The sequence below is a fragment of the Xyrauchen texanus genome, chromosome 18, assembly GCF_025860055.1.
Source record: "Xyrauchen texanus isolate HMW12.3.18 chromosome 18, RBS_HiC_50CHRs, whole genome shotgun sequence".
NCBI lineage: Eukaryota > Metazoa > Chordata > Actinopteri > Cypriniformes > Catostomidae > Xyrauchen > Xyrauchen texanus.
In genome coordinates this window covers 29,715,393-29,837,288 of record NC_068293.1, presented here as the reverse complement: position 1 = coordinate 29,837,288, position 121,896 = coordinate 29,715,393, and the positions used below count along the sequence as shown (strand labels likewise).

Sequence of the window (121,896 nt, the reverse complement as noted above, 5' to 3'; positions counted from 1 at the left end):
TCCCACACCGATGAGTTGGGAAGGTCAGGCAGAGAGACCAGCTGGTTTCTGAGCAGAAGAAGCTGAGCACCAGCATTGCCAGGTTGGAAACCAGCCAACTGTCTTAGGCTGGTTTCAGCAGGGTGTAACCATTATTTGATCACTGGTGCTTGGTTATGTTATGTAAGACAAACTATTTGAATCAAGAGCTAAACTCTTGCCTGAAAGACTACATATTCATACCAGACTAATTCCTAACAAAGTTCTGGAATGCAGTGGAACAGACTTTGCAAGTCTGTGGAAAAATGTCAAGGACTACATTTTCAGAACATCCTCCTGTGTAAACCGTACATATGCATCAGCTACATACGGAGGTTTCCTTTTGACCCTCAAGTCCAAACTCTATTTAAATAGATTTTCTGTATCATTCAGATACATATACAGTCCGTTAGTTGATTTCATCCCTCAAAGCACAAACAAACACTGATATTTGCTTCTGGGCAATGTGAACATGGGAGCCTTCCTTTCTATTATTCAAGACCTTTTTTTTTCTTCTCATTTACAAAAATATTCACCAAAACTCAGCATTGGGTGTTGGGCATTGTTTGTCTCAAACTACATACAGTATAACACTTTTCCTTTGCATCCCAGATCTTAGTGTCATCAGACCTAATTTTTCTTCCAAAAGCCAGTTGTTTCATAAATGCATTGCTCTAGCAAGCGGTTAAACATAAATTGAAATGCATTCTGATAAACATTCTTAACATAAGCATACATAATGTGATATTTCAAGATAACTGAATAATTAACAGTTTGGCCTCTTAAAACATAATATACCTCTCCATTATTCATTTTAAAACAAATTATTTGACATAATTCTGTTTACATGTATGCTTGATTTTATTAAAAAAATTATATTAAGAAATTTCCACAGGAAATATACGATTTTAATAAGCTTTGCATTGTTCTTTAAATAAATTTCTACAGCTTGCCACTTGTGGCTGAAAAGTCTCACTGCTTCCTGTTTATGGCAAAACAGCTAGAAGTAGGAAGCATTTAAAAGAGTATTACTTTCTAGTGGCTTATGTTTTATATTAGTTAGCCATGGATAAACGTGTGGGGGAAAAGACAAAATGTGAAAACACCAATGCAATTAAAAAGAACTGATTCAAAAGAATGACTCGTTGGTGCAGTGGAACATCACCAATAAGGGCATCAGTGCTGTGATGATGGAAGGTCTGACAATCCGCTATGTCATCTGAAACTGAGGGGGAGAAATAACAAATTCCACTATGGCGAAGGAAAATCTCATGAAAATTAACTAGGTCACAACTCGTAGGATTCGTTAATTGGCTCCCACTCTGCTAGCGTCTGCCTCTCCGCCTATCAGACGAGGTTGAATCCAGCTTCTAATTCGCCCGTTTATTAACACCAGAGCCATTGAAAAGACAACTTTTTGCAAAGAAAACATGTTTTCATGTCGTCACAAACTGGGGCTCCTGCAATAAAGTTAGTACAATTAAAACGTCCTCCAACGACCACTATACAGTAAATATAGTCAGTTGTGACGTCGAGAATGTAATGAATATTCATTAGCTGTGCCTTCGCCATAGTATGTTTCATAAATCAGCGAGGGGGAGGATAAAAAAACGTTGACTTCCTGTATTTTCTATAACGAATGAATATATAACGCAAAACATAAGCAAGTGGGATATAATACTGGGACGCCGTGGATGCCATTGCTGTAAATGCGGATTGTTTACAGCTGCCCTCGCATCCTTTCCTCCCTCCCCCTTTCCTCTTTCCCACAGCGCCGGAGCGGTGGTGGTAGACAGGCAGCGGCTACAGCTGCTCACGCTGACCGAAGATAGCGCTTGCAGAGCCGGCCACAGCCGTCGCATCACCCCGGGCCTGGGTTCTGGGGTTTACTAATCTTCACCTCCAGGTCTTTTCAGGAGTTTGGATGTGCAGTTTCATATGATATGGCTGTTCTTAAACTAGTCGACCAGGTATGTATTTATTTTTTTTAGACGTACTGTGCATTTTTGAATTCTTCCGTAAAGCCAGATACAGGAACAGTTCAGATGGAGTTTGGCGTGCGGATTTCCCCACCACATCAAATTGCTTTTTCATTGCATGCACCAAATGGAAAATGTGATGATACCCCTCTTATATATGCTTGTGGCAAAAAGTGTAGTGTATTGTATATGCATGTATGTTACAAATGCATGACAGCACATACAGGATCATATGCACTGTCTGAAGAATGCTGTTCTTCCTGAAAGCTATAAACAGTACTAACTTATAAGAGCCATTTCTAGCTTTGAACGTAATGCTGTTTTGGAAATATTTAGGAGATGCTCCACTTGTAATGTTTTACACACCTCAGTGGTTAAATTTGAACTATGGTGTTATGAGTAAAGAAACAAAGGAATTGTTTTACATATGTATTGCTCAATTTATGCATGAACAATCTGCTGCATCTAGACAGGACTAACTTCCTGCTATCTGCTGCTGTGCTGTGTGGTGATGGCTTCTAAGTCTAATCTGCAATCTGATCTAAGTTTTGAGAAAACAACAACAACAAAAAACCTAGATGCAAATCCAAAACTGAACTGCTGTCCATATTCATAATATCATCCACCCAATTCTGTTCTCTGTCCTATCTAAATAGTATTAGTTGCCTACTGACATGTGGTTGAGCTCCACCCAGTTAAAGTTGTTCCTTCTGTCACAGACATCACTATTGTTCCCTTATTTCAATATTTTGCTGCCACAGTACCATTAATTTAGGTTCCAACAAACTTGTGTTTGCAACTTTGTTTTCTATTGAGCATTTGATTACAGAATGACATGCCATCTGGTATTATATTGGTGGCAGTGGCACTGTATATTGCATGCAACTGGTATATTGATATGGCCTTTATTGCACAAACAAGGATTGAAATGTTAGGCTTACTTTTTGAGAATAGTCACCTCCTTGAATTTGTTGGCAACATGTGTGAGTGAGAATGTTTAGCTTTTGTGTAGACATATCTCCCATAACAATCAAGCGATGCCCGCATAACTAGATGCCATTGCAAATGTCTGAGGAATTTGTCCTTGCAACAAGTAACTTCATATCTGTCAGATGACTCATGGACATCATGCCAAATTGAGAAGTTTTTCAGCTGTGAAACTATAGGCTAGCTAGTTATTAGAGACTTGATCTTAGTTTTATATAATCCATTGTAGACTGTTTCATGATCTTCGCTTGAATGCTAAATGATGTTATGAGTTAAGCTCTATCGACAAGCACCTGTTTCATGTGTCCATTAACACAGAACATAATGTTGACTTGTAAAAGTGAAAAAAAAAATTGCCATTTACCACAATTATTGTACAATAGAACAATTTTTTACGGGGAAACCATGGGGGTTTAAAAGTCAAAACATTCTACTTGTCATTTTTTTAAGCACTTATGTGTTTTAGTTGGGTTGTAAATTGTCTGAACTCTTAGGTGGATGAACAACTTCTGGTTATGTGTTACCAACATAACATACTATGTTAGTGCAATTGTCTATATCAACTCACTATGCATGAAAGGTGTGAAAGTTACAGGTTTATTGGATTTACATTAGTCAAGACAAGAGTTTAATTATTGAATATAACTTTGTACAGACCAGGTTGGTAAGCGATTTTATCACACTAGTCTTATATTAACACACATAATGGTAATTCTTATGTGTATTTGAATGTTTATTCCATTGTAATGTCTGGCCTATGGGTTTCCATTATAAGTGCATTACTCTAAACACTATTTGTGTTCGTTTTTACAAACTGAGGGACGATCCCAGATTATTTTTTGCGGTAATCAACGGAACCTGGAACATTCTTTTAAAGGGTTTATAGTGTCCTGAGTGTCATGAATGTTTATGTTAATTTCGGTCTTGTGTACAGTTTGATATCCACAATGCTCTGAGGAGGAAAGGAACAGGAAGTTGTTAAATCTCAACATTCTCCCTCATGCTTTATTTATTTTTTTGTAGGATCAGAGGGTTACGTGACACAAGTGTGTTCACGATTTATACATCACTCTATAAGTCTTTAGTTTTGGACTTCATGACATATGTACAGTATACCTTCATTTTTCTTTTTAACTTTGAACAATGACGCAAAACTTTATCAAACTCAACATAACACCCACATCGGGCAGTTTATTCTTTGCCAAATGAAAACCTCTCCGACATCAGTGAAAATACAGTCACAAGGAACCAGATTTCCATTTCACAATTCATTTATTGTGAGGCATCAGCAGTACCTCATTTAGCCCCATGAATCTTGAGGAGTCAGACGGCTTTGTTTTGAAGAAGACACAAGAAGTCTGCAGTGCTCCTGTTGTCAAAAGTAGAGATGCTTCAACCTCATTGGGTGACAAAGATTTTGGCTTTACTCCTATTGGCCTTTTGAGGCTGACAATGGGACAGAGAGTGAGGGAAGGCTGTGTTGCCTTGTGCATATCAACAATGGCCCCAGTGTTTGAGTGTTAGGCTTTGGCATGGAGCAGTGCTGGAAGCTCGGGGAATGTCCTAATTTGTTATGAACCACATCACCACTCCTGCCAGCGCTCCGCAACCTCATCCCCAAGCCATGCGGTGCCATTACACAGACAGCACTGTTGTCACGCTACACTTACACCAGCTGTTGTATGTTTTATATTTTTTTTGAGGAGGCACAGAGCAGCTTTAACTCGGCTGTGTAAAGACGCCTATGGATGCAATGATCTCACAAGTGTCTGCAAACGGATATTTGTCCAAATCTGTCAAATTTGGGGGTTCACTGGTATGGGACTTAATGTTATATTGATATTGATATGATATCTGCAAGTAAAATGTTACTTGCACAGAGTTTCCTCTTTCAAAGCTCACAAGACTTAATGGAGTTCTCATTCAAGAATCACTTCCTTGATCAAACAGTCTCAGATGATTCTCTTGGTATAAAGCTATATGGTTAAATGTGGATGGCATAGCTCGGATAATTTGATCTTGGAAGAATAGGATGAAATGTTTGAGTTGATATTGAATTGTCTTACATTAGATTCGATTTTGGCTAATCTAAATATCTTGAGACTGAGAAAAAGTCTCATTGCTGCCCAAATGAAAATGTATCTTTTCGTCTGATCTCATTTGTGATTTTTCTTTCATATGATGTGATATCATTTTAGTTAATTATTAAATTGTTCATCTGTAAGGTTGCATTCAATCGTTCAGGTATTTGTTGCTTTTGAGAAATGAGTAGCATGAAGTGAGTAACAGAAATGACTGACAGCTTGTGGCAAATTGTCATAGCAGAGCTCATTCTTAATGGATGATAAAATGAGTTTGGAGTGAGTGGGTGAGAGATGGCCTGTTTCTACGTCTGAAAATAGAGCAGACCTCCGCAACACACAACAAATGTTAAATCTCCATATCGAACTACTAGCCGATGAGTTTAATAAGTACAAAAAAAAATTATGTTTTCAATCTCTCAAAGGTGCACTCAGTAATTTTAGTTTTTGTCGCGTTGGGATTTCTGCCACCTTGGGGCATGGATGCAATTCAAAAGCAATTGTTTTGAGTTACGCCATTGTAGAAATGCACTATTAACTGTCAGTCATGATCATTTTAATGCATGAGTAAAATTGTGCAGTAACAGGGTAGTTACTAGGATTAAGTGAGTAGTATTCAGTTGGCCATGTGATCCTAACATGACAGTCCCCATGAGGGGACCCTCTCCATGTAGATTTAAACCAGTTACTGAAATAACTAGAGTCTTCATCTCATCTCATGTGGATGCTCATGATTTAACACATATCTTTCAAAATTAGTAATAATTTATTTTGGAGTAAAACTGTTTCAATGAGGAATAAATTAATGAGTGCACCTTTAAGCCAAAGGAGATTCTTTAACTGTCTCACAAAGACTCAAAGAGTTTCTGATGCAAGCCAAAGAATCTTGAGAGCATAATTTCCTCTGTTGGACCCTATGTTTAGAACTATTTGCCTAAGAGTTAAATAAGTACCATGTAGGTTAGAAAGTTAATTTGCTGTTGGTAAGAGTGCCTGCGTGTTGTATTGCGGAAGTGAAAATGCTTTACATGCTTCCGCTCTGTCGATTCTGCGAAGGTGAAAAAAAAAAAAAAAAACAGGAAATGTGATGTGGGGGTTATTGGAGAGAGAGAAAGAGGGGGGAGAGGAAGTATAGATAAAGCCAAGTTTATCTCCACCTTGCTACAGTGCTTCTTATCCTACGCATGTGTCTGATTGCTTTTTTTTTTTTCTATTGTGTTGCCATAGAAATGCCTATGGAACTCATTTGTCAATTCATTCAAGGAAATAGGTTATAGTTGTTGTATATGCAAACTTTAGATCAGTCTTAGTTTTTTCATAAAAAAGAATAGAGGATGAAAATTACATAGAGGAAACATAACTTAAATTCAGCATTAGTGGTGCAGAGCTTCCGTGTGGCTGCTTGGGTCTAGGTTTGGCCTCTAAGTAATAAGGACATTTTGTGGAAATGATGAACGCTGTGGCTTCTTAGCCTGGTTGTTAAACTGTGTTTGCAATAGAAACTGAGATACAGATTCAAAGAGTAAAATTTTTAACTGATCATTTGAACTGAATGATATGGTTTCAAGTTTTTCCAAAGAGATAAAACATGTTTATGCTCGGTCTGGGTAAAAATATAGATTTTTCTGTTTCAATCTCTATATCGATAACAAACGCTGGAAGAAAATTTGTCAGCAAAAAGTACATGATAACTTATCCGATATCTAATCGGAATCTAATTTAATCGAGAGCTTGTGAATCAGTTTGCACCCAGAAATTACTGGAGACTTTTTTTGAGTAATCTAGATATTTAAAATTTTCAACAAAACAAAATGTGTGGTGCTTGACCATTCAAAACTCTCTGCCATGGTTTAATGCCAGGGTACTATGCAGTTGCTAGATGTTTGCACGGATGTTCTGTGTGGTTGCTTATTGTCCAAAGTAGGGCTGGGCGATATGACAAAAAAATTCAGTCTCGATTTTTATCAAATTTATGGACTATTCACAATTTGATTTTTTTTTCAACTTTTAGATTTATTCCAACATGATTCAGGGTGTAAATGTAAAATAAATTAAAATCTTAAAAACCCAGATGTTCAGAAATGATAGCCAGTGTAGATATTAATTGTATCTAAACCAAGTCTATTTAGAAAATGATCTAAAAATTATTATCTATAAATGATCAAGTTTATCTAGAAAGTGCTCATTGTATATCAAACAATATGTGTGTATATTCATAAACCCCTGCAGATAGAGACGCGCCCTCTAGTGTTTCAAGCTGAGCAGCGCAGCAATATGAAATAATTTATCATTACAATTCAACTAGCAAAGTTAATCAAAATGATTGCTTGCCAAATGTTGTCTATAGATGGAGTACACTTGAAACACGTCACAGAACAAAGCAATAATTAACGATATATAAGAATCGTTATGGGAAAAATAGCGGCGGATGTTTGATTCTCCCATATCTCTCACTGATTTTAATGATTTGAAATTAAGCACCCATAACTGTCACGTAACAAACTCTCTTTTTATGAGTAAAAAGAAAGAAGACCGGTAACATGTGCATGCCAAGTCCAGTTATGGTCTTAAGCCGGTGTATACCTGCATGATGGACGAAGCTGAGCTACAATTACACTGTGTACAATCATACTGGGAATATTACCACTGTCTTTAATATCAGTCACCGTGTCTCGTTCATTTGGAGCGCGCCACACACGTGCAGCTGATCAGATCGGGTGCGGCCTTAAGATAATCTCTATGAATTATTTTTCTCTTCCTTATTCAGCCTTTGGTGGATAAGATACGTAGCCTTTGCAATCTTTTTTTTTTTTTTTTTAGCAAAATCTCAATTAAAAAATAAATGACAAATCGTGCCAAAACACATTCAAATTAATCGGAATGTCGGGAATTAAATTTTTTTCCTTAAAAGTACCCACAATAATCATAGTGTGATGATTCATATAGCAAGCACCAGTAATAAAAACACAATTCATGCCATTTCATGCTTTTATTTCATAATATCATGTTAAAATAATCTATTGTTTTTCACAGCCACCCATTATCCAAGCCATCTTTAATGGAGACCCTGATGAGATACGTGTGCTCATATGTAAATCGGAAGACATCAATGCACTGGTATGAATCACTTCCTTCTATACTTTCTCTCTTGACTACATGTCATCTCTTTGTTTTTTACAATATGCTAGTTTAGGAATCCCATGGAGAACAGCCAGTTTAAAGTTTTAAGTACTTTTGTCCCTGTATATCCAAAAAGAAACAATTGTTTTCATATTTATTTATTTTGCTTGTCTGTCTGTGTCCATCTTAATAGCTCCAGCAAGTATTAGCTTGCTGTTCTTATGTTTTGTTCGAAGAAAAAAAAGGTGCTTTTGAGTTTGTTTCGGGTGTAATGCATTACTAAGTAATTAATTACTGTAATTAAATTACTTTTTCATTGAAAAAGTAAAGTAAGGGATTACTCTTAAGTAATTAAATTTCTTCTGATATAATTGTGTTAAATACTGTATAGACTAAAGAACAATTTGTTATATATATATATATATATATATATATATATATTAACAATAGTGAATTTAAAATAGAAATTTAACCTCTAATGTTATGTATGTTGTTTAATTTAATGCTGCCCCCTTAAATTATTTCTCCAGTTCATTGATAATAAATTAGATTTTATATGATTAATTTGAAGTACTTAAAAGAACAATTTCATGTCTATCCTTGTATTTTTCATGTGGTCGAGGTTGATAATGGATTTAGAAAGTAATTACAAATAAGTAATGCAATTACTTTTCAGACAGAGTAATTAATACAGTAATCTAATTACACTGTAGAATATGTAATTAGTAGTTAGTAATGAATTATTAATTTTTTTAGAGTAAATTACCCAACACTGTTTTTAACAGCTCGCTGAGGTTAACTGTTAGGAACACTTCTTACTGGCTGCTTAACACCTTTTTACTGTCATTGGTCCACGTCATCGTGTGACCTGCAGCGCCACCTACTTTTATGCTACATCTAATTCTTGTTCAGTCAGTTAAAATCAGTCACCATGAACACAGCTGTGGAGAGTTATAAGTGAGCTGGTTCAAATTAACCTTAATCTTTAAGATCTTTCACATAGAGACATTTTCCAAAAACATGTCATGCAATTTATTTTGTTTAATTAGTTTACAAAAGGACTAAAATACTCTAAAGTGCCCATTCTGCCCGTTAACACTCTTTTATACACACATTTTTGTAGTAGTATCAGTATAGTGAATAAATACATTAACAGAGATTATTATATTATAGCAGCGTAAAGTGTGTTGTGCATTACAAAACAAATCACACATAATGAATGGTTAAAACTGGTTTGTTTGTTTTTTCTCCCCTTTTTTCCAAAATTTGGAATGCCCAATTCCCAATGCGCACTAAGTCCTCAGTTGCCTCCGTGTCTGAGACTGTCAATCCGCACATCTTATCACGTGACTGGTTGAGTGCGTTACCGTGGAGATGTAGCACGCATGGAGGCTTCACTCTATTCTCCACAGCATCCATGCACAACTCACCAAGCGCCCCACAGAGAGCGAGAACCACATTATATGGACCACGAGGAGGTTACCCCATCTGACTCTACCCTCCCTAGCAACCGGACCAATTTGGTTGCTTAGGAGACCCTGCTGGAGTCACTGAGCATGCCCTGGATTCGAACTCGCGACTCCAGAGGTGGTAGTCATCGTCAATGTTTTTTGAGCTGCCCAGGCCCCCTAAAATAGCTTTCTTTACTAATCTCATGTGTATTCTTCTCATAGAATGAGGCATGAAATCATTGAAAACACATTTTATTGTCACATTAGTTAAAAGGATGGTTCACCCAAAAATGAAAATTCTCTCATCATTTACTCACCCTCATGCCATCCTAGATGTGGATGACTTTCTTTCTTCTGCAGAACACATGCACGTGTATGGGTGCCAAAATGTTGTCTCCAAAAACCATGAAGTCATCACAAAAGTAATCCATATGACTGTTTTAATCAATATCTTCAGAAGTTATATAATAGCGGTGGGTGAGAAACAAGTAAATATTTGTCTTTTTTTCTAGATATTTTTCTTTCTGCTCAGTAGGGTGTGACATGCATGATGAATGTGAATCCCCAAAAACACAAGAAGAATGTGAATGTGAAAAGATGAGATTGACTGAGCAAGGAGGAGAATTTATCTGTTTCTCGCTCACACCTATAATATCACTTCTGAAGACATTGATTTAAACACATAGTGTTATGGATTACTTTAATGCTGACTTTTGGAAATTTTGGCACCCATTCACTTGTATTGTATGGACCTACAGAGCTAAAATATTCTTCCAAAAATCTTTGTTTGTGTTCTGCAGAAGAAAGAAAGTCATACACTGAGATGGGATTAGGGTGAATAAATGATGAGAGAATTTTCATTTTTTGGTGAACATTTCCTTAAGGTTTTAAATATAGTCATTTACACAGAGGGTCCTCATATTTAAATATTCTTCTATATGCCTCCCACAGTGGTGTGGCTGGTGTCTGAATGTTCGCAAACGGTATATTGATGCTCAGCTGTTTCAAACTTCTTTTTACCTCTGAACGAAGAAGAACTTGTGAATGTAAATGTGCTGGGGCCTTAAGTGTAAGCACATTAGATTAGATCACCCCGATGAGTCAATCAATGCTCCTTTGTTCACTCTTAATGGCATCCTGCATCACTTGCAATAACAGGCTATCAACCACTTCCATTCAGAAGTGTCCATGACTAAAATGACCAAATATTGATTTTGTTTCATCATCTTTCTAAGTCAAGAAGTTGATTATACCATTGCACAAAGGCGGCTGCTCAAATTTGATAATAATTAATTAATATTTTGGATCACTTCTGTTTGGAATGTCACTACAACATGGTTGCCATGATTGTTCTCCTTGCATAGTCCCCTGCATATGCATATTTTTTGGCCATTGAACAACACTATATATGTCTAGGCTAAGTTGAAAGGTCCAGCCATCTGAGACTTATGCATATAGCTCACTTTGAGATGTGAGCTTCTTGTGCTGTTGTCTCTCTGTACCCATACCTGCTGTTGTCTTTGTCAATCTGTCTCATTCTCCAGCTGTCTATCATTCTCTCTCAGGATGCAGAGAAGCGTGCTCCCCTACATGCAGCGGCCTTCCTCGGAGATGCTGAGATCACAGAGCTCCTCATTGTCTCAGGTAGAACTTTCTCCCTCTCTCCATTCCTTCCCCACCTCCCTTTTTATAGCCCATTAAAAGGATAGGTCCTGCAAAAATTAAAAAGTCTTTTTAATTGAGTTTTTAAAAGTGAGTCATTTACTCACCCTCAAGTCATTCCAAACCTAGATGTTTTGTTTTTCTTTCATGGAACACAAAAGATAGCTTGCTGAATGCCCACACCGCTCTTTTCTCTTAAACTAAAGTGGATGTTTATTTAAACTTTCCTGTTCAGGTTATTTTTGTTTGATGTCTCTTTTACTAATTCATTCTCAGGGGCACGGGTCAATGCCAAAGACAACATGTGGTTGACTCCACTTCACAGGGCAGTGGCATCACGTAGTGAGGTGGGCCTAAAATGCATACACACACATGTTTTCATGAAAATATCTACTCTAAACCTGCTTATGATTGTCTCAGGTTTTGTGTAATGAAGTCAGCCAGTAGGATGTAATAAAGGCAATGTAAAGCTAATCCTATGCAACAGCTTTGAAAACACATTATATTATAACTTCTATGAAGCGAAACATCAGTTCATCAAGCAACTTTGTTTTCAACCACTGTAAATGTAGTGTTTAGAAATTGGGGTTGCAGGGACTGGTCATTCTTCATGGCTATGATAGCTTGAGCTGACTTCCCATACTTTTCAGTCCTGAATGAGTATATATTTTAAATTCTTGGATTTTAGCATGTGACTGCTGCTGTCTTCAATTGTTTTCTGTTGCATATTTTCAGGAGGCCGTTCGCGTGTTGATCCGGCATTCTGCCGATGTAAACGCACGGAATAAGAACTGGCAGACTCCTCTGCATGTTGCTGCGGCCAACAAGGCCCTGCGTTGTGCTGAGGTCATCATTCCACTCCTGAGCAGTGTCAATGTGTCAGACCGCGGTGGACGCACCGCCTTGCACCATGCCGCCCTCAACGGGCACACAGAGGTACTGCAAGTCAATAGTTGTTTTTTTTAATTCACTTTTTTTCCGCGCTAAAACAAAACTACACATTTGGTCAAAATGTTATGACCAAAATCAGATCGGCCTGATGGTGGAAAGTTTAGACTATGATTTGTCAAATAGGCCCGATTCATGTATATGCCTAATTGGTACATTACCATTTTCAGATTAACGTTACTGCGTTATGTCTATGTAGGGCATCTCACAGAAATGCATTATTAGATTATGGTTTATTACAGGAATAGTTCACCCAAAAATGAAAATTCTCATAATTTATTCACCCTCATACCATCCTAAATGTGTATGAGTTTATTTGTTCTGCATAACACAAAAAATATATTTTTAGAAGAATATCTCAGCTCAGTACGTCCATACAATGCAAGTGAATTGTGGCTAGATCTTTGAAGCCCGATAAAGGACATAAAGGCAATATTAATGTAATCCATACAACTCCTGTGGTTAAATCTACATCTTCTGAAGTGATATGATAGGTGTGTGTGAGAAACAGATCAATAGTTAAGCCCATTTTTTACTATAAATTCTCCTCCCTGCCCAGTAGGTGGCGGTATGCATGAAGAATGCAAATCGTCAAAAACAAAAGAAGGATGTGAAAGTGGATATTTATAGTAAAAAAGGACTTAAATATTGATTTGATTCTCACCCACACCTATTATATTGCTTCAGAGATATGGACTTAACCAATGGATTAGTTTTATGCTGCCTTTATTTGCTTTTTGGATCTTTTAAAGTTCTGGCCACAATTCACTTGTATTACAAAGAGCTAGTCTACAGAGCTGAGATATTCTCCTAAAAATCTTAATTTGTGTTCTGCAGAAGAAAGGACGTAAAATACATCTTTGATGACATGTGGGTGAGTAAACGATGAGAGAATCTTCATTTTTGGGTGAACTAGCCTTTTATCTTCAGTTTTTTAACATGATCAGTGTGGCAGATCTAGAGAACTGATATAATGACGAGCATAATTGTATAGCACACATTTCAGAAGACATTATATAAATTGCGACAAACACAGCGCACAATAAGAGCTTCTGGAGACTTATTATTATTGACGCATTACTGACTCATGGGTTAATGCCTGCTGAGACTGAATCATTCTCCCATCTCTCTTATTTTTTGTTGTTCTTGTTTCTCTCTCTCTCTCTCTCTCTTTCTCACTCACTCACTCTCATTCTCATCAGATGGTTAGCCTTCTCCTGGCTAAGGGTGCCAACATTAATGCCTTCGATAAGAAAGATTGCCGTGCACTTCACTGGGCTGCATATAAGGGTGAGGAAACAGTCCTATAAACTCTGTGAATGCTTTGTCCTTTTATTGATTCAAAGTGTAACGTGTGGGCTGCTTGAAGATTTTTAATCTTGCTTATTGCAATGTAATAAATTCACACCTGTAAATTCCGTCACTACACAAAATTTACACCTGTAAATTCCGTCACTTATCACATCATAAATTTTTTTTATGATGTGATAAGGTAGGAAAAATCAGACTGAAATTCTAAAGGAAAAGTCACAAATATCTTGTTCCAAAGCCTATACGACTTTCTTCTTTGGAACACAAAAAGAGATGTCTTTTCACAACTAATTTCCATACAGCAAAATCATACCAAGATCAAGAGCTGTCAAATTCCAAATATAACTACAAAATAGTCCATATGACTTGTGTGCTATATTCCAAGTCCTCTGAAGACATTTGCTAGCGTTGTATGAGAAACCGACTTCCTACAACCCAGTTCTGCCTTTGCAAAACATTACAAAATGGCATGCAATGTTTGATGAATATTACTTTAAACTACACTGGTTCTTGTGTATTTCAGTGAATACTTCAATTGGTATTGAATTAGTTCCTGGTCACTATATTCTTTAACTGTATGCAAAAGAGCAGCATGAACATTCTTCAAAACATGTCCTTTTGTGGTCCAAGATAGTCAAATGGGTTTGCAATGACATGTGGGTGAGAAAATTATGACATACTGTACTTCTGATTTTTGGCTAAACTATTTGTAACAATTATGACGATAAGGAGGAAGCTGAGACCGGGTTGTAAAAACACAGACATTTATTGTCGAAGGCTATTCAGCATTCCACAATAAGAATTTTCAGCCATACATTCAATATACGCGCTGCTTTTCAGCAACCGTACTTCTGACACACAGACCCAAACAGACAGCTTCACGTGTCTCTTTCTCTTGTCTGCCGCTGTCTCTTCTCCTTAAGTACTACCACACCAGTCTTGTGTTCTCGCTGGAACACGAGACCGGTGTGGCACGCAGGTGAAAGTCATTTGGCGCTTATCTTCCCGGCCTCGTTCTGCCCAGACGGTGCTCGGCTCCAACCTGCTCACCACACTATTCCTTTAAACTTTTCTCTGTTCCTCTGCAGGTCATTTAGATGTGGTGTGTTTGTTGGTGGGTCAAGGGGCCGAGCTTAGCTGCAAGGACAAGAGGGGATACACGCCTCTCCATGCCGCTGCTTCCAACGGACAGATTGCTGTGGTGAATCACCTACTCAGCCTGTCCATCGAGGTAACCATATAGATATGCTGTACATGGGCACTCATATTTCCAAATCTGAAAAGGAAGAAAGGCTGGACTGTTAAACCCTCTTTGGCTCTCCATTTATAGATAAAATGAAACAGCATTTGTAATGCATTTAACCTTTATAATGGAATTATAAAATGAAAACCAAATATTGAGCAGACATTAGGACTTCGGTTGGTATGTTATCCATTTGAATTTGATGTGTAATATTATTTGTTACGAATACCTTACTTACAGTAGTCTCTGCATATCCACTGAATAAATTAGTATTGAATTCATCATCAGAGAAACATTACAGAACAGATCTGGGCCGGATCTAAATGCATGCACACTCTTTATTCTTTGTTCTCACAATGTGTGTATTGCGTGTTCTCTCTTCTTATAGATAGATGAGGCCAATGCCTTTGGGAACACGGCGCTGCACGTGGCGTGTTTTAATGGGCAGGATGCAGTGGTCAGCGAGTTGATCGAATATGGAGCAAATGTCAGCCAGCCAAATAACAAGGGCTTCACACCACTCCATTTTGCTGCTGCATCCACCCATGGTGCCATGTGTCTGGAGTTCCTGGTCAACAGCGGAGCTGATGTCAACGTGCAGGTGCGGCTTATAATATAGGCAAAAATTCAAAATCCGGTGTGCATAGTACTGTTATATATTACTTTTAAAGGAATAGTTCATCCAAAAATTAAAATTCCATCGTAATTTACTCACCCTTATGTTGTTCCAAACCTGTATGAATTACTTACTGTCTCATGCAGAACACAAAGGAGAAAATTTCATGAATATCCTGGTTTTGCAGTTGATAGTGGCTCACTTTAAAGCTCAGAAAAGCACAAAAAAAGTATCATAAAAAGTAGTCCATGTAACTTGCACGTTATATTCCGAGTCTTCTGAAGGCATATGATAGGTTTTTGCGAGTAATACAGTAATACATTTTTATTCAGTAATACATTTTGAAGTCCAGTCCATGTTCATGAGTGCTGTGACAGAAGCTCATTCACAGTGGCTCACATGAGAACTTGTATTGTTTAGTGATAAAACAATGTAAGTTCTTGTGTGAACACACATGATTTTTATTATTTAGTATTTTTACTTAAAGGAATATTCCAGGTTCAGTACAAACTTAATTGACTGCATTTGTGACATAATGTTGATTATCACACAAATAATTTATCTCATCCCCATTTTCTTGGGAACAGAAGCGAAAATTGAGGATTTTTGTGGTAATCAGTATTAAGCCACAAATGCTGTCGATTGAGCTTAACTTGAACCCGTAATATTCTTTTAATATATGTTACTATAAACAAAGCATCCTGAACGTCCAATGTAATATCCCTGAAGCAAAAATTACTTTCCCCAGCTTTATTTTTATTTTAGACTTGCAATAATTTTTTTTTTAACCTCATCAGAGTCGTGATGGGAAAAGTCCTCTTCATTTGACAGCAGTACACGGTCGATTCACACGCTCCCAGACACTCATCCAGAACGGTAAAGCCATTTTTAACTTTTGATTCTGATATCAGATTTGCATATTAAGGCTGCACATTGTGAGAACTGTGCATGTCTTCATACAGGAGGAGAGATTGACTGCGTCGATAAGGATGGAAACACTCCACTGCACGTTGCTGCTCGATACGGCCATGAGCTTTTAATAAACACCCTAATCACGAGTGGAGCTGACTGCACTAGGTTTGACTCGTTCGATTAAAAATCTTGTTTAATCATCAGTATACAGTGCATCCAGAAAGTATTCATAGTGCTTCACTTTTTCCACATTTTGTTATGTTACAGCCTTATTCCAAAATTGATTAAATTCATTTTACAAACAATACCCCATAATGACAACGTGAAAGAAGTTCACGAAGTACAGCCTCAAGTCTTTTTGTGTATGATGCTACAAGCTTGGCACACCTATTTTGCAGTTTCTCCCATTCTTCTTTGCAGGACCTCTCAAGCTCCATCATGTTGGATTGGGAGCATCGGTGCACAGTCATTTTCAGATCTCTCCATAGATGTTCAATCGGGTTCAAGTCTGGGCTCTGGAGTTGTCCCATATCCACTCCTTTGTTATCTTGGCTGTGTGCTTAGGGTCGTTGTCCTGTTAGAAGATGAACCTTCGCCCCAGTCTGAGGTCCAGAGCTGCCACCACCATGCTTCACTGTAGGGATGGTATTGGCAGGTGATGAGTGGTGCCTGGTTTCCTCCAGACATGACGCTTGCCATTCAGGCCAAACAGTTGAAAATTAGTTTCATCAGACCAGAGAATTTTCTTTGTCATGGTCTGAGAGTCCTTCAGGTGCCTTTTTACAAACACCAGGCAGGCTGTCATGTGCCTTTTACTGAGGAGTGGCTTCCGTCTGGCCACTCTACACTACAGGCCTGATTGGTGGAGTGCTGCAGAGATGGTTGTTTTTCTGGAAGGTTCTCCTCTCTCCACAGAGAAATGCTGGAGCTCTGTCAGAGTGACCATCGGGTTCTTGGTCACCTCCCTGACTAAGGCCATTCTCCCCTGATCGCTCCATTTGGCCGGGCGGCCAGCTCTAAGAAGAGTCCTGGTGGTTCCAAACTTCTTCCATTTATGAATGATGGAGGCCACTGTGCTCATTGGCAACTTCAATGCTGCAGAACTTTTTCTGTACCCTTCCCCAGATCTGTGCCTCGATACAATCCAGTCTCAGAGGTCTACAGACAATTCCTTGGACTTCATGCATTGTTAACTGTGGGACCTTATATAGACAGGTGTGTGACTTTCCAAATCATGTCCAATCAACTGAATTTACAACAGGTGGACTCCAGTCAAGTTGTAGAAACATCTCAAGGATGATCAGTGGAAACAGGAGGTACCTGAGCTCAATTTTGAGTGTCAAGGCAAAGGCTGTGAATACTTATGTACATGAGATTTCAAACAAACTTCTTTCACGTTGTCATTATGGGGTATTGTTTGAAGAATTTTAAGGAAAATAATGAATTTAATCAATTTTGGAATAAGGCTGTAACAACAAAATGTGTAAAAAGTGAAGCGCTGTGAATATTTCCAGATGCACTGTGTTGTTTCTAACACATTTGGCCTTTCTCTTTATATCTCTGCAGAAGAGGGGTACATGGCATGTTCCCCTTGCATCTGGCCGCTCTGAACGCTCACGCTGACTGCTGCCGGAAGCTTCTCTCCTCAGGTACTCACTACACCACTGAATTAAATGGCAGTGGCTCTATAACTTGCATTTTTGGTAAAATACCATGTGCCGACACATGGAGCTGTGGTGCTTGTGTGTAAAACTCAAGTTTGAATATGGCTTTCCAAGTTTTCAGTTTGCAACCCTCCTTTTGTACAACATTTCCATTCCTTCTAGGGTTGTTGCGGTGGTTAAGGGCCAACCACCGCCAGTGAACGGTGTTGTACGGTGGGGGGGGGAAATTATGTGTGCATTGTAGATAAAACTTTGTGTGAAAAAGTGTGTAATTGAGCAAGGAATAGAAATTAAGAAGGGATGCACGATATATCGGTGGCCATAACAGTATCAGCAGATAAATATGAATTTGAAAATTATCGGTTATTGGTACGATAAGAAAATTAGGCTGATTTATTAAAGTCGATAAATTATGTCTTTTTTTCTCCCCAATTTGGAATTCTCAATGTGCTCTTAAGTCCTCGTGGTGGCGTAGTGACTCATCCTCCGCCACCCAGATTGAATCTCAGTTGAAAATCAAGCACCAGTAGTGTGTTGTGTTTGTGTGTGCGCGCATGTATGCGTGTGTCTGTATGTGTGTGAAGTAGATGATGGGTGCTCGCTAACACCACTTGCCCCTACAGTCTGTTAAGGCTAAATGGGGGATCTTTGTCTTTGTTGAAGTAGATAGAGCAGAGCAGCACCTCTTGTTCATTCTGTTGCACACTGTGAATTGGACTGTATATTATTTATTTAAATGACACCTTCTGCTGTTTAATGATCACAATTGGCCATATCAAGATTAAATATATATTTCAAATTGTCAATGATTTAATCTCAAAACTTTTACATCACATGCAATTTAGAGATAAAGGCCAATCAGGTAGCGGGGAGTCAGAATCTGGCGTGGTCAGGTGTGGGAACAACACTGGTAAACTGAAGCGCTTAGTGGGTTAATCATCTTTCAAACACATCCTGTATATATTACATTAATCCACTATAGTAACAGCATAAATATAATATTATCACTTACATCTGCTCAGACAATAAAGTGAATGTACAGCTGAACTTGTACAAGTTGCTATGCGTAACTCACGCTGTGAAGAATAGGCCAGTGCTGTGTTGTGAAACATCTAAAAACAGAATTTTTCTAGCATGAAGAATTGACCACACAGTAACAAAGGATCTAAAACTAAACTATACTCGCTATTATATAATATTGAAAATATTTCATGAATTTATTCCAGGTTTTTACAAGGTCTTATAAGTTGATGCGTTTACGTGCACATCATTGCCAGTGGCGGTCCACCACCGCTGTGGGCCAGATGTCGCTTTGATCTTAACAGCTCTAATTCCTGCACTGCTTCATAAATTAAACTGGCAAAAGGCCACACATAAAACAATTAATATACAGATTAAAATGCCCTGCATAATTTTTCTAACTTCCACAGACAGTAGATATTGGTATATTTTAGATTTCGTGTCATGTACCACAAATCACCCCAGTTGTGTGGGAGACTGCAATGTCTCTCCAAAGTCCACTTCCCTAAGAATGCTTTCATATCCATTCCTGGTGATTAACATTGGGAGTTCCACAGTCACCTGACACAAACCCGTAACACTGAATAGCACACAGTTTTATGAGCCACATTCAAAGCATTTTTAAATGCTAAAAAATTTCATAAACGGCCTACAGTTAATGAACTACATTTCATGTAAATGTAATGAACATTGGTGTCTTTGCTGTTTTATAGAAGCAATAAGACACTCGAGGCCATTTGTTAAAGTGATTTTTACCTTTTCTTTGTGTCATTTTTAAGAATGCCCCTTACTGGTGGTAAAACCCCTGTAATGGACAGACTCAAGTGGCTTATTGCTGTATTAGACAACCCTCTCCAAGATACTCCATAAATCATTCCTTAAATAATAATTTTACTGGAATGCTTCAACTCTTCCCTCAGTCATTATGTTCATTCTTGTGTGTATGAAACGTTGAGCATGAAATTGTCCTCATGCATGTTTGCTTGGGTCTGACATTCCCTTAAATCTGTGTGCTTCATTACTCAGGATATTGGTTGTGGGTTTGTATCAGAGGAAACATTCTGTGTAGAATAGATTCTTGATGCTGAAGTTGCTCATCAGTTTGAGTTGCACCCTTTACACACATTTGTTGAACTCTTTGAGCGATGTGTGTGTGCATCTTGTCTTTTTTTTCCTCCTGCACTAATATCCTTTCTCATCCCTCACTCAATGTATATTCTTGTCTTTCTTTTTGGGACTCCTTTTCCGCCCATGTTGTTCTTTTCCTCTCCGACATGTGTCTGTCTGTGGGGGCTCTTTCCTCCTCCTCTGTGCGCTGCCTCCTTTTACTCCTCTACTACAGGACGGAGGTATAGCATAATGTGGCCTCTAAGTAATGACTCGGTCCTGTCTGCAGGATTCCAGATCGACACACCAGACAACCTGGGGAGAACGTGTCTTCATGCCGCGGCCGCCAGCGGGTGAGTTTGCATGACACCGGCATCTCGGTCAACTGTCTGTTTTATTTGACTCTCTGTCTTTGCCTTGGGCTGGTTTGCAGACATTAAGTAGTTCTGACAAAGCTGCTATAATTATTACCTGTCTTTTTCTTTCAGTAATGTGGAATGTGTAAATCTGTTGCTCAGTAGTGGAGCTGATCATAACCGCAGGGACAAACATGGAAGGTGAGTTCTTGGTACAAGAAAGACATTTAAGTCAGGATGATTATTCACTCACTTGTCAAACCTTTGCTCTCCTCAGCTGGAGTTCAGTACCAAATCCTCTACAAAGATAGACAACATTCTGTGTGTTTTGTTCTCTTTGGTGTATTCAGAAACAATGCGATTGGCCTCATGCTGTACAGGACACTGTTAAACAGTTTTCTCATTCTACGAATATGTTGCAAAGCATGGGCAAACATTCTATGTACATTCTATAAGCATAAGCCATAAATGTAAACAAATCAAAACGTTGTTGTATGTGAGGTTTTTTTTTTGGAAGAGATTTAATAAATTAGTGAAAACTTGAGAGCACTTGGTGAGTTTGACTGAACGCAAATTCTTTTGTTAAATCGGTCTAAAATGTTCACTTTATAATGGTATCCGTGGAATTAGTCATTGTCAATACAAAGTATAGATACATTGAATTTCATGATTTGTTTTTTTTTATATTAATCATTAAAGGGGTCATGACATGAGAAACCAAATTTGCCTTGATCTTTTGGTATATAAGAGGTCTTTGTATCATTAAAACGTCCTGCAAGTTTAATATTTTAAGACGTCCTCCCCATTCTAAACGAATCATTTATTTAATCAAGCTCAAAATACAGCTCGTTCTGGATTCATGGTTAGAAGTGACGTGTCGGTTAGAAGTGACGTAACAGCGTTTGCATATGACCGCCTCCAGCACAAGATAACTACGCTTTAAGCGCCAAGACAACTACGCTCATTTCAGTATCGCCGTCGCCTCACAAGTGTTCAGTCGATGGACAGCGAGCTCTGACAGAGACTACTTGTGCACAGGAAAATTACGATGCCACACAGATGTGCTGTTCCTGGCTGTGGTCAAACAAAACCTCTGAATAAGCTGCCGAAAGATCCAGGCGTCAGGGAAAAATGGATGCAGTTTATTTTTTCATATGTCCCAGTCACGGCAGTGTTAACTTAAGCGTTTGTTCTGTACATTTTAAGGATGACTGTTTTGAGAACAAATCTCAATATGATGCTGGCTTTGCCAGAAAACTGTTGCTCAAAGATAAGTCCGTGCCGACTATTCTGGGAACAACGACGACGCAAACTGTAAGTAATCTATTTTAAACTTTAAACTACTTTTTAAAAGCGCAATTTCATTCATTATGAATAATCACAGTGTTTTTACTTAGTTTACTTGCATATTGTTCTGGCTGGGAGCGTCAATAATTGATACATAGGCACTGACGTTAGCCAATCATAACAGTGGGCGTTAACACTGAAGTCTTAAATGGAAAACGCCCCCAAAACAGACTGTTTGAATCAGAGGATGAGAAACAGGGTGGGAAAAGGTCATAAATCACTAGATTTTAAAAGTTTTTCTTAAAAAAAAATATATTAATACTATAATTGCACCTAAGGGAACATAATAATACAATAAAAAAAACCATGTCATGACCCCTTTAACATTTTTATGCTTTAATCTTATTTTTTTTTTAAACATTTTCTCTGATTATGTGTTAAATAGTGTATAATCACACTGAAACCATAACCACTGCACACATTGAGTGAAATGATCACAACTGTGCTAGTTTGTTTGTATAATGAAGCCTTGAGATTAAGGTTGTGTGTGACTGAGATGGTAAAATGTCACCAGAATGAAGTCCCTGTCAGTGTTTTCTAATTTTGTCAATGTCTATTTGTCGGTTTGGACAGGACCCCTCTCCACTATGCAGCAGCTAGCCGACACTTTCACTGTCTGGAGACTTTGGTGTCCTGTGGTACCTGCATTAATGCCACTGACCAGTGGGGGCGCTCTGCCCTGCACTACGCTGCTGCTTCCGACCTGGATAGGAGGTATACAGAACATTTTATTTGAGATCAAAGTACTCTAAATTGTCAGTTTAGCAATGGGACTACTTAAAGGAGAAGTGTGTAATTGTTCCTAGCTATCCTACTTTGCGGAGTCAACCTTAATCTATTTATAGGTTGATTTCCCAAAACAGTGTAAACACTGTGGCTCTGTTGCGCTCAACTGATGTGTTAGTTTGGGGCAGAAGTTCAGAACTATCTGTGAAAGCGACCAATGGCTGACAGGGGGAGTGTTGGTGAAACCTTTTTGAAAATATCATTATTATTGCTATTCCTTTTGGTGACCTTAGTGGCGCAGAAATTATTTTAAATTTTAAATTGATTAATAATGTAATAATTGGAGTGAGATTGAAAAACTCCACATCTGGGAGTCAAATCATCCTGACATAAATACATTAAAAGTACAAATTGAATAAATGTTGAAAGGTTAAAGTTGTGGCTAAGCAAAACATGTAGGCTAATTGACCACCCTTGATTTATGTCTAACCTGATTAAATGAGAATTACCTAGACAGTGGCATTGCTGTGGACCTACAGCAGATAAAATCAAGTGCAGGGCCAGTTCCTATCTCCAGAGAGAGAGCTACAGTAACGCATATGGTGTGTTGCCATGTCAACCCCAGGATCATTTTAAGTATTGTGTAAACATGGATGTTTATGTGATGGGCTTGGCATCAGGTTGTTTGTGCATACATAAACACCTTTATGCTTTTGCTAAGTAGAAGGACTACAAGAATTCCCTGGAAAAAACAATGTCATGAATAAGTAATGAGTTGGTAGCCATAGTTTCCACCAAGATTTGATTACCATATTTGCAAAATTAACTATACATTGAGCTGTCTGACTAATTCACTTTATAAAAAGGCTTGATCAGACTTGTTACAAAGGGTGTGTTCATACAGGACATGCTCTTGTGTTAAAAAATGGTGAGACAAAGTGCTACAGATTAGAGCGGAAGGCAGGGGACTTGAGAGATGTTTTAAGTTTAACTATTTTTAATGAGACGCTGAATGAGCAAACTACAACCCCTTTTTACACCCGGTATTAAGATGCATTTTGGATGATCTGATCACAAGTGGTTAGCGTTAAATATAGGTGTAAACTGGGTGTAAAACGTTTTGTGATCGCATATGACCACATCACATTTGAGGTGTCAATTTTATAATGAATGTGTCCCAGACAGCAGTGAAGCCCACCTTTCACCTGTCAATCAACGAATGCGCTAAAACAAGAGTTTGCTGGTTACGTGTGGATTTAAAAGGAAATTACCATATTACTGATTTTAAAAAGCGGACACATACCCAAAAACTTAACAGATCTTCTTCAGTGTGTCACTGTCTGATATAAACATTCGGGCATACAGATGACAAGAACATACATCTGAAGTCCCTTTAGTACAGGTACTCCACTAAAATAATAGAGAATTAGCATCTGGGAGAAACAGTGCAGAATTTTTTTTTTCATGCTTTCTTTGTCTTTCATGACTTTATTTGTGGTTTGTTACCATGCAGTAGCACACAGACATTCACTGAGACCCTCCCCTTGAAATCTGAACACAAGTGGTCACAGGAGATGATTTTAAAACTGATGCCACACTAGCTGATTTTTCAAGTGATTTTCAGGTGTGAGCTTCATGTACATAAAGCGGAGGGAGATGAAGCGTGCATTAGCATCTCACAGCGGGAGGTCAATAATCACTTGACCTTCGGGACTCCCTGCTGAGTAAATTACTTCAAAAACAGAAAAAGCACATAATGCTTGCTTGAAAATATTGTTCTATCTCTAGGCTCTTGTTGTCTCTTTAAGTGACCAATGAGCTTCTTTTATTGAAAAACTGACAAAATGTCGAGCTGATCTGAACATTTTAATCGCACTTGGCTGCACATTATCACAAACGCTCATTGTAATCCATAGTGATTCTGTCACCAAGCATTTTTCTGCATTTTTCTTCAACACTAAAAAGACTAATGAAATCAGAAATCAAAGGCACAAAAGTCTGTTTTTATTGAACATCATTTCTTTACTCACTGAAAGCTGCATATGGAGATGCGCGTTCTGGGGCAAGCTTGGAGGGGATAAATACATGTAACGAGGTTAAAGAGAAAGGAGGCGAGAACCGGCATGACAATATAAATGATAGTTTAATAATAAACTTAAACAAAAAGACTAACACATACAGGGCATGCCGGGTAGCTACCCGTAACTCTCTCTCTCTCTGGAACTGCCGCCTCCGGTTGACTTGTTCCCTCTCGAGGGCTTGATTAGCCTGATTAGGGGCCTGGTGTGCAGCACCATGACCCGGCCCCGCCCTCCTCCATGCCGCAATAAACAATCACAATCACGCACTTTTACAAGGTAAAGTTACTCCATGAATCACATCCTTAAAGAGTTTGCACCATTTGTTTTAGAACCTGGTGCGTATTATCAAAACGCGGATATAGCCTTTTAGTGGATATATTAGATATAGGTCCATCTTCATGATCACTTATCTCTTTTGGATAGTGGAAGAACAGACACAGGTAGGATGGTGTCATACATTTTTTGACTGAAAAACGTAGCTTCACTCTTTCTGTTCATATGCATGTATGCAATTGTGCGGGTGTGAGTGGGGAAAAGACCTCTGTGACCGTGAGAACTGTTCTTCAATCCAGAAATAATGCAAAAGCAACTAATGATGGATAAAAATAATCACAACGGATATTTTACAGTTTTGGTCTATTTGAAATGATAAGCTTGTGAGACCGAACCATGAAGAAAATGCAACATTAACTATTTTAGCCCCTGTTTCAGATCAAATCACTCAAGCTACTGGTCCGTAAACACCCTAAATGACACTGTTACAATTGTTTATGCTCACATGGTACTCCTGTTGTTATTTCGACGGGCTTCACGTGACGGAATCAGAGAGAGAGAGTTCAAGTGAGTTGTTGTATTTTGTATCGGCATGTGTGTCATACCTCCGGCTGAAGAGAGGGAGATCTAGTAAATCAATTGCATGTTTGAAACCCTTGACCAAAATCGAGTTGTTTAGAGTCTGCTAGTGTGGCACCATCTTAAGCGACCAGGTGTAAACAGCGACGTGTCTCGCCTGACCACATGTGATCGGATCACACGAGGTGCATCTTAATACCAGGTGCAAACAAAGTTGCCTCTCTTAATTCATCTTTAAAGCACCATCGTTAAAAATATTAATGCTAAAATAAATTGTCTAGATCCTATTTTGATTCATCTTTAGTTAACATGTGAAAAACTTAACAGCTGACTTAATTTTGAGTAACTTTTCCTTGTATAAGATTGTCACACATATTTGTGGTGTGTGTGTGTGTGTGTGTGTGTGTGTGTTTATGTTTGTGTGTGTTTTCTCTGAAGACGGCGTGTGGTCCTGGAACCAGAGAGTGAAGGAGTTCAAGCCGAGAAGGAAAAGGAGGCAGCTTTGTGAGTTCTTATCTGCTCAGCTTCATTGAATCCTTCAATTGTTAAAAAAGCATCCCAGGTTGCATGAAGTTGGTCAAGAGAAGACCCGAAACGTGCAAAGCTTTTTTTACCATTATTATTTACCATTATTCTAATATGTGGAACATGGTAATAATAAAGAATGATTATGAATGTCCAAAATTTTGACTGGTTGACATTGTCCTGTTCAAAGGCCACTTTAGGTTCTTTTTGTTTTGTGTTTATGCTTTTTCTTCTTGTATTAGTTAATACATATATGTGCGTGACTGTGTGCAGGTGTCTTGAGTTCCTGTTGCAGCATGATGCTGCCCCATCACTCAAGGATAATCAGGGTTACAGTGCCATTCACTACGCTGCAGCGTATGGCCACAGACAATGTCTGAAACTGGTGAGGACACAAACATGCCCAGTGTGTGCCTCAGGGCACTTCCTTTATCTGTTTTCAACTGTCACATCCTTATGTTTAAATATGAAACCAAATATGCAAATGAATTCAGTCCAGTTTGTGGTTTAATTCTTGTGTCTTACCACTGAATTGCCTACACTCTGAATTGTCTTACGCCACCTGCTGGTTTACAGCGGGAGAATGAATGTTTCTCAGTTTCATGAAGATTAGCATAACTGAGTTTAATATGCTGTGATTCATATTGGCTAAATTTGATTTTAGCTTTTGGATAGAGATGAGAACCATCAGGATGAGATGGAGAACAGCCAAACCAGGAGCCCACTGCATCTGGCTGTGAGTACAAACTTTAAACACACTCATACACACATTATTTTGCTATCTAAATAAAGACATACAGTTCCACATACTTTAAATGTTTTCATATAAGGCTAATTATAATTACTATAGACTAACCCTTCTATAGTCTAACTCTAATCCCCAACCCTACCCCTAAAAGAGAACTTCTTAGATTTATAGAATTAAATGGAAAAAAAAAAAAGGTCCTCTGTGTTTCCCAAATGTCACCAAAAGGAGGTTTTTCCATAATTAGCTGGTTCTGGGGACAATTTTTCATCACTATTACTTTTATTCATACTTGGGCCACGTCCACACTTATACGTTTTAGCTTGAAAATGCACTGATTTCGCATTGATGAAGCTTACACCTCTCATTCACAAGTTTTCCTCCACCAAAAATGAAGCAATTATTCCTCCATTACAACATACTTTGTAAAACGATGCCGTTTGGAAACTGAAAATGGATTAGTGTGGATTTGGCCTTGGGGTTAGGGGTTTGAACAAACCCCTAGCCTTACAAGTGCTGTAAGTGATTTTAGCGTTCTGAAGCATTCACGTGACTGAGCTGTTGAATTAGCCACGCGCCTCATTCCAAAACCCCGCCCTCCAAAGATAATTTTGAGACCAAAACCGAGCAAAAGAGCAGCATATTGAAAATTATCTCATCATTTACTCTCTTGCCATCCCAGATGTGTATGACATTCTTTCTTCTGCAGAAAACAAATAAAGATTTTTAAAGGAATATTTCTGCTCTGTAGGTCCTCACATTGCAAGTGAATTTGACCAGATCTTTGAAGGCCCAAAAGGCAGTATAAAAGTAATCCATAAGACTCCAGTTGTTAAATCCATATCTTCTGATGTTATATGATATGTGTGGGTGTATAAAATTGGTTATAAAAAATATAGTTATTTTTTAACTATAAATCTACACTGTCACTTCAACCTTCTGGTGTGGAAGTGACTTTCACATTCAGGTACCTACATATGTATTGATCTGTTTATCACCCACACCTATAACATTGCTTCAGAAGATATGGATTTAAACACTGGTGCTATATGGATAATTGTTTTGCCTCCTTTGTCATTTTTGTACCTTGTAAGTTCTGGTCACCATTCATTTGCATTGTGAGAACCAACAGATCTGAGATATTCTTCTATGAAAAAAGGAAGTCATACACATCTGGAATGACATGAGGGTGAATTATAAAATAATGTTTATTTTTGGGTGAACTATCCCTTAAAGTATTTAAGTTCGGTCTAACCATAATCTTCTGGCTTTTTAGACATTAAAATTTTTTTTTTTAAAGAGGTTTTATAGTTTTTGTGAGGCCTTTTCTGAATTTTGGCCCAAGTTAAGCTATACAAGTGAACTTTTTTTTTTGTGTGTGTGTGCAGGCATACCACGGTCACACACAAGCTCTAGAAGTCCTCTTGGAAGGTCAATGCGAGGTGGATCAGGGGGATGAGGTTGGTCGGACTCCACTGGCCCTTGCTGCCCTCAGGGGCCACACTGACTGCGCCCTCACACTTTTGAACCATGGGGCCTCGCCAAGAAGCAGAGAGACAATCCGTGGACGTACACCCATCCACCTCGCAGGTATTACACCTCTGTTTGGCAGTCAGAAGATGAATAATTCTGGTAGATATTGCATAATTGCTTAAATAATATTAACACATATTTCTTCTCCAGTAATGAATGGTCATACGTCATGTGTGCGCCTCCTGCTGGAAGACTCTGATAATGCAGATCTGGTGGACACAGCAGACTCTCAGGGACAGTGAGTGACTCACTTAATAGCCCAGACAGTCTTTCATTACAATGCAGCAAGCAAACCATTTGGAATGGAGAGAGGCTGTCATCTCTACAATCTACTTTTAGCTCTAATCAGTGTTTAGGAAGATGCTTCTGAACTTATAAAGAGACAAGATAATCAAATGAAAGTTCCTTAACTACAGTCAAGCTACCCTTTTGAAGAAGTAGTTAGCTTAAAGTGGTGGAAAAAGCAGATAACCGATTAATCCACCGATTGTTTTTAAAATCAATCAATAGGATGTAAAAAATAAATAAAAAAATCTCATATTTTCTTAGTTTGACAGGTACAGATATATACACTACAAGAGTCCAAAATGAATAAAACCCATATGCAGTTTATTGTTCAACTCAAGTCCTAATAATATTCTGAGAGAAATTAGGATTCAGTGCAAAACTCAGTGCATTCATTTTGCAATGAATGAGACTTGGCTAAGTTACAATGCTCTATCGGAGATTATTTTAATTACTGTGATAACAACCTCTGTGGTTATATCAGAGGAGAGAGCATAACAGTCAACTAGCATATTACGACAGTTAAGTCACCATTTGCGAATACCATACAAATGATTGGGGAGAGCTGTAAACTGACAGCTGCCTGTTGCAAAATTGTCTGTCTTCTCTTGTAAAACAGCAATTTTATCAAAGTAAACTCCACACACAGAATGAAGAAACTTGAATGAAGGCCAAAATGTCAAAAATGCTTAGTTAAGATTACGATCAAAGAACATATTTCAAATCATCAGTAAAATCTGACAATACTGGTATCATAAATTGTGATAATTTACCTCATATTACTGTAACAAACAACATATTCCTGGCTTGTATAGCTAATGAGCATGCACGTTCTAGAATTGATTGACAGGTGATGTCTATATCTAAAAGGTGATTGGCTCTTTTAACTGTAAGGTGGGACTTCCTTTTTACATCCGTTGAACTTTGGGGGCTCAGACCTTCTTGGTTGAGTGTTCCAATTTCTCCCATTTATTTTAATAGAAGTGGCCCATCTCTGCTAATTAATCTCTGTTGTAGAAACGAGGCATGTGCTGATGTGAAACTTTTCTAGATAGTCAAATTTTTCTTTGCATATCCTCACTTCAATTTAGAATGCTTGATTTATTCAATCAAAATAAAAAAAATGTCCATTTGAAGTGAGGAAAAAAAGTGGATGGGTATTGTCTATGATGAAAGATTTAGACATATCAAATCCTCAAGACGAGGTATCCGCTCTGGTACCGGAGGCCGCTGTTATTCAAAGATTTCCTGACTAACCACTTGGCTGCTCCATGATGATTCTCTGGACTGTTTTCTGTTTCCGATTTCCATTAGAAACTATCAATACAAGTGTTCCAGATGGAACAACAGCCATTTTAAGTGTTAGTTGGAGTGAAAATTAATTCAGGCTAAACTTGAGCAGTTGTTGGCTGTCAAAGTATTTTCTGATATCAACGTAACTAAAATAATTATGCTTTAACACAGAACATATTAAAGGAATAGCTCACCCAAAAATGAAAATTCTCATAATTTCCTCACCCTCATGCCAAAACTGACTGACTAAAACACACTAGACTTGCAATGGATTATTGATGAGTGTGTTTGTGTTTGCAGGACCCCTCTGATGCTGGCAGTAATCGGGGGTCATGTGGATGTTGTGTCTCTTCTGTTGGAGCGTGAGGCCACTGTGGACTTGGCTAACAATCATGGTCTTACTGCTCTACACCTTGGGGTGAGTTAACTGATCTTGTAGAATTGCAAGCAAATTTCCTTACAAATGCAGTGGAGTTAAGCATTGAAATTTAATTGTGAATAGTAATGCTTAACTAGCATTCTCTCTCTCTCTCTCTCTCTCTCTCTCTCTCTCTCTTAGCTCTTGTGTGGGCAGGAGGAGTGTGTCCAGTCACTGTTGGAGCTGGAGGCATCAGTGGTGCAGGGGGACTCCAGGGGTCGCACCGCGATTCACCTGGCTGCAGCGAGGGGTCACGCATCTTGGCTGAGTGAACTGCTCAATATTGCCTGCGCTGAACCCCCGGTACCCCCATTACAAGACAACCAGGGATACACGCCCCTACACTGGGCCTGTTACTTTGGTAAGTCATTGTCCATTCTGATTTAAAGATAAATTGGCAATCAATGGCAGGTTGGGGAATGTTAGGGAAACCATTTTTCAGGAAACAATCATTATGTTGGCTTGAAAAATATACTGTTATTCTACAAACTTGGTTTAGTGTTTTTCTAAAACCAAGACCAAAATGATCAATTGTAACTCATCATAAGCTACATCCACCAGACTTGGCACAGATCTTAAGGTTGTTCTGATACTGGTTTCTATGTTTTTTTTTTAACTGATTGGATTTATGGTTTTCCCAGATTATTGAATATCCCAAAAATCCCATAAATTTACATTGACAGAATGTTTAAATGGGCCAAGACTCTGTTACGGAATGTTTGTGATTTCAAACTCCAACTGTCTCTGTAAGGCCTGTATAACCTATAATTTTCAAACTATTTCAACCAATGCTTTTTAAAGCCAACATCAAATTTTGTCTTTATAAACTTTACCTATCTAGTTATTTTTGCAATTCTGTTTCGTGAAGAACTGACGCACAGAAATGACAAACTTTACCTATAAAGATTGTTTGTTCTCCATGATTATTTATATATATATATATATATTGGTTGTTTATACCATGTACATTGTTTTATAAACAAAATGTAGCTTTTAAGGAGTACAGTGGACTAGCAGTGTGTACTTGTGTGTTACAGGTCAAGATGGCTGTGTGGAGGTCATACTTGAACAAAGAGGCTTCCGCCAGTATGATGGAAACCTCTTCACCCCACTGCATTGTGCTGTGTATGTCTGCTGTTTTACTCCTATAATGTCTATCGTTTTTTGGCCTATTTCTGTTATTTTTATTTCAAACTTTCTAAGTAACTGAATCTTCTGTCCTGCAGGGTCAATGACCATGAGGCTTGTGCCACCCTTTTAATAGAAGCCATGGGATCAAAGATTGTAACTTGCAAAGACTCCAAGGGCAGGTTAGTTTGGTGATCCATATTGATACTGATAACAGTCCTATACTGTAATAGATCTTGTAGAATTATGCCTAGAGTGACCCCAAAATTTGGACATAAAGTCACACTTAAAACTGTATGAACAATATTACATTAGATTACCAATGTCAAACCAAGTGAAATAATGAAACCACATGCACATTTTTTTCAATTAAAGCATTTATAAAATAGAAGTTTGTTAGGTTTTAAATGATAAAAAAATAGACATACTGTTCAAAATAAAGGCAAGAAGAATTTGGTCACTTTCTGGTTTTCAAATGTTAGTGGAACATTTCCATAGTTAAATTGATGGACCACATCTGCTACAGTACTGGGGCACCTATGTGAAAGTCCGGTTACCTAGTGTAACCTCGGTTCTCTGAAGGAAAGGAGTGAGACCCAGACCACTCTATGGGAGGTGCGCCCCTCGCGAGACTGCTCTTGAAGCCTTTTTAAACACTCTTTTAGGCAGCAGGAATTAGCAGCTGAGATTGAGAGCCCCGCCTCCTGAATAAAATCAGACAGTAGCTCAATTCCTCTTTAGAATAAACAGCTCTGAATGACGGGGGATTGCGGGGCCCTCCCGGGCTGTGTCTCATTTGTTTCCTGCAGAGAACCGAGGTTACACTAGGTAACCAGATGTTCTCTTTCAGTCAAGTCATTTCGACACAGACCACTCTATGGGAGACGCAATACAGTATACATTATTCATCCATCTCCAAAATCAAACTTCCTGCCCCTAGAACAGCATGAGCCACATTAAGCACAGTTACATCACGCCTGTAATACTTGACAAAATTGTGAGAAGAGGCCCAGCTTGCAGCTGCGCAGATATCCTCAACAGAAATACCTTTTAAATAAGGCCAAGGATAATGCCACAGCCCTGGTAGAATGAGCTTTAACAGGATGTGAAAGTTCTTTCCCTGCACAATAATAAGCACAAGTAATAGCCTCGACTATCCAGTGCGAAAGGCTCTGCTTAGATAAATCACAGCCTTTAACCAGCTCAAAAAAACATACAAACAATTGTTGACAAAGTCTAAAATCCTTAGTCCTGTCAATGTAAATACACAAAGCGTGAACAGGGCAAAGAGCGTGCAATCTATGGCATTACACCGATGAAAAGGGAGGTGGGCAAATGCTGACAATCAAAAAGACGAACATGCATAAGCCTTAGTGACTTTAGGTATAAAAGCAGCATTTGGGCATAAAATCACTTCAGAGCCGTCAGCACTGAACTCAGTACATGACATATGCATCGACAGTGCATGAAGTTCCCCAACGCGCTTCGCTGTGGCAAGTAAGAGAGCTGTCTTTTAAGACAAGAGCTTATTATCCATCTCATACAATGGCTCGAACGGTGCTTCACACAAAGAATTCAAACCAACTGTCAAGTCCCATGATGGAAACACTAATGTAGGAGTCGGGCGAAGCCAACGAACACATTTTAAAATGGGGTCTCTAATTCCACACTTAACCAATTGCAATAATGTACAAAATTCGGCAGCTAGGATCCTGACTAGGACCAGAACAAGTGACCAAATTACTCCTACTTTTGGATTCCTTGCACTGGCTTTGTCATGTATCGTGTTGATTTTGTTGTGTATAAAACAATTATGCTTTCATACAAAGCACTGCATGGTCTGGCTCCTCAGTATTTGTCTGAGCTTTTAACAATATACACCCCCAAGCATAATCTGCTCTCCTCCCAATCTGGTGTTTTGGCTGTCCCACAAACACGCTTATGTTCCATGGGTGATTGGGCTTTTTCATCTTATGCTCCTAAATTGTGGAATTAAATTCCAGTTGATATTCGAAAAGCACAGACTTTTGATATTTAAAAATTTTATCTAAAAACATACTTCTTCATGTTACTTGTAGCTTTTACTTGATTATTTTAGATTTGTTTTCTGATTTATTATTAATTGTTTTTTTAATTGTATTGTGCATGTGTATACATTTCATTAATCTTGATGTTTTGTATTCATGTGTTTGTTTTTACGGTGTAAAGCGCCTTCAGAAGCTTCTTTTAAAGGCACTATATAATTTTTTTTTATTATAATTATTTTCGTTAACCAATCTCCCTGTCATATTGACAGTAACAACTCAACCCTCAACAGCAGCACACCTACAAATTGCAACCTATAACCCCTCCATATAGTGCCGAGCACCCACAGGCAGGATTCGTAAGCATGCCATGTTGGGAGTGAATTGGAGAGCATTCCCACAGTCAGAGCAGCACATGGTTTCATTGCACCCTCTTGTGGACATTTGGGGAAGGTCACTGAAATTGCCCCTGTGACAAGAAGGGGATTACCCAATTCTTTTGAATTGAAATCCTTTTTTTAATGGATTTTGAATTTGTTTTATGCCAAAAAATCATTTTTGTTTTCAATGCAAATTTTGTGCACTGAGGCAGTGAGAACACACTGTGGGAATTTCTCTGAACTTTGCACTGTTTTCAACAGACCCCTCACTACAAGTGGGGAAAACTTTGAACGAGGGGAGGCAGGGAGAACTAAAATGAGAACTAAAACACTGGCCTCGCTCCTCTAAGGGGATTGTGGGGCAAGCACATAGCTACACCTGCTTCTTATTTTTCTTGGGGTGGTGCATCCCTGAGGTCTCGCCGTTGCTGGAGGATGAGGTCTCCTCGCTCAAGCTGCTTGTGGGGCAGCAACATTAGGAGCATGCTCAAGCGTCAAGGTACAATAAATAGTCCTTATCCATCATCTTGTAGAGGCTAAGCCATAGATGGCATTGAGCTGCCATTGTCAAGTCTATGGCATGACCCACTGATTGGTTGGAGCATCTTGTCATCCTCATGACAAAGTCCATAGCAGTGTGTATTTCGGTCCATATGTCCTTAACTGGCTTGTCAGCCTGCAGCTCAGCCACATACGCATGTAGAAGAGAAACTGAGTTCTGAGCTCTAACTACGTGCACCTGAGACTTGTAGATTTTTTTCAAGAAGTGGGCTAAGACCCTCTGCTATCTGTGGGGCAGTTAAGGCACTGAATTTAACCCCAAATTCGTTTCAGGGGCCAAATAGGCAGCTTAAGGCAATCCAAAAACCCACTGTTCACAGCATCATCCATGTCCAAAAATGCATTAAATCCTGCAACAGGCACGCAGAAAAGGGTTTATCCCACATTTTCGTCATGTCAAGGAGACAGTCCTCAAATGCTGGGATGATAGTTTTAGAAGCTGATGAGGACTGAGGAAGAAAGCTCCTGTCCAGTCTGTTGGCAGCCTGTATCTGAGGAGCCGCAGGCCATTCAACAGCAAACTGACAAATAGGTCACCCGCTGTGAACGGGTCCTTCTGAGCACTAGGGAGGAATCGCCGTTCTAATCATCCTCTTCTGAGTCATTATTGTCTTACTCAGAGGGCTCATCCTGCTTGGCATGAGGCGGATTGAGCTGTGGGTTCAATTGTGCCACCCATTCGGCTGTGTGAGCCTTGTCCTCTTCCCGCATCACCAAATTTGAAAGGAATGGGTCTGATCTAGGCCCTGCGATGGACTGGCGACCTGTCCAGGGTGTCCCCCGCCTTTCGCCCAATGTTAGCTGGGATAGGCTCCAGCCCCCCGCGACCCTGTACACAGGATAAGCGGTTGATGGATGGATGGATGGATGGATGGATGGATGGATGGATGGATGGGTCTGATCTATGACAATTAGGTGGATAAAAACTCTAAAAACTCCGGGCACAAAACCGCATCCTGTAGTGTTACATGTGCATGCTCCAGTCTGAGACATGAAGCACAAATGTGATGCGAGTCTTTCCTCTTGATATTGTTCCCACACGTCTTCGGGCAAGGCCACACTTTGTGACATGTTTTATGCTTTATATTTCCTGTTGTCAGCAGCCAATTCCTGGTGTTTAAAAAGGCATCAAGAGCAGTTGTGTGAGGAATTGACAATACTATACATCCACTAAAATGGCCTTGGAATAGTTATTTAAAACTAATTTCAAAAATGGCTCTGAAAGTGATGTTAGTTTTGAGAAAGGTCTAGCTATTTTTTTTTTTAGCAGATGGCACTTTTTTCTGCTTTTTGTAATCCAATGAAATTCATGCTTTTTAAGTGTGGCTTTAAGTGTCCCTTAATAGAAATGAGCTTGTTCAATTTATCTTAATGGTCATTGGCATTGCTTTCAATGAAACACCTTATTAAAGAACAGCTGTCACTCTTTATCAGAACACCTTTGCATGCCGCTGCATTCGCTGGTCACATTGACTGTGTTCAGCTGCTCTTGACCCATGGCGCATCTGTGAATGAAGTTGACCAATCAGGACGCAGCGCTTTGATGATGGCAGCAGAGAGAGGAAGAGTCGAGGTTGTAGGTATGAATTCACCATTGTCTACTTTTGCATCATGCCCCTGTTTATTTGTATTAATTGGGTATGAAAATGTGATTTAAAATTAAGAGTTGAACAGAATCTGTCTTTCAACAGAGTCTCTGCTTACTGCTTCGAATGTTAACCTCAGTCTGACTGACCAGAAAGGCAACACGGCACTCCATCTAGCCTGCAGTAATGTAAGGATCTGCCTTATGCCATTCAGCTGACAATGTCTGTATTTTGACTTTGGCTTAATCATTATTTATAATTATCTAAATATAACTAGAATTATTGAATCATGATTTATTAAATTAATTTATTTTTGGGGCTTTCTTAGCAAATATTATATATGCAATTAATTAAGATTAATTCATCGGCATAATCATTTAATTCATTCCATTAAAAAATTAACTGATTGACAGACGTATTTTTTATATTATTAATGTAAATAATCCACAAATCAGTGGATTTGGCAGTGGTGGCTCAGCGGTTGAGGCTCTGGGTTACTGACTAGGAGGTTGGGAGTTCAAGCCCCACGATGCCACTGTTGGGGCCTTGAGCAAGGCCCTTGACCCTATCTGCTCCAGGGGCACCATATCATGCTGACCCTGCACTCTGACCCCAGCTTAGCCGGGATATGTGAAAAATACATTTCACTGTATATATGCAAAAATGTATGTATAATGTGTGACCAAAATAAAGGCTTCTTCTAATATTGAATTAGAAATAAATGATAAAAATGACTCCAATGGTATTTTAGTACACTGAAATAATTTTTGAATGTTTGTATTAAACCATTGCCATATAATTGAGTTTTTTTGTTTTATAGATCTGTTTTTTTGTTTCCAGGGAATGGAGGAATGTGCATTATTCATTCTGGGAAAACTTCCAGACTCTGCTCTCGTCGCCACAAATGCTGCACTGCAAACGTGAGCTCCCCTTTCCATATTGTGCCACTTCGTTTTAAGAAGCAATTGTTGCTTACCTGTTTGTTTCTCATTCACCTTCTCAGACCTCTTCATTTGGCTGCACGCAGCGGGATGAAGCAGACAGTGCAAGAGCTGCTCTCTCGTGGAGCCAGTGTTCAAGTATTAGATGAAAACGGTGCGTGTTCCTGAAATTAACATCTCAATAGATTCGGTTCATGTTGTTTGTATCTTTTTGGTCTGTGCATCTCTCTATGCCTGTCTCTGTTTTACTCTTCTTTTATTGGTGGCATAGAGGCTTTTGCCAAAGCAGTGGCTGTTTTTCAAAGCTTTGCCGTGTCATGGTTATCCGTTTTTCCCCCAACCATGCATTTGCCGGCCTGTCTAGCGAGGCACTAATGGGATGCTGCTTTCGTCCAATCACCCCCACACCACTGCCCCTTTGATCCACTGCTCGTCCCTCCCCTTTACCTCTTTCTACTTCCCTGTCCCTTTTGCTGTCCCTCTTGCTCTTGGCTGTCTTTCCCCGCAGGTCTCACCCCTGCTCTGGCTTGCGCTCCCAGCAGGGAAGTGGCTGACTGCCTGGCTCTCATTCTGGCTACCATGATGCCTTTCTGCTCCCCTTGCAGCTCTGGAAGTCCTTCCCCAGGTGCCCTGCTGAAATATCTGCCCTGCAAGGCCAAGAGTCCCCAAGGCCTTCGCAGTCCAAAGGACCCCTCCGGCCCCTCCAGCGAGGGCACGACTACTGAAAACGACTCTGACTCTGAGACATTCTGACCCTGGCTCTTTCTAGAGTTTCTTTATAGTGTTCAAAGCACATTGAATCCACAGTTTTGTGGATTTCAGCCTCTGTAAATAAGTGATTATGACATATGTCATAGCACACTTGGTACTCTTTCTTTCTGCCAAACTTGTTTGCACAGGAGATTTTTACTAAAGCCATTTGAATTACATTGCTGCAAGAGAGATAATTAGACAAAAACGTCTTTTGTACTTTGATGTTTGAGATTGCCAAATGCTGACCTCACAATAATCACACTTGAAGTATGTATGAAGTACAAAGTATGTAAAGTGTGGTGTGAATTTGTACTTTTGAAAGCACAAACCCTGTGGAAGCACAAAGTGAGGTTACACTCATTTCAGTTCTGTATTAACAATGGGACCAATTACGTATTTGCACCAACAGAGGAATTGGTGAACTGTCACAAACCTTGATAAGAATGTATATTCCAAATATTTATTTGCAACAAAAGTACATGAAACCCAGTGTAATATGATGAAAATCAATGCATGTTACCATGGTCACCAGTTTTACTTTACACAAGTATTTGACCATTGTGAATAGAATGCTCTTGAACTTTATTTTAATTTAAAATTTTTTAAAAGAGCATTTTTATTCTATATAGATTCATAGATTTACAGACCTGGGTGGTCTAAACCCAAATCAGATGCTTTTGGTGAGTTCCTTTTTAGATATAGCAACAGTGTTAAAATAATACTTCTATTCAGGTCGATTTATAGGTTTCAGTGAGAGGTGATGGTATGTTATGTGAACCAGGATGTTCTCAAGACTGTACCGATATTTATTAACATTTAGATAACAATGGTACTACATTTGTATGCACTTATGTATAGGGAGTAAATGGGTGTTTAATGTTCAAACCCAGGATCATGAGTAACCTACCCTCTTCTGAAGTTTTGTATTTTAAATAAAGTCTTTTAAATAATTTGCACTGGTTAAATTTAAATCTGTTGTAACAGTTTCCTAAACATGCTTGTGGGAGATGTCAGAGTGTTGTCGAATTTGAAGCCATTTTGCTTAGAGCTTTTCCTTTTTCAGGAGTCAAACAAAAAATATGAAGAATGAAAATGTCAATCACTGCTCCACTGTTTGTCTGTTTGCCTCGACACACCGTAGAAAGTGCCACATTGTAGACAGAGTTCCTTGTTCTGCATTTTCAGATTTTGCTTGTGTGTGTGTGTGATTGTGTAATGAAAAAGTCTGAAAATGCAAAGAGAATCTGGGTCAATCAGCTCACTTGACGAGCTTAAGACAATGTTTTTACCAAGTCCTGATGTACATGCCTAAAGTGTGTTCTTTAGGATTCAAAAATGTCTGTACGTATCAGCTCATGGACAATCATCACCAGAGCAGAAGTTGTACACAACTGTCTTATGACGAAAGCACATGGTCAATATTTTTTTCAGAGGAACTGAAACAAAATAAAACTGATACTATCTTGTAGATCACGTGTTTGTCCTGCAATCTGATTTTGAAGGTTCTTTGTCAGCTCAAGTTTCTTTTATATTGATTGAATCACTATTAAATAAAAGTTTTAACAGTTTTGTGTCTGTTTGTTATCCCTTTAAAATAAAATAATACAATTTTGAAAAAAGCTAGATGGAAGGGTTGTTTAATTTTAATTTGGGATAAGTTAGATTTTGCAAATAATTTTCATTCACTGCATGAACTTTTAAAATATATGGGAAAATGTCATGCTATTAAAGAAAATAAATACTATTTTTTTCACTAGCTTACTGTTATAGTTTTTTTTTTGCATGTACATAGAGCAAGAATGGACTTTACTTGCTGCTTGTAAAACATGGAAACAATATTCAGGCAAATTACTTTTGACAAAGTTTGACATTCTCAAGTAAGAATCTTTAAACAGACTACAAACTACAGACGTCTAGATAGTTGCAAAAAAGTCCAATGGCTAAATGCTTAATGTTTCTTTTTAACTTATTTTTGTTACAGTCAAATCTATCAAAATCTCACATTTTTAAAATACCATTGATGGGCTGGTTTGAGTATTTCTGTAACTGTTGAGTATTTTAAAAATAACAATCATGCTTTTATTAATCATGCAATCATGCACATTTTCCCATTCTGATGGTTGATGCTAAAGATCATGACCCACATCTGCCTGATATTATGCTTTAATGCATTGCACTGCTGCTACACGATTGGCTGATTAGATGATCACATGAATAAGAAGGTGTACATGTGTACCTAATAAAGTGGTCAGTGTGCGTATATATATAGATACACACACACACACGATTAGCTAGCTTTGTGCAAGGAACTGATCAAATGTCTTTAATCTTCCCCTTTACCAAATTTCTGAAATCTCATTGGCGACTTCCACCAGACTTGGCCACTGAATTAGAGACTTTTCAGCATAGGTTTTGTTTGTTTGTATTTTCTTTTTCTTTCCAAAGGGCAAATGGAGACTGGGATGTTAAAAGAAACATGTATTTTAAAATGTACTGTACATTAAATCCAAATTTAAATGATAATTTCGAGCATGTTAAAGGAGCATTTTAATGCAAACTAAATCATAGTTGAACCGCATAACAATTTTCAATTGATTCTGTTACTTCATATAAATATCTTGGGATTTTAGTTGATGAAAGTCTTTCTTTTCAGCCCCATATTCAGCAATTTACAAAAAAGCTGAAACCGTGATTTTATTTTAGGAATAAGGCTTGCTATTCTTTTGAGGTTAAAGGAGGCTGGTCTTAGCCAAATTTTTGCCTATGCTGGACTATGGGCAGAAGCATTCATATATAAAATATCACCAGTGTTTGAAATCAGTTGACACCCTCTACCATGGAGCATCGAGATTTATTCTAAACTGCAAAACTGTTACTCATCAGTGCACTTTATATGAAAGGTTTGGCTGGTCTTTTCTAAGCATCCGTAGGCTCAGTCACTGGCATATTTTTTTTTATCTATAAAGCCATTCTGGGGATTCTCCCATCTTATTTGTTCATTTTTTTATATTTTTAAAAGTAATTGTTATTCACTTCGGTCACTGGACCTTTTTTTGTGAACTGTCCCTAATGCTAGAACTAATCTTGGCAAAAGGGCTTTTATGTGCTCTGCTCCATAGACTTGGAATGCCTTACAAGGTAGCCAACAAATGGAAAAACTTGTCCCACTAAGTGTTTTGAAGTCATTGATGAAAGCTTTTGAGACTGATTCTTTGACCTGTCAATGTTTTTAACTAGTGTTGTTAGGTTTTTGATTTTATTTTCTGACTTTTTATTTGTTGTATGTTGTCTGTTGACTTGCTGCTGCCTATCTTGGACAAGACGCTCTTGAAAAAGAGATTTGTGTCTCAAGAGCCTTTCCTGGTTAAATAAATAAAACAACCTTAGAAGGGGGGGAAAAAAAAATCCCTTTATTTCATTTGATATGTGTAACACTTACAAAAATATATGATTTGGTTTTGCATTTTAAAAGCGGTTTACAAAATCCTTATCTTTCACATAAAGCAATAAAATGTATTTGAATCAAATTCCTTTTACCCACCATTTGACTTTGGAAGCACTCCCTAGTTTCCAGAGGAGTCTGTTTAATTATACGGTCTAAATTCAAGTGAATAGGATATTTAGTGAATCATTTTGCATGAGTGGACAGGATTGTCATGACACTGGCCATTCCTGAATCCTGAATTTGTGTCAAAACACAAAATAATAAAAAATAATAAGAAACCTTTCACCAATATTAATAATCTTTAATTACATATCTCTGTACATTTATGACAAACGTTTACATTGTCCACAGTTCAGATTAATAGGTTATAAAAGAACAGTAAGGGTTTTAAATGTTCATCTATTTCAGTTCAATCTTTCCAGTGTGTCTTTGCTTCTGACAACATTGAGGATATTGTGGGGTGCACTATGGTGAAGTCTTTGAGATTTCCAAAGAATCACTGTGAAGAGCACGAGAGAGCAGCATATCCCTTTATAGCAGTGCTGTTCCTTTCTTGCCCATCAGCAGTTGAGTCCAAGACCCGTCCAGTGATCAGGAACCATGAGGAAGTATTTGTCCATGGCCTCACAGAAACGTGCTCTGTATAATTCTGGTGACACCACTGTGGGCATTTTACCTGTCATTAAGAATAGATGTGTCACTGGATGGTCAGACATTCTTAACATGGATTTTGAGCTAATCTTCTATGAATGTCTTGACTAGGATTGGACATTCAGTTCCATTAACATTCTTCTGAAAAAAAAATCGGAAAACCCCTAGCTTTTAGTAGGTCATTTTAAAAAACTTTACCTTGACCACCAAGAATCCCGGTAGACTTGACTACCATCTCCAGTTTTTTATCCCATGTGAAAGTCCGGATATAGTCTTTAGGTAAAAGAACAAGAGCTTTAACAACCGTTAAGACACAATGCAAATTAAAATAAAAGTTTTAAATCTTATGATTTCTTACCAATGATGCCCACAACCAGTTCATCCGTGGCATCGTCACGGCCCACCAGCAGGGAGTAATCGATGATAAGGTGGCTGGACAGAAAGTGGGCGTCGCTGAGGATGGCAGCACGCAGAATGGCCTTGCAGTGGGAGCGGATATAAAGAGGATTATCATGCACAAGTTTCAGAAGGTTCTCATCCAGAAGCACCACCTCACAGCTCTCCTTTCTGTGCTCCGTTTTCACATTCCGGTTTCTCAGCGATCCTTTCAAGTCAAACACCTGCACATCCCAAACACAATGTTAGCCTCTATCACCATACATTCATTGCATCTTTTTCCATTTAATGAAAGTGATTGTTGTTTCAGGCTAACAATCTGCTTAAAATCTGCTATGGTGTTCCATGAAATAAAGTCATTTGGGGTTCTAACAACAGACTTTTCATTTTTGGGTAAACAATGTATTTAATATCCGAGTGTTCTTAAGATCTCTTTTTTTTTATTTTATTACAAATAAATGTACCTGTGCCATCTTTCGCCCATAGAACAGGTTTTCCATCACTAAGAGGTCCAGTTTCTTCTCTGTGTTGTTCTGCGAGTTCTTGTAGCCGATACGATACACTCCCAGAATCTTAGCAAGAGCCGTGGGCCGCTGTGAAACAGACGTGAAAGAACGAGTTCATTCACAATACAGTAACCTCTTCAACATTACAAGCATATTATAACATACTGTGGCTTGTTATTGTATGCTTTTTTAATTTCATTTGAATTAACTCAATGCCAAATATAGTGTATTGCACTTCTCATTTCAGCTCCTTACCTTTTGCTTAACTGCTCCTGTAATGTAAGTGAAATAGTAGGGCGCAAAGTCTAAGAAGGACTGGACCTCTAATCTGGGCATTTGCTTCAGAATAAAGCGATCATCTGAGGAGAAACCAAAGGCTTAGCAAAATGCATACAATAACCAGCAAGCCTTCATCAAACCATGACCTTAATCAAGGAGATATTTCATAAAGCATTATTTCTACTAAAGGTTTCTTCTGCACGCTCACACCTTCAGTGGCGTAGAAAACTGCCCCAGACTTCCCACCACGAGCCTGCCAGTTTACACAGCGGGAGAGTGATTGCACAAAGTGCTCTTCTAAGCTCTCCATAATCTCTTCCCTCATCTTGTTAAACTCTTCTGCGTAGTAGATCCTGCAGTAGAACTTTGCATTTGCATCTGAGAACTCTGTATCAAAAGCAAGATTTTCAGATGAAATATGAAATAGTGTCCAGTAGCTTTCTAGTAGCAGGATGCACCTTTGAACACACAAATATTGTTGCTGCCAGAGTTAAAAGGATAGTGCACCCATAAATGAAAATTATTTCATCATTTACTCATGTATTCAATCCAAGATGTGTGTGATTTTCTTTCTTCAGCAGAACACTAACAAAGATTTTTACAAGAATATCTCAGCTCTGTAGGTCCATACAATGCAAGTGAATGGTGATCAGTCCTTTGTAGCTCCAAAAAGTAGATAAATGCAGCATTAAATTAATCCAAATGACTCCAGTGGTTAAATCCATATGTTCAGAAGTAATATAATAGGTGTAGGTGAGAAACAGATCAAAATTTAAACCCATTTTTTTATCTAAATATCCACTTTCACATCTGAAAGCGAAAGTTAAAGTGGAGATTTAGAGTAAAAAAAGGACTTAAATGTTGTTTGTTTCTCACCCACACCTATTATATTGCTTCTGAACATATGAATTTAAACACTGGAGTCATATGGATAACTTTTATGTTTCCTTTATGTGATTTTTGGAGCTTCAAAAAGGTCTGATCACCATTCACTTGCATTGTATGGACCTACTGAGCGGAGACATCTTTACTTGTGTTCTGCTGATGAAAGAAAGTCATACACATCTGGGATGGCATGAAGGTGAGTAAATGATGAGAATTTTTCATTATTGGGTGAATTATCCCTTTAACACACCGAACACATTAAATAATGGAGAAAGACATTCATAATGGCTAATTTATTTATAAATTAAATCCAGACGTGACTTGTTAACATATTACTATTTTTTCTTTCCTTAGCAGAGGAAATGATTGCATTAAAAATTAATGCACTACATTTTGAGAGGCTGGAAACATCCTTAAATACTTTAAATAAAAAAACATTTAAAAAAAGAGAGAACGTTTCAGCCTGCCATTTGAGCGTGATACTTACGCAGCTCAATGTGTGGGTTTCCTGTCTGCTTCTTCTGTTTGTCTCCACTTTCAGGCTCCTCTGCAAAAGAAATTCCATAAACACTGTCTTTCCTAAGCAATTCCATCTTTGACAAGTAATTGTTAAATGGGTTGTATTTGCAACAGAGTCTTACTGAGTGGATCAGCATCTATATTGCTGCGGCCCAGCTGTGATGTGCTGTTGTCACTGGGTTTGGCTGGGCTGTTCTTTGCTCTGCTCTCTACAGCACTATAGATAACAAAGAAAGAGTTCATGGGCTTACTGTTTTACCAACATACATATAGAGAAAACAAAGCCAATAATCTGGGGAAAATGAGTGTTTGCTGTACCTAATGGTCTGAGATGTGTCGTCACCTCCAGTCTTTGCCATTGTTTTTGTAAGCTCTTCAAGGGCGGTTTTATATTCTTTGCAGCTGGATAATTCATACAGAAGTATTAGGATTATGTTTAAGAAACACTAGGATACAACAGTTCAACGATTCATTTGCATCACTCAGAAATATTTCCTGAAGTTCCCATCTATCATTTTACTTGCTTTAAAAATTCAAGGAAATTTGAGAAAAACATATGCAGGTAAATACTGCTGTCCATTTTTATATATTGAATATATGTTTAATTTAGAGAATAAAAGTGTGGAAACATGCCTTATTATTTCAAAGTATTTTTATTTTTACTGTATTTTACTTCTTGCATTAAACATTTTAAATCTATTTGGCAACAATATCTTTGGAAATCACCCTTTTTAGCTATTACAGAGTAAATAAATATATATATTTAAACTGTTTATTTGAAATATTTCCCAGTCCTATGTGCGATTACCTGAGTGCAAAAGCAATGATGGAGCTGGGCTCTCTCTCACACACGGCTATAGGAACTCTCTCATGTTCGTACATCAAGTAGTGCTTGTCTGGGTCACTAACATACAAAGAAAAATACTTTTTACAGCTTGAGAGAAGAAAGCCCTTTATCAATTTGCAACCCATAATATCATAAAAGCCTTACAAAGGGAAAGGGATGGGATTGTAGCTGTTGCCTGGTAGCAGGTTGGCCAGGATGGTTTTCATGGTGGACTTTTCCTTTACTTGGCTGTCATTGGAACCAAGTAAGTGTCCATCAAACATATCTAAATAGATAAGTAACAGTAGCGAGATGGTGATGCACGATTTTAAACACACAAGGAGACATGGAAGTGTGTCAGGAGATTTGTATCCGATTTTACCCTCTGGAACAATAGCAGAGTCCTGTTCTTGAAAAGAGGGACAGCACGTGACGAGATCTGAAAACTGTTCAGATGGCGATGGTAACTGCAGTAATGATGATGATGACCCTGAGCTTGATGGAAATGTGTTGAGATGACGGTCCTCTGTGAGACAGAGAAAAGGCTGTCAGTCGACTGTGCGCAACAAACAAAAGGCAAAGGCAACTCATTCAAGGTGAATGCTTGGCCAATGAACTCACCCTTCTCACCATTTGGGACCACAGGGGAGGGGTTACGAGGAGAGGACTCCAAAGCACTAGTCTATACATCAAAAACAAAATAGAAACAGTATAAGTAGTATTTTAGGGGGCGCTTTATCCAAAGTGATTTACAGTAAATTTTTTCCAGGTTAAGCCCTCCTTGAGGTGGAGTATTTTAAGAACTCGGTGTCTAATGGCTCATACCTTCGAACCTACAACCTACTGGTTACCAGCCCCGAATTAAAATATTTACCTGAAGTACCCCCTGATTTTAAGTAATATTATTCTTTTTAAATATATTAATATTTTTGTACTTGGTATATTTTAATGAACTGTTATTAAAATTATTGTTCTTTTCTTATAATAACTATTCATTTATATTTGTGTCAATGTGGGGGGGCACATCCCTGTTACTACTAAAAATATTTCAGCCACCGTGGAAGAAAATGTAAGTTTTTTTTATTTGTCAAATGATGGACAATATTTAAATGGACAATAATGTTTTTAAGATTCAGTAAATGAAGTATTCAGATATAGCCAGATGTGGGCGGGGCTAAACCAGAAGTGTGTCATAAATAAAAGGCCAATTTTAAATGTAACCATTTCATTTGTCGTATCCATATAGCAAATATGCCTTTTATAATACAAAAAGGATTTCTTCTTATTATAATTATTTTATTATTGTATTTAGGCTTTTACTTTTTGTTTCTCCTGACCAGATGAATATGTGTTGTCATCTGTGGATTGCTCTCTCTCATCATCCATATTGTCAAAAAATATATATTATTATAATTTATTAATAATGTTCAATATTAATATAAAATGAATATTATTGTATTATAATTGTTTAAGCCTATTCAAGAGTCATTTAATTTTTTTCAATTACATTTTTGTTTTTCCTCAGTACAAATCTGGTGAAGCCCTGATATCTAATTTTCTGTAGTGCTTTGTCACTTTTTTGATTCGTAAAATGACTAATAACAATAAACAGAGACTCCAGTGAGGCCATCTGATTTGAACTTGAAATCTCTGTGCACATTTTCATTCATAAAGTTTACACTTTAGTCACATTGGCTTCAGAGTGACTATTGCATCGTATTTTTAGATATTTTTATTCAAAATATCGCTCTATCCCTGTGCTCGTTCGATAATCAGTGTGACAAATATATTTTCTATTATTCGGTAGAATTCGTTATTTGTTTTTAAGTCATTATTCATGACTAGCTGAAAAAGGTACTCATGAACCCCCATTTGGGAAACACAGGACTAGTCAATTAATATGTTTTTTTACAACTTAAATATAATACAGCTGAAATGGTTTAAAGGGAATGCATTTAAATCATAACTTCTCAGACTATTAACATGCTAAAACAGTGGATTATTACGGACCTTGCTCTCATCTGCTGTAGCCTGTCTGTGTCTGCCAGGACTAGGAGGAACAGACAGACGCTTCCTGCCTTTCTCTTGTTGGAACAAGTCCTGAAGTCTGTTGACCAGATAAAACAACATAATTTTATTGTTCTTAAAGTAGATGTTTAGCCTCCTCTCTTTGGCCATATGAATGCAGTCCTCACCTGTTGTTCCAGGACTGCAGTGTCTCGCACAAGCTCTGTTTTTTGACCACCACTGACTCCAGAACAGCCTGTAGTTGTTGTGGTGAATCTATCATACTGGTCTGCAGCCGCACTTGTAGCTTCTCTATCCAGCTGCGTAACTCCGATTCCTCCATCTAAAACAGAAGAATATACTTTAATTTAGTCAATGACCCAATGAACAACTTATGTGAATATTCAGACCGATATGGGTCATTTATGTACACAAGCTAAAGCGGTGTCCCTCTAGCTGACTCTGAACAACATGATTTTGGTGGGAAAAGGTACACCTATAAATTATTATGACTGAAATCTCGCTGAGATTGAAACTTGCATCAGAAAATAAGCTGATAAATCGGCTAGTGGGATGGCCACCTAAGCATCAGAAAAAAAAAACCTACATCTTTCTGTGCAAACATGTCCTCCATTTTTTCCTCTCTGGTCTTACTGAAGGTGTCTGTTTTTAAGGAGGTGAGACGGTCATCTATGGCCAGATACACCTGAGCAACCCTACAAAAGATGAATCAAGTGCAGACAGTTTGTTTAGTTGACATCTGGATAAGTATTATGAGGATTGGAGAGAGAAATCCAGTGGGGAATCTTACTTTTGGGAGAAGTCTTTAAGGTCCTGCTGCAAGTTGGCTTTCAAGGGCCCCTGGTTTCTGATGATGATCTTTGGAGGAGGCAGACAGATCTCCAGTAATCTCACTGGGATGTAGCTAGAGATGAGAAAAGAGCACGAATATTTTTGGATAACAAAGTTTGACAACTCTGGAGGAGGCATATTAAAATAAATATGAAATCCATAATATGAGGATGTACACCTGAAGGAAGCCACCATCTGGTTATACGAGAAGTACTGGTGGTAGTCTTTATGGATGGAGTGGCCACAAGGCTCAGCATTGGCACGACGGGTGTACTGGCGCCCATAGAAACGGAGCTCTAGATACTTGGCGAAGGACATGGACCAGGAGTCATTCGACAAAGGGACCACAGGAGTTACCTGAGAACAAGACACATTTCACATGAGTTATAGCTCACAGTGGCTTACTCTAATTCTGGGTTTGAATTGTTAAATCTTGCTAATGAAATTTGTCCACAATATTCTCCATGTTACCTGTTTACAGATACGGCACCAAGAGTAGTTGAGAATTGTGTGCTGATAGCCGGGTACAGGTGAGTCCAGCTCTTTCAGAACAATCTGGACGCAGCCGTTACCGTGCACAAAGCGGCGGATGTGATGAACCATGGGAGTGTCACAGTACATGCTGGGGCACTGGTAAGAGGGCCTGAATCGGGCCATACAAAAACATAAACTGGCCAATTTACTCTCTTTAAACAACATGATTACGGATGTCAAAATTCTAATACTGTTAGTTTTCTATTATCTCTACAGTATCACTAGTACCAACTTAACTATCCCCCAAGCCAACCATATTTGGAAATACATGGTCAAGTCAGTTGCGATGAAAATAACGAGCCTTTTCATTACAATGTCAAAATATCGGATTTTCTGTGTCTTGAGGGACTAAAGGGATACTCTGTTTTATGGTTTTTGTAAAAATAAACAGTATAATGGCTTTCAAAACTTATTTCATTAAGGAAATATTAAGTTCCTCACTGTAAACCAGGTTTAAAAATATATATATTATAGGAGGGACGAGTCAAAATATATTTTTGTGGTAATCAACATTATGCCAGAAATGCTGTTGATTTAGCTTAATTTGTATTGAAACCCAGAACATTCCATTAATGACTGATGATTTTTATTTAAGTTACGCCACATGACTTTTATGATTATAAGCCCCAGAAACAATATCAAAATTACTTTAAACTCAGAAAATGTGCTCATCATAGAAGAGGTGTATTCAAGTTATTATTTTGTGTGAATTACATATTATATTTATTTATGAATAATATATTAGATCTGGACAAATCATGATATTCTTTTTGAGAATCATGATATCAGCTGAAATTCTGGTATTGTAACAACTCTAGACATGATGCACATTTTCCCTGTAAAAAAAAATAAAAACAGGAAACAAACATAAATATACAGTGGTGGCCAAAAATATTGGCACCCCTTTGCAAAGAAGCTGTGAAAAATCTTTATTGTTTATCATTTTGATCTGTAATTTAAAATATTCACAAAATATATATTCTCTAATGGATATTAAACAATTGCAAACACAACAAATATTTTATAAAAATTTTTTATAAAAAAAAAAAATATATATATATTTTTGTCAAATATATGTGTGGCACAATTATTGGCACCCATAGAAATTCTTATGAGTAAAATATATCTAAAGTGTATTCCCATTCATATTTAAAACATTTTAGTACACACGGGTTACTAGTAAAATGAAATTGTTCAGCCATGACTTCCTGTTTCAGAGGGGAATAAATATGAAGTAACACACAAGCCAAATACCCTTAGTCATCAATCACAATGGGTAAGACCAAATAAATCATTTATGATGTGCGTTGTTGAGCTCCACATAATGGAAAATGCTATAAGAATATAGCAAAAGCATTGAAAATACCAATTTCCACCATCAGTGCAACAATTAAGATATTCCAATCAACTGGAGATGTTAAGAATCGTCCTGGAAGAGGATGCATCTCTATATTGTCTTCAAACATGGTGAGGAGGATGGTTCGAGTGGCCAAAATTTCTACAAGGATCACAGCTGGAGAACTGCAGAAATTAGTTGGGCATTTGAGTCAGACATCTCCAAAACTAAAATCAGACATCACCAACATCACAGCAAGTTGTTTGAGAGTGTTTCAAGAAGAAAGCCTCTGCTCTCATCCCACAACAAATTCAAGTGTCTTCAGTTTGCCAGACAATACTGGAACTTCAAATGCTATCTGGTTCTATGGTAAGATAAAACATAAATAGAGCTTTTTGGCAGCAAACACCAGAGATGGGTTTGATGCACACAGAGAGGTAGCCATATGGAAAAGTACCTCATGCCCACAGTTAAATATGGTGGTGGATCTATAAATGTTTTCATAACAAATGTCCTGGACATCTTGTTCGGATCTATGGCATCATGGACTATCAAATACCAACAGAAAAGAAAAAAATTTAAAACCTGACTGCCTAAGCCAGAAAGCTTAAAATGGGCCCTGGATGGATCTTCCAGCAAGACAATGAGCCAAAACACACATCAAAATCAACATAAAAATGGTTCACTGACCAAAAAAAATCAAGGGTTTGCTATGGTCCATAGAAAACCTGTGGGGTGAACTGAAGCGGAGAGTCCGCAATGTGGACCTCAGAATTGAAAGAATCTGAAGAAATTTGTAAGGAGGAATGGTCTCAGATTTCTTGCCATGTGTTCTCCAACATCATTATACACTATAGTAGAAGATTAAGAGCTGTTATCTTGACAAAGGGAGGCTGCACAAGTATTGAATAAAAGGGTGCCAGTAATTGTGCCACATATATTTGACAAAAATCATTTGTTTTTTAATAAAACTTGTGTTGTGTTTGCTGTTGTTTGATATCCTTTAGAGGATATATTTGTGTGAATATTTTGAATGAAAGATCAAAAGGATAAACAATAAAGTACAATAAAAAAATGTCACAGCCTTCTTTGGTCATATTTACCAAGGGTGCCAATATTTTTGTAGATGTATGATGAGTCAATTACCTGAAACAGTATCTCTCCAGAAATACACCAAGGGTCAAGTCATTCTTTCCATAAAACTCCATTGTTACAATCCTGTAAATTTAAAGTAGATACAACCTAGACCTTTCCTGTTTGTATGGTCTAAATGCAGTCAGTAATATGATGCCATGTTACTAAACCTGAAACTAATATAACAATAATGTTACCAGGGACTGACGCAGGGGTTTGGTGCATTATTTGACTGTGCTGATGAGCTACTGAACAGCACACAGAGCCTCTGGTGATTGATTGGATTTAAACAGTCCAACTGAAACACAAAAACAATCCAAATGTACATTCAATAACGGTTTTCATAATAATAACATTTGGAATCAAGTGTTAGAATGAACACAGCAGCTAACAAACACTTACCTTTGTGGCCCACGTTAATTCATTTTGTCCCGCCCCTTTATCTTCTTCACTGTCAGCCTTTACTGGCACTTTAGTGGGCGGGGTTTCACGAAATTGCATTCCTTCCCTCTGCCGAATGCGTCCTCCTTGGGCACGGTAGTCGGCCAGCATGCGTGCCAGATCCTGACTGCTGCCTAGCTGCTTTGCTATGCGGGTACTCGTAAGTTTGTGACAGGGCAAGATCAGGATGGTCCTTTGGTGCGACCCAGCACTGTTTGTTAGGTTGCCAGAACCTGGACCAGACTCTTTAAGCAGTTGCCTCTTGCGCCGGCCATCCAGCTCCTTGGAGTCCTTGTTCAGGAGAGGTGAGTGGTAAACTTGTTCTGGGAAATAGTCCCGACTAGGACAACGCAGCCCAGCTGGCGTGAGCAAAAATGGCTCGCGAAAGGTAATAAAGGGGGAAATGCAGAGGATAATGTCTTTCAGCTCCTGTTTAAATAAAGCCGAGATGGATTTGAGGTGGTCATCCGAAGAGGCAATCTGCTCGGTCACGAACATGCCTGTATCATCCTGCAATGGGTCGCTGAAGAGTCGAGCTGGCTGAAGGGAGGTCTCAGAGCTTGTGCTCTCATGAGGCACCACAGTCTCCTCGAGATCTTTGTTCTTCTCCTCCACACATAGATCCTTGATCACTTCTTCCGACATTTCCTTCATGTCTGAAATAAAGAAAGATGGTAGCACTGGCTGGGGAAGGCTTGAGCGAGAAGAAACAGGTGTGGAGGTCTTCATCATCTCCTCTACTCCGGAGAAAAAAGCAACTGGACCATTTTTATTTTTTCTGGGGCTTTCTGCATCTTTATGAGTAGACTCCGTGATGGACGGCTGTCTACTGTGGACTTTAAATACCTCTTGGAGCCCTGGCTCAAAATCTTCATCTGTAGCAAAGATGGTGTTCTCATCCCCCAGTGTAGAGCCATCATTCTCCAGGCTCTCCCTTTCGCTAAGAGTCTCCACCTCTTCTTCCAAAGTGGTGCTTTCCAGCAGACATGGGAAGGAAGAGTTCTCGGCCAAGCTGGGAGGCATAGCAAACTCATCCATTAGGAAAGAGATCTCCAACTGTGAGTGGTAGGCCACGCACACCATAAAAATGATGATCTCCTTCACCCGTGCCAGTTCGTACTCAGAGGCACCGTGGAGCTTGATGGTGCAGCCCAGCTGAGGAGGACAGCCCTCAAAAAACATCAGGTTCTTGAGTTCATCTGTAAACAAAATGAAGTAGTGATCAAGTGGACATTACAAATACATTTTAAAACTAAAAAAAGAATTTAAAGAATGCCAAAAGAAAATGCAAAGCCTGAAAAACCTTTGGACAAATGACAAGGGAGTTCAAGTCTCTATGATATTCTGGTCCATAGATATAGAGTCCCTCCAATCTAAGTCTATGGGATTTTGTTACCATTTATTTTCTTTTTTCTTTTTTTCAGTCAGGCAAAAACAGAAAGTCTGCCAAAGTTTAATACTTGGGTTTAGGAGTTTAGAATAAACGGAAAAGGAAAATTATAAGGAAAAGTTGTTATGATGTTTGCCTTCTAAAGCCTTAGCATTACATAGTCAAAACCTGGTAAAACATATTTAAATCTACAGTAATTTGAACAACTTTTGGAAAAATGACAAGGGAGATAAACAATATTAAAGGATTAGTTCACCCAAAAATGAAAATTCTAATTTACTCACCCTCATGCGTATGATCATACACATCCCAGATGTGTATGACTTTCTTTCGTCTGCAGAACACAAATTATGATTTTTAGAAGAATATCTCAGCTCTGTAGGTACATACAATGCAAGTGAATGGGTGGCAAAATGTTGACGCTCCAAAAAGCACATAAAGGTAGCATAAAAATAATCCATATGACTCCAGTGTTTTAATCTGTATTTTCAGAAGTGATATGATAGGTGTGGGTAAGAAACAAATCAATATTTAAGTAATTTATGGCTTGAAATTCTTCTCCCTACCCAGTAGGGGGCAATATGCATGAAGAATGTGAATCACTAAACACACAAGGAGAAGAATGTAAAACACCTATCATTTCACTGCTGAAGACATTGATTTAACCACTGGAGTCTTATGGATTACTTTTATTATGCCTTTATGACCAGTTTGGAGCTTCACAATTTTGGCACCAATTGACTTGAATTGTATGGACCAAAAGAGCTGAGAAATCATTCTAAAAATCTTAATTTGAGTTCAGCAGATGAAGAGAAGAAAAAAAAAAGAAACAAACAAAAAAAGATGCATAAGAGCGAGTAAATGATGAGAGAATTTTCATTTTTCACTATTCCTTTAATAACATAAACACTGACATCAATCAGAAATATAGACTCACTGTTTGGAAGCTGGAAGGAATGCACGTAAAACTTGTGGCAGGTACCCAGGCGAGGTTTTGTCAGTAGCTGATCCATTGAAATGACCAAATCTCCCTGAGTCATTCGACTCACACGGTCCAGGACTTGCTGAGTTGATTAAATTGAGATATTATATGAAACATCCACAAACCATTACATAAGAATGCACAGTTCACTATAATGTGTGTACTGCTTAACAGCAGACTAAGAATTATTTTAAAGAAAAAAATATGTGAGCTTGGAAAGGATACTAACAGGTTTGACATTAATGATCAGGGTAATGCCATGCTCCAGTAACATATCCTGAGCGATACGGGATACAGTCTTTTCCACCAGCACCACGTTTGGCCGAACGTCAGCAATCCTCTGAACATAGTTCTTTAGAAACTCGTGTTCCTGGAAAGAATATTGTAAATGAAATGTGTATTGATTTTTGCTGTTTTTCAGTGTATTGTTTGAAGATAAATAGCTTACTCTTCAAACAGGCAATTTAGGGTTGAGTTGCAATATGGTGATGTGTGTGAGAGTGGCACTTACCTGTAACACAATTGGGTCAATGCAGGTGAACTTGGTCTCTTCTCTATACAGATACTCAATGGAGCATTTTAGGAGGAGGATCTTGGGGTTTTTGATGTAAGGATTCATCTGTTGTGAAAGTCCAGACAGTGTTAGAACATCGCAAATACCACATGGCCTGGTGAGCAGCATAATGTCAAACAAATACAAACCTTTTTGTGTGCAATATTCTTAGTGCAAACAAAGCCATTCACTACAGCTGAGTCAAACTTCTTTCCTCCTGGAATCTACAAAAAAAACAAATATCCAATATTTAACAAATTGATCCAAACAACAAGGCGGAAACTTAGTCTTTTGTAGTCCGGACAGCATTTCAGTCTGATACGGTCAGATCAGATTTCAAGTATTTTGTTCGTCATGAGGAATGCAATGCGTTTGTAATATCATACAAAGTGCATAACAATAAACACAGTGTGAACAAGTCTTAATGTCAGTTTGTTTCCTCACCTTCTTGATGTGGACCAGCTGACGGATATCCATGTCATCATCACAACTACGTACATCCGGTCGCACCGTCTGCACCACCTGTCTCACCACAGGCACAATGATGTCACGCCAGGAGAGAGACAGCGACTCACTGTACAGCAGTTGCTGCAGCAGTGCCATCATGTGGCTGTGATTTGCAGACCTGAAGAGGAAGCATTTAACCTAATTACGCGTGTTCCTGAAAGTCTGCTTGCAGAAGTCACTGAACTCATTTACATGTGATTATCTTATTTAATGCTTCAATGCTACAATTTATTAAGAATATTTTACATGCTGAACAAGTGAAACTGGGTGGTCATGGATGACTCAAAGTCATGGAATTCACATAAATGTGGTTTATGATCCCATGATATGATTAAATCAGGGCTCCAGACTAAAAAAAATGTCTTAGGAGCCATTGGCTCCGAAACAGAAACATGAAGGAGCCAAATGGCTGTTTGTAGTCACCAAATTGTATACAATATAGATTGCTGTTCATAAACAAGATTGAAATCTGAAGAAAATACAGCGGATAACCCATTAATCAAAGGATTAATTAAGAGTATATATAGTTGAGAAGATACACAAGTTTGCATTCCCCTTTTGTCTCATCAATGTTCACAACCCTTTCATAATTTATACAAATATAAGAGATAAAATATTTTTTAATTTAGTACTGCTCTTCAGAATCTACATTACAGATATTTACATAAAGTATAGTATGCATACAGTAGTGTGTTGTCTTCTTGAGCATCAATGAATATTTGCACCTTGTGTAATAATTGTGTGCAAGTCCCTCAATTGTCAAAAGCCTGATTTTAAATCTAAAAATTGTTTTTAAATATTACCTTAGTCTTTCTTTACTGTTACTAGATGGCCCAGACACAGAAACCACATGAGTGCAAATTGAATGAAATCCCAGATGCAGGATATTGTGCTACTCCAATTCCAATCAATAATTACTAGAAGAGGGGGCCTGGGTAGCTCTGCAAGTAAAAACGCTGACTACAACACCTGGAGTCGCAAGTTCGAATCCAGGGCGTGCTGAGTGACTCCAGCCAGGCTTCCCAAGCAACCAATTGTCTCGGTTGCTAGGGTGGGTAGAGTCATGTTAGGTTAACCTCCTCGTGGTCGCAATAATGTGGTTCTCGCTCTCGGTGGGACGCAAGGTGAGATGTGCGTGGATGCCACTGAGAGTAGCGTGAAGCCTCCACGTGCGCTAGGTCTCCACAGTAACGCGTTAAACAAGCCACGTGATAAGATGCATGGATTGACTGTTTTAGACACGGAGGCAACTGAGATTCGTCCTCCGCCACCCAGATTAAGGCGAGCCACTATGCCACCACGAGGACCTAGGGCACATTGGGAATTGGGCATGCCAAATTGTGGAGAAAATCCACAATAATAATAATAATAATAATAATAATATTAATAATAATAATAATTACCAGAAGAAAAAATTGGTACAAGATATGGGACTTTTAATTATAAAGAAGCCCAAAATACATATGGGACTCTTATTTTGAAATGTCTGCACTCCCAGTTGTGAACACACTGATGGATGATTCGCTGAGAAAGTGAGCTCCTGAGCTCCTGAGATCTATTCAACCCATCAGTTCTTTTCAGGTGATTCATGAAAAAGATCCAATTCAAAAGAGTCACTTGTTCACGACGCTCTCTTGCGCTGGGTTTGCTGTTGCGTGTGGTGCAGCGAGTTCATCATCATAACAGAATGGGTGAAAAGAAGCAGAGACACACTGGTGGGGCGTGCTCTACAGATGTAAAAAATAACTTGCAAAATTATATCTGACAAAAACGCATATGAACACACACTCACCTATACTGTCACCAGTGGCGACTAGATTTTAAATTGTCACAATCAATCATTTTTGGTTGCATTTGTGACGATTTTATTTGCAGTCTGGAGCCCTGGATTAATTATTAATTAATCATATCCATGTGAATAATTAATTGTTTGGCCATAATTATAGGATTATTAGGAGCATTTTGCTTCTAGTTCTAAGTGATTAGTTACACACTAATTAAAGTATTTTGTCCACAACAATTCATTTGTTCAAAACTGATATATAAATAACATGATAACATTTAAAAAGAGACAAAATAGCAGTAAGTCAAAACAGTCTTTAAAGTTGGAGTGTGTAATTTCAGCACAACTATCATCACCAAATGGAACTGCAAAAACAATGACCATTTTCAAACAGGTTTCCAGAACACATCCCCGATCTTCCAGTGATTGGTCAGACAAAAAGATAGCCCTGCTTCAACTCATGCCACAGAATGGGCCAATAAAACTTATTTTATTTTATAAAAAGCATATTTTGATAGCACCTCAAAGCCACAGTGGTTACACATAGTGTGAAATCAACCTACAAATAGCTTACTTAGTTGCATATTAAAGGGATAGTTCACCCCAAAATGAAAATTCTCTTATCATTTACTCACATTCATGCCATCCCAGGTGTGTGTCTTTCTTAGAAGTAAAGATTTTTAAAAGAATTTTCTCAGCTCAGTTGGTCCATTCAATGCAAGTGAATGGTGACCTGAACTTTGAAGCTCCAAAAAGCACATTAAAGCAGCATAAATATAATCCATATGACTCCAGTGGTTAAATCCTATGTTAGATGTGAGTAAGAACCAGATCAGTATTTAAATACTTTTTACTATAAATCTCCACTTTTTTCTTTTGTTTTTTGGCGATTCACATTCTTCATGCATATCGCCACCTACTAGGCAGAGAGGAGAACAGACTTTATATATACTTTATAAATATTGATCTGTTTCTCACCCACACCTATGAAATCACTTCTGAAGACATGGATTTAACCACTTGAGTCGTATGGATTACTTTTATTCTGCCTTTATGTGCTTTATGGAGCTTCAAAATTTTGGTCACCATTCATTGCATTTTGAATACCAACATAGCTGAGAAATTCTTCTAAAAATCTTTGTTCAACAAAAGAAAAAGTCATACACAGCTGCGATGGCATGAGGATGAGTAAATGATGAGATCATTTGCATTTTTAGGTGAGCTATACCTTTAAACTGGGATGGGAGAATGAATTTCAATATCTTAAACATGTTACACTTCTAAAATGACTTACAGCAATCGCTCCATTGCTTTCTTTTCCCCATTCTCTTCACGCAATTGGTCCAAGGAGCTGTGGTGCCAGCTGAGAGGAGTGAACAGCATCTCTTTAGCTTTCTCCTCAACTCTCCGGTTAAACAAAGACTCTACAAAGGACAAAAACTTTAGCACAGATAAGACTGAGAGTCTACAATACTATTAAAACAAAGAGGAACAAGTTACCTTTGATGAAAGCATCACTGATGGATATATGCTGACCTCCATCTTCAGAGAACAGGACTTCCACTGATGTAGAGAGAGAAATAGTGTGTGAGACAGGGCAGTTATGTGCAGACATCAAAATACAGTGGATTATATGTATTTAACAGACTAAATGTTGCCATAAGGCCATGACACAGTGGAGCGCATGACAAAGAATTCTCTTGAACTATCTTTTTTTTTTTGAGGAAGTGGAAGTCAGTGTTGCTGTTTTGGAACTGAGACACGTGTGACGTATCAGCAAGCCATGCTTTTAAGGTAGTATGAGAAACTGGACAATGCATTCATATGCACTGTTGGAATGGGAAGTCAAATGTGAATGGTAATGAAGAAATCAGACATGCAGGATTTTATGCCATAGTCAGGGCTGTTATTTCAATTGTTAATTATGAAGTTTAGAGTTTTTAAAAGGTTGGACAATGATTTAGTGGTGTGTCTCATGCAGGCGAGACATTAGGTCTGTTCCAAACCTTAGTGAGCTGCCAACTTAGATTGGATTGTTAGGCATCATCAAAACTATGCTGCTTTATAAACATACTTCATTTTGGCAATAATCTAAGGTTTGCACTGCATGTATTCTTCACAGAATACATGCCAGAATGCATTGTGTAAATGTTCATCCACGATGGTTGAGAGAAATGTGGATTGTAAATGTATTTTACATTTACAATTTTGAACATTTACATTTTCAATACTGAAAAGATTGAATACAAATTGTTTCATCTTGAGAAACAGAATCAATATTTATTTTTTACTATAAATCTCCCCTTTTTTTTTTTTTGGTAATTCACATTCTTCATGCTTATCACCACCTACTGGTTGGTGCTGGTCAAAGGTGGAGATTTATAGTAAAACATTTATTAAATATTGATCTGTTTCTCACCCACACCTATCATATTTCTTCTAAAGACATTGGATGCTGCTTCAAAGTTCCAGCCACTATTCACTTGCATTGTATGGACCTATAGAACTGCGATATTCTTCTAAAAATCTTCACTTGTGTTCTGCTGATGAAAGAAAGTCATACACATCTGGGATAGCATGAGGGTGAGTAAATAATGAGAGAAATGTAATTTTTGGATGAACTAGCCCTTTAAGACTTCCTGTCCCTGTAAGACTTCTTTACTGTGCTTTGCTGTACACACAGGCTGCAGGTTTAAAACAGGTTAAAATAGGTTGCACTGCCCAATCCTTCAATAATAGCCTCTTTGCAAAGCCTTCATTACAAGACAGATTCACAAAACAATCTGTGCTTAAATGCGCCACACAAACTGTTAAAGTCAGAATGAAATTATCTTTTAATCTTTTACTTTCTAGTACATATCCTACTTCCTTATTATTGCTTCACCATGACTGCGGGCCAAGTTTCTGAACACTGAATAGGCATCACTGACAAGTACTGTAAATGTGGGTGGCCATGTGTTCAATTAATCTTTCATGTACATTCATCTTTCTTACATCCAAAAGCTGCAGAAGTTTTTTTTCACTGGGGAGGAATTTGAGTTTTAAAATTTACAGCATGTACTATGTTTTCTTAGAGGGTAGCTGCCTATGTGGACAGTAGACAGTGAGGCAGCTCACTAGGGTTTGGAACAGAGCCAGTGAGTTAGTGCTGCTTTTGAAGCAGACAGAGGCAAACCAGGATGGCCTGTGGGCCGCTCCGCCTCTCCTCACTTGGTGCATGGATGTCGGTTTCTGGGGTGAATGGGTCATAGGGCTCCATACTTTTTTGCTCGGCTGGATATGGAGGCACATGGGGGTACTTGGCCTGCTTCTTGATGTGGAAATTGACATTGTCCTGCTCCACATTCAGGTTGATGGAGGCGGCCGAGTCACTGTCTACCGCAGAGTGGAAACTGCTGACCGAAGTTCTTTTGCTGGGGCTGGCTGAGCCTGGAAAATTGCGAGGGGGGTCAGTGAGGGAAAGAAAAAAAATACAAACACTGACTACTACAGGATATCAACGGCCACGGGATACATACTTGGTGTGACATAGTAATTTTCATCCGCAAGCTGCTCAGTGTCACTGTCGTCAAACTTGATATCTTTAAACCATGATGGTTCGGAGTGTCCCTCCAGGGAATTCACACTGTCACTGTCTGGAGAGGGAGTTTCCGAAAACTCTGTGCTCTGAAAGTCAACAAACAAACAAAAAAGAACATTGATACGATGATCTGATAATATTTCATGTTGCTCTGAAATAACTCAATAACTATATAAAAATAAAAATATATATATATATATATATATATATATATATATATATATATATATATATATATTCACACTGGTGGCCAAAAGTTTGAATAATGTACAGATTTTGCTGTTTTGGAAGGAATTGGAAACAATTGTTTACAGACAGATTGTTTCACTTTAAAGGCAGTGCTACCAAATACTAACAAAGTGTATTTAAACTTCTGACCCACTGGGAATGTGATGAAATAAATCATTCTCTCTACTATTATATATGTGAAATTTCACATTCTTAAAATAAAGTAGTGATCCTAACTGACCTAAGACAAGGAATGTTTTCTATGCTCAAATGTCAGGAATTGTGAATTTAAATGTATAAGGTAATAAGGTATATATAAACTTCTGATTTCAACTGTATAATTATATATATATATATATATATATATATATATATATATATATAAGTGTGTATACACACACACACACACACACACACACACACACACACACACACACAAACACACACCAATCAGCCAAAACATTAAAACCACCTGCATAATATTGTGTAGGTACCCATCGTGCCACCAAACAGCACCAACCCGCATCTCAGAATAGCTTTCTGAGATGCTATTCTTCTCACCACAATTGTATAGAGCGGTTATCCGAGTTACCATAGACTTTGAAAGTTCGAACCAGTCTGGCAATTCTCTGTTGATCTCTCTCAAGAAGGCATTTCCATCCACAGAACTGACCCTCACTGTATGTTTTTTGTTTTTGGCACCATTTGGAGTAAATTCAGCCCATCTGGCACGAACAATCACGCCACAGTCGAAATCACTGACATCACATTTTTCCCCATTTTGATGGTTGACATTAACTGAAGCTCTTGACCCATATCTGCGTGATTTTATACACTGCACTAGTGCCACATGATTAGCTGATTAGATAATTGCATGGATGATTGTTGGTTCCAGTCGGGCTGGTTTGAGTATTTCTGTAACTGCTGTTCTCCCTGAGAGAGGTCAACAGAGAATGGCCAGATTTATAGATAACTGTAAATGTAATGCTCTGTACAATTGTGGTGAGAAGAATAGTGTCTCAGATGCTATTCTAAGATGCGGGTTGGTGCTGTTTGGTGGCACGAGGGGGACCTACACAATATTATGCAGGTGGTTTTAATGTTGTGGCTAATCGGTGTATCAAACAGCATATGTAACTCATCTTATTATTATCAATAATAATGACAATAAAAATAACTCAATTCTGTACTGTGCACAATAAGATCAAACCTTATTTTTTGACATCTTGACATAAGGTTTAATGTTATTTGTTGCCATATCTGAAGTCACCACATTGGAATTTGTTCACTGTTTACTTGTTTAAAATGATATGATTTGATTTGAGAGTGAATAATGACTTTAATTTTGGTCTGATCATACCAAGTGATTGTATGTCTTCAGAAGACTTGGAATACAGTATAATGCATGTACTACTTTTATGACACTTTTCAAGTTAGTGACAATCAACTGCTATTGAATGGAAATGTGTGATTGCAACATTCTATAAAGTATATCCTTTTTTGTTCCACAGAAGAAAGAAAGTCATACTGGTTTAAAATGTTACGAGGTAAATAATGACATAATTTTCATTTTTGGGTGAACTACTACTTTCTAAACAACTTAATATAATATATTAATGTCTTAATAGACAGTAAATCTACAATTTAGAAAATGTACTCTCACCTGAAGGGGTCGATAGAGGGCATACTCATCACGAAATATCTGATCATTATGGGTTAAACAGTCAAGCCAGCGGCCATCTACTAAAGCCTGTCCAATGGCTATGGCCTGAGCCCTGTGTATGAAGTACAAAATAAGCACCAATGTGAAAGGTACCTATTAAAAAGAATAACTGTAATTCATTGCATGGACTAAAAAAAGTGTAAAAATTAGGGTAGCACTTTATTTTAGAGTACTGTTTACATTTACGTACTATATAACTACAACAACTACAGTAATTACTAGGTATTAACCCTAACCCATATGACATATATGTTGTTACCTAATATTACTTTCTTGGGTAAGTACACTGCAATATACAGAAAGTACACATACCGTAAAATAAAGTGCAACCAAAATTAGTTCTATTGTGACTTACCTAGTAGAAATAGTACCATTTTGTAAGAGCCAGTTAACCAACTCTTTACCCACAATGCAGTTAGGGTAAGTACGCAGCCAGTATCGATGATCCTGGAACTCCATCCCTGTACTGTTGTGGCAAATCTTCTTCCAAAGATCTTTAAGTTGAGAAGAATCCTACAAGACAAACAGGGACAACGATACAGTATTGTAAAAATCTCCACAACGGAATAACTGCAGGAGTACCACACCTCTTGACAAATTAATTTCAGTTGTTTGTGATATTTTTCTTAATTATTCAAATTCAAACCTATACACTGATGAATCATTCAGACCGATCTGTGGGAATGTGAAAATATCGATATATTGATTCGGTTCTAATTTTTTGAAGCTTCGATATATTAACATTAGCCAACATCTATTTTAGATGTCTAAATTGTGTGCTTTCAATTCACTGACAGTTGGCCTTCAGCTTAATATAGTCTGGTGTAATAGCTTTGGGAGACCACAAGGGGGTGTTGCTGGTCACGAGTAGGACACATGTATCACACACAGGACACATGGGATGGGATGCAGGTGGAAGTCCAAAGTTGTGAATCTAGTCAACAAACACACACACGTTACGTACTTCTTCAAGAATTAAAGTGATGTTGATGAGTTTGCAGGTTAGTGTATAAACTGGTGTAACTGTGCAATCTGAACAATTAGAAATGGCGACATTTATTATGCAATTTCTCTGTATGTAGCCTTGAATAGGTTTCATTCAAGCTGTCTAACCACAAAAAAGACATGACTGTAACTTAAAATACACATTGTGTATGCTATATTAAAGATATATATGCACAATATAACATCCAGCCATGGTTAGAGTAAATGATCTATTGATAATGATTTGGATCAAATTTAATGGAAAATTATGTGAGTTGCGCAGAATTTTAATCAGCATCTGGAGTCACAGCTGAGCTGCCTCTCAGTGGTGGTGTATACCTTCATAAACAATTGTTTCTAATTTTAGAATGCGCCATGTCGTCTGCCAGATGCGTCTGGTGTGTGACCCCTTTTAAAGCAGAAGTATGCCATTTCTGCGGCACTAGCTCCACTGAATTGGATTACAAAAGCAAACATTGTTTTCAAAACAGCTTTCTGAATATGCCCCCAGCCTGCAATTGGTCAAACAATTAGTTATTAGTTTGAGTTAGTCCCGCCCCCAAATCATGCCATTGGTTGAGTATTGTTGGTGGGCGAGGTCTAAACAGGTCGCTCAAACAGAGGAATTTTCATAGTGCCAAAGAGACACAGTGTTTACAGTTTTCAAAAAAATAAACCTGTAAATGGTTACTTCTAGTTGTCTCTACATATTAAGCTGGGATAGAAGAAAGCTTTCAAACTGAAAAAGTTACATACTTCAGCTTTAAGTTACCCTGCCGCTCACACTTTACCAAAGATGTGTTGAGGCATAGTGAGAGAGAGTTTTTACCAAAAGGATCTTTCGCTCTTCTTCATTGTGGTCAGTCTTAGGCAGTGCCCGGCTATTCTGTGGGCTGACTGAACTCTCGTAGGTAGGAACCATGGATGAGCCGGAACGGTCCAAAGACAGGTTGGTCACACTCGCTGACCTTACCACAAAAAAAAGGAAAATGTTGCATTTAACAATACAAGCAGTGGAGTGAGCAAAAACAGTGGTGGTTCCCACGTCCTTTGATCACATATCTATACGTTTCTAGTCATTTTTGTTTACTAGATAAGGATTTTTAGTCATTTCATAGAGAATGCACTCAAAGAGAGCAATTCTAACCACAGAAATATTTTAACCAGAGTGCAAGATAAAACTTCAGTATATGCACTATAGAAATCTTTAGGATTTTTAGAAATAGTTTTTTTTTTACAGATTGCACGCATAAAGAGCAATTTAGTAAAAAAATATTACTGAAATTTCCATCATTAAAGTTTTAAAATTCCCTGATATTTCCATGTTTTCTTTGCTCATCAGAACACTGTATGTACAAATGATCTTTACACAAAATAAATCATAATCACCTCTTCCTGGCTGGTGACTTGCCCAAATCCTCTTGGACTGCATTAAGCCTGGAACTAAGGCCGCTGTTCTGAGACTCCTGATGGACCAGACTAGAGTGACACACAAACACACAGAAATACATACACACACACACACACAACTCAGCAAGCGATTTACAATTAATTTTTGAAATACTACGCTAATAAATACCATTCAAGCTATGACTGAATCACACTCAAGAGCAGCAGCATGTCTTCACTATGACATCATGCAAAATAAACAAAATTATAAAAAATAAAATAAAACACAAAAAACTCACTTCTTCCTCATCCCAATGGAATTTTTTCTTTGCATGGAGAGAGAAAGGAGAAAAGATGAGCATTGAGACAGACTCATAGCACAAGAGCAGAAGGAACCAGCTGATTGGATAAAGGTGAGAAGAGAAAGTTGAAGTTTATTTGCATCACAAAAGCCCTATGTTTTACAGTATGTAAATTGGTATGTCAGTGGGATATTTCTCTCTTGAATGCAACAAGCCAAGTGAAATTTAGGATGTACCACCAGAACAAAAAGGTAAACAATGAGTGGCGGTAACAAAGGTTTTGTAAATGTGTAAACATTGATTACATTATAGTAAAACAAAAAAACGGGGTAGTAAATTTGCTCAGAACTTTGTACTTTAAGTCATCTTCAACTGATTAGGAAACATTTTAAATGTACATGTATTAACTTGAACCATCATTCAGTCTAGTTTTTTGAACTGTCGTATTTTCACTACGGATGCACGTGTCCAATGTCCAGCCTTTTTAAGGACTGTGGTAAAAATGTATTAAATTTTGCATAAGAAAATTAAGACTATTCTAAAGCAAAATACGATTTCTTATTTCTTTCATTTACTTTAGGGCCGAAATCTGACCTAGACATGTTCTTGATGTTTTATTAGATTCACCAATCAAAATGATCAATCAATAATGTTTAAGTCAGAAAGCATTTGACGTGGCTTGATAAAACAGATCTCTGTAAACTACATGCGTTCGGCAATGTGACATTATCTATTTAAAACGAATTTAAGTAGCAGACTATTTAAGTGAACTGTAAGAGGTGTTTAAAATGGTAATAAACTTCAAATAAATAGTGACCAATTATAGCATCAAAACAGCACTTTCCCTTATACATCCCATGTTATTTGGCAACTACCCATTTGCTTCAATGCTGATTTTAAATGATGGATGGAAGAAAATCAAGAAGCATCACTCAGATGGACCTGGAAGAGCCAGTCCACCATGTAAAAGAGATAAACAGCAAGAGCAATGATCATGGGAAGAAAGCAGAGAAAAATAAGAGCAGTGAAACTCTTATAAGGTCAAGTAAGCAGGAACAATAGAATAGATAATGATATGTCACCTTTGCCAGGCCAGGTCCTCTTCCAGGAAAATGTTCCGGCTAGCTTTGCGTCCTCCCACAGGTGTACGGGGTTCGGTGGGTTCCAGCACACACACGGAGCAGGGTGAGTCTGACAAAGCGCTCAGGTCCTCGCCGATGGAGCTCGAATCGGTTGAGTGAGCGTAGCTTAACGCTATCTTACGACAATAAGTACATGCCCGTAAATCACCTGCAGAATGTGGAGAAACAGCCAAAAGAGACCCACTTAGAGAAGTTACACAAGGCAGAGAGTGGTTTTAAACACTATTGCGTTACATTACACTTCAAACTCAGCATTTGTCATTATTGTATGAAAACTGTGCATTTACATTCATAGTGAAAAGCCTACAAAACTACCACACAGCAACCAATTAAATCAAGTCTTGCTAAATGGTTTGACCAATCATAAATGAGGTCTCACACAAATGAATAAAATAACTTTCACAACAGGAGTCCATATTCTGGTAGATGGCATTGGACTTCCTTAAAAGAATATTTCACTCAAAAAGAAAATTTTCTCATCTTATAAACACCCTCATGCCATCCAAAATGTGTATGATTGTTTAGAAGAATATTTCAGCTCTCTAGGTTTATACAATTCAAGTGAATGGTGACCAACATTTTGAAGCTCCAAAAAGCACATACATTCACCATAAAGGTAATCTATATTCCTTCAGTGGTTAAATCTATGTCTTTCAGAAGCAATATAATAGGGTGACAAACTGATCAATACTGAAGTTGTTTTTACTATCAATCTCCACTTTTACTTCCCCATTCTTCTTTTGTTTTTCACCGATTTGCATTGTTCATGCATATTGCCACCTACTGTACTGGTAAAAAAGGATTTAAATATTGATCCGTTTCTAACTCAAACTGATTCATATAATTTCTGAAGACATGGAGTTAACCACTGGAGTTACATGGATTACATTTATGCTGCCTTTATGTGCTTTTTGGAGTTTTGGAAAGTTTTGGTCAACATTCGCATGGACCTACAGCATTGAAATATTCTTCAATAAATCTTAATTTGTTCTATACAGAAGAAAGAAACTACAGAAGAAAGAAACTCATACACATCTGAGAAGGCATGAGGGCGAGTAAATGATGAGACAATATTCATTTTTGGATGTTCTATTCCTTTAAAAGTACACCCAAAAATTTTACTTTCAGTCTTTTGCTTTTTTTTCTCAACTGAAACTTATCTGTAAAGATGCAATTGTAATGTTTTTTTGGCTGAACGATAAGCACCAAGGTACAAAAACATAACATAGTTAATTATTAATTAATGGACTGCACTTCTATCCATCATGGCCTTGCTTATATTCATATTAAATGATATTAAATGATACAGTCTCTATCCTGACTAAGGTCTATGGCTGAACCTTTGGAGTTTAAAACCAACCTCTATATGGGTACAACCAAAGAAAAGTATTGCCCTTATCAAAGTATTTTTAAGGTGAATTTAAAGCATAACATTTTTTATCAACTTAAAAGATCAAGGAAATAATGAACAGTATGTTTTTAAGTAAAAACAGTCAGGTTCTTTCTAAAAGGTCCAACTCCACTCATACAAAGATTATTTCTTACCCTCTTCAGAATTACACCAGTTAGACCACACAGTTCACAATCAACAGTCACATTACAACCCATCAAAATCCAAAACACAAAAACAGCCAAACCACCGCAAACACAAACGCTGCATGCTCAAGGTAGTCTTATGCCTTTTTATGATATAGCTGCTCCCATCATGAGGATCATAAGAACTATCCATGACCTCTACCCATGAATGCTGTATTCTTTTTGATAGCCTCTTCAAAGAGGCTACGTCCACAAAACCAGCAGGTCAGAATGAGACCTACGCTCCCCAGGGTGAATATCCAAACAACACTCACCCGTGTAGCCCATGAACTTGCCAGGAATTTCCTGGTTGCAGCAACGGCTGCAGAAGATCTGGCCACATAGTCGACAGTGGTGACGGCGTCGGAAGGTTGTGAATTTTTCGTTGCAGTCATAGCACTCCTTGCACTGGCTGTCCGGCATCCAGTATTGCTTCAGATCACTGTCCTGAGACAAAACAACATGACCTACCTCTGTTATGTCTAGTCTTACAATACTTGACTGCCACTACAGTAATAAACAACTGAATATAAGCATGTCTCTAAAAAGAAAGCAAAAAATACAGACTGAAATGAACATGGCTTTATGCTAAAGATGAGCGTTCTTCAATTCATATTTTAAATGGAGGAATTTCATGTAAAATAAGATTTGCTAAATATATTAGAATTAATGTACATACAGATGTCTTAAAAGTACAGAAGCAAAAACAGCCTGTTAAAAACTGTGCAAAACTCTGGCAAGATGCTACGGTTTTGTGAGTAGCTGCTAGGGTGATATTCTTGTCCCAGGACATGGCATGGGTCCCTCCATCAATGAAAGTCTATACATTTTTTTTATAAAAATCAGTTTTAATGACCCAGCAGATGAAAAGTATAGGTCTGACGATCACTAAGAAAAGTAACACGATTCTTGCCCTAGCAAGAGTAACACTAAATTACAATTGTTTTTTGTGCAAGTAACCTTGATTTACATTGTTAAATAGTACTAACGATACTAGTACTTTACAAAAATAAAATACTAACAAAAGTGTAGAATTTGGTCCCTTTAATATGAAAGATGTGAACTTTGTAACTTTGGAGATTCTACCAACAACCTCACTGGAAATCAATACCTGACTCTTTCCTTCCATGATCTCCTTGAGTCTCTTGAGAGCCGTCCGGAGCTGGACAGCAGTCCGGGGGTCGTGGCTGCCCAGAGGAACTTCTGATTTCCGTCGACCCTCTAGAAACACACAGACACACAAAATCACCAGAAAGTATGAGACAAGATGTTAAAGCTACTCTAAAATAAAACATGAAGGTGAAAATACACATCAAACATACTCACAAAAAAACATAGCCTTGAGTCAAAACAACAAAATATCGACCAGTACTGATAATGATAATGAGCTGCAATAGGTCAGCGAGTGTTCTTATGAATGTAAGCGATATAATGATTCTCATGAATAGTCTATGCATGACTATAAGCAAATACAATAACTAAGACCAATGATTAAAGCTCATGAGCAAAAATGTGCAGCTACCCACACCAAATGTCTCAAAACCTTCAGGGCAGCTGCATCCCACCTTTCAATGCACCACTTCACATGTTACAAATGTGGTTAATGTACAGTCATTTAACTTAGTGTTGAAGAATTCAAACAGAGAAATATTTCAGAGCTTTATGAAACTGACTTCACACATATTAAATAAAATAAAGAATCCTCACCTTCCCAATCCACTGTGAAAAGAAAACAAACATACACACAACTTTAGCTGTGTTTACTTATTGGAAGTCAACTTCAAACATTTCCAACACACACAAATATTCGTCCTCAACTTGTCTTGTTTGGAACTTACATAGATGAGGTGATGGTTTACGATACATGTCTCCCACTCAAATTAAAGGTCTAACTCCAGAATGTAGGTTTACTGTTGTGAAAAAAACCTGAGAGTGGTATGGATCATATGAGGTCAGAGTCTAGCTTAGAATCACTGTTATCTTCAGTGATTAACTCTATGAGAACCAGATCATAGTGACTAGTCATCAAAACCACCAAATTGATAAGTTTAATTCTAATTCTAACTAATATAAGCATGTTTCGAGGGATTCACTGTTTTTTCTTCATAAAACATCAAATATGTTTAAAACGTCTTGTTGATTTCCCCATAGAAATAAAAGGATAACTATGGTAACCTAGATAAGTAATCCTAATCCTACTTGCAACTCTCAAATCTAATTTCTGTACTACATTTATAGTCAAATAAATATATTTATAAGTATTTAAAATGTTGTATAACTTTCACATTGTGAGCATTTTATTTATAGTTTTATATAAATATTATGATACTTTAATTTTGCGGTCAAATATGACCCATCCGTTTTATTTCCGTAAAATTCACCCCTTTAGATTCATTCCACTTTCAATTGATCTTTCATTGGTACTATTTCTAATCTTTTAAAAATTGGACGATAATTATGGACAACAGAAAGCACTTTACGTAGAAGTTTGTGTAAAGTTGTACATCTTTGTACCTGACACAGTGGATGTTCTTCTGAGATGTTCTGAATGTTTCTTGTGCGTTTTGGTTCCATGTATAGAATGTGAGGGACTCGACCAGTTGCGGCGTGGGCCCTGCGGAGATGATGAAGCCGACTGACTTTTCTCCATCACTGAAGCAGGCCGTTCTTCGTCTGGACAATTGAAACCAAAAGAAGACCAATAGAAAAGCTCTGTTTCGGTTAAAAGGTAGAGGATTTCAAATGCTGTGGTGATTTGCTAATTTTAAGAAAGGGTCTGTCCATCTCAAGTGGTCCAATACAGGTTGCAGGACCATTCTTAATTTTCCTTTTTTATTTTTGAGTGATTACCTCCATATATTAGCAATGCAAATCCACCACTTTCGGGTTGAAGATTCCACTGGTTACAGAGCTAGGGCTAGTAGAAATCTGGGTAAAAACCGACTTTATTCATGCATTTTGAGAAATGAACAGACGTAATAAAAGCATAACAATAACGTGCAAATAACAAAAATGAACAGAATTTTACATGTTTACATGTACATGTTTTATTAGAAGCTGTGAGATTTCCTCACACAGTCTCTCTGAAATGTTGTGGGAGCGTCTGTTGACAGTAGTCAATCCGGCACGTGTCAGTTTTCTGAGAACATCGTTCATGGGAACCCACACTTTGTCCTCAGTATACATTTTGAATGATGTTCTTGGTCCAGGTGGGTGGAAGAATTTTATACAAACATCACAGTTTTCCTCACTGATGTCCTCAACCAATGGTGTGTCTTTAATGCATTGAGTGCAGCCAGAGAAATTGAGAATTCATCCCAAGGGAGAATGACAGTGATCATATCTACTCTGTCAGTCATAAACCACTGCTTAAAAATTATGTTATCAGGAAGTGTTCCATCAATTTCTGACTCTTCAAGCATCTTCAGTAAGGCCTCTATACCTGGACACTGGTCACACTTGTTGAGCGTGCAGTCTGTTTACTGTTTATGTCACAAACCAGAAGTTCCAGCCAGTCATTCATTGTAGTCCACTTTTAGCTTTGCTGACTCAACTATCAGCTTGATGTTCTGATGTTGTGTGCAGACACAGACAGTGTGAGTTCCAGATGCTCCTGCCAGCACACGCCATTTTGGCCTCAGTTCACAAAATTTTGATCTCCCTATCTTTAACACTGGGTGCTGATTTTTAAACTCCACATACAGTTCATTAAGGTTACTTAAAACGAAACGCTTTTGATTATGAACTTGCTTGAACTTTGTGGGAACATGCATGAATAGATCATGCTTCAATGTTGCCAATATCAATAGTAGTACAATTTTAGACCTCACTGACAAGTTTAAACTATTGTATGTCAATCATAAACACAATTACTGTAAAATACTGTTTTTTATAAAAACAAATATTATTTACATCTGTTAATTTCTCAAAATGCATGAATAAAGTAGGCTTTTCCCCAGATTTCTAATAGCCCTAGCTCTGTACCAGTGGAATCTCGAACTTAAAATTTTGCTACTATAGAAGACTAATTTCTGTGAAAATGTCAGGTTCCTATCTGGTCACCCACCAGATATATTCAACCCAAAATTGAGGGGACGTATCAAACCTGAAATGTTCTGCATGCACACTATACTTGTCTAGGTACCCCCAAAAAGAATTAAGACTAAGACTCGGACCATTCCCATTATAAACTGACCCTAAAAGTGGAACTTTGAGCAATCTTGAGCATTACATTAGGACTTAATTTCTAAGTCTAAGGAACAAGAATGTTTATATATGTACATGTACCTTGTAATGTGCTCTAGAGATAAGTTATTGTTCCAGGGAGCTGGGACCATCCTGACCCGAGATATCAAGGTTTTCGTAAACAGCTGTATAACCAAAATGTGTCGTGTGCACAAAGATGGCCATCGTGGTTAAACCAAGTAAAATGAAAATAAATTAATTGGCATGGTTTTGCAATGCCAATTCAGAGGTAATCACAAAAAAAAAAAAAAAAGGAAAATTAAAAATGGTCAAGCAACCAACTTATATTGAACCACTTGAAATGACCTGACAGAATTTACAGTGTGTTGATGTTTCTCTTCACCTCTTAATCAGCTTTCCCCTAAATAATTTTTTTCTTCCTGGATATTACTTCAATTACTGTACAAGGGCTAAGACTTACCAAGCTTTTTTGCTGGTGCAATGTTTGCACCTGTTTTTTCTAAAAGGAATAAAAGGGAAACATTAGAGATCTGATCACTGTGAATGTACTTTAAATTAAAAATTTGTACTGATAATCACACTGTTAAATTGAAAATGAATATATCTTCAAAACAATTTATATAGAAATATTCCGATATATCCAAATACATACGTCGTTTGAGAGTGAAAGTAGACTGAATTGTTTGCATCAATCACAGAATGGACTGATGCTTCAACAAAGGCATTAGCCATCGATGAACAACCTAGAAACTCACGGCAGGTCTGTCTTTAAAAGTTTTTAAGTTATCGGTAAAAATCATTCTGTCTATGGAAAACCTTAATGGGATTTTTACTTCAAGAACCAGACTGTTGCAGTCTATTGTGCAGGATGCAAATTATCGAAGTATTATTTCTCAAAGATTTGCTTTTTTTTTTTTACAATTTCACATGACTTTCCATAAGAGTCTTCGGCACAATTGTGCTGGAAATCATAAAGTCCTGGTCACTCTCTAAAACCTGAACGGCTTTTACATAACCCTGTACTTCATATTGTAAACTAAATTTAAGTCATTCAAATGCTATCTTAAGGATTCATTTTTTTTCTTAAATGTTCTCTAGGAGAGTTCTGTTATAAGAGTATTTTATAAACTTTGTTCAGATTATACACATATACACACACCGAACATTAAAACCACCTGCCTAATATTGAGTAGGTCCCCCCTCGTGCTGCCAAAACAGTGCCATCCCGCATCTCAGAAAAGCATTCGGAGATGCTAAAATATTTAAGTATCGTCAACATACAATACATGAACATACTCAAAATGTTTTACAGCATAAAATGCATACACTGTATATGCAAATAACAAAACCTGAGAAAACTTTCTTGCACATTTGCATTCTTCTATATTACACATTACACATCAGGAAAACCTCTGTCAGGTCTATGGAACTGCATTATCCAATGTCAGGCAAAACAGCCTCGGCTTTAGACAAAACGGTATCTGAATGAGTAGAGAGTTGGTCGCTAGGTAGAGTTGGTAGCTAAACCGGCTGAGTTTGGTTGCTAGCGTGTGAAACTAGTGGAGCTCTCGCTAACTTTATAAATGCAGAAGTGTTGTTTCTATAAATTCATAACTAGCTAGCTAAAATAATTGGTTTAAGTTTAAACTGACATTTGAAACTCATTAATTTTACTTGCAACAACTCAAAACAAGCCAAACTATAGTCCTTTTTAGTCGCTAGGTAATTAGCACACAGCAGCCATAGTTACTGACAACTGTTTATGTAGTGTACTAAACTAGCGCTAGTGAATTAAATTATTAATTTCATATCCAAAAGATTGATTCAATGTTATCATAATCAAAGACAGTACTACAGAACACAAAATGTGTTTATTTTCTCTGCAATTCCTTAGACTTGACAGAGGTTTTCCTGAGACTTGATGCCTTTTCATCTGATGTTTGAAATCTGACTCTGATGGCTGAGGATGTAGTTTGTTAACCTCCCACAAACTGATCTCTCCTTTCTGTTTCCTATCCCTGTTTCGTCCAAATAATTTTCTGATGTCCATCTGTATACAGGAGTCAATAATGTATGTTAAAATAAGACCATCGGACTTATTTAGAAACGTACTTTAGTTTCATCATGATTTCATAGCCTACCTCAATTCTGACTTACGTGCCGAAATATGGGTAGGGTTGCACCAGCTGTGGGTAAGTTCTCACGTAAATTTGGAGGTAAAGTTCACATTAAGGGCTTACTAGTTAGTTTGTAACCAAGTCAGTGCTTAATTTTGTTGCACCACTTGTTCTTAAGGCAACACTTAACTAGTAGGTCGTTAACTCTCCATAAAGTAATGTATAGTCGCATAATATGATGTTTACCTGTATTGATCCAATAAACAGCCTTCAAATTTATACACAGAAGTGTTAAAAAGCTGTGAATTTCAGTTTTATCTCGCTGTTGATGTTCAAACCTCTGTTCGTGTAACTGTTAGCTGTAATAAATTATATCCCCATTAAAATATGATACGTAATAAAATGATGTACGCTGAAAACTGCACCGTTTGAACGGATTCATGCTGAAGAGCTGCTTAAAAGTTTTTATTTTATTTTTATATATATATATATATATATATATATATATATATATATATATATATATATATACTAGAAAATATATGTCGAAATGATTAATAACTATCACGCAAAACATGAGCACATTGATGTCATTAAATGAGTCTGGTTTTTTTCTGCTTTTGTTTTGAGTCTTCCGTAAATATTTAGTTTATACGTATGGTTACGTTCAACCTAAGTTTAATGGTACAACACTCAAATATTTAGTAGTGCGTAAATTGTGACTTAGTGCCCATTTACGCCACAACTAACATGCGCCGCACGGACATGAATTTCTGCGAGCATCCATCAGATTTGTTTTTCGGTTAAACTGCGTTGCTTTTACAAGTGTTGATTGGGTGGGTTACTGCGTTGCATTAAGATTGATAATCCCAGAAAAATGAAATGTATCTATCTAAATGAGTGCACTGACAAATAATAAAACAATTGACAAAAGTAAATTGTTAAAACTCAAACTTGGGGCACAGCAGATGAATACCCCAGTAAAAGGGGTCTAGTGAAGCGCATGGTTGTGTGTGAAAATCCCAATAGATCAGCAGTTACAGAAATACTCAAACCAGGACCGTCTGGCACCAACAGTTATCCATGCGATTATCTAATCAGCCAACCGTCTGGCAGCAGTGCATAAAATCATGCAGATATGGTTCAAGAGCTTCAGTTAATGTTCAGATCAACCATGAGAATGGGGAAACAATTTGATCTCAGTGATTTCGACTGTGGCTTGATTGTTGGTGCCAGATGGGCTGGTTTGAGTATTTCTGTAACTGCTGATCTCCTGGGATTTTCACACAATTCAGTCTCTAGAATTTACTCAGAATGGTGCCAAAAACAAGAAACATCCAGTGAGTGGCAGTTCTGTGGATGGAAATGCCTTGTTGATGAGAGAGGTCAACAGAGAATGGCCAGACTGGTTTGAACTGACAAAGTCTAAAGGTAACTCAGATAACCGCTCTGTACAATTGTGGTAAGAAGAATAGTGTCTCAGAATGCTATTCAGTTGGCACTGTTTTGGTGGCACAAGTGGGACCAACACAATATTAGGCAGGTGGTTTTAATGTTGTGGCTAATTCCAGATATACCTATAGTTTTAAAATCTAATTGATTATGCTTTTAAATGTGTAATTAATGTGATGGTTCACCCAACCAGCAATATCACCCTGTAGCTCAAGACCGGTTGCCCACTGAAGCTAAGCAGTGTTGAGCCTGGCCAGTAACTGGATGGGAGACCTCCTGGGGAAAACTAAGGTTGCAGCTAGAACAGGTATTAGGGAGGCCAGTAGTTGCTCACCCTGTGGTCTGTGTGGGTCCAAATGTCCCAGTATAGTGATGGGGACACTATACTATAAAAAGGCACCGTCCTGCGGACGAGATTTTAAACCAAGGTCCTGACTCTCTGTGGTCATTAAAATCCCAGGGCCCTTATCGTAAAGAGTAGGGGTGTAACCCTGGTGTCCTGGCCAAATTCCCACCATTGGCCCTTCTAAATCATGGCCTCTAATGATCCCCATCCATTAATTAGCTCAATGACTCTACTCTCTCCTCTCCACCAATAGCTGATGTTTGGTGAGTGTACTTGCACATTATGGCTGTGTCCCATCATCCAGGTGGATGCTGCACACTGGTAGTGGTTGAGGACTGTGTAAAGCGCTTTGAGTGTAGTGTCAGAAAAGTGCTATGTAATGTTCATTCATTCAACAAAAAAAAAAGTGTCATCATTTACTCACCATGTTGCTCAAAACCCCTATGACTCTCTTATGTGGAGTCACCATTCACTTTCACTGCATATATTTTCCATACAAAAAAAGTGAACGGGGACTGAGGCTAACATTCTGCCTGACATCTTTCTTTTGTTACACGTAGGAAAGAAAATTATACGGGTTTAGAAAAGCATTGGTTAGTAAATGTTGACCAAAAAAATTGGGGTCTGTTTTGTGTGCACAGACCACAAAAGCCCATGAAAAACAAAATGACTATGCTTCCAAATAAGTGCTATCAACCAATTAAATGGAGCCCTGTCAAACAATTTCATAAAACATGATGGACAAAATAACTGTGCTTCACCTTTGTTGAAGCGGAATAGACTGACGAAGGAGCTGTAGGCAGAGCGCAGGGGTGGCTCATCCTGCTCAGGAGTCAGGGGCTTGAAGTGTGTCAGGTGGGAAGTACTGGTAGGCGAGAGTGGTGGCTCGGAGCTCCAGTCCATCGCAGAGGATGAGGAAGAAGCCTATTTCTGTCACTGTCCCTGTTGGTCAATCATTTATCAGTTACTAGAATCCACATTCTAACCAAAACCTCTCTGAGATCAAACCTCTACAGAATGAGGACAGCAGAATATTGGAAGATGTTAATCATGTGAATTACAGGAAGTGAACGTCACACTTAAAAAGACATGTGATTTCTGAGGCCTGCTGACTACAGAAAAAAAAACAAAAACACAGGAAAACATCATAAGATTGCAAGGCAAGCTGTAAAAGAGAAGTTACTCTTACAACAGAAGGATTTTGGCACAATGGAATATCAGTTCAATAGTCAGTAAATTTAATCCTAAAGTATCGATACTTCTGATACTGATGTTATATCAAAAATATAGATAATCACTCAAAAATATTGATTCTAACATTTCTTTTTAAACTAGGGATATTAGTATTCGGTTATAATGAACATGAAGAATAATCATAAGCTTCAAAGTGAAATAAAAAGGATTAGGCTCTATTAGCAATTACTTGTGGAGGATTGGAACTATTTCTTCTTCCACTCATCTTAACATACATGATGAAAGAAACAAACAGACAAGTGCTTGTGCCATCACATGGCTCTTTCAAACAAGAGGGATCAGTGCCTTGTAGAGGTAATGATAGAAAATCAGAGAAACAGCTTCTGGAGTAAATTCACACTAAAATAACAACATATCTAAAGGTGACATTGCTTATGGTCTTACTAAAGTAACATTGTAGTAGCCATGTTTTTTTTTTTTTTTTTTTTTTGGGCAGAAACCATGGTTTTACAACATAAATATTGTATTAGTAACCATAGTTAATTGTGTGGTAAATGGTTTAACCAAATACCATGGTAAAACTATAGTTACTGTAGTGAAACCATGGTTAATTTTTGTAAGGGTAAAAAAGTCTAATAATTTTTCTTTAGGCTCACAAATACAGGTGAAACTCGAAAAATTTGAATATCGTGCAAAAGTTCATTAATTTCAGTAATTCAACTTAAAAGGTGAAACTAACATATTATATAGACTCATTACAAGCAAAGTAAGATATTTCAAGCCTTTATTTGATATAATTTTGATGATTATGGCTTACAGCTTATGAAAACCCCAAATTCAGAATCTCAGAAAATTAGAATATTGTGAAAAGGTTCAGTATTGTAGGCTCAAAGTGTCACACTCTAATCAGCTAAACACCTGCAAAGGGTTCCTGAGCCTTTAAATGGTCTCTCAGTCTGGTACAGTTGAATTCACAATCATGGGATAGACTGCTGACCTGACAGTTGTGCAGAAAACCATCATTGACACCCTCCACAAGGAGGGAAAGCCTCAAAAGGTAATTGCAAAAGAAGTTGGATGTTCTCAAAGTGCTGTATCAAAGCACATTAATAGAAAGTTAAGCGGAAGGGAAAAGTGTGGAAGAAAAAGGTGCACAAGCAGCAGGGATGACCGTAGCCTGGAGAGGATTGTCAGGAAAAGGCCATTCAAATGTGTGGGGAGCTTCACAAGGAGTGGACTGAGGCTGGAGTTACTGCATCAAGAGCCACCACACACAGACGGGTCCTGGACATGGGCTTCAAATGTCAAACGTCTTACCTGGGCTAAAGAAAAAAGAACTGGTCTGTTGCTCAGTGGTCCAAAGTCCTCTTTTCTGATGAGAGCAAATTTTGCATCTCATTTGGAAACCAAGGTCCCAGAGTCTGGAGGAAGAATGGAGAGGCACACAATCCAAGATGCTTGAAGTCCAGTGTGAAGTTTCCACAGTCTGTGTTGGTTTGGGGAGCCATGTCATCGGCTGGTGTTGGTCCACTGTGCTTTATTAAGTCCAGAGTCAACGCAGCTGTCTACCGGGACATTTTAGAGCACTTCATGCTTCCTTCAGCAGACAAGCTTTATGGAGATGCTGACTTCATTTTCCAGCAGGACTTGGCACCTGCCCACACTGCCAAAAGTACCAAAACCTGGTTCAATGACCATGGTATTACTGTGCTTGATTGGCCAGCAAACTCGCCTGACCTGAACCCCATAGAGAATCTATGGGGCATTGCTAAGAGAAAGATGAGAGACATGAGACCAAACAATGCAGAAGAGCTGAAGGCCGCTATTGAAGCATCTTGGTCTTCCATAACACCTCAGCAGTGCCACAGGCTGATAGCATCCATGCCACGCCGCATTGAGGCAGTAATTAATGCAAAAGGGGCCCAAACCAAGTACTGAGTACATATGCATGATTATACTTTTCAGAGGGCCGACATTTCTGTATTTAAAATCCTTTTTTTTTTATTGATTTCATGTAATATTCTAATTTTCTGAGATTCTGAATTTGGGGTTTTCATAAGCTGTAAGCCAAAATTATATCAAATAAAGGCTTGAAATATCTTACTTTGCTTGTAATGAGTCTATATAATATATTAGTTTCACCATTTAAGTTGAATTACTGAAATTAATGAATTTTTGCACGATATTCTAATTTTTCGAGTTTCACCTGTATAATTTGTTTTATAAAAGTAATAACGACTTGAATAATATTTTAAATTACACATTTTATCCCAAGAAATCAATAAACATAAATAAATAAAATAAAATTGTTTTAATTGAAGTGTTGCTATCGGTATCGACTATATTGGACGTGAAATTATTGGTATTGGATTGAAAATAAAATAAATGTATCCCCCATCACTAGATTACAACTTGCACATACACCATTCTGTTATATGTCCTATTTTTGTATGTCTAATTATACTCTTACCTTGTTTTATATTCTGTGTCTCACTGTTATGTTCTGTGTGCAATTGTTTCTTCCATCACCCCAAAAAAATCATAGTGTACTTGTGAACACTTGGCAACAAATTTCAATCTCTGATTCTGATAACTGTAAGTGACTTGAGGCTCTGTAATGGACAAAGCAGCATGAGTTTCAGCATGAGTTTCAGAATGAGTTTCAGCATGAGTTTCAGAATGTCATGTGATTCGTTGACATTAGTACTATGTTGAAGGCTTGCTCATGAACGTAATTAAGTTATTTTGGCGTACCAAGTTACCTAATTAATATGTAATGAGCCAACCCTTCACCTAACAGGCTTTGCTATCTGGTCAGCTGACAAGCGCCCTCGTGCCGTCCGTGCCGTCGCCTGCCATTGACCCAATCAAGTAAGTCTCCTCGCCAAACGTCCTGCTACGTCATTTATATTCATGAGCCGAGCCTTCACCATAGTAGGAGAATTAAATTGATATCCCGCTGGAGTTTACTTTTTAAAAATTATAAACATGCCAATTTTACGAGTGTTTGAGATAATTAAGCATACATGCGCATTACCATTAAACATAGTAAAAAAAAAAAAAGACGCGAAAACCTTTTGTATTATTCATTCTGCATTCACTAAATGAATGTTATGATGAAACGTGATGAGATGCGAATTAGATAAAATATCTTAAGTTTAGCTTGTTACAAACTACACATGGATGTGCATATTAAGACACAAAATAATACTAGAGGTTCAAAGATCTGTCACATTTAAGCAGGGATGCTGTGGGCAGTTGTTTTTATCTGAGATGATCTCATCTATTATCTGCTTAAATTCAAATTTAGTCACGCGTTTATAATAGAACACACTAGATTTAACTCAAACGATATTTGCGAGAGAAACAAAAGTCAAATTTCCTATTTCACACATCAGATGCCAGAGTAAAGTTAGCAAAGCTAGCTGTCAGATTAACTGATACAACTTTAATACCAACACACCTACTGTCACGACATAACATAAAGGCCACAGATACCTGTGTCGTCGCTGTTTACACCATCTCTATGTCAGCTGTGTAAAGACGACATCAATCCCTAGTGCATCTAACAGAATAACATTTCCAGCTAATTCCACCCTTGTGATGTTCAGCCACTTCATCAGACACACTGAGTCAATCACAGAGCGCTCGATCAGTATTATGATCGCGCAGTCAGGCATAACACATCGAGTGAACCTCCATAAAAATTGCATTCAGTACAATTTTAGAGCCAAATAAACCATATCTTACATACGAGCATACATTCTGTGCTGATAAAACGTCTCATTGAATAATTTGTATATTTTATTTGTTTCTTAATTTGTGGTGGTCTTATACACTGTTCATATTAGGTCATATTTTATTTAGATTTTTAATGCTTTTATTTTGATGTAACTAGTACATAGGATGTATATTGCAGGAAGCTAGATTAATATGACAGAAAAAAACAATGAATGAAACAGGATTAATAAAATAGACAAAATATTATTGTTGTTAAGAATAATATAAGAAGATATAATACAATACAATATAATATAATAATCATGAAAAAGTGATGAATTGTTGTGTAGTGTGGGACATTAACAGTACAGTGACCCCTTGTAGATTTGTTTTATATTTTATTTGCCAGCCAAGTCATTGAACTGTTGAATATATGTCCTGAGCACAACTGTCCACCCATTAAATTTGCTAATTTGGTCAAGTTTTGTACCAGTCTTTTATAGAAAACAATAATCTTTAAGAGTTAATATTATTTGTTACACTGTGCTGTGCAGATTGATTATGCTTCATCTTTAGAAGCTACATTGTCTTCAGATTTTGTCTTCTCATCACATGCCCTCTCATTATTCTGTGCCACCTCATTCCTGATGCCAGCAGTCTCTTCATGCACATTCCTTGCTGTTTTCTGGTTCTTTACTCTATTACTGTGTACCATACCATGTTGGACTGCTGAAATAGGTGGCAAGGAGGATCCCTTTGAAAACATAGGATATGAAATTTTTTTTTACTTATGTTTTGCAGAGTTACGTAATAATTAAATGCATAGATACAATTGGCATCAAGAATTAAGTATGCATGACGGTGGGAAAATTATCTTCTCTAACTGTACATTTGAATACTGTCCTGCTCACCTGTGAGGAGTATAGACGCGGGTATCTCCCTATACTATCTATGAGCTCAAGGTTTTTAAACCACTGCTCATGCCACACCTGAATGCTGTAATGTGGCCTGCAGGAGGACAAACGCTGAAGGATCCTCTGATTCTCTTTAGTGATGTGGAGCAGCTCCAGCTGTCTTTTGTCTCTGCTGAGACTGAAACAGAATCCAAAAAGTGCATAAATTTTAATATTTGCATACATTATATCTTAATTTTAAATATTTTACTATCACTGGAGTCTTACAGTATATTACATGTACATCCAGCCTACCTTTTCTTCATGTAATCATTTTTACTGTCAACTCCTCCAACGGTCTGCATTATATGGGACATTTTGTCTAGGAGCATGTGATTTTCTCTTTTGATTCTCGTAACCCGTTCTTCTTCAAGCTGGAGATACAGGTAAGAGAAAGATGTTTGAAGTTTTGATAACTAATATGGTACATATGCACATATTTCTCATGTCATTCTTATAGTTATATGGTGGAAATGTCAACTTTTGGTGATCAAATAAAAGATACCTGTTGTTTCTTCAGCTTGACAAGTAAATGGCCATAGGTCTTTGGGGGAGTTGCGCTAATAGTTGGTTTTGCAGATTTGACCTTGGAATATTATAGAGCGTGTTACAATTAATGATGCAGCAGTTATTATAACACTCAGTAAATTAACCTTTAATACGTAAAATTGTATTTTGCTAATAGGTCATATGCTTCACAAAGTACTGAGGCTATACCATGGTACAGTGCAGATGGTAATACCATGGTCATTATAATATATTATTACCATATTCATATACCATGGTATTAACATGGAACTCCAATGTACTTCAAAACACACTGTGGTATTATTATAGTACATGCCCCAAAAAATATGGTAATACCATTTAGAACTTTTGCAAGTGATATTATTGTAGTAAAGTAATAAATCAGCCATTCAACAGTTTACCTTGTCCCTGTGCATGTCAAAGCAGTTTTTGTCCCATCTGTATTGCAAATATTTATTAGCACAGGGCAGAATGGGTTGGTAAGCTTGATGTTGCATTACTTTGCTTCTCCGTAGCATAGCTGATTCCACCTGCAACTGGGTGCAGAATGAACAGAGATATGAGTTCAGTCTGAGTTTTGAACCAGTCATGTGGTTGTTGCCATGGCAGCCATTCAGAAAGAAAGTGCAGCATTGCTGGTCTACATTTATGAAACAATACTCTCTAAGACAACGGCCCATTCACTTATGGTGATTTTCTTTAATGCATTCAGATAGCTTTCTTAAGAAAGAAAGACAAACTTTGCTTAGGGAGTTAATGCCAGAAAATCTATTGAGAGTGTATCCTCACCCATTTAAAGGCTGGCCTACATAGTGTCCTTGCCCAGTACGACTATTTCATATCCTGCAGGTATGTGAAGTGCAACCTGCACAAAAACAATGGAATCCCTTTAAAATCCTATAGACTCAAAAGAAGTGTGATTTAATACAACCTTTTAAAAGGGGACATGGAGTGGGCATGTCACCTAGATATTGTATCCATATCTAAGTAAAGACTAACTTGATGTGATGTCTTGTGTCTTTTATCCCAAGGACAGAGAGTGGACAGTGTCCCGGCTTTCACTGCCTTTGAGACTCATTTGACTCAGCTGATGGTAAGTAGAGCATTTCTGGTCTTCATCATAATCAGAAACAAGTGTCGTGATGTTCATTTCTCTTAATAACACACACAAAAGGAGATGTCTGGCAGAATGTTGGACTAATTCTATATTTTTTCATACAAAGAAAATGTATGATGACTGAGGTTAACATTCTGCCTAACATCTCCTTTTGTGTTACACCAAGGAAAGAAAGTAATACAGGTTTGGAACAACATGAGGGTGAGTGAATTCGAGGGTGAACTATCCCTTTATAAATGCCTTTGTAGTAATAGAATTTAAAACCTGACAACAGTTGCTAGGTTACTTAGATACCTCTGTTGTTCCAATGTGGTTCAGGTAAACATAACTTCAAATGAATTGTTTTTAATATGTCACTCCAAGCAGCAGTGGTTGTGTTCATGATTAAAGAAGCAAAAGGAAATAAATGCCAATTAATCTCTTGAATTTTGCTTTAGATACCAATGAGTCATATTTTCCCCTGACATTTTCATCAGAAATATTGTTTTTGTTTAGGTGTATAAACTGTTACAGCACAGAGAGTGGTTAATGTACCAAAAGGTTTAATGAAAAAGTGCAACATATCCACTTGCAGACGAAATGGATTTCCCACACTTAAAAGAAAGGATTAAAATAAGTTTCACTGTTATTTTTCAATAGACTTACTTTTATCCGTATCATTTGTGCGTTTTGAAAAACTGCAATCTTACTTTTACTAATTAAATTAGTAATTCTAACACACATTTCCTGTATCAGTAGCAGTGCCTGTTAAAGCTTATGCACACTGTATTTGCATTGTTTTCTGTACTGTTATGGGGTGCACATAACTTATGTTGTTGCTTGGTTGCATAAAAGCATATTAAAGGCAGAGTTGCCTCAGTACATTACTTAGGATATGACGTCTTCCTTTAGTAGCACTTACTCATTCTCTACAAAGGTTGAAGTTTATTGAGATGAAAATTACCTCATGATTTAATCACAGGCAATAACATGTTACTTGTCTAGTTTTATAGTTTAGTTGTGTAATGATGTTCTATCTAGATAACTGCTGCTAGCAGAATTACAAGGCGAGAAAACTCTCAGGAGAGAGTGGGACTCAGATGGCTAGAATGTGCTCATTCTGTTGCAAAAGTTTCCTAAATATCACTCAATTTCCTCAGTTTTAAAGGGAAGAGATTTCTGTCATTTATTTTCTAGGTTCTGAACATACAAGCAAGGCATCTAAATACTCATAATTACTATGCAGTACAGTACATGGTCTCAGACAAAGACACTAGGCCCCATTATTTCACAAGCAGAACAGATCCTAGTAAATTGATCTTTAAAGCAAAGGGATAGTTCGCCCAAAAATATTTTAAGAATAAATATTATTTATGTATCTTAATCTAGTTTTAAGAAGTGAAATGATGTGTGGGTGAGAAACAGATCAATATATACTCACCTAAAGGATTATTAGGAACACCATACTAATACTGTGTTTGACCCCCTTTCGCCTTCAGAACTGCCTTAATTCTACGTGGCATTGATTCAACAAGATGCTGAAAGCATTCTTTAGAAATGTTGGCCCATATTGATAGGATAGCATCTTGCAGTTGATGGAGATTTGTGGGATGCACATCCAGGGCACGAAGCTCCCGTTCCACCACATCCCAAAGATGCTCTATTGGGTTGAGATCTGGTGACTGTGGGGGCCATTTTAGTACAGTGAACTCACTGTCATGTTCAAGAATCCAATTTGAAATGATTCGAGCTTTGTGACATGGTGCATTATCCTGCTGGAAGTAGCCATCAGAGGATGGGTACATGGTGGCCATAAAGGGATGGACATGGTCAGAAACAATGCTCAGGTAAGCCGTGGCATTTAAACAATGCCCAGTTGGCACTAAGGGGCCTAAAGTGTGCCAAGAAAACATCCCCCACACCATTACACCACCACCACCACCAGCCTGCACAGTGGTAACAAGGCATGATGTATCCATGTTCTCATTCTGTTTACGCCAAATTCTGACTCTACCATCTGAATGTCTCAACAGAAATCGAGACTCATCAGACCAGGCAACATTTTTCCAGTCTTCAACTGTCCAATTTTGGTGAGCTCTTGCAAATTGTAGCCTCTTTTTCCTATTTGTAGTGGAGATGAGTGGTACCCGGTGGGGTCTTCTGCTGTTGTAGCCCATCCGCCTCAAGGTTGTGCGTGTTGTGGCTTCACAAATGCTTTGCTGCATACCTCGGTGGTAACGAGTGGTTATTTCAGGCAAAGTTGCTCTTCTATCAGCTTGAATCAGTCGGCCCATTCTCCTCTGACCTCTAGCATCAACAAGGCATTTTCAGCCCACAGGACTGCCGCGATACTGGATGTTTTTCCCTTTTCACACCATTCTTTGTAAACCCTAGAAATGGTTGTGCGTGAAAATCCCAGTGACTGAGCAGATTGTGAAATACTCAGACCAGCCCGTCTGGCACCAACAACCATGCCACACTCAAAATTGCTTAAATCACCTTTCTTTCCCATTCTGACATTCAGTTTGGAGTTCAGGAGATTTTCTTGACCAGGACCACACCCCTAAATGTATTGAAGCAACTGCCATGTGATTGGTTGATTAGATAATTGCATTAATGAGAAATTGAACAGGTGTTCCTAATAATCCTTAAGGTGAGTGTATATGTTACTTTTTTTTTTTTTACTATAAATATAAACCACTTTCACATTCTTCTATTGTATTTGTCGACTCACTTTCTTTGTGCTTATTGCCACCTGCTGGTCAGGGAGGATAATTTATAGCAAAAAAGAACTTAAAAATGTATCTGTTTCTCACCCACACTTATCATATTGCTTCAGAAGACAGATTAAACCACTGGAGTCATATGGATTACTTTTATGCTGACTTTATGCCCTTTTTGGAACTTCAGAGTTCTGGCCAACATTTACTTGCATTGAATGGACCAACAGAGCTGAAATATTCTTTTAAAAATCATTATTTGTGTTCAGCAGAAGAAAGTTGTACACATCTGTGCAAAACCCACCATCACAACACTATGGTGTCATGGGTGGCTATGTGGCAAAATGTAATATTTAGGATTAGGTATTCAGATTTCTAACCTCAAGTATGAGCATATGCAATGCAAGCATCATTTGTAAAATCATTTCAACATGCAGTCATTGAGGTACAGTAGCCGACCATTTTTCATGTTACGTGCTGTTACCAGAGTTTGAAAATGACACAGGTCTCTTGACTTTGTGTGGTAGGATGTTCTCTGAATACTTGTATAGGATAATATTAAATAGAGAATTGTATATGTACATTTGTGGAAATCGAAATTTACTCTGCAATGGCACATGGTAGTATGCATAGGTGACTAATTCTAATGTATATAAAAATACAGTTTACTGATAGTGGGCCTGAAAGAAATATCATGGACAAAATTATTTGTTATTTTTTTCCCTCCTAGACAGCAATGTGATTAATTTTAAAACAAATGGAGACTTTAAGTCTCCTGCTTCTCAGAATACAGTATTATCCTGAGAAAGAGAATCTGGTAATTCAATGTGTATCCCCTATAGCAGGGGTGGGCATCTATTTTGGTAAAGGGGCCACATCTGGCTTTAAGTAGTGCATAGGGGGCCACATTGTATTCCTTTTGAGATAAAATGTTCTGCATTGATTTGGTTTTTGTATTTTTAAGCCCAGAAATATTTGTGTACTCAATTTTCTGAAGTGTATCTGTGACTAATGGGACTATTCTGCAATTGCCTAAAGTATTGTATTGCTCTACAAAAGTAGATACTTTTCTATCAGGCATTAAAAAAACTGAATAAAGGCTGAGCTTATAAATTTCTTTTACCATCTCTACTTCCCTGTTAATTTATTATTCAATTTAACGATCTCTAAATCAGTGGTCTGTTTTAATAATATATTATTATTTATTTAATTTATAGAACTTTTAATATTTGGGCAAAGAGGGCGAGTTTACTTATTTTTTCTAAAACATTACCCGTTTTACATGCTAAAAGGGTCATGATGTGGGTCTCCTCGATGGTTTGACTTTCAGCACACAACTGAATAACACAGGCTGCATGACTATGATAAATGATTACTGAAAGAGTTAGATTAACATACAGGTGTGAAGGGACTGCAACATTTCTAAATTGCGCAAATAAAAAATACCTATACATATTTGTCTCTGGCTTGCTTTTGCTCGCATGTCAATGATGCAGAGATCTACTTTTATATTTAATTTAATCACTGAGAAGGTTTACCAGCAAAGTAGCACCAAACATCACAAGCAGCCTCAAGAATGTACAGAGTAGCCATATAACACTTTTCCTTGAGCAGAATATTGCACTACAGATCGCTAAATTTGTTCAAAGGGGAAAGCGAGAGATAGAAAAAGTGCACTCGCACTCATGGTTACCAGATTGCACAAAATAAGTATAACATTAGGCAGAATATTTCCAATTTGCGCAAGTATAAATCTCAAACTGGGGGTGTTTCGTCTCTTATCTGGCAACCCTGAGCATGTTAAACGCTTGTGGAGACATGTTAGGTTCAAATGCAAGTCAACTGAAGTATCCAATGAAAAATAAAAACGCTTTTATGATAAATGAGCCGTGGGCCACATTAAACCATGTGGAGGGCCTGAGCCGGCCCGTGGGCCATATGTTGCCCATGTCTGCTTTAGGCAGACTGTTTCCAATTTGCGCAAGTATAAATCTCAAACTGGGGGTGTTGCGTCTCTTCTCTGGCAACCCTGAAGCATGTTAAATGCTTGTGGAGACGCATTAGGTCCCAATGCAAGTTAACTGAAATATCCAATGAAAAACAAAAATAAGCTGCGGGCCACATTAAACCATGTAGAGGGCCTGATCTGGCCCACGGGCCATATGTTGCCCATGTCTGCTCTATAGAGTTTCAGAGGAGATCTCAGCAATGTCACAAACTCTGCTCAGATTTGATTCCAAAGTCTGTGATCAAAAGCCATTTATTTCAATATAAAGTCAAACATTTCTTATCAAATTCTTCCAAGACCATTTTAGTTAAACTATGCTATCCACAATAATAACCCTTTACTCATGTAAGGGATACTAAACTTTGGAAAGCCTGGGGGGCGCAAAGCAGGATTCCTTTAGCCTCGAGGGCCCCAGTGTTTTTAAAATTGTTTTATTTATTTAATTATACATGCTATTTAATACATTATGGAAACATGTAATAAACAAGAATAAATAAAACATTATATAGATGTAGCTGAGAGAGAGACTAAGAGCGTGCATGTTTGAGTGTGTAAGCACAAACAGTTTCTATCAACATGCGCACAGACTGATGCCTGCAGTGCAGTAATATAAAGTAGCCTATAAACAGCTTTATATTGAAGTCTTCATGCTCAATTAATTCTTATTCCTTTGTCATTTCTTATTCTCTTTAACTATACAGCAATTCAGGGATACTGTGAATTACCGTTAATGCACTAAAAATAGACAACTCAAAGTCAATACTTTAGTTAAACATAACTGGAAACTCAGTTGCATCTCCAGAGCTGTGAAAGAACAACCTTTGAGCAATTTAATGATGTCTAATTTGTTACAAGACCTTTAAATCAGTGGACATAAAAGCAAATTTAGATTGCTTTACATTCTGTATATGCAGAGCATACTTTTCTATTTATTTTCTATATATTACTCTAATAATCATAATAGCATTCTGTTATATAGGCCTATGATTAATGCTAAACCTATAGAACATATTATGCTCACTAAACTTTTAAGATAATCTGTGCTTGTAGAGCCTAATCTTTTATTTCAATGAATTTGAACACAACCTGTTAAACTTGCATTTTTCTCTTTGCGAGACATATAAGTTGCTTCCTTCATTATCTCTGTCTTGAGAATCTGCATGCAAAGGGACCAAAAGACTTGAACAGTCTCAACAGTGGCAATGTTCCAGCAGATTAGCTCCAGGGAAACTCAGAAGGGAGCGGGCAAAGCCAGGCATCATTAGCAAAAAGTGAGTTTGCTCCTCTCCCCAAAGATGATGCCCATGTGCAAAAATTCCCTCTTGTGCAATTTGACCTGTTGGTGTCTAATTATCAAGCAGTGCTGTATGATCTATTCCTGGCCTTCAGCAAACTTCAAGTGCCAAATGCACAGCGGCTGCAAGAACATACAGCATTCATGATGTCTGATGTACTGTATATATTTGTTCAGTTCTGTAATACAGCAAATTGCCCATTGAAAACAACCAGTAAGAGATACTGGTAAATGAACAGCTCCCCCAAAAATGTAAATTCTGTCATAATTTATTCAACACCATGTTGTTTTATACCCAGATGTCTTTGTTTCTTCTGTGGAACACAAAAGGAGATCTTAGGCTGAATGTTAGAGAGCAATTATGGTTTGTAGTGATGTTTTGTTCGTGAACGAATCTGTCTTATTGGTAGAATCTTTTAAGTGAATGAATCATTCTCGTTCACCTCCATACACTGACTCATATTACTCGTTCACTGAAGTCTCTCCCTTTTTAAGCCAATGAGCTCTAATTTAAAGTGTGAGACTGCCTTGATGGCTTTTCATGTCTTTAAAGACTGACTATAGAATGAGCCAATAGCATTTGAGTGTGGGCTGTGAGGCAGCATGCCATTGGTTCGACCCGCTGAACAAATACACCCCTTCACTGAACTAGTACTAGTCGGTCATTTGAGTCTGAATGAGATGAGACACCTCGTTCATGAATGAAGTGAATGTACTGAAATTAACGACTCACTCAGTCATTTCGTTCGTGAATGAGGATCTAGTGAACGATTGAACGAGTGGAGGAATGTCATAAGTTTAGTTCGGCATGTGAGTCAGTCGCTTTCAACAAGGAGAGAAATTGGTGATATGCACTTAATAAAAGTTTAAAGGTATGCACAAAACATAACCCCCAATTTATGAATGTGTAAAAACGATTGAAGATATACAGTTAAAATAAAATGAATTATGGATGGAAATGTAAGATGGATGGAAATGTGTAAGATATTATTAGGCTTTTCTTGCACTTTTTCTCTGTCTTGGTAAAAATTAAAACCAGCATTTGACAAAATATAGGTAAAATAAAACAATAAATTCTGCATGAGCCAATTGCTTTCGTGAGCGGGCTGTGAAGGAGCATATCACTGGTTAGAAGAAACACTGAATGAATACACCCATCACTGAACTAGTCGGTCATGTCGTTCGTGAATGAACTGAATGTGCTGGTAAAATCGTTTGAGAACAAATTAAATGAATCAGTCATCTAGTTCATGAATGATCTGCTGACTAACTGAACGAGAGGAGGAGCTGCATATAATTTTGTTCAGTTCGTCAATCTCGTTCAATAAAAGGGGTCAGGGGGCCTGGGTAACTCAGTGAGTATTGAAACTGACTACCACCCCTGGAGTCGCGAGTTCGAATCCAGGGCATGCAGGGAGTGATTCCAAATTGCTAAGTGACAACCAAATTGGTCCGGTTGCTAAGGTTGGTAGATTCACATGGGGTCACCTCCTCGTGGTCGCTACAATGTGGGGTTCTCACACTCGGTGGGGCACGTTGTGAGTTGTGCATGGATGCGTGAAGCCTCCACATGTGGTACGTCTCCGCAGTAACGCTCTCAACTAGCCACGTGATAAGATGCGCGGATTGACGGTCTCAGACGCTGAGGCAACTGAGGTTCGTCCTCCACCACTAATATTGGTGTCTTTTTTGAATAGCTTGATTAAATATCATGCAGCACTTCACAGTATGATAAATGTGCTTTGTTGTCTTTTGTGGGGGTATGCTTATGATGCTTAAACTCTTTCCAGTGTTGAAGTCTGGTAATAAATGACTGCTTTTGGTTCAATACAATTACTTTTAAAGCTGGTCATTTGGCATCCTCTACAGGTGCAAAGGTGCAACTTGAAGAAATGGTCAATAAATCAATTAGTCACTGAAATTAATCAAAATCAACACCACTGTGTTGGAACAATTTTAGGGTGAGTAAATGATGAAAGAATTTTCATTTTTGTGTCAACTATAACCTTTTACCTGTAAGTCAGCAGCACTGGATGGACATTTACAATCTTCTTAGTGATTTATCTAGTAATTATCCCCTTCTGTGTGAGATTTTATTTTTTTTATTTAATATAATATAATTTATCTTTTTTTGTATGCCATGTTATTTTTTGTCCTCCAATTTCGTTAAAGCTGAAAGCTGCACATTCTCAAGACATTTCTATTGGCAACATTGTCTGATACATATACCCGTTGTTCCCTCTTGTTTTGCTGGGGAACACTGGTCTCCACTGAGAATCACGAGCCAGACGTGTTCCTCTAGGAGCCGTGAGATTGCTGTTTTTCTCTCAGTGTAACGGAAAGTGATCAAGGCAACATGTCCCAGAAGGTGTAATGTCAAGCGATGGTCACATCCTCAACAGGATCTCTGTTGAAGAGACTTGTCTGAGACACATATGCTCTTCTTAAAAGTGTAAAACAACAATCTGTGCTGCTAGATTACGTCTTGTTGAACAGTATTTGTGGGTGTTTGTGCTCTAATTGTTACAGTACTTTAAGGATGCATCAGATTACATAATGAACAGTAACTTAAATAATAATTTGTATGTTACTTTGTTTATCTTAATAATTTAATAACAGATGTTTTCTAAGACAAGCATCACTATTGCTACTGCTAGGACTGCAGCTCTGAACAAACCCTCAAAGGAAGAGTTCACCCAAAAATGAAAATTCTCTCATCATTTACTCACCCTCATGTGTATGACTTTCATTCTTCTGTTGAACACAAAAAAAGTTTTGCAAGAATATCTTATCTCTGTTGGTCCTCACAATGCAAGTAAATGGGTACAAATATTTTAAAGCTCCAAAAGCACATTAAGGCAGCATTAAAGTAATTCATACTCAGGTGGTTAAATCTTCACGTCTTCAGACGTGAATAGGTGTAGTTGAGAAACAGATTAATATTTAAGTCTTTTTTTTACCATCAGTCTCCACTTTCACATTATTCTTCTTTTGTTTTTGCCGATTCATATTCTTCGTGGATATCACCACCTACTGGACAGGGGGGAAAATGTATCAAATTAAATATTGATCTGTTTCTCACCCACACCTTTCATATAGCTTCAGAAGATATAGATTTAACCACTGGAGTCATTTTTTTTATGTTGCCTTAATATGCTTTTTGGAGCATCAAAAATGTTGTACTCATTCACTTGCATTGAATGGACCAAGAGAGCTGAGATTTTCCCCTAAAAATCTTTGTTTGTGTTCAGCAGAAGAAAGAAAGTCCTATACATTTGGGATGGCATTAGTGTGAGTAAATAGTTTGAGTATTTTTATTTTTGGGCGAACTATTTCTTTCACCCTTATTATTAATGTTTGCTGTGTAACTAGCTCCATGCTATGAAACCTCAAATCATGCAGCTTTTTGAGGAGAGGTGTGCTATTAATTTTCTAACCATTTTTATGATCTTTGTCTGATAGTCTATAAAATAGACAAGTAAAAGTTAAATGTTTACATTGTATTTACATTGAAGGACCAGAGCCATAGGGACCACCATAGCAACTGCATAGTAACACACTTTGAACAACTCTTTAACAACAATTAGCAGTGTGTTTGCTATTACAAATATAGACCTCAGATAAATCTTATACAGATATGAGTCATGTATGTCCTTTTCTGTTTGGCACCCTTATCCAAAAAGAAAAAAAAAGATAAAAAAAGATCTTTATATCTATGCATGTCATAATTACTTTGCATACTGGGAACATCATCAAAGCAGCACTTCTGGGGTAACAGTTCAGGGAACAGTTTCCATCTTAGAAAACATTGCTCCTTTTAGTTTATGCTGGTCGGGACACTCCCTAAGAGATGCTTATCATAGAGCATAAGCAGTTCTTGTATTTAGAACAGCATCATTAAAGTGCTCTTGCTGTGGGGAAATATCCATGGGCATAGTCAAAGAACTGCATGTCAAGTCAACTGATGGCGGGGAAAAAGCTCATCAGCAGCATTGGGACAGTAAAGACGATGGACAAATATGGCCACTATATCCATTGTGGCTAAATCACTATGTACTTTTAAATCAACCCTGAGAGTAAAAGGAGCACCTTTTTTTTCTTCACATTAAATGTATTTTTTTTTTTTATGTTGATTCAGTATCAAAACACAAAGCAGTATCAAAGCAAAAGAGCAAACATTCTTTGTCATGTATATGAATCAATAAAAACTTTTTAATAAAAAAAAGAAAAAAGAGTGAGAGCCTTATGTATTAGGCTCTCACACTTTTTTCCCCCCAATTACATTTTATTTTACTGATGCATATAGATGACAAAGAAAAAAAAAATACACTGAATCAACATTTAACTCCCACTACTACCCCTCCCCAATCACCAACCACACACCGACCCCCCATGAACACCCCTACGGTCACACATAAGTACACACAAAAAATAAACATATAAAATAAAATTAAAAAAAATAAAAATTATAATAATCCAACACATCTAAAACTACACCTCTCTCTCCACAGCCCCTCCCAAAAATGCCAAATAACTGCCTAATTTCCCATCAAATGAATCCCAGATCCCCAGCCTTCTACATGACACCTCCTCGAAAGCAGCCACCCTCCCCATCTCTGCACACCATTCCCCAAATGAGGGCGCTCCAATGACTCCAGATAATCAATCCGTTTCTCGACATCCCCCACTCTTGTAACCACTTCAGTGAATTTAGTCTCCATGGCAGTGATTGATCGTATAACAGCAAGATCCTCCAAGCACGTAAGTATCTTTTAATGTCTCCAGAGCCCAAGGATTTTTAATTCTTTGACATACTGTCTTCCAAGAACAGTTATGGAACAGAGTGTATTGAATCTCACCGGTTTATGACATAAAAATTATTAAAACTAGAAAGTGCGCAGAGCTCACCGTTCACATGTCCGAGCCTCGCATGGCGTCACGTGACTAGGCTCTCAATTTTGGGTACTTTTGTTTAAATCACATATTTCTACAATCCTAAAATCTTTCAGCCCTCACACTACACAGCTATTTCCAGATGGCCTGGACCAAATGCATTAATAAAAGAAATATTTAAAAAAATGTACACTACATAGAGGCACTAGAAAAGGATGCCCACTCTAGCCTCTGCAATTTGCCATCTTTATTGAACCATTGGCTGCTGCCATCTATCAAACCATAAGGTAAAAGGCATACTCTCAGCAAATATGGTACATAAAATGAATTTGTATGCAGATGATATTCTACTTTACCTCCAAAATCTTTGCCTAAAATTTTCAATCTCATAACGTCTTTTTCACAGATCTCTGACTACACAGTATATTGGACAAAATCAACAGTACTTCTGGTTACAGCTGACTCATGGAATCATTCAACCCAAGACCAACACTTCTCACTTCCCAGTGGAAATATTAAATACTTGGGCATGCTTGTTTCCCTCAGGCTGTCAGAATTGTTTCATCTGAAATTGGCAATGATTTAAAACGCTGGAATAACTTACCACTCTCCCACACTATCTGCCATTGCAACTGTCAAAATGAAAATTATTCCTCAAATTCCTCAATAACCCCCCCCAATAATCAAAACAAGCAAGTACAACCCCCCCCCACACAATATTTATACCATGATCAACTGAAACATGTAAATGCTTCATGCTGCAACCCCCCCAATGTTAAAGAACTTGGCACCCTTGCCAAGATGGAACCTTGCATGTACACCCTAACCTGGCACAAAACTGAGTTTGAGTCTAATAGATTACCTCTTTATTTTAGCAAGTGGGAACAATGCAGAGTCACACACCTCTAACATCTCTTCCAGGATAACAGATTTAGTTCCTTCAAAGATCTATTAGCCAAATTTGATATTCTGAATGGACAATTTATTAATTATTTACAAATAAAAAATGCAATTAAAAATAAAATAAACATTTACCATTTTTAATGATTAAAAATACAAACTTACAACTTTTTCAATACAAAACCATTCACAGTACACATATTACACAACATAAAAAAATTATTAAATAGGTCTTTCTAATTCAGCTATTTGTGCTCAGTGTAATCTCAACAGATTAGACACACATATCCATTTGTTTTGTACTCCGGTACAGCACTTTTTGATGGAAGTGACGGAGAAACTCTCGTCCATTCTGAATGTCAGAATACCACTCTCTCCCTTTCTCTGTATATATCAAAGATCGATCCTGCATTGCTTTATACTAAGCCTATATATATACCGTAGCTTTGCCACTTGCAAAAAAAAATCTATTTTACAAAACTGGAAAATTAAACAATCATTAAACATCAATCATTGGTTACATTTATTTTTTGAAAATGTATGGAAAAATTTGTTACTTCATCAAAGGATGCACAAATAATTGTTTTTGAAATATGGTCCCCTTTTATAAATGTTTTCCAAGTAGATGAAAAAGTATCCTCCTGTTAGCAACTTCCACAAAAGCCCTGGACAAACTCACTATGCTAACTGTTATAGACATTAAATTAGTTTTGTAATATAATGTTTCTGTTTTGCACACATGTAAATTCAACTTATGAGTTTTTTCATAATAATACCTATCTAAACAGATCTCAATATGCATGTTTACGTAATATTTGCCATATTACTATATCATAAGGTTTATACTACACTATAGCATATCGTATACTGTACGGTTATTTTATCATCTCATCACATTATTATATAATTCTATTTGATTATATTCTATATTTGAATAGTATTGTTATATATTAAATACTGCATAATATTACATAATTACATAATGCATAATATTACTCTCCCTCTATACTTTATACCATGGTATAATGGAGATCGTAAGTCTACAAATCCCTCATGCCTTACGAGTTTGCACACCCCATAAAATACTATTAAAATATTTTAATAAATTATATGAAGACAATGTATAAGTATGTACTTTCTGTATAAGTATGTCCCTCTCTCTCTCTCTCTCTCTCTCTCTCTCTCTCTCTTCTATTCTTTCAAGTACTGTCCTAAAAAACCTGTGTCCCATGGGGTGGAATAGTGACGGTATGCACTAGTTGGCCTGTTTGGGATTTCACATGCCCTTGGTTCTTGATTTGGTGTGTTGCCTTCATGGGGGTTGATGTTTATTTTATTCTTTTTTTTTTCTTTATGACTCAGTCCCTCAAGCTTCCCTGATCATCGGAGACTTCAACTCTCCCCTAACTTTCCTGAATGCTAAAGCAAGATCTAAACATCAAGTTGCCACTGGTGGGTGGCACTCAGATGTATGGAGGCTGATGTGAAAAAAGGAAGGAAGAGAAAAGTAAGAGTGAAAGGAAGATGAAGAAGGGGGAATAGGAGGGAAGAAGGAGGGTAAAAGAAAAAAAAAGAAAGTGGACAGAGCTTCCTTCCCTGATCAGGTGGGGCTGGGACTCAAGTATAGCTATCATAGATGCTATGGGGTCTGGGGGTATGGGGACTTTTGGACAGAACTGGCTGGGTGGGTGTGGCTGCTGTTTCTCCCTGTGGAACACAACAATATTTGTGCTTGTAAGTTACCTTTTTGTTTGTTGGTTTGATGAGTACTCTACAGATTTGCCAGGGAGTTTTGTGGGTTTATGACATAAACTATTTAGACATGCATTCCTGCTGATTAAATATAAAATGCTTAACACATTTTCTTTCTTTACCAGTCCCCTTTACACCAAATATATCCTGCTCTGTGGATATAGTTACTATGTATATTAAGACATATGGAAATATAGACATCTACCTGTTTGCTGTCATATGTGTCTATTTTTTTTAAACTGAGTATTATATGTATTGTTATTGTGAGAAATATAGATTTGTTCTCAGTTTCAGGCCTACTTTTTCATTTAACCTCTCAGCCGAGTGGCCCTCCTTGTGTCTCTCCCCCTCAGTGCACAAATAATTTTTGGTTTATGTATGTATTTCTCTAATCTTGTCCATCATTACTTATCTTTGTGTTATTTGTTCTGTTTTGTTCTTATTTTTTTTTTATGAATAACAATAAAAAAAGAATCTTTATAAGTTTTTGTCTTGTTTTCACTTAAAAATACTTTTTCCATGTTTTTTATACTTTAAAAATGTGTAGTTTTTCCTTACCATATGATGTGTTATTGCATGTGTAATAATGATGTGAATTTCAGAGCTTGAAATTTCTTGTCAGCTACACATTATTTACACAAAAATTGCAACATTAGAACTTAAACGTTAAAAAACAATTCCACATTCAAGTGCTTGTACTATTTCAAAATAAAAAATACAGCTGTATGAATATGACCTGCAATCTCTTATTTAACACTTTGACAATGGCAAAGTGAACATTTACAGTGACAGCAAAACATTTCAATTCCATTTTATTGCAAAGAAATAGATCAGCCTTTTTTCAGGTTGTTGAACATGCATTTTCATTTGGACATTTCCAATTTGTGTTGGATGGATAGATTCTGAGCAGATTGCTGCAAAACTACGATGAAAGTATTGTCAGATCATTGTGCAGTGCAATAAAATATCTTCCCTCCCCTGCAATCGATACAGCCACCATACCAAGAAGGACGTTGAGGATATTTAATTTCAAATAAATAAAAAAAAAAATCAGTGAGTCTAACAGCTGAAACAGGAACATTATAAATATTTTCAGAGAAATTACGGGGGCACCGGGACTCGCATCGTAAATCCAGGACCGACTTCTGGTCACCCTAGATTTGTACCTGCTTTGCTTCTCTCCATGATGAACTGTAATGATTCCCTCCCACTCTTTGCTAATATAATGAGGGCGATAGGCCATCTGCTAGTGCTATCGCAGTGGCGTCTCATGTTGCGGTAATGGTGGGATTAAAGGCTTAAAAACCTTATCACAGCAAAAACGAAAACTAAATATGTTTACGATTTTATTTTAGTTTATTCAGAGCCATGAAAATGTATTTTAGTTAAGTTTTTCTAATTATGTTGATTTTTATTTCAGTTTATGAAAAAAAAAATATATATATATATATTATTTTACATTTCGTTTAGTTTATGATAATAACCTTGCAACCAGGACTGGTCCTGGAGCTGGTCGCCCGGCCAAACTGCGCAATCGGGTGGTCTCTCTGGTTAAGCTCCAGAGATGGGAGAAACTTACAGAAGGACAACCATTGCTGCAACACTCCACTGATCTCGGCTTTATAACAGAGTGGCCAGACGGAAGCCTCTTGGTGCAAAACGCATGAAAGCCCAATTGGAATGGGCTAAAAAGCACCTAAAGGACTCTCAGACTATGAAAAACAACATTCTGTGGACTGATGAAATGAAGATTGAATTGTTTGGCCTCAATTCCAAGAGTCATGTCTGGAGGAAACCAAACATCGCTCATCACCTGCACAATACCATCCCAACAGTGAAGCGTGGTGGTGGTGGTAGCATCATGCTGTGGGATGCTTTTCAGCGGCAGGAACTGGGGGACTATTCAGGGTTGAAGGAAAGCTGAACGCAGCAATATAAAGAGATATCCTTTATGAAAAAAACCTGGTCCAGAGCACTCTGGACCTCAGACTGGGACAAAGGTTCACTTTCCAACAGGACAATGACCCTGAGCACACAGCCAAGACAACACAAGGGTGGCTTTGAGGCAGATATTATTGAATATTTAAATGTAAATAAATGTAATAGTGCAATTCTTTATAAAAAAATGTCATTCAGAATCATGTAAAAGTAGTGCAGGATGTTTTTTTTTTATTATTTACTTTTACAGAGATAATAAAGCAAGCCCTCTGTGATGATCAGTCAAGTACATTGTAATGGACCAGTGGCCAGTCATTAGCAGATGTGGTGGGGACAGACTGAAGGGTTGTGCACAGATGACAGGGAGCCTTTGGAACAGACAGAGGGAATGTCAGCCATTGGATGCTGTGCTCATCACAAGATTCATATTAAAACATAATTTGCTGCCCACACGCTTTTTCCGTTGGAGGGCTCTTTCCATTGAAGCAGGCTTTGGGAGCGGAGATTCTTAACTGCCTAAAATCTGGTGGACATTACAGGCAGGGCTTAGGCAGCCACCTAGGGCAGCACCAAAGAGGAGGCTGCCGCCACGCTACCACCGCTTTCACCTAGTTAAAAAAAATAATAATAATAAAAAAAATATATATATATATATTTTTTTTTTCAATATTTCATAGATTTATATTTTATAAGTAATGTTATAAGTGAGATAATTTATAGTCATCCAATCATTATCACAAAATGGATTATATAAGGATGACTCAAGACCCAGGAGAATAAGCCTGTTGGGGTTTATTTTGCTATAATGACCCACTCACTCTACAGTATCCCATCCTTCATTTTTCCGTAACCAAGGTTTATTTGAAGATTCTACATGTTGCATGTGAAGACTATTTGAGTCATTTTCTTTTTATCGTAGTAGTGGGTCTTCAGATAAGAATTTAACCTAAGAGATAAGTTTTTATGCTACAGTAAGTAGGTTTCATTTATATATATATATATATAAATTAACAATATACCAACAATCCCACTTCTTACACTCCCAGCACATGCAATTTATTGCGCAATCAAAAATAAGTATAATAATGCCTGACAAAACTGTCAGAGGATCTTCCCTTGGGTGCAATGATGTTTTACATTACATCAAACAGATCAATACAGGGCCTGACAGAGATAGCAAACAAGAAAACCTCAGAACTGCACTATTCCTATTATCTATGCATACACACTTCTTCAAAATCAGGGAATAATGTTGTTGATCTAATGTGTTGTTGCCATGTTCACAACACAACAAAGCACTAATGTTCATATGTGATGCAACTTTGCTCATCTAATAAGGATTTAGAGCATCATGTTGTTGTTTTAATCAGGAAAGTGCCCCTTCCTTCGATGACTCATAGATCTGGGTTTTTGATCATCATGTAGTGGGACTGGTTTGGCTGTGTCAGGATTTCTGTTGGGAATGTAGTCAAGAAGCAGTGAGCCTCAAAGGGGCCCATCTCCCTGATGACCAAGACATCACAGAAGAGTGGCAAATCTTAGGCTAAACAAAAAGTAGGTCATTAAAGTAGATTAATCCAGTAAATCAAAGTGTGAAGCATCCTGTTAATTGAGTGCTGCCCTTTTATTTTAGTTTAAGCAAACTATAAACAATTATCCTAAAGATATCATTATAAACTCATTAGGAACCTATTACGTAAAGCAAGCTTACTATAAAATGTGGTTACAAATTTGTAATCTGTTTAGAAAATTATATATTACATACCCACTACATGATGATCACAAAATCCAAATCTATGAGTCATTCAAGGAAGGGGCACTTCCCTGTTTAAAACTACAACACAATGCTCTAAATCCTGACTAGATGAGCAAAGGTGCATCACATTTGAACATTTGTGATTTGGGGAAATGTTCCACAATTCCTAACGGAATATTTGTTTTGTGGTCTCCTGTATTATCACTCAAATCTGCGTATACTTTCAGCGGATAATGTGATGTTTAGCATATTACATTTTTTTTTAATTATGGCTCCATAGTGCTGATACTTACAGAGTCATGATTTTTTTAAACTTCACTTGTCAAAGTTTAATGAGTAGGTAGACGACATAAAGCGATGGCCTGAGGTAAGTTATGTTGAAACTACTTTGAGTTGTTATGACCTAGCAAACTACAGCACAAATTCAGCCTGATCTAATTTGTACTATAACTAAAACTTACACTGTTTCTTGTTCACTCTCTTGACTGCTCGTTTCAGTAGTTTTTATATCGCTTCTTATGGAGACCGGAACCAGAACTTTTTTCTCCTGGACGAACAAAAGCACCCTAGGTGAACAAAATCGGCATTTATACTACTATGCGCAATATTGTATTAAATTCAGCTTGATGAGTATGATGTCACGGTGTTGAACGAATTGTTCTAGCCACGGAAGTAATGCAGGGTTTCTCTCTATGGATCACGACTTTTTGCCCTGTATCGCTTTTTTAAACATCAGTAACCTATGTAAGGACTTTGCAGCTGGCATGTGGTATTGTAAATAAAAAACATCACGTCCAAACCACACCCATGATTAGTTATCCAATCATCAAAGATCTTTGACCAGTCGAGTTCTCCTAAGTCATCATTTGTAGGCGAGCTAAGCAAAGCATGTTTGCCCAGTCCAAGGCCTTAATTTACACTGTACTTACTGGGTGAAATTCACCTAACATTTTTAAAAGTTACTTATTTCACCTAAAAAATAGGACCAAATGCTCTGATGTTTTTATTTCGTTAAGGTTTTAATTTGTTGATATTATTTCTGCTTGCGCAAGAAGGATGTACAGTTAGCTGCAGGCCGAGCTCTAAATAGGGCCGCAAGCTCCAAACTGCCATCAGAGAGCCCCTAACCTAAACCTTTCCCTGACCCTAACCATGTGTGGAAATGTGGAGTTGGCCCAACCCTGGCCCTTCCGGCATTAGGCCTACTCTGCTTTCTTTCGGATTTCCCGCCCGTTTGAAGATTTGACTCACACATGAAATTCTTGACCTCATGGAACTCGGCTACTAATCCTCAGCGTTGTTTAGACGTGAGCTTATTTATTAATTTATTTTCCTCAGGGAACTAATTTCAAAACGACGACGCGTGCAGTAGGCTTCGTTTGCCTAAGGTATTTTTCTTCGTTCACGAGAAAAAAGTACGGCTTCTTCCATTGTATAAATTAGACTTTAGGGTAAAAAAAAACTGCAACACATACAATCAGTACAACACCCTAATTTACAGAACGTCGTTTAAACCGAGCCTATTAATTTAACAGCAAACAATGAAACGCAAAATGTCGCATGCCGAACACTTTTGAGATGACTCAAATGAACCAGTTCATTAAAATGCATCGTTCGAACGAATCGATTCACTAAAATGTATCTGACTACCCAATGTTACTCTACAGCGAAATGCCGAAAGCGTCAGTGAAATGACTGAGCCCAAACCACGTGTTTTACGTAATGGAAAGCCAATCTTTCAATTCAACCCCTCCTCCTCCTTGTCTATACCCAACACAGATCCAAGGCAAAGAGGAATACGTGTGAGATACTTCTCGGGAGGAAACGGGATCAGTATAATGCACAGGTGACAGACACATCAAGCCACACTCCAACCGCGAGACCAGCATCAGCATCACTGCTCGGGTCTGATCGTGCAGTGCTTTGACATTGATGAAAGCTCATGGATATTACTGACCAGCGGCAGCAGCAGCAACAGCAGGTTTCAGGAAGACTTCCCTGAGAAAAACTGACCTGATGCTGGAAATGTGCGCTTTGCTCGGAGGTATCGCTGCTTTTAAATGGGATGCATCCCCTCCAGGCTTCTGATGCTGTGCACATCCACCATTCATCTGAGTGATGAACTAAAAGGGAGCGGAAAAATCTTGTCTTTCACGTTAGTTTATAACGGGCTGCACGTTACCCCTTCTGCAGCACGTGCAATTTATAGAGTATCTATTTTTATGACCGACCAGCCTTTATTAGTAAGAAGAATACCTGTGTTTTGCCAGGTCTAAAGAGAATATTTTACCACTTGCATGAATACGCTTGGATAGGAATACATATTTTTCTATGATACTGTTAGAAACTGAGCATCCCATTGTGTTCTTTTTATTATGCAACCGCAGGGATCTGTTTTTTATCAGGGTGTCTAAGCTGTTGGATCGCTCCTCGCCCAAATCAATGTGGTTTCTTTGGAACATTTTCAGCAAAGGAACGCATATGCTGCAGTGTCTTTGTGGCAAGAGTCTTAAGAAGAACAAGAACCCAAGTGGTAAGAGCCATTGCGTTGATTTGCCTGCACGTCTTGTCCTCCTCTGTGTGCTGATCTGCAGTCGAATTTGTGCAGCAAGTCAGTGAATGCAGGCAAGCAGAGGATAACTTATGCTGTAGTGGTGAGACCAATCAGAGACATTAGAGTTAACTAATGGAACAGAAGCTTAAATAAAGGCTTTAAAAATCAACTTTTTGAACTAAATCCCACAGGTATGCAGTTTTGCATGGGTAAAGACAGGTGTGACAGTGTTTCTCCCCACACTTGGGCCATATGTTTGTGATACGAGCCTCTAGGTTCATTTCAGGGATGCTGCAGCATCCAGTCTTGCTTTTTGGCTTTGGCGTGCTGCATTTCTTTTTACATGATCATTTACAACACAAAGACCTGCACAGATTATTCAGTCAATGTCACTGTCAACTCATGTCATTTGTCTCTTTTTATTACTGGATAAACTATGTGTTCTTCCAAAATGAAATCATTTACTTGCAGTTTACATCAGTCCAAACAAGTCATCATTTATACAACAGCCATTATGTTTCGCTGTCCATTTGTTTGATAGAGGTTGAAAAAACCAAATCACAACAAGGCAGACTGCAGGGCATACTTGCGCATTTTTATTTCATTAAAGCTGTTGACAACTATGGACACAATGGAAAACTGTGCTGAGCACAACAGGACGGGTGGGAGTCCTAAGTTGATGTTGGCACATTCTTTCCGAGACGTTTGCACTGCAGCGTAGTAGATCATAGCAGTTTTCTCATGCTGACATGACACAATCATTCCTCAGTTGTATTTTAATGCACAGTCTGTCATTCTTCACACTGTTGTCTCTAATTGCCTATACTATACCGTATCATTTTATGTTCCAGTGGCAATGACATACATTGTTAATGTGGACCTTCTTACATACATTTGGTGTTGCTCTACCAACTTCCTCACATAATTAGCACTTTGAGAAAATGCCAGCAAACTGGTTGCCTTCTTAACTGGAAGGACAGTACATTACCAAGACCCTGTAATAGTTAAAACATATATCTCTAAATTATGACATCACAAGCATCACAGAAAATGATTAAATCCTATAGGTATTTTAGTGGCTATATTGATTAGTACATCAATACATCTATGGGATGAATCTCTATAGACAGTAGATTAATTCAGGCCTCTTTCGGGTAGAAAATTATGTTAGTTACTCACTAGAGTAAAATACAGTTTAGGACCAAAGAGTAGTTGTAGAGAACAGTGATTGTCTCTCTGTGGCCAGGGCAATGAAACCATCATTCTCTTTATTCTGTCAGTGATTAGAAGTAGCAAAGCGTGAGGTTATTGATTAATTTATCACAGCTATTACAGTCTTAGCAGCATAACATTAATAAAGAGAGCAGAGTGCTGCTGCGGCCTGCTGGTTATAGTCTATGGCAAACAGGCTATATATTTTTAGATACAATATGCAGAAGGTTTTTGCTATAGCATCGGAATAGTTTTCTATTGTATTCAAAATAGTGTATAAATGTGTCTAATTTATATCAGGTAACACCCTCTCATATGAAACATTCCCATGATCCTTGCTCTTTTTAGATATAGAAGGCAGTGCTTATCCAGAGTTTTTTCCATTTGTGGTTTCCATGGCTGCCTTCTGTTCCAGCAGATGGCACTTTCTGATAGCCTTGTGTTGGCTACTGTTTGCCTGGCAGGGACAAAATGTTGCACTTGGCAAAATTAATTGCCACAAAGGTTTGTGTTTGCTGATGCCTCAGAACCGAGGTAAACATAGGTTGGTTCTCAAGTCTGAATGGCATTAAAGAACATGCTCCACTGCGACACAGGAGTGGGGATGCTGAACTTTTGGCCCAAGAAGTAGCAATTTTTGTTGCTTATTTTTGGCTCTTGTTCTTTTATGAGACTCAAATGACTCTTTTTTTCATTTAGACAATCTGTTTAGGGTAACTGTTCTCATTCGGTGTTTATTTTTAGAATCCATGTGTCATATGACTGTTAGATCATTCCTCTACAGAATTGGCAGGCTGGATCCTGTTGTAACATCTTGTGGTGCAATATTATTAAAGGAGAGTACACACGCAGACACTTTTTGAACTTTTTACAGCAGGTTTTTGCATCAGAAATGTCCTAATAAACCACATTTATATCATAATACCCTTGTAATTACCAGTTTGTAACCTAAAAATGTCCTCGTAAATCACACACACACACACACACACACACACACACACACACACACACACACACACACACACACACACACACACACACACACACACACACACGTTGTGTTTCCATGTTTTATGGGGACTTTCCATAGACATAATGGTTTTTATACTGTACAAACTTTATATTCTATCCCCTAAACCTAACCCTACCCCTAAACCTAACCCTCACAGAAAACTTTCTGCATTTTTACATTTTCAAAAACATAATTTAGTATGATTTATAAGCTGTTTTCCTCATGGGGACCCGACAAAATGTCCCCACAAGGTCAAACATTTCGGGTTTTACTATCCTTATGGGGACATTTGGTCCCCACAAAGTGATAAATACACGCTCACACACACACACACACACACACACACACACACACACACACACACACACACACACACACACACACACACACACACACACACACACACACACACACACACTGTCAGAGTCAGTTCAGTCTGTACCAACTACAGAGACTGTTAAGGGGAGCATGGGCAAGTCCAATAGCTGCTTGTACTACAGATCCAAACAGGGATTTTTATCTGCTTGTGGTCAAGAGTCCTTTTGTGTTGTCAGTTTCATGTGTTTTGGAATGACAGACATGTTTGTTGTTGGTCCACGTTACAACCCACAAAATAAATGTGTGATTGCTTGTTTCTGATGTAGTGCTTTTGAGTTGTGGCTTAATTTCACTGAAGTAAATCCCTCCTGTGTTTATTGTAGCTCAACAATCCTTGCATGCTACCAGGCTGTAAGGGGGGAAATCTTTACAAATGAGTCTAGTTGTAGACTTATATTGTTTGTTCATTGTATTGTTTGTATTTAATGTGAAAAATGTAATACAAAATATTATTCCCTGGCATTAGAATATCAATATAATGATATAATGCTGTGAGGTAAAAATAAAAATGCTTTGAAATATTGCTATGGAATTGCTAGGTGGTTGTTTGATAATTGCTTACTGGGCCAAGTCAAAAGAGCCTACCCCCATGTCTTTTTTATACTATAGTGCCACGATGTAGCTCGGGTCCCACAAACTTTACAGTTTTTGTTTTGTTCATTTTATGATCTGCTAGGGAAAAATTGTAGGCCTGTTCACTTACAAAAGTAATAGCAGACCTTAACAAGCCACACGATTTGAGGTAATATTTATGAACGTAGCGCAAACGGTTTGTGACGAGTGACATATTGAAGTTAGATACTTAGGATTTGGAGTTCGTTCAAATCTCACACCTTAAATATGAGTATTAGTAATAGTGATGCTTGCCTTAGCACCACTATAGAAGTTACCGGCATAATGTCCTTTTTGCCCCTTACTGTCATAGCTGTTATTTTCTTCTTCTTTTTTTCAGTTTATCATGTAGCTTTTTGCATCCCACCTGGTTAGAACAGTGTGTTTGTTTTCAACAACTTATATGATTATTGTTATTCACTTCGTTTTACCCTCTGCACTTATTGATGTAACTGTAAATACTGTAAATGATTTTAATCTGTTTGACTTTTAGCAGTTTGAACACCTCAAACCTTGGGTTGCTATATTTGTTTTGGCTCAAATCTTAAATCATACCCTAAAAATGCTTAGGAAACTGGATAGATAGCACTTTACTTTTCTAATCTAGACTTAATTTATTACTGTAATTGATCCTTTTACGCTCTGACTGCCAATCTGACCCGGATCCAAATTAACATACTTCCCATATGGTGATGTCAAGCATAGATGTGCAGCTATAGATGTTCTGTTCTGCCAACAGATTTTCCATCAATGTACTTAAATGCAACCCAGTTACGAACCCACTTACAAAACTTTTCTTGGGCTGGTTCTGCAAAAACGTCTACTTTGTATTTCCTTTACAATTGATACCAGAATCTGATATTATATGGTCTAATCTCTGGAATTAAGTAAATTACTTACAAACCTGGTTAATTAATTACCTCAGCAGTCTTCAAGAACATTTTCACACCTATACGCTTTATGCTATATATATATATATATAATATAATAGGATTGTATTTTTTGTATATTTTATGTTTTGTCTTTTGAATGAGTTTAATCTTTTCACTTTTTTTCCCTTTTCCTTTGTCCTTCCCTCTCAACAGACTACCTCACTACCTGTTGAGTTACAGTAAGTTGTGCTGAAGGTGGTGAAGACGTAATCATAATCAATAATCACTATCTAGGACTCTTGACTAGGTCAAAGGTACACCAGTGACAAGTGACTGGAGAGCTTCAGTGGTATGGATGATGTCTTCCAGTTTGTCTTTCAGCTATAAAGTGATGTTCACACAGACAGTTAAAGCAACCAGAAGTTTGACAGTTGGTGATTAGAGGCAACATGAGTGACAGCGACCATTGGCGATATGACAGTGTTGAGCAGAGGTCAACTTTATGCAAATATGCATATCCTCCACAGTTTTAGCAATAAATGCGTTGAGTTAATATGACTCTATATGTCTTTATGACTCAGTATTCATACATTATTTGACCTTATTGAACATTTATATAGAAAAGAACCCCACAGTCTTACCACCATTTGTGGAATTTTCGGACAGTTCTTTCCCATCATAATAACATTTTCCAACTTATATCAATGTTACATTTGTGATCTGGAACGATTTCACAGTTACGCCATCTGACCAGCTTAATAAGGGTCAAATCGCGTCCTGTATTGATTCGATACAGGACACATAATTTTGTCTTTAAATACGGGATGATAATTTTACAAATTAAATTAAAACAATGACATGTAGCCTTCAAGTGTTTCTTAAGTAAATATTGCTTCAAGCTTTTAAATTAATTATTCGTGGCAAGTAAAAAAGGTAGTGATAAAATGTAAATACAAAGATACAAATGAAGTTAACGTTGCTTTAAGTTTTTAAGTAACAGCAACATTCAGTTACTCATTCAGATTTTTTTATTTATTTAAATAGAACGTAGTAAAACTTCTGGCATGCCAAATTATATTTATTATTAGATAACTTAATTTGGAGTTTGCTGTGAAGAAGATCCTGTTTTCTAAGAGATGCCTTTGAATTTATGAATTTTTAAACAAGTAGGATTTATTTACTACACGTAGAATTGTAAAAATCTGAAAGTGTTTTCATAAATGTTTGTACTTATCAGAAATGAAAAGATGGGTTAACCTAATATACTGTATATTATGTGTACTGCACTATATCTATTTCATATCTCTTATTGTTTAGTGTTTATTTGTACTCTTAAAGTTTCTGTGTGTAGTTGACAGTTGTTTTAGTGTGAGTGTCCTTATGTGTTGGTGTGAAGAACAGCTAATATTCAGTTGGACACAACGCTAGTGCTGGATCTGTCAGGAATGACCTGGTTTAGCCATGTGGTCTTTGCATATCCCAATTGGTCCTCAGTGGTAAAACAAGTTGCTTTTTGTCAGGATTAGATTGAAAATTGGCATTACATAATCCAGGTGAATCGGCTGTGTGACTCAAACTCCGTAAATCATACCCAGAGCTTCACAAGTAGAAAAGAAATGGCAAATATAGGAAAAAGTGTGTAGCAACAGGAATCATAATAGACAGTGTGTAGAATGTGTAATTGGTGAAGCCCATTTGGGGTTCTACTCAGAGTGGCTTAATCTAATTCATGCTGTCACAATTTTCTCCCACTACTGGCTCGTTTGTTTTGAATAATTATTTTTCTTTTGTTCATAGCCATGGCAGCATTGCCTATTTAGCTAGTAAATGTTTCTATTGCACACTTTGCACTAATGGGTAAGAAAGATCCTGCTGGGTCTTGTAATATCTGAAATTGCCGTTGTGCCATTTGCTTCATGCAGTTCTCATGTGAAAAAGTCATTGTTGCTGCTAAAGTAATATATTTGAAGTCCACAATATTGCAAAACATACTAATTAAAACTGAGCTGAAAGTAGGAATATTGTATAGTGTCTCTCATGGAATTTTTAATCATTGATATCAAGAAAGTCGGCAACGGCAACAATTTGAACTCTGCTGTGTCAATATGATGAAAGTTTAGACATTGTTATTGTGCAGCTAAAAGGCTTTATGGCCACTTTATGATCTAATTTGCTGTTACCAAAGAAAAACTTGTTAAAATGTAGTTAACAGCAGTTACAGTGTAGGGTGAATTATAGGAAAAAATGTCCAAGCTGATTAACATTTTGGTCTAAAGGAAATATAGAATAACAATGTATCAGTTTCTTCCTGAAATACATCTGCAGCATACTGCAGTGTTTACAATTGTAAAAGTGGATCATATTCTATACTGAAGGCCTTTTAACTAAATCTTCCTTTAATATTTTGTAAAGTAGATATGTTCTACCTCAGGCTGTCAGGGGCGTTTGCTCTTCAAAGATGTTAACCAATTAGGTGGACAAGCATTTCAGACAGAGGGCAAGAGACACAGTGGAAAAAGATAATGTATCAGGCCACAATATTATGAAATAATCAAGTAATAATGTAAAAAAATTACACAACACGACCCCTTTAATTTTTGATGTTTCAAGAAGCAATATTTTTAAATTGCATTTGGAGGAAAGCATTCAGATACATATACAAGCCAGATCTATTCACACAATAGTACATGTTGTACAGTTTCATAGCCTGTACAATTTAATTGACATGGTAAATGATTGGAGCCTATCAAATGCCTCAAGCAAGCATCAGTGTCATGCCTAATGGTTTGGAAAATAATTCCCTTAAAATGTAATTTCTGGTAATCACATTCACTGAAAAAATCCTGTGTCCTTGTTACATCAGTCTTGTCTATCCAGGTCACATGTTAATGGAGTAATTTAGTGGCACATGGAGCTTGCAGTAACACAGCGCTACTCAATACACACATGGTCCTCAGGCCATATTCTTCTGGCCTGCATGCTGTTATCATCATCATGGCCACCGTAACTGCAGTAATCACAAACATGTCTACTTATCCTGTTAATAAGGAGCAACGATCAACACAGTAGAGATTCTGCTATACCGTTAAAACTGCAATAACATAAATTCACTACAATAGAAAACTCACTACCATGATATAGCATTAACATGATATAGCCTAAAAGTACTTATTCTAAATGTAGGCTTCAGTTTCTTTATATTTGAAAATATAATTTCAAATTTGTTGTATTGATTTGGGGTTAAATATGACCAGAACATTTTTTTTGCGTGCTTTATGAGTATTAACCACTGTGATGTACGATTTTGGTGATTTAAATTCATGCACTTGGAAATAGTACATTGTAATTTTAATCATCTCAAATTAAAAATTGAGCCATAGTAGTTGTAGTGTTTTTTTCAATATTCAGTTGGAAACTCAATAAAGACACCCTGGCACAGCAGTGCAACACTAACAAAAAAATATAATTTTGTGATTTTTACATTTTTCTTTTTTCCTTTTGTTGAAGTGGAGGCTGCACCCTGTTGGAATAAAATAACTCTTCTGCACCAGCCAGACATTTTTATCTGCCAGAAGTGCTTACAGATTTTCCCTCTTGAAACCAGTAGGGCTCCAGTGTGGGTTTTCTGTTGTACTCACCAATGCTCCTTTACACCGCTTTTCTCATAATAAAGACAGCAGTGATTATAATATAAAACGCCAATACTGGGTAAAAACATTGATTTTCCGATGCAATGCGTAAAAACTCACATGTGACCAAATTTTGCACTATGTGACCAAAAATGTCTTTGATTAGCCACTTGCTGGTAAATGTCCAGATTGCACTCAGCAGTGGAGAGAAAGATCAGCACAGTATCACTACATGTTGAGAGTAAAAGTTCCCCTGTAATGTGTATCCAAAGTCAAGATCCACACAATCATTGAATAATGTCTCTTTTAATATCCATTCTGTGCTTTACACACAAAATTAATCAAAAACAGTAAAAATAAATGCATAATTCTAATCACGCATATGGATGCTGTTAAGAAGCCATTTTACTCTGCTCTCATTAATGTGCGCTCTTAAAGAGACAGTGCTGGTTTTCAGCACAAATCAATAGTACAAATGATGCATGTAAACCAAATGTGTTAAATTATACTGTATTTCTTCTATTAGAATACATTTTATTACAACAGAACATATATTGTACCAACATAACTGACATATTTTTACAGACATCTCAGGTTAAAATAAAAATTTAATATTAGAAAATCATGACATTTACCTTAATTTAAAGGAGAATGCATGTTTTTTTTCAGTAACACATATAATCAATTTATTTTATATTTAAGCATAATGGACATTATAACTAAAATATACCCAAATTAATCGATATCAAATCAAATCGAAATCAAAACTGAATTGAATCGAATACTTATGAATCCGAATCGAATCAAATCTGGAATTTCTTTATCAACACCCAGCCCTACTGAATGTTATTTAAAGCTGATGTGTAATTTCTCCAATCCCAGCCTTTTATATTTTGAAATTTTCTAAACTTCAGATTAATTTTAACACTCATTATTATGAATACAGCATAAACTCAAGATCTTGTCTCGTAAATAGCATCAAATTATGTAAAGTTCAAAACATAACTTTATAAGTAAAATCTGTTTATTTCAATGAGCAATATTTGCAGAAAATGTTTACATTTGTTGTGAATATTGTTTTTCAGGGGAATTTAACACTTTTATTAAAATGTTAAATTATAATTTTTTTCTATAAAAATGGAAGACACTGGAAGAAATATTTTTATGGATATATTTAATATCTTGAAAATCATGACATTTACCTTCATTTATAGGAGAAAGCCTGTTTTTTCAGTAACATAATAATTTAAGTAATTGAGACAATTTATATTTGGTGTGAATAAATGTATTTTAAGGGAATTTAACTCATAACTTATAAATTATACTGTATTTTCTCTGTAAAAATTCATATTTTTTTTTACAGTGTAGTTAGAAAGTCCCCAGTATAATTTACACTGCAGCATTAGCTGAGAGCGAATTTCTTTCATAAGCACAATTAAATCTAATTGGAATTGAAACGAATCCGAAAATTCTTTATAAATTCCCAGCTCTTATGAATGCTATTTAAAGCTGATGTGTAATTTTTCCTATCCCAGCCTAATATACAGAGACACTGAGTAAACCGTTTGTAGGTTGATTTCCCACTGAAAGTGTAAATACAATGGCTCTGTGAAATTATCAGTACACTTAATGTAGTCTTATAAATCTTGCAATAATTTGTACGAGATGGGTAAATAATATGATATACTGTAGTACAAATTGCTTTGTACAAAAAGTTACTTTTATTCCCACGTAGAGATCAAAAAATCAACAAACAGAACTTCAAATCGATAATACAGAAAACATACATTTTAGCTAGCCTCCTATCCAACACTTTATTTTAAGAAAGAAATTGTCAGGGAACTAATTTGGTTGCTAATTTTATTTTTATATACAAATACAAATGACTGATGTATGTCAATACCTGTAATACACTTCCCTTGTCGTGTTCCAAACCCCAGTATTTCTCTTTCTTCCGTGGCACACAATAGCTATTTTCCTATTAAAATCATGGTAAGGTTTAATGTTTGGTTTAGGTTCTTTGAATTTATGGTTAGGTTTAGGTTTACATTGGGGGTTAAACTTAGGGAAAATTGTATTAACATTGTTTGGGGAGTAAAAGTTGTATGTTTTTGTACAAGCAACTCGATTTCTTACAGTTTCGCCATCCCATACTACTTTATTGAGATGACTTGTCATGAGGCCTGGTTGGAACATTGCTCTGTTTGTTTGAGTTTCCCGTACAACCAGACACAGTATTACCAACCCGATCTCATGAAGAATCGTACATAATTCACGAGTTGGCTTTTTCGTATGGTCTTGCGCGATGTTGTTCGCATAAACTCGTACAACTTCATCATGTGCAAATTCCTGGATGTCTAATGTGGAAGTAATCCTGAGTTCCGCGCATGAGGCGTTAAGGACATACTTATTAATATTTTGCCATTACCCAAACCTGTTATCTATACTTAACCAATCAGTAGAGTGTGTAAACATGGTAGGAAGCTGTTTTATGTGACAGAAGCAAGTAATTGTTGCGTATCAGATGGAAACAGTGTCCAGCCACGTCATTGGCTGTAGTGAAAGTCGTAGGAATTGAAAAGAGCGCAGTCACACGATATCATACGAATTTGCCAAATTTAGAAAAGTTGTACGAATCCTGAGGATTTCACCGTGAGAGTGTGAATGCAGTACCGCATCTAATGGTGCGAGTTTGGGGCAAAACTGTTTGTTTGACCCATGTCAGACAAATGACATATTGGAAAGCTGTTTGAAAACTGCGTTTATGGTTGTTATTACGTTTGGTGATGCTAGTGCCGCAGACATTACACATCTCAGCTTTAAAGTACTGTATTTTAGTGCTAGCCTAGCCTGTAGCTTGTGCTTGTGTAACTTATGATAGCTGGCCAGCTTAGCGTGAGGGCAACTGTTGTACTGTTTGGATAGCAAACAATCTGAATAACTGTGAAATCAGAACAGTTGTCTCTCAGCTTGACTGTGTGTTTGAGAGAGTAGAAGAGTCTCTTTCTCTCTCACTCTCTTTTTTCCATCAAGGCTCTGAGCTAGTGGAGCTGTGTAATTTTTGCTGCAGTGCAGCTGACAGTATTGTAACACACTGCACTCACGCAGAGTATGTCTGCTTTTTTGCAGTGCAGGTTCTAAGCTATGAAACGGTTTTGGTTAAGAAAAATTGCATTAGTCTTTAAGTTTCGTATTCATCTATCATCGCTGGCTTCCCCTGCGCTTTGTAGCCTCCCATTTACACTTCAAAAGCTTTGTCAACATTTTATGCTGACCTTTAGGAAGTTACTATTCCTCGCCATTATTGGCTGCTGAAATTATGAGTCTGCAATTCTGTCTGCAGTCTCAAGTAAACACTTTGTATAGTACTCTCCCATGGCATTTTTTTCCTCGTGTTAATTGCTAATGATACTATTGTAGGCTCATAGATAATTACTATTATTAAGAGTACTGTTAGTGTTTACTCATCTGCCCTTGCGCTAATTGAATATATTTGGTAATATTGATGTTTTCAAACAAAGAAGAGACAACAGAAAGAATGAGGAAAAGACTGCCAGAGAGAAAGACAATGAAAGAAGGGACATTGGGACAGAAGAATGGCACCAAAAAATTGGGAAGTTAAATGTTCTTTCACAAAAAAAGGTGGTTGTGCTGAGAGGAGGTGCGAAGCACTTACCTTGCTCCATGTACTCAGCCTGCTGAATTCCCGAAATCGCCTCCAGCACCAGCGGTGCAGGCCCAATACCCGTGGTTTGAAGGCATGACTGGGGGGGGTGGGGCTTTGGGGGTGCTAGAGTGGCTTTCCCCCGGAAGAAGGAAAGCCGCGACTGCAACATTGCCATGGTCATGTTCTCGCAGTGAGAACATGTAGCTTAAGCTTTCCAACCCATCTTGGTGGCTGGCCAGGACCATCCGACTTGGCTAAGTGATTGAGTTCGCCAAGTGCCCACCATGTTTCAGCGCCGTCCGCTTTATCTCGGTGCAGGGCGAAAACACCTCCACCCTGCGTACGGAGATCACAACCCTTATGCGCAAGGACAAAATAGAGCCTGTCCCTCCAGCTGAGATGGAGAAGGGATTCCATGGCCCTTACTTCATCGTACCCAAGAAACGCGGTGGGTTGCGGCCAATCTTGGACCTGCTAGTTCTGAACCGGGCCTTACACAGACTCCCATTCAAGATGCTGACACAGAAACTTATTCTGACATTCATCCGTATTCTGACCTGGTGCTCACGCACCTCAGCTGTTTAGGGCTTCGGGTCAACAGGGAAAAGAGCAAGCTCTCCCCGTTGCAGAGCATCTCTTTTCTAGGCATGGAGTTAAACTCAGTCTCAATGACAGCGCGCCTCCCAAGTGAGCGCACGTGCTAGCAGTCGGTGCTGAACTGCCTCAGTACGTTCAGACCAGGCACAGTGGTTCCACTGAAACAATTTCAGAGGCTAACTGGGCATATGGCATCCTCAGCGATGGTCGCGCCACTCGGGTTAATGCATAAGAGACCGGTTCAGCACTGGCTTCAGACACGAGTCCCAAGATGGGCATGGCGCCACGGCACATACCGTATGACACTCACCCCTTCCTGCATCACTTATTCAGCCCTTGGACAGACCTTGGAGAGTCGCTGCACGCCACTCATATCCCAGGTAACCTAAACACCACAGCGGACCACACACTTGTATTACAGACACACCTATATTTACACACTTTACGCTCAGCGGAGAGTGGAGACTCCACCCTCAGGTGGTCTAGCTGATTTGGGCTCGGTTCGGCATAGCACAGGTAGACCTGTTTGCCTCCCGAGATTCCACCCACTGCCCGCTCTTGTACTCTCTGATGGAAGCCCCCCTCGACACAGACGTGCTGCGCAAGTACACATTTCCCCCAGTGAGCCCTGTGCAAGTCCTGTGCAAGTCTGGGAGGACGAGGAACAAGTCATTCTCGTGGCCCCCTACTGGCCCACTCGGACATGGTTCTCGGATCTTACACTCCTCGTGACAGCACCTCCCTGGCTCCAACTCCCCTGAGGAAGGACCTTTTTTTTGGTGGCACCAAAAGCGGGTTAAATTGTATCATAATCAGACAAAGTTTTAAAGGTGAATATTAGATAGAGGTTTAAATTAGTAAAACTTACCTTCCTAACCAAAAACGTTAACCTGAACCTAACCAATTGTGTCCTAAAATCAAATGAGAGGTTAACAAATAATCCTTACCCTGAACCAACACCTAAAACTAACTGAAAGTGTCCTCAAAGCAAATTAGAGGTAGACAAAACAGACATCCTTACCCTAAACCAGAACCAATAGAGTTCTAAAAGGAAATGCGACATGAAAAGCAGATTTTCTGAAGCAACCCTGTATTTTGTGTCAATTCTATGACACTTTTGTCTCACATGTCAACTTTTGTGTTTGGCTGGGCTTGATTGCTCCAAGTCCAACGCTCCATGAGGTGAGCTACTGTACAAGCTAATCATGTTGGAATAAGTGTGTAAATATAGGTGTGTCTGTAATACAAGTGTTAAAATGTATTGTTTTTTAAATGATGTATTAGAGTAAAAGTGATGTGGATAAAAGTTTATGAGTAATAGAGTAAAAAATATGTGTTTGTAAAATCATAATCAGCCGTTGTACACTTGATTTGTGTGAAAGTAAATAAAGCGCGCAGTTGTTGTGACGCCTCTAGTGTTCATTTCACTTTCACACAATTCAAGTGTACAATGGCTGATTATGACCAGGAACCTGTGGTGAAATGTTGAACGTGTCATGTAAAACTCTTTTTTTCTATCAATTCTATGAGACTAGTTTGTGGATTTACCTTGTAGATTAAACAGACAGGCGCTGAAAATTTGTAAAGCTTTACTGGAACCGTAATTTTAACATTCATATGTCCACAGTTCAAGAGGTGGTATAAAGCTCTCTGTTCTATAGAGCTGCTGAACATAAAGCCAGAAAAGCAGTATGTATCAGTGTAATATCACTGACGACAGCAGATATGCTGATCTAGCACCGAATAAAATTTAAGAATCTGCAAACAAAATCTGCCACCCCCTCTCCCTCTCTTCCTCTTCCACGAGGGCCAGGGGCTGTGTGCAAAGACATGAGTGATTTGAGCAGAACTCTCTTCATTTTCCTCTTCCTCTCTGGTTGGTTGTAAATAAACCCTGAATCAAAGTGTAAATCATGTGCACTCACATAAAATATTGTGGCTCAGTATCTTGTGCCAGACAGACAAAACTAATTGCTGCATTGCAGACGATAAAAATGGAAGGTCCGTTTTTTTTTTGGATCTTATCACTATGATTGTTTTAATAAAAATCATTTTTATTGGCTTAGCAGGGGGAATTAAATGACTATGCATTCACTGCATCTGGCATTCCCGCACCTCCTCCTTACCTGCCTGGAGAGTGAGATCAGTGAGTCTCATTAGAGGTGCTGGTGAGAGAAGGGCAGATTTAGGTGCTGCAGGGTTACAGGGCTGCCAGTTTTTTGGACACACACCCTGATTTTTCCAATGCTTCATTCTGATCCAGTCAAAGGCCAGTTTGCTGCTCCTGCAGAGTTCTGTTTAGCTTCACACAGTCTCTATGCAGTCTGTCGTCCTAATATTGGATTGACATTGGAATGTGATAAATCAGGTAGCATTCATACACACTCTCTTTGCTGGGAACTGTGATAAGGCATTCCAGAGGTCTGTGGACTATATGGCAATAATGCAGTGTAAATTAAAATGCCAGAGGCTAAGCAAAGGTTTGAAATGCTTCACGAGTTCACCATTTCATCGTTTAAGCACCCTCATGTTGCTCCAAATCTGTATGATTTACTTTCTTTCATGAAACACAAAAACAGATGTTTGGCAGAGGAGGGAAAAACAGCAGAGGAGGGAAATGTTTTAAGTGAATAATGATTTTTGTATGGCTATCGTGTGGCTTCTGAAGACTTGGAACATAGCTCATGAGTCTATTTACTACTTTTATAATGATTTTAAGGTGCTTTTTTGTAATTTTTTAAGCTGGACAGTATCTGGATACCACTTGCCTTCATTGTATAGAAAGTGTGAACGTTCTGCCTAACATCTACTTTTGTGTTCAACTGAAGAAAAAGATTATGTAGATTTGTAACAATGTGAGGGTGAGTAATGGATGGAAGTTCCTCATTTTTCTGGATCAACATCTTTGTTGGTCCTGGACCAACATTCTTAATGACCAATCAGATTTTAGGGTTAGGTTTAGGGTTTCGCTTAGGGCTTGGGTAATGAGTTAATTGGTTGCTATGTTGTTCAAACCCCAGCCATTACCTTAAAATCTAATTGGTTGATAGCAATGTTAAAAAAGATGAAGGTGTGGAAAATGCCCTAGTTGGCAAAATCATGATGTGAAAGAGCCCAAGAGCCCCCCTTTTGAGGGCTTTTGAATGTAGTCCATGCCAGAGGAGCAGTATCGCTCGCTCATTAGTAGAGAGCCTGTCTCCACATAAAGTATCTTATTAAAAAATAATGATAAATTGCATTGGCACATATTCGTGCACTCTTTGGAAGAGGAGAGAGAGCGATGTTGATTTAATTTGCTCAGTACTTTACCATTGTCGTTGCTTGGTTTTAGCTAATCCTTCACATAAAATCTTACAAAGTCTTACATGATGTTTACTCTAGTTAAATATATGTACCAGTTTTACCTGTTATCATTGCTGCTGAGTAATTTGGAATATACAGACTGCTCAAACAGACTGCTAAAGTGCTAACTTTATGACTGATGATTTTGTTTTTATCAATAAAATACAGATATACATAAAGAACCCAGTAATACAGAATAATTATGACTAAGGGTAAAAGTTAATCACACATAGGTGTTTGGATGTAATATCACACACAGAATGGTTAAAAATGGCTTTGAAGATCTTTGAAAACCAGAGTTTTCACGCTGTTCCCCCAAGCAATTTCCATATAATTGGAAATAATTACAGTATGTGTTTAGATATTGGTAAAAACATGTGAATGTTCGTGCAATCACTCCCAAGGTTATGGCACATGTTGAAAGGGAAGTCAGACTGAAACCTTTCTGCGTAATGCCCGTTTAACAAACACAAGATGTCATTACACCTCCATCTATCTCGGTCATGATGTGTGAAAAGCCTCATTTTTTTCTCACCATCGAAATATTCTTGACTCTTTGTGAGGTGGGGTTGCAACAGAGTTGGGATCCGTTGACTACAGAAACTGAACTTCAGAGCTGCCTTTTGAAATCAGATTGAATAGAGTGATCTTGACTCACGCTGTCTTTGTCTTCTTTAGATGTTATATATTGAGGAGTTATGTAAAAAGACATACAATGGATGGGCATTTGTTTCTGTAAAGTTGCCTGGGATTTTGTTGTCTAATTTGTGTTGATTCAGAACTGGTTTTAAATAGGTTTGCACTGTAAAGAAAACGACTCGGTTACTAACGTAACCTCGGTTCCCTGAGAGGAGGGAACGAGTATTGCGTAAGTAGCTTACGCTATGGGAAAACTCCGTTTCTCGAGAAATATTGAAGTCTTTATGTAAAACGCATTGCAGCTGCACAGCAGACAGTAATGAGCGAGGCAGCTCGGTCGTTGGCTGTGCTGCGGCAACTGCTCGAACCAATGACGGGGCGACTCTGAACTCGCGACCAATGGGTGCGCTACCGCGTTCAGCGGCCAGAGCCCGCCGTAATTAGCATAGCCAGGCTATATAATGGGCACCCCGTCATACGAAGTTCCTTTAGGTTCAATCGACTGAAGCTGAACTGACCAAGCACAAGCATCGGCATCTTACGCAATACTCGCTCCTCCTCTCAGGGAACCGAGGTTATGTTAGTAACCGAGTCGTTCTCTATCGAGAGGTCTCTCCTATTAGCGTAAGTAGCTTACGCTATGGGAACACCATGTAAAACGCCAGGCGTGCTGACTTCGCTCTATAAAGCCAGAGGCAGATGCCTGAGCCTTAAAGCAAAGTGATTATTCCACGAGCCGGCCAACGGCGAAGCTACATAATGGGATAGTATAGAGCCCTTCCGAGGTGGTCCATGGTGGGCGCTCATAGTACAAACACAAGCACATATCTTATGTACTGAGTTTTCTATGTACTGATATGCATAAAAAATCCTCTAAGTCAGTCAGAGACGGACCTTATAAGGGAGGAGATAATGCTCAGCATATACATACTCCAGTCCATTCTACAGTCAGGCTGATAGAATGTTGGAATGCATTTTTCTATGTACTGATATGCATAAAAAATCCTCTAAGTCGGTCAGAGACGGACCTTATAAGGGAGGAGATAATGCTCAGCATATACATACTCCAGTCCATTCTACAGTCAGGCTGATAGAATGTTGGAATGCAATGAGGGGACCTGTAGGTTATAAAACCTGATAAATGTCGAGGCGAGGCCCAGCCCGCCACAGACAAATATCTTCAATGGGTATCCCACTCGACCAAGCCCACGAGGAGGCCATGCTCCTCGTAGAGTGAGCTCTGATGCCTAAAGGGCATTGAAGGCCCTTGGCTTCATAAGCTAGCGCTATAGCATCCACTATCCAGCGCGATATTCTTTGCTTTGAGACTGGGAGACCTTTAGTGCGGCCGCCAAAGCATACGAATAATTGTTCCGTCTGTCTGAACAGGGCAGAACGTTCCAAATATACTCTGAGTGCCCTGACCGGGCAGAGTAAATTAGTGTCGCTTTCGTCTGCTGGGGACGATAGTGCTGCCAGAGATATCACCTGTGCTCTGAAGGGTGTGGAGAGCACTTTAGGAATATACCCGTGCTTTGGCCTAAGGACAACTCTGCAGTTGTTAGGTCCAAATTCCAGGCAAGCAGCTTGATGACAGCGTGCAGGTCGCCCACTCTCTTGACTGAGGCGAAGCCAGCAAGAGCGCAGTTTTGAGCGAGAGCTGTTTAAGGTGCACGGTTCGGAGAGGTTCGAACGGGCACTCTTGAGTGCATCCAGGACCGTGGCCAGGTCCCAGATCGGCACCGAGGGGGGCGAGGAGGGTTCATCCTCCTACGCCTCTTAGGAAATGAATGATTAGGTCGTTTTTCCCTAATGAACGCCCTTTATCAGGATTGTGTGACGCCACTATGGCAGCCACATATACTTTGAGCGTGGAGGGTGTGCGCCCGCCTCCAGCAGCTCTTGCAAAAGGCGAGTACACTTGGTATCTCGCACGCATTTGGGGTTCAAGCTCTTGGTATCACACCAGTCACTGAACACTTTCCACTTTTGGGCATATAAGCCTGTAGAGGGTGCTCAGCGCTCAGTGATGGTTCTCAAAACTCCACTGGGGAGGTTCTCGGAACCCGCTGAGGGGCCATGCATGGAGGGCCCACAGATCGGGCGGGATGAAGAATCATCCCGCTGGCCTGCCTGAGGAGGTCTAGCCTCAACGGAATCGGCCATGGGGCAGATTGCATCATCTGCATCAGTTCTGGAAACCACGCTTGGTTGTTCCAGAGTGGGGCTACCAGGAGCACTGCACATCTCACTTCCCTGATCCGACTGATGACCTGAGGTAGCATCGTGATCGGGGAAAAGCATACAAGGGGCGGCTCGGCCAGACTTGGGCGAAGCGCTCCGTGCTCTTTGAGAAGAAAAGGGGGCATTGCGCGCTTTCCCTGGAGGCTAAGAGGTCGACCTCTGCCTCGCCAAAGTTTTGCCATAACCACTGAACCGTCAGGGGTGGAGAGACCATTCTCCTGGGAGAACCTTGTCTCTGGACAGCATGTCTGCTCCCTGGTTCAGGGCTCTGGCACATGCGCTGCTCTCAGTGAGCGCAGGTGGTGTTGTGACCATAAGATGAGCTCCCTGGCCATAGAGTGCAGGGAGCTCGACCTGAGTCCACCCTGGCGATTTATATACAAAACTACCGGCCATGTTGTCCGCTCGACCAGGACGTGTTCGCTTTTCAGGTACGGAAGCAGGGCTCTGAGAGCCAAGGCGCACCGCTTTCATTTCCTGACAGTTTATATGTAGGCGCTTTTCCGGTTTGACCAAAAGCCGGATACAGGCCTGCCCTCGTAAAGGGCCCCCATCCTATTTTGGAGGCATCTGTCGTGATCATTTTTCTCCGCGTATTTACGCCCAGACTCACGCCGGTTTGATACCAGTTGACGGCTTTCCAGGGCGTCAGGGCTTTTATAC

At 38.0% G+C, this 121,896-nt stretch overlaps 3 protein-coding genes across 8 annotated transcripts in view; 2 read left to right on the top strand and 1 right to left on the bottom strand.

Annotated features, from left to right (window-relative positions):
* The first annotated feature begins 1,628 nt into the window (after positions 1-1,628).
* LOC127658980 (serine/threonine-protein phosphatase 6 regulatory ankyrin repeat subunit B-like) lies at positions 1,629-39,300 on the top strand. 5 transcript variants are annotated; one of them, XM_052148573.1, is made up of 28 exons: positions 1,629-1,988; positions 8,099-8,182; positions 11,202-11,280; positions 11,575-11,645; positions 12,034-12,234; positions 13,449-13,536; positions 14,646-14,788; positions 15,189-15,401; positions 16,214-16,292; positions 16,379-16,493; positions 17,895-17,977; positions 20,409-20,472; positions 20,608-20,676; positions 22,396-22,536; positions 25,920-25,985; positions 26,280-26,391; positions 26,671-26,742; positions 28,140-28,341; positions 28,435-28,522; positions 30,163-30,280; positions 30,422-30,641; positions 31,318-31,405; positions 31,507-31,590; positions 35,808-35,953; positions 36,065-36,147; positions 36,800-36,879; positions 36,963-37,054; positions 37,409-39,300. In XM_052148573.1, exons 1-28 carry the CDS (start codon positions 1,962-1,964, stop codon positions 37,651-37,653), a joined length of 3,153 nt encoding a protein of 1,050 aa, XP_052004533.1. In that variant the 5' UTR covers positions 1,629-1,961; the 3' UTR covers positions 37,654-39,300. The 5 variants fall into 5 exon arrangements, with proteins under 5 accessions (XP_052004533.1, XP_052004531.1, XP_052004532.1 ...); XM_052148571.1 differs by having other exon boundaries at positions 20,355-20,472; XM_052148572.1 differs by having other exon boundaries at positions 11,181-11,280.
* A 1,748-nt stretch (positions 39,301-41,048) lies between these two features.
* LOC127659057 (1-phosphatidylinositol 3-phosphate 5-kinase-like) lies at positions 41,049-80,539 on the bottom strand. Of its 2 annotated transcripts, XM_052148685.1 has the most exons (43): positions 80,416-80,539; positions 76,485-76,665; positions 72,269-72,307; positions 70,117-70,275; positions 68,714-68,823; positions 67,878-68,049; positions 65,968-66,175; positions 64,883-64,909; positions 64,584-64,673; positions 64,024-64,162; positions 62,566-62,723; positions 62,151-62,262; positions 60,198-60,345; positions 59,890-60,108; positions 58,180-58,242; positions 57,974-58,103; positions 54,834-55,014; positions 54,539-54,613; positions 54,348-54,455; positions 54,066-54,206; positions 53,792-53,918; positions 51,426-52,663; positions 51,221-51,321; positions 51,036-51,107; positions 48,491-48,662; positions 48,198-48,376; positions 47,979-48,092; positions 47,775-47,883; positions 47,356-47,510; positions 47,171-47,267; positions 45,782-45,842; positions 45,543-45,686; positions 45,326-45,446; positions 45,143-45,238; positions 44,653-44,736; positions 44,457-44,551; positions 44,303-44,362; positions 43,141-43,317; positions 42,907-43,010; positions 42,610-42,738; positions 42,108-42,369; positions 41,948-42,022; positions 41,049-41,774 (listed from the first exon to the last, which is right to left on the bottom strand). In XM_052148685.1, exons 2-43 carry the CDS (start codon positions 76,624-76,626, stop codon positions 41,659-41,661), a joined length of 6,309 nt encoding a protein of 2,102 aa, XP_052004645.1. In that variant the 5' UTR covers positions 76,627-76,665; positions 80,416-80,539; the 3' UTR covers positions 41,049-41,658. The 2 variants fall into 2 exon arrangements, with proteins under 2 accessions (XP_052004645.1, XP_052004646.1); XM_052148686.1 differs by lacking the exon at positions 64,883-64,909 and having other exon boundaries at positions 59,941-60,108.
* A 21,725-nt stretch (positions 80,540-102,264) lies between these two features.
* LOC127658598 (fibroblast growth factor 14) overlaps positions 102,265-121,896 on the top strand; it is a 185,674-nt gene continuing 166,042 nt past the window's right edge. Inside the window, exon 1 of the mRNA XM_052147973.1 lies at positions 102,265-103,008. Within this exon, the coding sequence (XP_052003933.1) occupies positions 102,807-103,008 (202 nt within the window). The 5' untranslated portion in view covers positions 102,265-102,806. The remainder of the gene's footprint in view (positions 103,009-121,896) is intronic.

What these genes read in the sequence shown, in the direction of transcription:
- LOC127658980 (XM_052148570.1), top strand. Translation starts at nt 1,962, where the DNA reads ATGGCTGTTCTTAAACTAGTCGACCAG. An exon ending in CCCTCAACGGGCACACAGAG is followed by an intron (nt 12,235 to 13,448) that starts GTACTGCAAGTC and finishes CATTCTCATCAG; the next exon opens with ATGGTTAGCCTTCTCCTGGC. An exon ending in ACAGACAATGTCTGAAACTG is followed by an intron (nt 26,392 to 26,670) that starts GTGAGGACACAA and finishes ATTTGATTTTAG; the next exon opens with CTTTTGGATAGAGATGAGAA.
- LOC127659057 (XM_052148685.1), bottom strand. Translation starts at nt 76,626, where the DNA reads ATGGACTGGAGCTCCGAGCCACCACTCTCGCCTACCAGTACTTCCCAC. An exon ending in AAGAGCGAAAGATCCTTTTG is followed by an intron (nt 62,724 to 64,023) that starts GTAAAAACTCTC and finishes TTTGTCTTGTAG; the next exon opens with GATTCTTCTCAACTTAAAGA. An exon ending in AAACCCACACATTGAGCTGC is followed by an intron (nt 43,318 to 44,302) that starts GTAAGTATCACG and finishes CTTTTGATACAG; the next exon opens with AGTTCTCAGATGCAAATGCA.